At 35.8% G+C, this 144,179-nt stretch overlaps 3 protein-coding genes across 5 annotated transcripts; all 3 read right to left on the bottom strand.

The window, feature by feature from the left end:
- Positions 1 to 46,676: 46,676 nt before the first annotated feature.
- On the bottom strand, positions 46,677 to 59,440 carry LOC149083039 (uncharacterized). The gene is made up of 2 exons (XM_089236910.1): positions 59,373 to 59,440; positions 46,677 to 47,145 (listed from the first exon to the last, which is right to left on the bottom strand). The coding sequence occupies exon 2, from the start codon at positions 47,140 to 47,142 to the stop codon at positions 46,747 to 46,749; it is 396 nt and encodes a 131-aa protein (XP_089093036.1). The 5' UTR covers positions 47,143 to 47,145; positions 59,373 to 59,440; the 3' UTR covers positions 46,677 to 46,746.
- Positions 59,441 to 65,922: 6,482 nt separating this feature from the next.
- On the bottom strand, positions 65,923 to 95,006 carry tmod (tropomodulin). 3 transcript variants are annotated; one of them, XM_089236139.1, is made up of 11 exons: positions 94,859 to 94,963; positions 88,718 to 88,773; positions 87,769 to 87,899; positions 85,719 to 85,878; positions 83,854 to 83,982; positions 80,920 to 81,009; positions 80,561 to 80,691; positions 78,392 to 78,499; positions 71,287 to 71,430; positions 69,700 to 69,847; positions 65,923 to 68,247 (listed from the first exon to the last, which is right to left on the bottom strand). In XM_089236139.1, exons 3-11 carry the CDS (start codon positions 87,892 to 87,894, stop codon positions 68,216 to 68,218), a joined length of 1,068 nt encoding a protein of 355 aa, XP_089092265.1. In that variant the 5' UTR covers positions 87,895 to 87,899; positions 88,718 to 88,773; positions 94,859 to 94,963; the 3' UTR covers positions 65,923 to 68,215. The 3 variants fall into 3 exon arrangements, with proteins under 3 accessions (XP_089092265.1, XP_089092264.1, XP_089092266.1); XM_089236138.1 differs by lacking the exon at positions 88,718 to 88,773 and having other exon boundaries at positions 94,859 to 95,006; XM_089236140.1 differs by lacking the exons at positions 88,718 to 88,773; positions 94,859 to 94,963 and adding an exon at positions 94,368 to 94,441.
- Positions 95,007 to 98,254: 3,248 nt separating this feature from the next.
- Positions 98,255 to 132,774, bottom strand: LOC149083037 (uncharacterized). Its single transcript, XM_089236137.1, has 13 exons — positions 132,602 to 132,774; positions 129,628 to 129,846; positions 123,901 to 124,152; positions 120,680 to 120,843; positions 118,662 to 118,790; positions 115,661 to 115,784; positions 114,054 to 114,226; positions 113,524 to 113,643; positions 113,343 to 113,408; positions 111,587 to 111,746; positions 103,693 to 103,829; positions 100,849 to 101,022; positions 98,255 to 98,850 (listed from the first exon to the last, which is right to left on the bottom strand). Exons 1-13 carry the CDS (start codon positions 132,672 to 132,674, stop codon positions 98,464 to 98,466), a joined length of 2,178 nt encoding a protein of 725 aa, XP_089092263.1. The 5' UTR covers positions 132,675 to 132,774; the 3' UTR covers positions 98,255 to 98,463.
- Between the last annotated feature and the right edge of the window lie 11,405 nt (positions 132,775 to 144,179).

Here is a 144,179-nt window from a genome sequence, read left to right as displayed (position 1 = left end):
ACAGAGGTGAAACGTTTTGAGATGTTATATGTTAAACAAATGCGGGGGGTACCATGGATGCACAATTACATGATCGAAAACAAATTTTTCAATATCAAAAAATATAAATATATGGGATGTTTCACTTCAGGGGACACACTGTATTATGATTTACATAAATTGGAAGAGTTTAAAAATGACATTTATTGTTCGCCAACTTACTTTTCTATCGTTGTTGACGAATGCACAACAATATGTCTCCTCTACACATGATATTTCACTCCAAAACCTAAAGCCAGGTTTTCTTGGGATCAGGTTTCTGCAGTGCGAGCAGCGAGAAAATGCTGATTGGTAAAAAAAAAAAACCTGAGTTTCAGCTTTTTAACTAATCAGCGTTTTCACGCTGAACATGGCGCAGAAATTATACTCCTACGAAAACCCGGCTTTAGTGTTTAAAATCGTTCGTGCTTGGCTTGATAAGAAATAACGGCACGTGTATCTTTGAGCCATTCTGCTGGCAAATTATAGAAACTTCATGAACAGCTCACAAGTAAAAATCAGATGTTTAGGAGTTGCTTAGAAGCATCAATGCCGAAACGAGCTCAAAATACATGTCTTTATTTGAAAAATATAAGAAAACAAAACCATGTGTGACACACTTAAGAGGGTTAACTCGCTAAATCTAACCCCCATGAAAAGTATTGAAATATTTATTTATTTTTTGCAAAAATGGTTGTAAGTTGCTGCTTTTAGCATAGTTTCAATCGAAATAGTATGTCAACTGTGTACAGCTGAAGTCGTTATAACGAGTACGGCTTATAACGAGTAATTTGCTTTAACGGGTGAGACATTTTCAAAGACCTTACATACCGTAAAATGTCATTTAACCTCTAAATATTGACTGCTTGCATTTAGTGGTAAGTAATGGCCATTTATTCCTCTTGGAATTTCTCACAGTACTTGTTTTTGTTATTGTGAGCAGGAACAGGAAACGGAGAATTCGGATAGAAACTTAAATTGATAAAAGTAGAGCATGAGATTACCTCACAGGCCATCTGCTTAAGAAGTTTTCAATCTGGAATTTTTCGTTTTGAAATAAAATTTGATGGCAAATTTCTTTCTCACTTTCTGACCCACCCCCACCAATCACTTTTCAGTTAAAATATCTCAAGTGGAATAAACGACAATAACATAGAGTACTGATGATAGCAGAAAAAAGACAATGCTGACATTCGGAAATATACATGGCGTTCAAAAGTATCTAGTGCAATTGATGTAAGATAGCATAACAAACAACACTATCAAAAATTGAGATTTTGGGAGCCTTTTTGTGCAGAGATCACAAACAGAGCAGGCTCTGGTGATTGCACAAAGTCTTCAATAATAGCTTTTTTTTTTGTTCTTGAAGAAAACGAATAATACATTGTTTTTCCTTGTTGAATACGTAAATATTTATTGTGGAATGCATATGTTATGATCAATTTTAACAGTTTAGTTACTTAACAATATCAACATTCACTTCGAATACTAGGTTAGACTTCGCATTTCGTTTCGGTCGTTAGAAGTAATTTACAAAAAATTGAATATTGTTAAATGCAATATATTAACGCAGATATTTGACGTTGGAGTTTTCAGCATTTATCGCGCCTATGATTGTGGGTGTCGTTCGCAAATTGCGAAACATAAATTAAATTCAAAGTTGTAAAACTTCTATAATTGCAAAAATAATTGTCAAAAAAATTTAATTGTGCTTTATTGTGAATATAAAAAATAAATAAATAAAAGGCTGAGTTCATTCAATTTGCTTTCAGTCTCTAGCCATGAAAAACCAAGGAAAACTTTCCAACAAGGTTGCAAGTTGCCGAAAAAACATAGCGATTTTATACATTAAATATCTCTATAGATATTGCATTTATGAATGTGAATTTTTTGCAAATTACTTTTCAGAGCGGGATCTACATTTAAATAATTAGAATTTTAAGCACACGGTGGACTGAATAAAAAATTCATTTCTTAATTTTTCTTTTATGTATACGACCCCGTGAAAAATTTATGATATTTTAAGTAATTAGAAAATTTTTGTCATTGAAATTCATTGTTTTTAAAGTCAACAGTTGCAGAGATATCTGCTGTGCAATACGATTGGGAGGTAGCCTGTATAGGTAGTGTACTTGTTACTCACACACACACTTATAAATGTATATGAACCGTATAAATACAGATGAAAACCTTTAACCAATATATCACTGCTTAGTGAAGAGACTTCGAAGAAATCGGTGAATACGGCTTCTAGAATAGTTATGAGAACTTGCGCAGCTGTACGCAAGGGAATTATTATATATTTTTCCACTATGCACAGCGTCTCATATTTCATCTCACACTTATTTGATTATTACTTACGAGAAGATAAAATTTTTCTTCTCTCTTATCTGGAACCATTACTTACTCTTTCTTCCCTTTTCCGAATTTCTCATTTACTCATAAGCACGAAATTTAATAACGTTTCTCTCTGTTTTTCTTAACAGTTCTTCAATAACATAATTCGCCATAATAATATTTGGATTTTTTTTTAATATTTGAAATTATTCCTCTCGTTATTTTTTATGGGTATGTAAATACAGTCAAATCCCGTTATAACGAACTCCAAGAGACCGGACAAATCACTTCGCTATATTTCGTTATAAAGGAATTCCAAATTTATGCATTGTTCCTATGTTAGTTTATTTGGAGGATTAGAAAAGTGTTGGTTATAAAATGAGATTTTCGCTATATTGGTATTCGTTAAAACGGGATTCGACTGTAGTTTTATTTTCTCGAGTTTTCATGACAATCAAGACATAGCGCATTTAATTGTATTCTCTTTAAGAGGTACTTTCCTTAGAAGTCCCATCGAAGAATTAAGCCAGACAATCCTAAGACAAGGATGCTCAACGTTTAGTATAGTGCAAGCCACTACATTGATTTGAAATCGTGTCGTGAGCCTCTTAATCATGTGATCTGGAACAGTGTGCCGCAGCTTACTTAAGGTATCTAGAACATTGTCACAGATTACTTAAAATGATCTATGAATGTGCTGCGGTTTACTTGAGTCATACTGAAAGTGAATCGCGGGCCGCTTGAGTAACTTGGAACTGTCCCGTGGACCACTTGAGTGGTCTGTGAATGTGCCATGGGTCTCTTGAGTGATCGCAAAATGTGTCGCTTACCGTTAGAGTGCTTTGCAGTTCTGCCGCGGGCCACTTGAATGATCTGAAACTGTGCCGCGGAGATCTGTAATTATTCCGCGGGTCATTCAAGTGATCTGTTAATGTGCGCTGAGGCACTCGAGTTAATGAGGGAATGCGGAGCAGAACCTCTTAAGTGATTTGGACGTGTGATGCAGGTCACTTGAGTGATCATAAAATGTGCTGCGAGCCACCCAGTATTTACAGATCACTGCAACTGTGCCGCAGTGATTAGTAAATACCTCCCGGGTCACTCAGTATACCTGGGAATATGTCGCGTGCCAATTAAGTCATCTATAAATGTGCCCTGGGCCATTTAAGTGATCTGGGAATACGTCACGGTCTACTCAAGAGTTGTACGTGGAATTGCTCCGCGTGCCACTTCAGTGTTCTGGAAATGTGCTGCTTAGTTCATTTTTACAAAATTACAATTCAGGTCGCGGGCCATGTCAGATGGCTCCGAGAGCCAAATTTTGCCAGCGGGCCATGAGTTCAGTATATATCTCCCCCCCCCCCCGCCACCGATCGTACGAAACAATACATTGTTCTCGCTATATCAACTCATTTGTAAAATTATCCCGCTAAGAGAATGACTAAAATATCCATCTGGAAACTCTCGGTGTAAGTGGAGATTGTATTATAAAAGTTTAGTAATTAATTAATTTGAATAGCATCGCGCGTTAATTAGTTGGAGTTATTTATAACCTTCTTCCCCAGTTCGTGTAATCCTATCCTAAAAATTTCGAATTCAGAGGCGAGGAAAAATCTAATTGCTCACATGGAAAATTACTGAGTGAAGAGAGTTTGTGTGTGTTGAGCTGTATTTTAACTGCCGAAATATCTTGAGGTGCAAAAGCATGAGATAAATAATTAGTTTGAAGGAGGAAACGCTCTTTGCTGGCTTCTACTTCTTGTTACGGTTTTATCTTAGATTTCATACGGTCGGTTGCAGAGAATCCGAATGATTTGTGATCAATTTAAAGTGTGTCTCTGTCATATGTAACAAAGATTCTATGTATCACCAGGAATAGCTCGAGGTCGTGGGATGAATTCTTTGCTCAAAGCTAAGAACCTATGACTTTGTTTAATGATCATGGGTTTGCAAATTTTAAAGAAATGGCAGTGTGAGCGGAATTCATTAGAAAAATTGTATTCTCGATCCAAATATCTGATTAGGAACTTTCATCCTTGTGACTTCATAGACATTTTAATTCCATACAGGGTGGATAAGAACTGGCCTGTCTGGCCATCCTGGCCTGTTTTAAGAACTGATAAAAAACCAAACAATTGACATAGAAAGATGCGGTTTACATTAAAATACTTAGCATAGCCTATTTCACTCACTGGTTGGGCTGTAGAACGAAAAAATTCGACCTATCATAAAATGCGGCACAGTGTATAAGTTTATGACAATTTGCGTTACATAAATCTATCACATTTCAATGTGAGCGCCCTTTTACGATCTGGCTACAGCTAAACGGGTAAAAGGTGATCATATTGAAATATGATTGTTTTACACAACGCAAATTGTTAAGAAAATCATTAATTGCACTGTTGGTGTCACATTTCATGTGTTACGTCGAGTTTTTCGTTTTTCAGTGCCACCTGTGAGTGAAATTCGCACTTTTTTTTTAGTTTATCAAAAAATAAACAATAGGCCATGATGAGTATTTCAACACAAACCGTAATTTTTTTATGTTAATTGGTTGATTAATTTTCAAAATGTGTTCAGATCTTATCGTCCATCATGTATTACTTTGCAGATACAGATCCTCCCCTGCTGAAGAGTAGTTTTTGTTCTTTATTTGGAGCATTAAGATAGTTAGAAAAATAACCAACATAAAAAGGTTTAGAACAGGGGTGCACAACCACCAACCCGCGGGTTAAATGTGCCCCCGACAGGAGTTCCGGCATAGAAAAGCATAAATACATTTCAATGTATGAATGCACAACCACGGTATAAATAAATAAGCTTGCCATAGTTTCTTCTTACAAATACTAGAAATCGGGTTCCATACGAACATGACGAATTATTGCCAAAAAAACTGTCGCAGTTAAATAAAACTGTCCAATTACAGCTAACGTATTCTGCAGGATTACCGCAAAATTGTCAAGTTTGTAGAATTTCCGACTATTGCTAAAATTGCAGAAATGTCGTTAATGACAAGAAGTAGAGGGCTCGCAATGGAACAAAATTTAATTCACCAAAAAAGCAAAGTATAACTTAGAAGAAATGTGTGAGATAAATATGTTTATTTGACCATAACAAACTGATAACTAGGGTCAGAATTGTCATAATATAATTTATAAGTGATGAAAACAAAATTAATTCTTGATTTCCGTACAGAATAAAATTTCAAGCAAGCTTCAAAAATACTGGAGAAAACGGGATGTGTAATAAAAAAATTACGGCCAAAGCTTTTGGAATCGTCCGTGAAATATGGGTTATATATGGCCACTTCCATATAGACTAGTTCCTGGCCCGCTGACTGAAAAAGTTATGCACGCCTGGTTTAGAATATTTGCTAACGGGCTAAAAATTCCAAAAGCCATCATATAAGTCGAGAAACCAGATGCATACTCGGAAGCTACGCTTAGAGGAGGAGGGGGTAGGGCGAAAGAAATTTCTTCCGTAGGATTTCAAGAAAGGGATTTAAATTAATGAGTTATTAACTTCGAAAAAGCATTTTTAATCAATAGAAATTGATTCAGGTAGCACATACAAAAATATCTTCTTTCGATATTTTAACATTTTACCAAAAATATTCGAAAATACTTTTCTTGATCGTCTGGGGGGGGGGCGTGAGCAAGGGCCCTTACCCCCCCCCCCCCCGATCTTCGTACGCCTCTGAAAGAAACCGTTGTTTTTGAGGAATTCACGCGCATTAAAGTCTCAACAAAACGCCGCTCGCCGCAGTGCAGTCGTGTGGGCATCTTGCTGAACTCTAATCGGGAGTATCCAGGTTTGACACCCGTTGACAGCACAGTAGTGGTCAGCTGAAGTTGGTTTTCTGAGATTTTCGAATTTCAAATCGTGCGTGCGTGCGAGTGAGTGAGTGAGAGAGAGAGAGAGAGAAAGAGAGAGAGCGAGCCAGTCTCCCATTTAAAAATGTCTCTCCACAGACAGCAGGCACACATACCGCACGATGCCCGATACTTGCATAACATGAAAATTCAAGCACTTGCCATCCTCACATCAAGATATATAATACGGATGGCAGCACCAGCAAGAAACACAAAATAAGCACAACTCTGCCAACATAAACACGTCAAGGGTCACACGTACACTCAGAACACGCACACCAGCATGCACCGATTCGTTAGAAACTCTGCAGAAGAATGTGTATGAGGTGCATGCCTAGAGTAGTAGCAGTTGTTTCAATAAAACTGCTAATTAGTCTATCTATTCAATCCGGTTTTAGTATAACATATCGATATGAAATTGCATGAGCGTCTGAATCGCATGATTTGCATTATGTAATCATAAACGCACATGCACATAATTAATGGAACGACCATACGCAATGCTTATTATAACTGCAGGGTAGATTGCTAACATAAGCTTAAAAGGTCGAATTGCGTCGGACAACGCAGACTCATAGATCGATAATTTAATATACAGTGTGTGCGAATGGATTTTTGGCATAAGGGGAGACTTTTATACCTTGGAACATTATATTTCTGACTTTTTTCCCTCAGTCTATTTTTACTCCGTAAGATTCCACTAAATTCATTTTTTAGTATCTGTATACTATATGAAATACCATGTGGAAAATTTCTATTTTCCTTACTGTAATCGTGAAATATGGATTTTTGAAAAGGAAAAAGTTTTCCAAGACACAACAAGGGGTCTTGTACCGGGAAAGCGGGTAAATTTACAAAGACAAAAAAATACAAACATTACTGGAAAATCTGCTATTTTCCCTTCAAAATCTGAAAAAAAAAAGAAAAGGTAACAGCACTAGTAAAGCACGAAACATGCATAACTCTGCTATCATATCGTTAGAGGCCGCATACAACACGTTCCAGTATGCATCAATACGGTAAAAATTCCTGTGGAATGTTTTCGAAGTGTATGTACGATTAGGTATAAACGTATATCTGAAAGGGTTTCAATCACGTTAATTTTGGACGTTGGGATTAATAGCAAAAATGCTATTTAAGCAATAGAAAAAATATACACTGCTGGCCACCCAAATTGCAACACCAAGAAAGACAAGAGATATCGCAACAATATTTATTTTGTAGATAACATGTTGACCAAGCATCAAATGATTAAATTTATAGACTTCTGTGAAGTGTGGTTCCTGCCAAAATCAGTAGCCAGAGTAGCCGCCATTGTTGGAGATCACCGCTGCCACACGCCTCGGCATTGATTCAAAGAGACTTTGGATGTGTTCTTGGGGTACAGCAGACCAAGCAGCTTCCACGCGTTGCCAAAGTTGATCTGGTGTGGCAGCTGGGGATGTAATCTGGGTCAATCGTTGAGCAACCATGGACCACATGTTTTCTATTGGCGAAAGATCCGGAGAGCGAGCTGGCCAGGGAAGCAATTCAATCTGGCGATTGACGAAGAACCTTTGGACAATGCGTGCCACGTGTGGTCGCGCATTATCCTGTTGAAATATGGCTGTGGGCAAGCCCTGAAGGTAAGGAAGGACAACTGGCTCCAACACCTCGGAGATGTAGCGCTGGCTTTTTAAAGTACCGACAATGCGTACTAGAGGAGTGCGAGAGTGATATCCAATACCGCCCCATACCATAATACCCGGTGCAGGACCAGTGTGGCGGTGCATAACGCAGCTGTTCAGCATCCTCTCTCCACGGTGTCTCCAGACTCGAATCCGACCATCGTGGTGTTGCAGACAGAAGCGTGACTCGTCAGTAAAGACAATTTCATTCCATTGTGCCGTCCACATCCTTCTTTCTTCGCGCCATTGGCGGCGGAGACGTCTGTGGTTCTGCGTCAAGGGTAGACGAAGCAATGGACGTCTTGCGGACAGACCACTCTGCTGTAAACGGCGTCGAATGGTACGCGCAGACACTGGATGATGCGGTACAGACTGAATGTGCTGTGCTATGGTTCGTGATGTGGCTGAGCGATCCGTCACTGCCATACGCACAATACGCCTGTCATCACGTGAAGTGGTGCACTGAGGTGGATGCGATCGAACACGTCGGTCCGTCGTACCCTCCTGCATCCAACGATCACATATCCGCATTACAGTTGTTTGGTTTCGTCCAACACGACTACCGATTTCCCTGAAAGATAATCCACAATCTCGGTAGGCCACTATCCTTCCTCTGTCGAACTCGGATACTTGATCAAAAGATGATCGCTGTTTTCTACGAGGCATAATTGATCGTTTTTTTGAAAAAACCACAAGAAAAACACAATTGCCGTACTTCAAATCGTCGAAATCTCCAAGCCTTAAATAGCGCTTTGAAGTGGCGCCACAGGCGCGCGTGATGTGCGTCTGCGCTGAAATTCTAATCATTTGCATATCTCACCTCCGCTAATGCATGTTGTAAATTTCATATTATTTGCATGCTTCCTTCAGGGTGTTGCATTTACGGTGGCCAGCAGTGTATATATTTAAAAATTAAGAAATCATATCGTTTTATCCATAAAAATACGATTTTATTCAATTTAATTATAAATGTAAACAAAAATCTTTCATTTTAATTTCAATCCTCTATTGCCCTGTGTATATTTTAATATACTTTATAAGGCAAATACAGGGTCACAAAAACCCATTATATGCTAATTTCTTTTCAAAGTTTTTTTAGTATTTCAGAAAAAAAAAATAGAGTACATCTTTTATTCTCATTTCTGTACAAAGTACTGCTATATATGACCGGAATTACACTATATATTTTTAGGAAAGTTCTTTTGTAAAACTTGAAGATTGTAACCAATAAGAGTTCATTGGTTGTTGTTGTTTTTTGCAAAAGTTATTTTCCAAATTTTCCAATTTTCCTAGGGAAAAATTAAGTGAAAACCAGCCTAAGTGAAAAACTGTTTTTATCCGGAATGAGTTGAATCCTTTTCGGTGTCATTTTTTTAGAGCTGCTTTAATTTTACGTATTCATAGATTTATAAAATCGCACCAAACTCAGGGAATATCGGAAAACAAATTCAAAGTGAAAACAGTTCAACTTTACTAAACATGATTTTATCTGTTTATAAACAATATCGAAATCAAAAAGCGAAAAGTATATATTTTACTCTTAACTGGTGTGGTGGGGTCATTTTGACCCCACGCAATTTTCATCTTGCCACCCCTTGAGAAATAAGTGCATCTGGACCATCTTATTTTTTAGTACCTTTCAAGCTAGTTGTTTACGCGTGCTTGACAAATTTATGATGTTTTTCGACTTTTTCTTCCCTCTATATCGTTGATCAAAGTTTCCGTGGGGTTGAAATCACCCCACCTCACCATTTGCATAAGTGTTTTTTGTCGGACGGCCGAAGTGTTCAGATCGAAATGGCGTATCGGAAGAGTGCCAGTATTCTCGATAATGGTATCAAATTAATGATGAAACATCGGATATCCGAGGTGATTATGTGGATAATGTTGTTAGTGAATTGTACGCAAGATCTGTGCGATCAATATGTCATAGTGTTGTTTACAAGTACTGTGTTACCGACTTAAAATAAGACTAATTTTGGTGCTTGTGAAAATATAGTATATATTATTTTAATTTCTAAATTTCATTTTAAGTGTATATTTTAACCATATCTGTTCATTTTTAATCATGAAAGTTGCATTTAAAAAATTTAATAAATAATTTCAGTTTTTTTTAAAAGTCACATCCCTCCATTTCTTTCGAATGTGTCTAAATAATAGAAGATTTTTTGGGAAAATATAATTACAGAAATTTGAAAAAAATATTTAGTGAACTAATTGGCGGATGAATGAAGTCATGTAAAAACCCCATTGCTTTTATGAAAATTTATTTTTTTGATTTTTAAAATGCATTAATACTTTCTGAAATCAAAATGACCCTACGACACCAGATGCGCACAGAATTTTCACAACGACAGTTAAGGGTTAATTAACCATGTTGGCCAATCCACTCTAATCCATTAAATCGCTGTTTTGATGTATTTCTTCAATCAAATATATGCTAACAGCACCAATTTACATCTGTTTTTGGGATTTTTTTCTTCATTACGTTTTTGTACGGGTAAAAAAAAGAATATCAGATGCATTAAAATTGACACGATCAGAAACAACATTTACGACTTTTCGTTGCTCCATCACTGAATTACAAACATTGAAACTTTTCTGCCAACATTTTATTTCTAAGTAGCACTTTATGTCAGATTCCCATTACAAAGCTTCAAGTCTTTTTCTTAAATAAAAGATTAATGTGTAGCTGTAAATTCATGAACACGTGAAATCGGAACTTTAAAATGGAAAATATTACTTCGTATTTCAAACATTCACGAGTCCATTCAAAATTTCTGAAATATGCATCAGAGAAATTGCAAATTTTTTTTTGCTGTTGTTCTTTTCCTACAGACGTATATTTTAATTTTTTTCCCGTTCTTTTGGAAAAGATAATGAGCATCTATTATTCTCCTCACTTAAAAAGCAAAGGTAGTTCTTTAGTACGAAAAAAATACAGGATTTACATGCGCTGTTACAGGAAGGGATTATTTGTTTCCTGAAATAAGTGAAATGATCTGTAAGAAAAATAGTTGTTCTTTTTTTGTAATTTTTCTCTCTCTCTCTCTCTCTCTCCTTTGTTTTAAATTTGTTCTTCCTTCTTTAAGCAGATATAAGAAATGTATAAGAGCATGTTTGGAAAACAAATTTCTCTCAAGATTTTATTTGAAAAACTGAAAGAGAAGTAAAAACTTTCTTTTACCCTGTTAATGGTAAAGAAATCCTTAAAAATGAAACTTCAGAGAAAGATATGAATTGTTTCTATTCAACCAGCTCCAAAAGCTTTTTCTATAACATTATTAAGCCTCACATAGAGAAAAATGTATCATTCCCCTCCAAAAACACTTGCAAGGAAATAGTTCTCAATTTCTTATTCGATCATTGTCTCAGTATTATTTATCGTAGGATTTAAAAAAAAAAAGATATGCATTATGATTTTAAAGTATGAATATTATATGATTCGGTAGGCAAGTGAAATATTTTATATTTTATCTAGTGTGATATATTGGTAACATGAAAATTCAATTGAAAATTTTCTATAACCGTAAAATTCATGATCATATTTAAAAGTAATCGCTTTTATTAAGGGATATTGTCTATGAAATCTTTCTTGATGTTGGAGAAGATATTTTTGACTTTTGATAAAGACGAGACGAAACAATTTATCTGAACAAAAATCTTATAAATGTAACAAATTATCTCATAAAATATAGTTTTTTTTCTATTCAATGTAGTTAGGATGTGGATATAGTGTGTCTATTAAAATATACTTAATTTTAATACAGCAACATCTCGTGGTATCGCTCATGTTAGAAAGTGTTGTACCGTAAATTTCTGCTGAAAGTCAGGAAGATCAGTGAGCTATAATTCAAATTATTGCTGAAAGTAGCTGAATGATGAGAGATTTCTCCACTTTCAGCAAGTAACTTGAATTACAGCTCAATGTATCACCCACATATTTCTGAATTTTCGCGACATTCAACTGGAATTTTTATATAAGTTGCGCTGTATATATGGCAACAAAATCGTGAAGAAATAGAACCGGTATTTTGTGCACGTGCCTAATGAAAAATAATTTACCTAAAATGTCTATACCTCATTGAATATTGAATTTTTAAATTTTGCTTTTCTTCGCAGTTTGTCTCGTGTAATAGAAGTTTTGAAAAAAAAATTAAATAGAAAAGTGCATTTTATAAGAAAGAAGCATGCGATGAAAATTGGAATTTTTATTAGAAACATCTAGATCTTTGTGATTACGTGTGGTATTAGCACAAAAATGCATACAAATATTGCACAAATCAGGGCAAATATTCTTTGAAAGTCACAAATCATTTGCTGCATTTTATGATGCAGGCTTAACCAAAAACTTTTTTCATCTTTTTGAAATTTTTACCGGTCCCCTAAAAACCTTCGTGACCGAATCTACACTGAAAAAGTATGTGTTCAGTATGTATACATGCCCGAAAATATAGGTCAGTGAGAAGTAATAGCAATTTTGCATAAAGCTGTCAGGTGGGCATAATAAAGTTGCCACGCATAACCTATAATAAAAAATACGATATACAAAAACATCCCCTTGATATTTCTTCCTGATAAAAAAACTTAAAATTAAGAATCTTCATTTTTTCTTACAAGAGTGAATTATCACATAAAATTTCAGAATCGAAATACAAATAAGGCAGAAAAACTAAATTCAAAGTATTGAAATAAGAAATACTTCTATTTGTCATTGCTTGAATCTACCGTGCGAAATACGCTTTCAAGCAAATTCCGAATATTAAGACATACATTAGCGAGAGTGACACGAAAATCTAATTTACATCTCGACATTAAATTCACAGAAAAATGTGTGTCCACAGTTCGCTTTATCTTCGTAATGACAAATCAGGATGTGTGTGTGTGCGAATAGCGAAAATAGCACGGTTCATTGTCCCGCATTGATTTGGACCTACCTAACATATTAGAAATATACCTAATGTGCTATTCATAACAAATGAAATACAACATAATAAGCTGAAAAATCATTATATAGTCAGTTAAAAAAAATTAAATAAGAATAAAAAATATTTTTCTCATGGAAATATTCTAAACTGTAGGTCTCGTTGTGAATGTTACGTTTTATGTTGTGACGTCATCGCACCTTGTGTTATGTCGATGTGACGTCACCGCTAGTGTTGTATAAAATACGGTTGACGACTCGCTCTTCACTCCTTTCCAGTATTTAACTTTTTACATTATATATCCCCGTTATCCGTTTTAAGTTATATTAGTTTTTAGCATGTTAACCAGTTCTGAAGTTAAGTTTTTAATAAATTAATTATTTGATCATCAAGATCTTTAGTAGTGACAATTCATGGAGTCAGATGAGTAAATTAAATAATTGTTATCACCATGCGGTTCTAAATAAGTTTCTTGAGGCCACATCCACGGTGGTACAAAACAAACTTTCAGGTTTTTTTTTTTGAGAACATTATGATGAATATTACGGTGTTATCAAAGAAACATTTTATTTACTGGATATTATGCTGAGGTGAACTCGGAAAGAAAAGTCATCTCGATCGAAGGTTTTAACAACTGGATGTTGCGAATATATATTTTGGAAAGAGAGAAAACTCAACTGCCCCTGCGGGGAATCGAACCCACGTCCTTTCACTTTCCGGGTGAACGCCCTAGACTACAGAGACACCGAATTTTTGCAGTAATTCTGATTCCAGAACTGTGAAATAATGTATATAACATCTAAGATATCAATTATATATGTTATAATTATAAATTACTAAAGTTTTAGGGGAAAAAGTTTCGTAACTAATGATGAAACTTTAATAACTGATAATTATTATCCCATTTGAATGTTAGTGTCCTTATCGTCTGATGATTAAGTTGCAATTCGTAGTCATTTTACAGAACCAGGATAGATCAATAGGATAATTCGAACTATTTTCCAGTGGCTTTGAACTTCGAATTAACCAAGTTCGACTGCATTGCAATATGCCTGCTCAAATTTCAATAGCGACGTTATGAAATGATAGCTTTTTGGCTTTTTATTTCATCCTGTGTGGAAATAAGTATAATTGAATATAATGAAGAGCAAATCGTTGGGATTCAATTGATTTATACGCAAACGCGAATATATATTAGTCGTTTGTAGGAATGTAATCGGATTATATATTTCAATTTCATATTAAGAGATTAAATTTAAAATGAAATTATTTCCAACAAAATAGTTCAACAGAACCTACTTTTTATTTATGCATCGGTAAATTTAGTGAAGCTCATTTCCAAAAAAATAATTCGAGTGCACAGTATATATATGGGATTTTATTTTTCTAAAATTTCTATGGAAACTTTTCTTCCATTTCATTAGTTCCGACTGAAGTTCCTGCGTAAGGTTCCTGAACGCATTATGTGGAAATTGAAAGGGATGAGAAAATTCTATATATACCAGGATTTCTATTTTCATCAATGGAGGATGCCTAGTTTAATATTCAAATTTAATCGTGTTTTTTTTACTTAAAAAAATATTTCATGTTTCGGAAGATTAGAAACAGATTTGATAATTAAATACTTTTCAGAATTCTCGCTGGTTTCTGATCTGTAAAATAGATTGTGGCCGTAAGTCTCTTTATCTGAAAGATCTGCGTGTATCCTTCATATTCTTCGGCTGCTTTGTGAAACTGGTAGAGAGTTTGGAATTGAATTATTTAAAATACGGAGCCTCGAAGCAGTAGGAACGACGGTAAAATTCAGGCTTCGTTCTCCAAACATTCGACCGATTATTCAATAGTTAAAAGGCAAATTTTCAATCTTGTTCCTATTGACCATGTCAGCATTCAACTACAAGATTTGAATAATATCACACGGTTCATTTCAATAAACATTTCTAGAGGGAGAAAACGTGTAAATCTTCGACATTTCAAAGATGTCAAACTACATTTCTTGTCACTTTTCTATAAATGATATGGTACTGGAATGAACTTTGATAACATTTTCTGTTAGAAAGTCTCCCAAAATGATGATGAAAATATATTCCCTGGACAGATCGTAACGATCTCTTGGGAATACTTGTCACGTTATTTACGTTAAATAATAAATTTTGGTCTATCAAATTCAGCTAGTAACGATACAGTTTATGAGCTACAATTCAAGGGATTGTATTATATGCTCGTAATTTGCACTCAAATCTGTTAATGTACGTGTTTATTTTTATGTAACTTTAATTCACATTTCGTCTATAAAACTCTGTAATTAGACAAATGTATATGATAGACTTTAGATATGCAAATAGACTCAGTGGACCTAGCAGACCTGCCAACCTACAGAGGATTAAAAATGCTGTAACTTTCTTACGAAACTGTTACAATTTACTTAAAAATGCGGCAAACGTACTTCAGCATGAAAATATTTTTTGTAATGGCCATACCACACGCAACAACCACCATAACAAGTAATACACATAAGGTGACCACATCACCAATATTCCACGGGTACATTCCCGTATTTACGTTATTATTTAATTTCCGACTATCCTAAAATAATGTTCATTTTTTTCAACACACACACACAATGCTTCCTTGAATGATACTTACCAGACATTGTCGTTATGTTAAACGCATTTTTTGTAAAATCATTCTAATTTTTTTAACAGATTTATAAAAGCTCCTACTTTTTCTCCTGTTTATAATTAGGAATTTTGTCCACAACTATCGATGTCCCGTATTTGTTGTATATAGATCATCATTTCCATAATTCCAAGCTATGTAATATTGGCTGGCATAGCAATACTATCTACCAGTTATCTGAGGCAGGGTTCATACACACACACACACACACTGGCACGATACGACAAGCGATGCAGCATGCAACTCAACGGTGATTGATTAAAAACCTGGACTTCAAGTTATTTAACCAATCCGCGTCGAGCTGCATGCTGCATTACATGCAGTACCACATCATTGTGAACCCTGTGCCTTACGATTACACGCACACAAAAAAAGTACTTTCAACGTGAACACTTCGCCATGTTTGTTTACGTTCATAGATTTGGACGGCTTTGGCCGCCGTTCGAGTGATGCTATGTCCCTTGAGTTTTTCACGTGAATGAGGGGCGGTTGACTTTTATAGAAAAGAATGTGGCAGTGGAAAATAGCGTCGGACCCCACCGTCACCACAGTGCTGGTCGGCTGAAGTTGCGAGCCGATCACCCCGAGCCGATACTTTTTAATGTATCATCACAGAGAGTAGCAGACATACAACGGTAAAATCTTCAATCATCACACTTCACTCATTGTTCGAAAAATAGGGGGCAGATGGCAGCACTGTAACAAGCATTACACAGAAACAAGCTTCACGTTTGGTTCACAACACGTACACACACATTCCAACATGTACCAATTCATCAGCAGTTCCGCAGAGGAATATGGGTGAGGTGCATGTGTGCTTGAGTAGTGGAAAAAACAGCAACCCCAATATTCTTTTTCTTCATTTTTCAAATTTTCATTTTTTTTTAATGATTATGGCAATAATTGAAACTCGGCAATATTAATTCATAATCTGGAAGCCCTATAAACGTTGCGAAATCCGAAAAGTTAGCAGATCTGTCCCAGTAACATTTTCTACTCGTGAAATATGGGATTTTGGTATCTCTGGGTCTTCGGCCCAGATGTTTCCCTCCTTTCATAAACAACAAAGGCATCCTTGATGCTATCCTGCCGTTCGAACTAATCATATTTTATGTTGGGGTATGTTTTGTGATGCTCCTGCATTATACTTAATTTGTCGCGCTTTTGCTTCTCTGCAGCTGCTGCACATGATTCGTGCCAGTCTCTCGTTATCTCCTTTCAACCATATTTCTGTTTATTGTTCCAAGCACATATGCACACACAATGGCTCAACTCCTATTCTCTCAAATCACGCGAGATACTATTTCTTGTGAAAAACAAAATCACTGTATCAGCATTTTTCGAAAACGCTGGAATCACTTCTCTACATCTTTTTCTACATTTTATCTTACCCCCGTGCGGGATAGCCTCGGAGATATCCGGTTTTCGTAATGCATAATTCTGTGGTGTTTCGTCAGAACATAACTCCAAAATCACATTTTCGAGATATAAGCATCTTCATTGTCATTTGAAAATTAGAAATAAACTATACACACAAATGCAAATGAAACTATCATACGTCAGCATGTTGTGTAGTCGTACGCACGTATTTGTGCATTTATCTCACTTGTATTTAGTTATAATTTACAAGACTTACTTACTAAAGACTTAATGAGACTTACTAGATCAAAAAGCCATTTTTTGGAGATATGTTCTGACCAAACACCACAGAATGTACATGCTCTCCATATGAAACTCGTTGCAGTTGACGCTTGTTATAACGACCCCACGTTACAACTACCGTTCCATTACAACGACCAGTAGAATAAGTCTGAAATGTTTTCATACCTCTTTCAGATCCTAGTGTGGGTTGCTTTTTCTCACTGTAGAAAGTCCTTTCGACCTCGGAGAGTTATGCTCTGACTTGATTGTGTATATTTTCAGTTTGAAATATATGGTGGATATGAACTTTGGGGCTTTCATCGGTAGGCAGAACTCAAATTTAAACTTTCAGGAGGATTTTAAACTAGCTTCCAGGAGAAAGTGCCACCGGGAAAAATGTGATTTATTACATAAAATTTAGCAATAAAATTCTGGAAAGATTGTATGTGAAGATGAATATATCCTGCTTCATCGTGGCCAAAAAATTTGAACTAAATTAATTACTTTTTCACAAAAATAAAGATTTTTCTGACTTTTTTTTAGGTTTTTGACGAATTTTTAATGGAATTTTAAAGTATCAAAAATGCAATAAACTTTTGGAAATTTCAGAAAATGAATACTCGTGTCTAAAAGGAATGTGATCCTCGCACTTTCTATATGCTTTTCTTTCTATGTAACGTCAATTTTCGACGGAACGATGACTGCCGTTATAACGAGCGTCCACTGTATTATGTCATCAAATGTTTCAAACGGAATTATTGGGACTGGTGTGCGTGTCTGATACACATTCAACGCTTGTTCCGTCAAAAATTGACACAAAATCAGATGGTCATTATATCGAGAGGAAAACATATATGACACTGTGCTTAGGTAAATTTGGGAAAAGTCGTTGTAATGGACGTCGAAGACCATTACGACGGCTATTCGTGGCGAGTTTCGTATCGATCCAGCCATGAATCCTTCAATTTCAATTGCTCTCTAGCGATCCCATTCCACTTAAAAAAATTATAAAACATAAAAGTGGTTTTTAAATTAGATTTTTTCACGTAAATGGAATACATGTATTTCGTGATACATTTTTCCTAATTTTTTATCTAAATAAACCATGAAAACATATTCTAAAAGTTTTATCAAAAAACAAATAAAATGGTATCATTACGTATCTCAGTGGAATTCATTTACCGTTTGATCGCGTTTTCCCATTATTTTTAATGCGTTTATTTCTTCTTATTCCAGAAAACATGTAATTAAATACCTGAAAAAATTGCATATTTTTTCTGATTTATAAGAAACAAAACATAAAATTCTACAAATGTATATTCACTAATATCACGAACGTAAAGAATTTAATAAGTAATGCAATATGTATCGTACGCCATAATTTACAAGAAAAAACAAATTCACACACATACATAATTGGATAGAGTTAAAAATAAAATCAAAAATTTTTAAAGTAAATTTATTAGAGAAACAAAAATTTAAATTTTGATATCTGAAACATACTGAAGTGACTTCCATCATAAAAAACTTAAAATTTGCTAAAATGAATTTCTCATTTAATTACATTTTTAGCCGCGTTGGAATTATGTCAGAGAAACACCTTCATGAAGTTTTTCATTAATGAAATATTTTCCACATACGTCAGAATGTTGTTATCAAGTCGAAGTTTAGATGTTAAAATTTGAAAGTTTTTAAGTTTCATTTTTTCATCATTCATCATCATATTATTGATGTGACTTTGGACATTTTCTTTTTAAATTAAGAAATTGTTTAGATAGAGAAAGATCTTATATTTTTCGTCAAACTTTAATTAAGTACCTAAAAATATATATATATATATTTTTGGTAGAATGTACTAAAAAGATCACATCAAAAAAAGGGTTCTCAACCTCTTGGAGAGTGCGGACCGCTTCATTGGTTTGAAAACATATCACGCGCCACCTAAGTGATTTGTAAATGTTCTGTGAGCCACTTAAGTGACCTGTAAATGTGCCGCGAGTACTTTACTGATTCGGAACTGCACCGGGCGTCCCTTAAGTGATGTGGAACTGTGCAGCAGGTCATTTAAGTTATCTGGAACTGTGCAGCAGGTCATTTAAGTTATCTGTAACTGTGCAGCGGGTCACTTGAGTGATCTAAAATGTGCTTCGGGCCGCTGAAGTGCTCGAGACCGGTGCCGCCAATCACTTGAGTGATCTGTAAATATACTGTGGGACACTTAAGTTATCTTGGAATGTGCAGCGTGTCACTTGAGTTATGTAGAACTCCAGCACGCTTGACGTAGGTGATTGATAAATGTGTGGCATCCCTTTCAATTTTTTACAAAATTAGGTTTAAGGTTGCAGACAAAGTCGGGGATCTCCTAGGGCCATTGGCTAAGCATGCACGCTCCACATACAATCTCAATTGTTTTTCCTCTTATCAATGAAGTTGTTCTGACTGAAAGGTGATGAAAGTACAGAGGAAAACTTATATATATATATATATACGTGTTTACACGCGTTGCTGAATATATATTATTTTTGAATATATTAATATATTTTGAATATATTATTGCTGAATATATTAATATTTGCGGAATATATGTTTCTTGCTTTCTTGCTCACCGGTGGCTCAGTAGTGCTCGGCTGAAGTTGATTTTCTGAGGTTGCCAATTTCGAGGCGTGAATGCGAGCCGATCTTTCCTTTAGAAAGTCTCGCCACAGAGATATCAACAGATCTACAACGGTACAAATATTCAATCACACTTCGCTCATAGTTCGAAAAATAGGCGGCAGAAATAACCATTAACATACAACACGAGATACGCACTCAGCCTGTTAGGTACACATGTCCACACTTCCGGCACAACTCATTCGGTAATAAATTGTTCCATGACGATAGACCTAAGTTGTACTCGAATTGAAAGACAGTTCTAACATTTGTAACTACTACTTAACCGTACATGTGCCTTGTACACATTCCTCTGCGGAATTTCTAACTAGTTTGTACACATATAAATGTCTTTTCTTAGTTCTCCTAACACATTTATGTTGTCAGAGTAGCGCTTGTTTCGTTTTCTTGCTGGTGCGGCTATCTGCTCTCAATATTTCGAAATGAATATGGCAAACGCTTGAATTTTTACGTTAAGTAATCATCTTGCTACTCTGCCTTTGACATTTATTGTAGCGAAAGCATGAATTTTTCCATAACATAAGCATAGTTTTATCCATTTTTTCCGGTTTAAACATGTTTAAATTGAATTTATTGAATAATTTATATTCTCCAATCGAATCGAGTGCTGAACGAAAGAGCAATTATACACCAATCCGTAATTTAGAAGTTTTCTTGATTTGAGAACACCACAAACAAATTTACGGATTCCATGTTCTTTTTTTGAAATGCGGATAAGCGAATAATTTTGTTCGAAAGAAAATTTCTATTTCACAATCATTATTAATTCAACGGACAGCGTAGACAAAATAAAAAACAACACGTCAACGTTTGCTAAAAGCTGATCAAAATTCCTCTCGGATAATGGAAGAGAAATTTTTTAACGCTTTGGTGCACGCTTTTCTGAGATCCTGAAGCTACGTGAAGCGTTTAAACTGGATATTAAAATTTTCGCGAACTTCTCCATCCAACTCAGGATATTCCGAGACACTAAGCCCTTGAGGGAATCATTCTGGTAGAAAATGGCACGATCCACACATTACATGGCTTATTTCTTTTTCTACGACAACAAACATCGTCGTAACTGCTCTACCGGAATGGGAAAGATGGGGGAGAGATATCTTTCAATGTCTGGTTTTCTGAAAGCAAATATCGAAATCCACAGTAGCTGTGTGTTTGGATATTTTCCTGACAACACGTATATTGTGTATTCTATTCCGTCAGTCTGGTTTATCTCGTCACTAGCTTTAATGTATTGCATAATACTCAGGAAAAAGTTCAAAACCGAACCTTCAGCGACTTCTCTTTCCGATTCCAATATGACATTGGGGATTAATTTCCTGTGATACAATCAACTACTACGACTTAACCGCACATGGATCTCGTACATATTCCTCTGCGGATCTGTATGTGCCGGAATGTGTGCGTGTGCGTATATACATGGCCCTAACGTGTTGTTCACAGTGGTGCTTGTTTTGTGTGCTTGCTGGTCAGTCATGTCATGTGGATTCTATATTCTTTTTTTAATTTGAGATGGCAAATGCTTGAATTTTCATGTTATGTAAGTATCATGTTGAAGGTAATCTAACCAACTGCATCCATCATCCTCAGTTCAAGGAATGCTGAATCTTAAGAATTCATCATCGCATTGGTTCTCAACTAGTGTACGCCGCTTAATGTGATCACATCGGGATTCGAGGTTTCTGATAACAATTTCCGATTGATAATTAAATCCGAAAAAAATCTCGGTTGTAAGCACGATAACTATATGCCCCATTTGATCGAAAGGGGCGTATGAAAACGGGTCAAACACCGTTTGTCTTTCCCACATAGATTTGAGAATGCTAAACCATGCTTCTTTTTTTCAATTGTTCTAACGTTAAATTTTACAAACTCTTCGTCTAAGTATATTCAGTATCAAACGTAAAAGAAGCAAACATACATTAGTGAATCTATTAACATTTTAAATCATCAACGTTACCCCCTCCCTCCTCAAGGAAGTTATGACCAACACTTTGGGAACCACTCTATCAAGATAATAAAGGTGAAGAAAGAAAACTCTTTTCAGATTATAGTCGTATCTTGAGGGCAGCAAAATATTATTCACCTCAAGCGGCAGAATTTCCAGGACCGGCCCTGTTCAGGGTGAATCTTGTACAGTGAAACTTCGATTAACGAGCTTAATTCGTCCCGCCAACATGCTCGTTATTCGAATCAAAGGTCTCCATAGGAAATAACGGAAACTCGGATAATTCGGTCCTCCGCAATTATTCATTCACATAAAAGTGACTGATAAAAACGGTCTCCAACCGTTATGTTCAAGTAATCAACGGTGTTCAAGTAATACAACACAATAATAATACGATAAATAATACAATAAAATATATATGACATACATAACGCCATAAATAAACATACAATACAAATGTTTACAAATTAACTTAACTCTAAACGATGAGAGAGCTGAGGACTATAGTTTCGGACGATTTTACAGACTTACTGTTGTCTGCAAACATTTTTTTGTATCACTTTCAAAAAGAATCTTATCCATTGACACTTGCTTTTGCCTCCTTTTTAGAATTTCTGGGCAATGGGAAATTGCAATGTTCGTTGGACAGATTCGCTTGCACACTGCTACAGCTATATTTGGATGGTTCTTTTGTACAGAGAGTTACACAGATTCACACATTCTATGCATCTCTCTAATCTCATTTTATATGAGGGACTTCTCATTTCCTCAGATGAGATAACGTCCATAAACTCTTGCTTGTGCGTGCAAAAGAGATCCGCCACTTCATCTACCATCAACTCCTAGGTATTTTTCACCACTAGTCCATGAATGTCATCCTCGTGTACCTCCAGTCCATGGTCTTTCCCAAGCACGCAATTCCTTCGATAAGTAGTGGTTCTTGTTCATGAGATAGCCCTTCAAAGCCACGTTCACTAATGAAATAAGTCCACAGTTTTCTCCAAGCAGAATTTAAAAGAGACTTCAAGCTCACATACGCCTATCTGCAATGCTACATTTAGTTTCATATCGTAAATATTCACAGTCACACGTGTGTTCATTTTCCGAGTGAGGCACGCTTACCGGAGAGTGTAGGGGAGAATATTTCCCACAATTCCATAAGTGTGTGGGCGAAAACAAAAAACCGTCAGCTCAAGTTGTGATCACGTGAAAATAAATAAACAAAGCCCAATTTTTTATTTTGTCGTAATACGAATCATTGCTCGTTAACCGACTGGAAATTTGTTCAAAATATTTGTTGGTTAATCGAAGTTCCACTGTATATAAATGTGAAAGTATTTATGTATGTATGTTTGTATGTTTACAATTTTAAACTGATCGTCGCCAAATTTTGCATATATACCGAACAGGACCGGGATTGAACCATTGGGTACTATAAAAGTTCGTCAGAGCTGGGCAAATGCCCAGATTGGGCGAAAAACCGTCGGGTAATTATGGTTCCTGGGTCCCAACAGCCACTTTCTTCGGAATGTTTACTTCGATTGTCGTGGTTCCCTAACAATGCGTTTCAGACATATATATGCCTTTAAAATGGTTTGTCTCTTCTTTAATGATGCCAGTATTACAGTATATTCTTTTTTCAATCCTCCAGTAATTGAAGAAAACCCCAGGAAGCGTTGGGTATTATTACTACCCGGTGCCACGCTATTACGGAAATAAAGTAAATACCCGGCCAATACAGACTCCGTGCATTCATCTTTTTACACCTGAAAGAATCAATCTTTTTTTTTTTTTTTTGAACATTAAACCTCATTATACTTACGAACAAGATGCTTTTAATTGGCTTGCATCCAACAAATAACCCGAGGTTATTCAATTTTCTGCCAGAGACTAAATAATTACCCTAATTAGCTATCACCGACCTTTTTTAAATCTAACTTTCCTTATCAACATTAATTCAATTTTTATGTCTATTCTCTTATGGGGGGGGGGATGACTCTACGCCACTTAGGAATGTTAAACTACGTCATCTCTATGTATATTATAAGAAAATAGCCATGAATGTCTTGAAAAAAGGCTAATGAACTTTCCTACTTATGATCGAAAAAAAAAAAGAAGAGCTGAACAAGTCCTCACTGAACTAAATTCATAACTAGTGTTATTTATTTATTAGAATTAATTTATTTTCCCCCCTTTCATTTCTGACTAGTGGTTGGCAAAAGTGTGTTTACCGCGATTTTCCAACATCGAGGAGTGAATGCGAGACGGCCTCCCAATTCAAAAAGTCTCCTCAAGTGGAAGCAGGCAAACCTCAGCACGATACTCACGTTACATGAAAATTCAAGCGTACACCATCATCACTTCAAAGTATGGAAATTAGATGGCATCAGTATAACACGAAACAACCAAGACTCTGAAAACATAAACATAAAACGTAAACATTCGCGCGTTAAGTAGTAGTAGTAATTACTTAGTTGCAGTGATGTATTATGCGGTCGACCCTACGGCTAACCTACAACACGATACTTACATAACATGAAAATTCAAGTATTCACCACACGCACTTCCTTATGTCCCGTTTTTTTCCAACGAATCGTACTTCAATTCCTAATCTTAACTAAAATCAGGAATGAAGGCAATATGCGTAATTTATAAACTTTGTTGCAATGAGCGTGACCAAATTTCCATCGCCATATGTGCTGGTTCATTTTTGTCCCTAGTGAAATACATTTTAGCAGACTTTCTGTAGCAGTGTATTTCTCGCCAAGTGTTATTTATAAGCAATACTTGGCGATTGCGCCGACACCTGGCAATCTGTTTGGCGAGCATCGGCGATTGTCCTATGTTAATTACCTCAATCCACCGCATTTTTCCCGGTCATATATTTTGGCTTCATATATTTGTGATTCACGGTACATTTTCAGATCACTTAAGTGACCCGGCTCAAATTTTTAGGTTACTTGAGTGACCCACCCCACAGTTGCAGAGCACTGAAGCGGCCCTCGACACATTTCTAGATCACTTTAGTGGCCCGCAACAAGTTTTCAAACCAATAAAATGTCCCGTACTCTTCTGAAGGTTGAGCACCTTTCGGCTAGGTGGTCGCCAAATGTTCTCACTGTTCCGAATCCAAACTTTCGAATCAGAGGATCGAGATGACGGCCAAGCGCGACAGAATACGGTGAAAGTAACGGACGTTTCGTTCTCGTAGACCGACTGTTACGTCTTACGTCATACAGTTATACCAGTGAAAATGGCATCCGGGATTGCCGAAACGTGCCAGGTTATTTAAATTATTTTAGAATTTCTCTTAAAACGTTGTTCGAATTGTTAACTTATTAGTGTTGTAGGCAACGTGCAACACACATATATTCTTCGTCTATAAGGTTTTTACTTCATTTTTGAAACCACTGAATTCTTTCCTAGTTACAAAATAAAGTAAACAGATAAATAAATAGAATTGTCTTGATACAACCTTTTTTTTTTTTTTGCACTGGAATGTCGTCGTCGTCGTTGGCCTTTTCGTAGATTTTTGGAGAGGAACAGATAACAAATAAGTAGAAGAAAATGCAATTTTCGATTCGGAGGAAAGATTGCCGATGTTCTCAAGCCTTTCCATAAAGAGAGCAACTCCATGACAGTTTTTCCATGTTCTGTCTCACTGTTCACGGATAAGCTCTCTTCATAGTCAGAGCTCTTTATTTCTTTTCCCTTCGTACAACAAGATGATCGATACATCGGACGAAGAAACAGATAGAATCTCTCTTTTTCTTATTTACAGTTTATTTATAGGCTCAACTTCTCCTGCCTACACACACACACATACACACCTGCCAAAAGAAACAAAATAACAACATATAAATCAATACGTACAATTCCAATCGGATTTCTCACGCAAACTCAACGCAACACTTCCTTCATTCAAACCCAATGTTATTATTTTAAAGACTGTGTCTCTCATTAAATCATTAAAAACTTCCATTAAAACGTTCGTAATACCAGAACAATCCCCCTGTTGCGTATTTTCATACCCCGTGTGATTGAAATCAGGGAAATTATCGAGCGTTTATCGATAATCCCAATTTACGAGGATGGAGAATCCTCCGGAAGATAAATTATAATGACCATGGAAAGCTCTTTTATGATTGTTATTACCGATCAAACGCAGAAATAAAGGAAATGACGGCAGAAAATAAAAAAACGTTTATACTTTTTTGTACAATTATATTCCACGTAATATTTTCGTGAAGTTTAATTTAAATTTTTATTGAAAACATTTCTATTGTGTCATTTCCGGATTTTAAAAAAAGATCCCGATAGATTATTCTCATAAAAAAGGAATATTATAATCATGATAATCATTTCACGAGCGTGCAATCCAAAACCATCGCTGCTGAATGAAATGCCTGCCCCCTCCCCCTCGAAAATTGTTGTTCACTTTGCTTTTCAAAACAAAGAAAAATCCATTCTTGAATGACTTGAAACGTGCATTATTTTTAAAAAAGTGATTGTTTTTTAAATGATGTTATTAAAGAATTAATTATCGAAAAATAATTTTCCACTATCGAGAAAATTTGAATTACTTAATAATAAAGTCAATAACCGTATTATAAAATATACAATGTTATTATGTCTTCCTGAAAGTTTTAAGTACTTTTTCTTTCATAAGTTTTGAAGCGAAGAGAATTATATTTCTAATACTGTATATATTCAACTCTATTTATTGAAAAATATGTTTATTTTTTTATCAAAACAAGGGTGCACATCCTGTAGGGGAGTGCGGACCACTTGATAGATTTGAAAACGTGCCGTGGGTTACTCAAGTAATCTGTAAATATGCCGCGGGTCAACTGACTGATCTGAAAATGTGTCATGTGTCAACTGGGCGATCTGTAAATGTGACACGAGCCGTGTACTTACGTTGCTATTATCATTTCTACCTTCAACGCAATACATCAAAAATTCGAGCATTTTTCCTTTTCACTTCAAAATATGAAAGACAGATGGCAGAACCGGTATATCTGAACAAATTCAACTCTGACAACATAAATAAGTTAGGTCCACGCATGTAAACACACAAGCAACACGTTCCTGCATGTACCAATTTGTCATAAATTCCTCAGAGGAACATATATTGAGCGTAAAGAATGAAACGCGTGCTATTTTCCAGCAAGAACCGAATTGCTTTAAACAAGGATATAAAAGAGTGATTTCTTTGTTTCATAGAAACTTGTATCCTGATTGCATATATATTCATTCTACGAGGTGAGAACATCCGCTACGGTGTGGCGCTCAATGTCATTATCGGTGTCGCGGCGCAAGTGTTTCATCCACTGAATGAAAAAGAATCGCTAAAGCAAACAACCTACGATAAGATTACCTCCTCCTTGTTTTTTTCTCTTATTTTTTTCTCTCTCTGCACTTCTTTTATTATTTTCTTTATTTTTAACGCAAACAGAAGAAACAAACTTACCAAGTTTCGAAAAGGACGCGTCAAACTGATTGTGAAGAGTTTTCTAAACATTGAAACAACATGGCGTCCGTCTTGTCAATGTCATAACAATCTGCGTTTCCGCTGCTGTGACATCTCTCTGAACTTTTTATTTTCTTTGTTTCTCAATAACAACCATCAAATTGTCCAAGTCAGTATGCGTTAACCTCGTTCACAAACTCTAAATTAAATTGTTGTCCTAAAACAGGCCTGGACAAATCTCCAAAAGTTTACATGTCCGGTCGGGCATGTAATTTAAATTAATAGAAGTCTGAACCACGCACGCAAAATTTTACATTCTCGAAAAATATTATCACTGGATTTACTTGAAAAAAATTTCAAAAACATTGATTCATTTACATAAGTGATGAAAAAAAATTTTAGTGGAAATTTTGAAAGAAATACGAAAATTCAAAAGAAATTTGGTCATCCATTGAAAATTTAAAATTACTCAAACTGATAATTATAATTTTCTCCATTGTTGGCGTCGGAAAAGAAGTTAAGTTACAATTCCCCTTAGAGCTGATAGAAACATAGCCGATATAAGGTACGGGAACGGATCATGCACCTGAGAAACTGGGACAAATCCTGATACGAACCGGGACCTGACGCCAATTCACCGATAAAAATGAGGGCATTGTAGGCATTGTAGTGTCGAATTGTAAGGCCAATGGATAAAATTGCCTATTATCAATAAAGCCTGGGCCTTGTCGGTTCTAGTTCGTTGTTCATCTAGGTTTTTCCCATTGCAAACCGCTGAAAATAAGTGAAATTTTTTGAAAAACGGCATAATTGCGTGAAACAATTTGCGAACCGGATAAAAATTTGATAACCTTTTCTGACATTATATATTTCCAATATATTTATACTTGGCTATTATAAAATAATAGCACCATAAAAAACCACTTTAAGCTAGGATCCATGCTGTCACATATTGAATAGAAACGAAACTGTTATAATTCTTAAAATAAAATTGCTGTTGGTTTTAAACCGATGTGCAGAAGGGAAATGGACAACATGTGGTATGAAACTATAATATATTTGTTTTTATGCTATCTACCGGTGTAAATTTTACACGACAACATACCGGTTGAATTCTTTTTTGGTTTGAACCTAAGGTGATTTAACGTTGAACATAAAAACGTATTAACCGATATTTTGGCACATAAAATTTGCATAGATACACAGCATAAAAATAAATAATTTACAGTGAGACCTGTCTTCAACAGAATCGCATGGGATCGAGATTTTTTTCCGTTTTGAACACAGGTTTCTGTTTAATAAATGTTCAATTGATACAATATGTAAATATTTGTAGATCTGACCAACTAATAAGCATTTTCATTGTCATTTAATAATCAAAAATAAAGCATACACACAAATACAAATGAAAATATCATACATCAGCATGTTGTTTTTGTGCATCTATCTCACTTCTAATTAGTTATAATTAGCAAGACTTACTTTTAGACCAAAAAGTCATTTTTTGGAGAGAGATCATGTTCTGACCAAACACCACAGAATTATGTAACGATCTCGTAGCTAATTGAAATAGAATCTAAAAATAAATTAAGTATTATTTTTTTTAATATAAGATAAAATTAATGAGATATGATTCTCTCTCTCTAACGTAATACTTGTTTGCAGTATGTGTCCATGACTTTACTGGGCTGCTAATGACCGTGGAAAATGATTCAAAAACGTTGACCACACATTTGCATCATGGATACCAAAGAAAGCATCGTAAAATTTATTTGAATCATCGTCGATGATAAAAATTAAAAAACGGATTTGTTTAGTTATTTTTTTACATATAGCTGCTGTGGGCATGTGGTCGAAAGAAATACTTGCCTGGTTGAAATTTTCACATCCCTGGGCATGTCGAGCAGTAGTTTTGTCCAGCCCTGTCCTAAAACACTAGATAGTTCATTTTACTTAACCTTCTGTGGTTCATCCCCAATAAAAAGGTACTGAAAAACGATTTTTGCACAAAAACGGATAAAACTTGTTGCTATTATCATATTTTAATTTAAAACAATACATCAACACAGCAATTTAACTAATTAGAGTGGATTTTTAATAAGCTAAAATGGTTAATTAAGGGTAAAACACTGTTTGGCCACATATTAATGTTACCTATCAACAGATGAAATCTTACTCACCAAAGTTCAACACTTTTTACCTTGAATTTTATTTCCAATTTTCCCAGTTTTTGTTGCGATTTTATAAATCTCTGAGCATGTAAAATTTCAGCAGTTCCCAAAAAATGGCACCGACAAGGATTCAACTCTTTCTATTCAAGAAAGTATTGCACTTTGCAGCCGTTTTTTGCACTGAAAGGACCATTAAGAGATGTACTACTTACTAAAATGCCAAAATATTCAGAATAAGGAATTGGTGCAATGTGTTATTTGACCATTTGACCATGTATATTCAAGTGTACACGGGACCATAGAGGGTTAATTCTAATCATTAGCATTGTTACGACATTATTGATCATACACAGATTGTTTCAAACTAGGTTTCTTTCCCCGAACAATAACCGACTGGAACAACATCCCGTCAAACATTATTGATTGTACAACAGTTTTCTGATTTCCTTTGTAACATCAATCGTCTCTGTTGCACTTCACCACCGTATTCCCTTGTATAGGCCAAGCAATATTGTACAAATAAATAAATATTCTATATTCATATGGAAATTTTGTGAATTTTTCATTTCGATAGATAACGATCCAAGAGATAACGTATCCCAAAAATTCTTTCATATAAGTATATTTGAAAAAAGAAATAAATGAAATAAGGTCTTCATTTTCCATCAGAAATGAAAAATCCAATTCTATGAAATTTTGAGATTTCAAATCCAATAAAATTTTGAAACTTCAAATCCAATTCCTGGAAAAATTCTGGAATCCCGAAATAATAAAAAAATAAAGTCTGCCGCTTTCGACTGTTTCTTGCGTAATGGACTTCGTTGTCTTGTTTATAACGCGTAAATGAATAAATTGGATTTCTTTTAACAGGAATAATTCACAGATTCATCTCATGTTATGACATGCTTGTTTCATCTAATGGTGTTTAACAACTATTGTTTTGGAACAAGAACTTGGCTTCGAGTTACACAATTCGATTATTTGATCATTTTTTGTCGCACTGCGGTCATTTTCTGCACACGTAGACTAATCAGACCTTGACCCACAATTTATTGCCGATTCCGAACGGCAGCTTTTTTTTTATACTCACCGAGAGATTGGTGTGCTAACCTCTCGATGTGGGACTCTCTGCGGTGGCAATCTTTCTGTGAGGTCATGTCGCCGTTTCTGTTGTACCCCTGTGTCGGGAAAGTTTCTGACAAGGTCGAACCGGATATGGAACTCGTGCGACACCTCTAAACACCCCCGGGCAGGTTAGGGTGAGTATCTTATCGACCTGGGCTACCGCACCTTGGAGTAACACAATTACTGAAATTTAAAATTGAGCCTCCTTCGTTAATTAAATAGAAAAATATTTGTTTATAAAATGCAATCTCTAATAATCAATTCGAAATTTGGTTTGCTTGTCACTATCCATGGTCGTAGTTTATTTTTACGAAACACATGGTTAGATCTCGAACCAAAACAATTACTACCAATTTTAATGCTGAATTTCCGCTCTTCTTCGTAATCGCATTTAATGTCAGCTTAAAGTATATATTCATTGAGTCTTTTTTTTTAAATACATGGTGAGACAAAAGTAAATAGGATTTCTCTAATTTTTATGGGATCCCATTAGCTTTTCAGATGTTTCGAATTGTGAGAGAAGCTTTCAATGAAAAATAATAGGAGCCCGAAAAGCTTTATTTTATTTTTTTTGAAAAAGTGATAACACACTCCCTTTCTCTCGCACTTTTTTTAATGGAAATGAAAGAAACAAATGCAATGTCTGAGTGAGGGAAATTGCCTTTTATTTTGAAGGTGGTGAGTAGAATATTTTCGAAAAAAACATTCTGTATGAGTAGGAAGAAGAGCGTCCGCTCAGTGACGCACTTCCTTAAATGCAGTTTACGGCATGTGCACAACACACAGAAGTTTCCCGAGACGATGGTGAAACTAATATTTTCTGGATATTGTGTTTTTTCGAGAATATCTTTTCTTTTCCTTCTTATTTTATTTCCTTTTTCGAGAGCTATGGATCTCCCTTGACGGCTACGTTATTTTCCTACGTCTGTCTTCGAGTCCCTATACTATATGAAAGGAGAAACGTTTCGTATTGTCATGCAAAAAGATTGACATTTCTGAAATAGAAAGGATTATTTGATTTCACTGTGGAAATTTTTTTAAGGTTTTCTTTTCTTATTACCGAATGCATGTGTGACAAAAAAAAAAAGTCAGCAATCGCTATAAATGCCAACCTATGTAAGTGCTTTTATTTGTTTCCATACTAGATCATACGACTGAAAAACCAGAATAAACCCAGGTGAAAACCGGAATATCTTTAAAAAACTGTTTTTAAGAGGGGATTACAATGTCAAATTTCAAAGCAATAGCTAAAATTGCCTATTAGCAATAAAGCCTGGGCCTTGTACGGTTTAGTTCGCTGTTGAATCGCAAATTTAAAACACATGAAACTCGATGGAAGCGTGACAGTCACGGAAATGTTATGAATAATATAAACAACTCGTGAAAATAACCCGGCGCTGCCTTTGTGAGAAGTGATAAACCATTGTGAAGGGGAAAAAATATCTGAAACGGATTGTTTTAGAGCAACTGTAAGGTAAATTACTTAGCTCTGACGAACTTTTAGTGCGATATTGTTCAAGAGGAGTCCCGTTTGGTATATTTGCAGAATTTCACAATTTTTAAAATTGTATATAAAATTGTATATTTAAAGAGAATACACACACACAAATATAGAAATGCAGAAAATAATTTAGAGTAAGTAACAATTTGATTGAACATTGAAGGACCTGACACATCCCACTTCTAAAACATTGTTTACGCAGGATAATTCCATAATTCGCTTTTCCACATCTCACAAGAGAGGGTAAATAGTTTATTCTACAGGCGTAATTCCAATTGGGGGGGGTCATTCAAGTATTACGTCAGCATCGAGGGAGGGGTTGGATTTGCTGACTTTTGATGACAAGGGGGGGAGGGGGTTTGAAGGCTGCTTACGTCATCAACCACCCCTTTTTGAAGATATGAAATATTCTAAGCTGCTGACGAAATTTTGAGGGGGTCAGTGTTTTGCTGACGGGGAGGAGGGGGTCAGAAATGGCTGAAAATCTTCTTACGTAATAATTGAATGGCCCCTTGTAAGAAAATATCCGGACAACGTGTAGAACTCAGATACGTCATCCATGGTGAAAATGCTTGCATAGTTATCAAAAAAACCTTTTACACGGTCACCCCGTGCTCAAAAAACCAATCAGAATATTGGTGCTCTGTCTCCACTGAGGTCACCAAAAAAAAAATCCCACGCTTCTAAGTGCAGTATTCGATGAGATATATTAAAATTCAAAAATCTGAGAAAACTTGGAAAGGAACAGCATAAACGAGAGGGAAAGAAGCGTTGTCCGCATTAGTTTACGTGGTTCTTTCCCAACTTTTCTCTGATTTGTGAGTTCAAATATCGGAACGAATATTCCACTTTGAAACGTGGAATTCTTTTTGTTGGCATGAGGAGAGACAAGGCAGCAACTTTAGAATTGAGTTTTTAAATGACCATATAAAAAGCTAATTTTTATATTTTTATGTCTGTTTAATCCCTAGTTTTTCTAATTGGAGCTGGTACGCCTCTCTACGATCAACGATTCAGCAGAGAAATGCGGCAATGGGAATTATGGAATCACCCAGTACATAGGTGTAACGAATAAGCGGAAACGATCCGTCCCAGGAGAAGTGCCCTGCGATTATTTTCGCGTCGGTCCCCGCGTTTTTAAAGATTGGCATTGAATTTGAGTACCAACGTGGTCATTCTGCACCGTAATGATGTGCAAGATGCACATTTTATCCAAACTTGCTGTAATGTCGTTGACACAGCATATCTTGATACGAAACTACAATAACTGTGGACAATTTGAAATTTCAAAATAAAATACTCAAATATTTAAAAATAACTTTATTTCATGAAATCATTGATTACTGGAAGAAAAAAAACCGGGACAAACAGGCTTTTCCCAAATGCAGTTCTCATAACAATGCATTTATTATTTAAAAACTAGGACTGTGCCTGGAAACCGAGACATCTCGCCACCCTATTCATGCAAAGCTTCAATGGACTGATAACGCGTGAATTAAATAATCCTTTGCTTAGATTAAGTTTGTAGAAAACTTTGGAGGTGAATCACTACGCATATCTATCGATGACCTCATTGGAGAAACCAATCAATGAAGTATCCTCTCGAGGACATAGCCTTGTATTTTCTCACCATGGGGATATACAGAATGAATCCAATTACCAATTTCTGCTAGATAAATCATTATCCTTTCCCATCGAATTGGAAAAGATAGACAAAATTTGCATCGTTCTCACTGGTGAAAATTATTAAACGAAAATTGACACACGGACTATTGATCTGAATTAATGATGAAATGCAAAACTTATACATCATAATGAACTTCAAACTGCTCGGGAACTTGTGGTAGATGTTTCGTGACTAAGATGCATTCCTAAATTGTGCGCATGAGGATGTAAGCTAACTTACACTTAATTCGAGTCAATCATCAGATATTTGCGAACTTGGTGAATGAGTTGAGGTTGCTGTATTCACACGATGAGTGATTCAATGAGCAATGTGGGAATTGATCGTTCAAAGAGAGTGATCATTCATACCTAATATCTTTTTTACATAGGGAAAGATCTCCTACACCTTTAACACATTTGGAGAAAACTGTGGGGTACAATTTTTTTTAAATGTTTGAATAAATCTAATTGTATTCACAATCAAAACAGTCATAGCCAAATGAATTAATAGATTTGGATTTTTTTTTTTACCACCACAATCTATGCTGTTACTCTCTCAAGAAATTTTACAATTTATTTTACTACAAGGAAACGCACATTTTGATTGAGGAATCTACAGGGTGTTCTATAAAAAATCGTAAATGGTTAAAAAATTCATAAAGAAAATGATATATTTGAATGTGGTTTGCGGAAAAGTTGTTTTCACGAAGAGAGACTTTTTTTAAATGAGAAAAAAAATTAGTCCAACTTTTATCAATAAACGGCATTGCACGAAAGCAAATCACTGAAATATATGCAAATCTGTGTCCTATAAAATACACGGTGTGTGATTAACAGCTCATTTCTGAATTTTCCTGTTACTGGTGCTTACATAAAATTTTCACTGTGATATTGACATTGGTGGATCGATCAATGTTGGTGAAGATCATTTTATATCAGACACACCGCCGGCAAAAGCTATGTCAACATTTCGGACTCAGAAATGTTTGAAAAAAGTTTCACATCCAATTACTCGTGATTTACTTCCGTGTAACGCTCCCAATTCACAAATATTGAAACCATTTTTTCCTCAACCCAAATATATCTCTCTTCATAAGAATGAGTTTTTCACGAGCCGCATTATAATATACTATTTATTACATTAATTACTATTATTTATTACTATTTCCTCCAATTTTTATTAATTTTTACATTGTTGAAAAATATATGGGACACCTTGTGTGTCAGTAGACATTTAAAAAGAATATTGATAAAATGTAACTGCTCTATGAATGATAGATTAAAACGTAATGAGAAATGATACATTGCTTGCTTGCTCTGAAATTTATCAAGAGAACTACTTTTCGATAAGTATAAAAGTATAAAAATTTGTGTCTTTCTGAGTAAATAACATCATCATATACATTCCTTCCAGCTAATAGAAATGAGACTACGCAATTAATAGATGCAAATGTGTCTACTAATTCAATTTCCTATTTTACATGCCAATTCGAAGTATAATTCAAATTAATTAATATTTTCTTGAAAAAAACAAATAAAATAACATTTCATATCTTTTATAACATACGTTTCGGTGATAACTCCAATGATTAAAAATTTTTAATTACGTATTTCTTGGCGTCAAGCATGAAAAAAAAAATAAAACGCAATTGGCGCATGAAAAGAGTATAAAAATTTAACTTTCATGTAATTGCTATTCATTAATATTTTACCTACAGAAAAATTGTTTGAAAATGCCGACTTAACATCCAGAACCACTTCTGAACAGTTAAAATTTTAATGATATTTAACCATCATTAAATTCTTCATTCATATAAATGTTAAAAGGTAATGTTTATAGTCAATTTATTAGAGATATTTATTATTTGAAACAAAAATTAATTTCAGCGACGCAAAAACGTTAGCACGGTAAGTCTTTCAAATTGTGTCATGGAAAGATGAGTAGAAGGCAATTATTTATTTTTAAATAGAATTGAATAGTTATTATATAACGATATTCGCCATTAACTGTAACAACTTCGTGTCAGTGGATTATAATTATCATAGAAAGCAAATCTGATTCCATAAAATTACATCTTTCTTTAAATAACATAAATTTTAAAAAAATGTGGTTTTCAAACACTGTGTTGACGCATAAATGATTGAAATTCGAATTTCATCCTATCAGATAACCTATGTCTATAAAATTCTCGAAAAAGTCCAATTCAATCTGTTATCAGGAAACAAGAATTTCAATTCAATTTCTTAAGATAATGAAGTGCTTTCACGTTTCTAATACATATTCTTGAATATATTACAATATGGATGTAAACTTTAAAATATGCTGATATTAAAGAATGATAAACATATAAAAATTTAAAATTATATTCCACCGTAAATATCTTCCTGTATTCAATATTTAAGAAAAATGAAATTTATTCTAATATACTCTCTACATCCCAAATAAAACTACAGGAAACTCCATGGAAAATTCAAAAATAAACGGATATTAAATTACTTCGAATTCAAATGCACGGAAATAACACACAAAAAAATTTAGTAATATTTTTGAAGAAAGTATGACTTATTTTTTCTCGAATTCCTTATAATGCAATTCTTATTTTCGATTTTGATCTTTTCATTCGTAGTAAAGTAATTGGCTTCAATGTTTTATATGGGGAAAAAAATGATAGAAATAAATAGAGAACAGAAAGAATTAAGTGCGTTTTACCTCAAATTCTGTTACTTTTTTACCCAGTGAGAATTTTTTCCTCTGTACAGTTTTATTTTCTACTGAAGAGCCAAAGTCAGAATAGAAACGAGTTATTGCTCGAAATAAGAAAGGATGTCTGAGGAAGTAAATAAGGAAAAAGAATTCCTGTTCTGTGGATAAAATGAGGCGAAGAGATTGTATCCTTAGAAACGGTGCAACCAACATTCAGTATTTCTGCATTATCAGCTGAATCATAAACCTTCCAAGATCAAGAAAAAACTGACGTTGTATGTATATATGCTTGCGAATGTCACGTTCAGATAAGCATTTTCGCTGCTTTCAAATATCTCAAAATTCACCAAAGATGTATTTTCCAGCCGATTATTCGAGAAATTTCCTGTCATTTCTATATTTTATTTCAATTTTCAAATTTCAAAGCCTATCGTCAATGATTAATCATTTAGTTCATGAAGTATATCTAGTGCATTGTGGAGAGCAAAAAACACTACATACGATCTGTATCAGGGGTGCACAGCCTCCGGCGGTTCGTGGGCCATTATGTGGCTCGCCGACGGTTTCCATCCGGCCCGCAAAAGTTGTTCCGATATAAAAGTCTCAATAAACAAAACACGATAAATACCTGAACTGATCGTATTTCTTTCATAAAAAATAGGGGATAGCGCCAAAAAAGTTCTTAAGGTGAGTAAGGTTGGCATTTACAGTCGAAAAATTTGTCAAAGGCTGGTAAAGGTGGCATCTACCGCCAAAAAAAAATTGCGATGAAGGCAAGTAACATATCGCTCGTCAAATATCACTGGAAATAGCTGAAAAATTACTAGTCGCAGAAAATGATGGGATACTCCATAGACAAAATGTGATTTGCCGATGGTGCTTCACAAACACGTGAGATAATTTTTATGACTGTAATTAATGCTATTAATTAGTAACCATCATATATTATTGATAGGTCGTGAAAATAATCTCAACTCTTGAGTTCCAAAATTTAATTGAGCCTTCTTGAAAATAAGGAGAAAAACGGGGTATTTTCTAGTAAAAATTACGAGAATACCCATTTGTATACAAATTTCTGGCCCACGAGTGGCAGAAATACTACTACTTGACCGTACATGCACCTCGGACACATTCCTCTATGCAATTTCTAACGAACTGCTACATGCCGAAATGTACTTGTACGTATTGTGATTCCAACGTAAAACTCGTTTCTATGTAATGCTTATTATGTGTGGTGCTGCCATCTGCCATAAAATTTTTTCACCACGAGTGAAGTGTAATGATTGAATAGTTCTATCGTTGCAGGCCTGTTGCTCACTGTGGCGAGACTTTTTAACAGGGAGAGATGCCCACATTTGCGCCTCGAAGTTGGTAACCCAGAAAATTAACTACAGCCGACCACCACTGTGGCGATAGTGGAATGGACAGAAATACTGCATGTCCGGCTCCCGGAGTGGAAAGTTTGTGGACCGTTGATATGTATGGTTCATATTTGAATAGTGATATGCAGGGCGTCCGCACTTGATTCGTATGTTTTTTGAAAATCCACAAACATTGAATCAATTTGTATATTTGAATGCGGTATGCCAAAAGGTGATTCTCATGAGGGATTCCTCTTTTTCTCTTTTTTTTGGAATTTTTTTAAAGAAAAAAATAGGTTTAAATTTTTGTAAAAAATTTTTGGCGCTTAACGAAAGCAAATCACTAGAAAAATGCAAATCAGAGTCCTATAAAATTAAAGGTATACGATTAACAGCTCATTTCTGAATATTCGTGTTACTAGCTCATACACATAAGGTTTTCATTGTTATATTGACATTAGTCGATAAAGCATTATTGTTAATGTTGCTTTATACTTCAGTTACGAATCACCCTCTGAAGCTTTGCGAATGTTTCGGACATAGAAGTGATTGAAAAAGGGTACAGGTCAAGAATTTTGATTTGCTCATTGACCATTTTTGTCATTTTCCTGCACATGAAGGTTGATAAGGGGCCATTCAAGTATTACGTCTGCATCGATGGGGGAGAGGGAGTTTCCGATTTACTGACTTTTGATGACAAGTGGGGGGGGGGGGGTTGGATAATGCTTACGTCATCAACAACGCTTTATGAAAATATGAAATATTTATATTACACAATAGGATTTTCGTGGATAGGATGACAGATGAGATGTTAGGGGCAGTTCAAGTATTACGTCATCATCGATGGGGGGGGGGGGTGTTTCGATTTGCTGATTTTTGATGACAAGGGAGGGGGGAGGGGTTTGGATGATTCTTAAGTCATCAATCGCCCTTTATGAAGATATGAAATATTCTTTCGATAGTTTATGGGCATTTGAAGTAACATTCCTCCTTATTAATATGTGCCCTACAGAGCCACTTTAGTGATCTCTAAATGTTTCGTGGATCCAATTGATATGGAAATGTGTCTGGGAAAAAGTGCTCTGGAACTATGCCACGCATCACTCAAGTGATCTGTAATTATATGCCGTGGATCACTTACATAATCTGAGAATGTGCCACGGATAACTTGAGTGATGTAGAACCACACTGGGGGCCACTTAAGTGCTCTAAAACTACGTCACATGTCACTCAACGGATCTCTAAATGTGTCACGGATGGATTAAGTGTTCTGGAACTGTGTCCCAGGTCATTTAAGTGATCTGAAAATGTGCTACGGGCCGCTTAAATGCTCTGGAAATGTACCACGGGACACTTAAGCTATCTATAAATGTGTCACTTAGTTCATTTTTACAAAATTAGGTTTGAGGACGGCAGGCAGCATCAGATAATCCCCAAAGCCATATTTGGACCAAAGGCTTTTATGCGATTTAGCATTATATGGCTTAGAGGGTGGGTCGCAATACATTTATTAAAGATAAATTTTGAGTTCATAGTCTTTAAGTAACATTCAAATTAACAGAAATTGATAATAATAATATATAACAGTATTTTCTTCCTAAGTGTGTGTACCTAACAGTACGCACTCAGACTGTTAGGTACACACACTTACACTTCCGGCACAACTCACTAGGTAGTAAATTGCCTATGGCAATAGACCTGAGTTGTGCTCGGTTTGAAAAAAAAAGTATTTTCTTCCGAAATTTTAATTAAAAAAATAAATTTTTGATCGTCGGGGGAGAGGGGGGGCATGAGCCCCTCTATGCCCCCCCCCCCCGCCCCGTGGATGTCTCTGATCCCACCAATTTGCGTTAGGATTCAGAGGGGCAGAACTGATGACGAAATTTTGCTGACAAGGGAGGAGGGGGTCAAAAATTGCTAAAAATTTTCTTACGTAATACTTAAACGGCCCCTAAGACAGAAACTAACAATTTATTGCCGATTCAGAAACTGCGACCGTTTTTTTTATACTCAATGAGGGGTCGGTGCGCTAGCTCCTTCGTGTGGGACTGCATGCAGTAGCAATCCTTTTGTGTGTACCTCCGCGTCAGGAACGTTTCTGACTCGGACGATCCGGGTATTGGTGAGTGAGCGTCCTAGGCTACCGCACCCATTCTGATTTGCTTTCGTGCAGCGCCCTCTATCGACAAAAATGTGAACTGTGTTGTACCTAAAAAAAATTCTTCTTTGTAAGAATACCTTCTTCAGTGCTTTTACGGTGCTATATATATATATATATATATATAAATCAAACATATATCAACTGTATAAAAATTCTTCAATGTTTTAACTCGTCACACTTCGGATGATTGTTAAAATACACTTTCAAAGTGCCAAGCACCTGACACCTACTTCAAATATTGAACACGTATGGAGTACCAAGCAAGAATATAAATAACTAGCGCTTGAACTGACAGAAACACTTCAAGTAAATGAAAGTCTGACAGGGATGTATAAGCCTTATTTCAATAAAAATCTGAAATAATAAAAAGTGAAGAAAAAGCAAAAATTATATCGGAAAAACTCGTCATCCATTGAATAGCGGATTATAAGTAATAGTCTTGAAAAAATAATCACGTTTTATCAAAAATAAAAATGCCATTTCCTCAAAAAGGTAAATTATTTCCTTCGAATTCCTAATAGGCGATCTCACATTTTTAATAAGAGGACTATTATGATCAAATCTAATTCATAAATGTTCGCAAAATTGCAAATATAATTTATGAAAGACTTCAAATTATTTTTAAATTTCAATAGACTTTGAAAAGATTGAAGAGTTGATTTTGCATCGTTTCCAAAAAATGAATATACTATTATGTATCAAAAATAAAACCGAAATAAAGAATTATCGTCTTTTTTCTGTAAGTCTTTGCTCTAAATCAGTGATTTCCAACGCCCCCCTTGAAGGGGATGGGAAATTCCAGGCGGGCGGTAGAAGCTACTAGTATAACATAGGATCCTATGGGTTAGATGGCGATTGGAGAAAAAAATTTCTGAAGAAAGGGGCGATGGAACAAAAAATGTTGGGAAACTGTGCTTTAAATCTTTATTGGTAATATGTAGTTTCGGTTACATGAAGTTCGGTTACATGAAATGGCGAGTTGGTGTGTTTGAGAGTGAAAGTGAGAGAGAGAGAGATTTTGATTTTCTTCAACATGCTATTATCATCATATTGATACGTGAGTGAGATCACAGCTCAATTAAAGGTGTCACGACCCGTGGAGTGGTTCTTTTAAATGGCTTTGCCAAATATTTCATTGTAAACTTTAAAACAAAAAAATACCATAATTAAATTTCTCTTCTTTTTTTTCCTCCAAGCGTCGGAAGAAGTTTTTACGATGAAATACTTCATATACAATCAAATGCAAGAAAAAAAAAATTCGTGTCACGAACACCATCGGTTAATTTGTTCTTTCAAAATAAAGGAAAGAATTGATGAATTATAATGTAAATTTAACAAGTAAAAACATTTTGAACACGTTTTTCTCATATTGTAGTTTTTGAGCTGCTCATCCGTAAGATTATGAAAAATTACTGAGCCAAAAATTCTGAAATTTTGTAGAAATGTTCATTCGGCATGTGTCAGTAAAATGAACCTCGAACCTGAGTATCCGGCTATTCGTTAGAATTTCAAGGTTTTTTTTCGTTTGATTTTTAAAATTTGAAAATATATATACGAGTATAAATTTCAAAAATCTGAAACTTCAACATTTAAAAAAAAGTACTAGCTATTGGTCGGTTTCTAAATCGGAGGTTAATTTTATTAACAAATGTCGAATAAACATTTCTTCAATTTTTTTTTTTAAATTCTTACAGATGTGCTCAAAAACTACAATCTCAGAAAATTGTGTCCAGAGTGTTTTTTCTTGAAAACACATTTTTCAAAGTCATTTCAGGGGTCACAGTGACACCTCTTCAACTGATGCGTTAATTATTACTCATGTATATATGCATATAACGATAATAGTGTGTTGAAGAAAATCACAAACCACATTGGCAAATCATTGTTTTGAATGCCCCGTTTCTGTGTTGCAAATCTTGAAGCTGAACTAGAATACCGTATTTTCCTTTGTGTACAGTACGTAGATTTCACATTAAAAAATCTGGATTTCCTGGTGTGGATTTTTCACCACTGCGCATTTTTTTAACTCTTTTCCTGGGAGGTTGGAAAAAAAATATACTTTTTTGGGATAATTCACAAAAATAATTATCCTAAACGTAACAGATGTGTGATATGGATATATCATTATATCTCAGTATTGATAAGGATAAAAAATCTATATTTTTTTTCCTGCAAAATCACGATCAACAAGCCTTTCTATTTTTTTAAAATGTCGTTATTGGTGCATAAGTATAAAGACAGCAACTAGAAATTTCCATAAGCTGGTTGTACGCTGCTGTGGGTTATTGAATGACTTTGGTTTTCTCAATGTTGCTTAATTTGCAACAAACACTACTATTCAACCGTGCAACAACGTCGGAAGTATTGCTCTGGGGAATTTCTGACGAATCGATATATGCCGGAGCGTGTATTTTGAGTGGATACAACGTATTTATGTTTTCAGAGTTACGCGAGTTTCGTGCTCTGGTGTTGTCACCTGCCGTATATATTTTGAAATAAAGATGGCAGATGTCTGAATTTTTTTGTGATGTAAATATCGTGTTCAAATTTGCAACTGCTGATAACACGCCGCAAATTACGATAACTGAACCTCGGTATAGTGTTCGGTAAGAATCTCCACAATCCACTTATAATAATAATTATCATTATAGCCAACTCTTGGAAATATAATTATGAATTTATAATATAATAAGTATAATTTACCAGTAACGGGCCCTCGCGAAATAAGGTTAGGCTACATTACGTGGAAATTCAAAATTCCAGCTGAACGATTGGTGTTGACAGCGAATACGTGGTTGACTGACACTCTTTTAATTGAAGTAGAATAAAATATAAAATGCTCTAATATCAGTATATGCAATAAAGACGATTCGCTCGGAATTTAATATGCCAAATGCATATTAAAAAAATACCATAATTAAATTTCTCTTCTTTTTTTTTTCTCCAAGCGTCGGAAGAAGTTTTTAATCAAAGTTCAAAAAACTTTGAACCGAGAAGTGGATTTTTTAAATATGTGCTGTCTCGATATCTCAATCCAACGAACGTTTTCAACTTGAATACCCGAAAATATGATTTCGGAACTCCAAAATATATTAACAGAATAGGTTCGGTATTTTATTCCCACCGGGGTTGAATGTTCGCACCTCGTTTCCAACGTTATTAGTCACTGCAAATAAATGAGAACGAGGATACACGCATATCGAGTTGTTTTGTTCGCAGCATTTTCTCCAGAGGAAATCAACAGGTATAAGTAGATAAAGCAGCAGTCCTTTCATTGAATGCATAAATCACTGCACCTTTAATCTAGTTCAAAGGTCATTTAAACGACAAGCGAAGACAAAGAAAACACCTAACGAGATTGCGGAAAATGCTCGAAAGACCGTCCGTCGTACCAAAGGTCGGAACACAAAACAGCTAATACACGTCTCAGTGTTTACAGTGCGAACCTGCCATGAGGAGACCATAAAACCTAAGGCCCCAAAGCAGATATATTTTATCTCTGTGTTTAAGTCGTAAATGATCTCCTGGAGAGTGAGTGGGATCTCGAGAGAGAGAGAGAGAAAGGGAGAACGTTTTAAAAAAGATTCCCAAACCGTACAAATCCAGAAACTCACTGTAAATTATGCACCATCTGGCAGCAGAGAGAATTTGCAGAGATAAACACTCTGGCGCCCGGTAAGTTCGTAAATCACTTTTTCTCCCCTGGAGATCTTAAAAGGAGAGAAATACACTTACTCAATATACCTTCCAACTAAAAAAAATATATAGAAAGATTCTAGTTCTCTTTTCCGCCCTTCCTTTTAAAACCAAATATATTTAAAGTGGAAATGGGGCCGGCGACAAAGATTTAATGAACCTCAGATATTTAAATGACGCGAGATTTGTCCTCTGCACGCGCGTCGTTGGTAAAAGATCCCATAATAGCGAGAGATTTTCCACGAGACGACGGAAGATCACGAATCAACAACGTCCCGTTTTTCCATTAGAAATAAAAACCATAATATATGAGATTGGTTCATCTTCTTTACTTCAAATTTTACTTTTTTGAAATGATACTTTTATGCAAATAAGTTTTCACTTTCCTTTCATTTTCGGATATGGAATGAAAATATCATAGCCTAGATAAACCTCGTGTTCAAAGATCTCGCCATTACCGTGGATTGCTTATCCATTCTGTGGAAACTGCCGACACTTTTCAACTAGAAATTTTTTTTTTTCTTTGTGTGGCTGCAGAAATGTTCGTGATGAAAATTTGCTGAGCGATTTAAGAATTTTTTTATTTATTTTTTGAATAATAAAATGTATGTTATCAAATACAAGTGCAAAGGCCACAACAGGCTAAATACCCAAGGAGTCATACAAGTATTACGTCAGCATCGAGGGGGGGAAGGGGTTTCGGATTTGCTGACTTTTGATGACAAGGGGGGAGGAGGGGGGGTTTGAAGTTTGCTTACGTCATCAACCACCCCTTTTTGATGATATGAAATATTCTAAGCTGCTGACGAAATTTTGCTGACGGGAGGGGGGTTAGTGTTTTGCTGAATTTTGCTGCCAGGGGAAGGGGGCTGTTCATATCGACTACTGCCACCACTACTTCTTAACAGTGCATACATCTCGTCACATTCCTCTGTTTGAATTTCTTGCAAATAGGTACTTGTTGGAACGTGTATACTGCGTGTATATGCGCACGATGCTAATACATTTGTTTTGTCAGAGTTATGCTTCTTGCGTGTTATACTTTTGCTGCTGTCTGTCTTCTAAATTTTTAAGTGAAAATGGGTCAAATTCCTGAGTTTTCATGTTATGTTTGTATTGTGTTGAATGCCTGTCTACTCTCTACCAACACCTTCTATAGCAGAAAGCCTCCGCGCGTATCTTTGACGTCACTGAAGTCGTCCATTTCACCTATAGCCTTGAGATATAGCAGTTCGACGTATGCAAAATCGTTACCTTTTTTTTTGCAGTATATCCAATGAATATAGGTGAAACGGACGGCTTCAGTGACGCCACGACCTTCGCGCGGAGGCTTTCTGCTATAGAAGGTGAGTCACAATCATTTTAAAGAACCAAATTTATAGTTTTTATGCTGCTAACCCCCAACCAAGCATAATTTACTCGGGGGGAAAGGGGGTTCTGCTTGCTTTGCCCAGGGGCCGATCAGGTGAAGAAATGCCAGGATGCAAACGTTATTAAAATGCATCAGTTGTTGCTGTTTACAGGTCTAAAAAAGCTATACATCCGATTTTCTAAAAAAAAAAAATGAATGATTGTCTGCTTTCCAGAAACAACACAATATGTTTGAAACCCAGCAGTTTCGGAACTATCCGCGTGCTGGTGTCATTCACATGTACCGAAACTCGACAAAATGTAACCACTGCGATAAAATGAAGTAAAGATAGCTAATTATCAAGTGTAATGGACGCAAGACATGAACGTCGCGTCGCTTGAGTAGGTGCGTGCACGGGCCGACCAACGCACTACAGCTGCACAATATAATGTCCAAACATGCGCATGATTCACCAGACTTATGTCCTTATTTGGTTGAACTTAATGTGTATATTTATTTGTTTTTTCTAGAGATTCTACCAGTTCTATGCGTTTGTGTCGTGCATGTATGCATTAGGCCGGCCGGTACTGCCATCTACCACTGTGAAGATCGTGACAGTTTTATTTGACACCTCAGAAAAAAAAATTTTGAAATGTCTTTTCTTGTTATACTCTGCATGCATTATTATTTGCAAGGATCAACTTACTAAAGCGTTGAATATCATTCTGCAGTGTTATATGAACCAGATATAACGCCTATTTGGCTTTGTGTATCGCTCTTCTTAACTTTGAAAACGACGTTTGAATTTTTTCTCTACCCATGTTACTCCATGAAAGGTGTTCTCCAGAAATGTCAAGTAAATTGTGTTTTAATAGGGGATACATAAGCGCGTTCCTGGCAATACTTGAATAGCAAAAATTGATCGAATTAATTATAATCATGTCCCTAGCGTAAAAGAAAACGATATATTATCGTAGTCTCAGAATCCGGCGCTGCATATCCATTTATAGAACCAGTCTTGTCATATTGATTAAAGCTACAACATTCAAATTACACTCATAAAAATATTCATTCATTGCTGGTTTAGTCATTCGATGATAGACGGCAGCACGAAATTCCACTCGTGCACGAAACAATTAAATACAGTTAGGTTCCGAATCAATCAATTCCGGCATAGCCATTTTTGTTTTGCAGTTAAAATGGTCGTAAATTACCTCTGGTGATATTCCAGGTTTGTGTACTGTTAGTAAGTAATTAGGGCAATTCACACATCGATAGCTTAATGCTCATTACATAGCGTTAATTTGAAGTCGAATGAGACTTGTGACTGTATATACTTAAATATCCCATCTTTATTCAAATTAGAAATTTTCATTACCAGGAAAATGAGATTTAGAGGCACCAATGACTCTTGAGTACTTTCCCGCAAGGCATATGCAGTGATTAATTTGCAGATTCGTTACAAAGAGATAGTTTAATTTTTATGCTTTAAAATTTATCGCATGTTTAGTTTGTGTTATTATCTTGCAAAACCTTTTAAAATGTATCTTACTGTATATGGGTGTTGAAGCAAACAACTCCTGCGTTAAATTTTGCATGATTACACATGAGTAATATTTTTACTTCGACCCCTCTACAACTAAATAAATAACAAGCAAAATGATTAACGAAAACGTTTGTAATCACAGAAAACATGACGAAAATTTATTCCGCTTTTCATGAAATGAATTCAAGATCATTCGCCTTTATTATACGAAAGAAAGTCCAAAATTCTGTCCTTAAAAAACGTGTGGTTGCTGAATTCTCACTTGAAACGGTGGGTTTTTGCAAATGAGTTTCCCTCCTAGAAATGTTCCAGGTCTGTCGCCGAAACTTCTTTTGTTAGTGACGATGGCTTGACCGTCTAAGACGTCTATTCTCCTCGGTATGAAGCGCTGATCCAATTCGAAATCATAAGGGACGTCTCTGGTGATCGATCCGTCTCCCAACTGGGATGATTCCTCTACGTCTTGTTTCCCATCGATGTTGTTTGTTTCGTATGACAGCGACGGGGTTGTTCTGTAAATCAGGGACGACAGGGGATCGCCTTTATCATCCCTCATCAGTTGCTGTTTGCAATAAATCGAGTTGATGCCGAGCAAAGACATCACCGTGAATAAAAGCCACCAATCCATGTTCTGAAAGTAAACAAAATTCAAACCGTATGAGTCGATAAAGCGTCTAATAATTTAAGCGAGATAATTCTTATAAACCTCATTCATAATTGGAGAAGCTACAGTCGAATTTGGTTAACTCGAAGTTCAAAGTCACTGGAAAAAGTCCGAATTATCAAAAATTTGAATTATCTAATTAATCTATTTTGGATCTGTAAATTGGCTACAAATTGCAACTTGACCATCAGCATTCACGTAGGATAGTAATTAGCAATTATTAAAACTTTATCATCAGCCGCAAAACTGTTTCCCAAATTTTAATAATTTATAGTTATAATAATTGATCTTTAAAAACTGCTACATTATTCTACTGATTTGGAATAATTATCACTATTAAAAAGACACCAATGAGAATAAGGCAAATGCACGAAAATACAAAAAATCCTAATGCATTTCGACACCAATGGGCGTCGTCTTCAGAGGAAAAATATTTAACCACTAGTCACACGCTGACCGAGTTTCCCACTAGGGTTGAATACCAAATCTTAACGCTCGGTTACTCAGCGGAAAAAGTACGTCTGTTCGCTTCAAACGTCGTGCTCAGAAAGTTTTTCCGCTGAGCAACCGAGTGTTAAGATTTGGTATTCAACCCAAGTGGGAAACTCCGTCAGCGTGACTAGTGGTTAGATATTTTTCCTCTGAAGACGACGGACGAAGGTGAAAACCAAATTCACCTCATTTGTTCTCGACACAAATGGGTGCCGAAATGCATTAAGATTTTTTGTATTTTCGTGTATTTGCCTTATTCGTTGGTATCTTCTTAATATTCTTGGGCAAAGTTGATCGACTCTTCCATAATTATCACTGCAGAATTTCTTGAACGTGCTCGAAGCCTGATTTACAGAAATAGTTTATGATCGACCATTCGTTAATAAACGGTTTCCCAAATTTTGCTTACCATTCTTATGCTATCAAGTGAAAATATACTTTCATCACCATATTACAATCTGAAAAATTTCCGATACTTTCCATGTTCTTAATGACGACAAAAGATTCAGATTTTGAATGTTACACCTTGATCTATATAGGTTGAGAGCATAATCGGTATCAAATGGGACACAGTCTCGATGCACTCTTGCTAAACAATGTTGAAATGGACATTAAATTATCGAAGAAAGCGCAGAGAAAAATAGTATTTTCTGTATTTGTTTTTGAAAATATTTGTTGATTTGTTGTTTAACCACTTGTGACCGTATTCGCCAACACAGTTTAAACCACAATTGCAGGTAAAATGATTAGCGATCGACACGGATTGGTTAAAATCCAAAATTTAACCAATCCGTTTCGATCTTCAATCCTTTCACCTACGATTGTAGTTTAAACTGTGTTGGTGAATACGGCAGTTGGTCAAACAAAAAGTCTGGCTTGTTGTTTGATCAATTTTTCCAAACCAAATTTGCTCATACAAAAATATTTCCCTCCAACTTCTAATTATCTAAAAAATTCGAAAAAAGTTCGAAGTAAACAAGAAATTTTAGCATTAAGAAATTTAATTCCTAAATCTAATCATGAGCCTTTTCGGAACACGTCTGAGGAGTCGGCCTGTTTTTCGTGGATCCATCAAGGGTGAAGCATTGATGCATATCTGGCTAAAAACATTTTGTGACCTCATAATGACATATTGACAAATACGTGTTTAAATTTTATTAAAAGCTATCCACAAAAATTTTGATCGTGTCAGAGTTTTCGCAGAAAAACATTGATCTCTACGTTTTGGTTTTTATGGTTCTCACGGGTCGACTTTACACGAATATATATGGTACTTTTGAGACAGTTTTATAGGAATATATCATGACATCGTTATTTTGAAATATATCATCGTCTTCAGAAGAGAAAGTACTAATTTATACTTAAATATTGTCATTAATCATGAAGAAACACTCACAGGACTTGATTGTATTGCTGACCTTGGTCCAGAACGACACAAAAAACAACCTCAGATCACATTATTATCTACTCTTGCGGCTTGCGCAGTATGCGCACTTAAATAGGTTACTGATTTTTTTTTTTTTTTTTTTTTTTTTTTTGTCGGGCAGTTAAGTGCAAATTGCCAGGCATGGGAAAAAATCTGATTATTAAAAACAAATACCTTTCTCTTGGAATAAATATGTATCTTTATCCGAAAACAAATAATATACAGAATTTCTAACGCTGAAAAAGAATCCTCATCGTATAATTTTAATCATATCTTGAAAAATTCTTATCTGAATTCAAATAATGCTAAAAAAAATTTTACAAGAATTATCAGATAGATTCCCTCGAAGGTGAAAAAGAAAAAGTCAAAATTTTGTCTTATACAGTCGCAATATCATATTTCGTCACCATTTAAGAGACTCTTGAATGGAAGATGTAAAATAGAGTGGTACTTATGCATTCACAAAAGCATCGGGTAGGCCTGAGATATTTGCTCGACCTCATAAAGAGTAGATGAGCATCATAACTATGTAACATATACGATGCTTTACACAGACATATGATGATCGGAACACACAAACTTGTTCAGAATAAAAAAAAAATGGTTTTAATTTTATTTTCCAAAAAAGCATATGATTTTCTTCGGTGAAATTTCACGTAAATACAGAATGAACGCCAAAACATTCGCCGTAGGCCTACTTCAAAATGCTTTCCTTGCCATTACAAGCTACCTTGAAAAATTCACGCTGATGAATGAAAATGCTGATTTATATTTACTCTTTTACCCATGAACTAATGAGCCTTGAACGAATTTCGAGTCGACTGAAAATTTGTTAATGAAGCGAAGATATTTTTAAAAAATATATTCAAGAGGAACACTGAGAAGGCACCTATCTGAAATTGGACACCAACGAAATCGATTTCCCATTACCTTCAAATAGGTAGTCAAAGTGGCATCTGATTGCGCTGAAATTTCCGTTAAAACAGTTTTTTTTCTTAACACAATCACTAATGAACCCTAAATATTATTATGTAATTGATGAAATTCTATTTAAAGTAGTGATTTTTAATGTGATAACTCGTTATTTTAACTGCTGTCTCATGATTCTAAAACGACTTTCGAAGAAACAAAGTATAGTTTGTAGAAATGTCCATTAATCAAAGAAGACTGTAGTTGAATGTAATCATATTTTTCCATAGCCTATAATAAAATTTGAATAAATACGGGGTATCCCATAAATTCGTATATAGCTTAAAATTTCATTAAAAAAATGGAGGGAATTAGTATATTTGAATACGGTTTGCGAAAAGTTATTCTCCAGAAAGGGGTATTTATGGTACAAAAAAAAATTAGTTCAAATTACTGTCAATTGAGGGCCAGGGAAACCTGTCCGACATTAGTGATTGGACCTGAACCTTTCTTTAGTCTTTCCGGTGTCTGAAACGTTTGTAAAGCTTCAGTCGGCGATTCGTGACTAAGATAAAATAACTTCGCCAATAGTGTTGCATTCACAATTGTCAACATCACAATGTAATCACATGTGATTACGTCAACGTCACCTCACACACATGTAAGTGCCAGTAACAGGAAAATTCAGAAATGAGCTTTTAATCTAACACCCTGAGTTTTATAAAACTCCAATTTACATAAATTTCCAGTGGTTTGAATCGATGCAGAGCCATCTATCGAAAAAAAATGAAGTAATTTGTTTTCTGTACAAAAACTAAAATAAAAAAATCTCCCTTCGTGACAATAATTTTTTCGCAAAACCCATTCAAATTCCAATACCAATTCCTTCAAAATTTTAATGAATTTTCAAACTATTTATGAATTTAGAGGACACCTTATATATATATCCTTTTCTGTTACGTAATCTTTTATTACAATTATAGCTTCATTTCGAAGCAATAAAAAGTTGGGATAAAACTTTTGTGATCGTAAAACTATTTTGTAAGAAAGTTGTTTATAAAGATATGAAATCAAACTCTAACTGTGAATAAAATTTATCGAAATGTGATTAAAATCATTTCTTTTAAGAACGGATTCTAATGATTCTGACTTTCTTTTATTTGCATTAGTAGAGATTGGAACATTTACACTATTACTAAGCCACCTGTTGCCAAAGTTGTTAGTGTGCCGTAATTTCCGGCGTAAAGTCCTCGCATGCAAATTTCTTTGACCAGTTATGAAATCGCAATAAAAAGAATGGGTAAAGTAATGTCGCCTGTAGTAATGGGTAAAGTAATGAGAAAAGTAATGTCAAATTTCGTGATTATGAAAAAATGAAAAAAAAAACATCTCGCATCTGCATATGTCATCGTTTTTGTGCTCTTTTAAATTATTTTTATTTAATATTCGAGGAAATAATAATTAGTAATTGAAAAATAAATTAATGATATAATTATTAATTATAATGATAATAATAATTATTAATTATAATAATTATAAATAATGCAATAAATTAAATAATTATAAATAATGCAATAAATTAAATAATTATAGATAATGCAATAAATTAAATAATTATAAATTAATTTTATTAAATCTTTCTAAAATGTTTCGTTTTTATTCGAACCTCTCAGAAAAGAAACTGCAGATAATGAGCACTGGTTCAAAACCCGCATTATAATTTTGTACATACTAACATTTATGTACATTAATCTCGTGATATTTTGTACATACGCGGATTATAATAAGCGCAGAATACTACAGTACACGCTAACTTCCGTCTCGATGAGTCACAATGCGATGACTGTAGTACCATTAGTTAAATCATCCAGAATGACCTCTAAATTCTCTTTTTAACTAACCTATCCGAGGGCATAAAATGGCCATGCTGCTATACAAAATTAATAAAAAAATCTTTCTGCCATTTATTTGAGTACTACTACATTTACGAGTTTCCAGGCTTTACCATCGACAAATGAAAGTAAGAGCTTTTTTGTGTAAATCACTGTATGTGTGTGTTTACTCATAAAACATGTATTTTGTGAGCAGCCATCAGCAGAAACCGATCGAACATACTCCTACTATTGGTTTAGAAGCAATTTGTCGGCATGAATCGTTGCCATCTAACTGGTGTATACGTATATGAATTCGTTTTACTTGATCGAAATGTTCAATTGGATATGGTGGGTGAAACGTTCATGAAATAATGTATCTATCAAGTGACTTCAAAAAAAGTGTGGTTTGCACTAGCATAATAATCACGAGGCGTAGAGTTTTTTCTTTGAAAAATTAAAAATTATTTTCAAAAATTATATCCAGATGGCACACTGTAACACAAAAAACGCTCGACACAACACATAATGTGACACAAACCGTGCATAATTAATGTTACTTCTAGGCCTCGGATTTCTATGACTGCATATTTTTCAATGATTTTACATGTTTCCCTATTTTCACGCGATGAAACATGTTTTCATGATCATCAGTAATTTTAAAGCATTTTTTCGTAAGTTTCAATAATTTATACAAATACAACGCCACAACAGGTAAAATTTCCAACGAGGTGGCTGAGAATTTAAGTAAAGTTAAAGTAAAAGTAAGTTAAGTATTTTTTTAAAGTAATTTTTCATGATTTTCTGAATTTGAGGCATAATTTAATATTTTAGAGCACTATTTTGCATTTTTCAATAGAACAATGAAAAAGGATTCTTTTTCATCCAAGCTCACTCTTCATTAGCTTTATTTCTCACATTCGGTAATTGTTCGACGATATTAGCAATAATTGATCATTTTACTTCATTTTGCATGGTTTTCGGCAAAGGTTAGGTGATTTTTTTGACGATATTAATCGACAATTTAACTGTGTGCCTTTGGCATCATTTTAGACAATGTTTGGCAAATTTTCCATAATTTCCTTGAGGAAATATGGTCAGCCTATTTACATGCATTCTATTACGGAAAAGTTTTTTATGAAAAAGTTTTTTTACAGCATAAATGCATTTTTTTATATGCAGCATATTTTGTCGGTTTTTAGCTCATGAAAATCCTAGCCCTAGTTATTACGATTTTTTTCGTTACGTAATCTAATACATTTTCAATATGAGCATCCTTTGTAGTTCAGACTGTATCTAATCGGGCGATATTTTCAGGTTGAATTCCATTGTGCTTAGTAACTAGCTGCAAACAATCATTCCATAAGGCGAATTTCTCGATCACGAAAAATAAAGTTTGCGAATGTTTTCTGTTTTGATTCGACATTATTTATGTCACTTCTTTATGTGTAAGTCAAGTTTTCTGTAAAACAGCTCTATCTGTGAGGGGAAATAATGGAGATTTTTTTAAATATCATCAAAAAAAATTAAATTGATAAAACTCTACGACATAATATTTTGGTGAGAACAGGGGTTTGAATTGATTGGTTGACTTTTTATAAAACTTTTTCGGAATTTCCATCAACACAGTTTATTCTGGGATAATAATTATGAATAACACAAAAATCAAACTGGAAGTTGTTTTATTTACTTGCAGTGTCGTTTGATAGAAATATGCATAATTAGTGTCAAGTTTTTGCATCGAACTCTGTTTGATAATTATATAATTAAAAGTCGTAATATTCATAGAAATATCTTTAAATTAAGGTAAACGTCATTGAATAACAGAAAAATAGTCACTCATTTGGTGATTTCTCCAATAGTTTCCTACTTCTTTAAAAGTATTATTTCAAATAACTAATTACACAGAAAACGCGATGATGATTTAATATTCATAACTTCATGCATTATAGTCTCTTATCCCATTATAGTCTCGACTGCCAGTATGATATTCAAAGCATTCCTCCTTATTTATTTAACATTCTTCTTTCTATGAATATTCATCTGACAATGATTTACGACGTATGCTTCCTTTTACGATCATCCGAAAGCATTAATCATAATCAAGTAGATGATGACATAACTCAAATCATACTTTTCATCGGATAATATATATACATATATATAAATTTTTTTATCATTTATACTTTCATGCACAGTATGTAGAATTTTTATCTTTACCATTCCATTTCATATCTGTAAAAATATCGTATGAATCTACGAAATTGTGATTTATTGCGTGAGATATTTTGGGGCATATACTTCAGTTAACTAGCACTGGTTACTGTGTGTGTTAACTTTTAAAATATTCGTTTTCGCTCATTATTATTCAATAATTTCCCGAAATATCTCTCAACGCAAACAAAAATTTGAAAAATTATTTGGTTATAAAAAGTTAATTAATCATTAGAAAAACTATATACTAATAAACGATTTCAAATTTTTCAATGTAGCACTTTACACTAAAATCAAACTATTATAATAATTAAATAATAAATTTTTATGATAGTGAGTGTGAATATTCTTAAAGATTTCGTTAGACAAATAAATATTTATCTGACGAATTATAAGTAAATAAATGTGTATTTCCATTTTAATTTTATTCGTCATTGAAGATTCATTTATTTAATATTTTCTCCTTCCAGCTTTCTATTTCATCTCATCTAAAATTATTTTTCACTTCATAGTTATTACTCGAAATCTGAAATTCATATTATTAAAAAAAACTAAAATTCAGATCTTATCATTATTTTTCTAAGAAAACCAACCAACCAATTCGATTTTTATAACTGGAGGAAATATATGAATATACACATATACGAAGAGAGCAATTTTATTCCACGAATAAATATTTATTTTCCTCTTATATCTTGATTTCGTGTATAAAAATTATTAGTAAGCGTTTACGTTTTCCGCAATATAATTCAAAGGAAACTGCGTTATTTTTTTGTCTTCTATAAACATTATTTCAAATAAATTGAAAAGAAAATGTCTAAAATAATTAATGAATAGCAATCTATAGATTTCTAATATCAGTTGAATTGAAATGTATTTGAATCATTTATTCTTTATTCTGTAAGTTAAACAATCATCTGTTTATGAAATCCAAGAAATTGGGTTCTATCCTAAAAATGCGTAGTGTATATGCCCATACGACATTTACTCGTATTACAAGAAATACGTTATGGATCTGAACTTAAAATACGCGAACAACCAAAGTAGATCTTGAGAGACCTAATCGGTCTAATATTCGGTATTTTCCACTTGAGAGAGATTGTCAGAAAAAATCATTCTGAATAGTTGTGATGATAACGTACCTTACCATAATAAAGCTTGACTTATGTTTTAAAATGATGATTTTCGGCCGCAATGGTTGATTCGGAGCTGCGCCCCCCCCCCCCTCCCTTCGGTCTAGTGTTTATCTTTTCGTTACTTTTTCGGAAAAATTTACTCGCTGATTATTTATGAGCTTTTACTGAGTAGTGACACGGGAAATATTATGTCATCAGATATCGTGATTGTCTTCTGAAACGCTCAGATAGGTATGTTATTGGTACAATGTCTTAGGAATTGAAACATCTTTCAACGTTCCTTCTGCGACATTGCTTATTTCAGAAGAATGAACAGAATCGAATAGCTCGGTGGTCAATTAAGAACTTTTTCGCTTTCGTTACTTAAAAATCGGGATACTTCAGAAAAACCTTCACTAAAATAATGGCTGTTTTGTGTTGAGGTCTTGCTTAGCAATATGTGAATTTAAAAGAAGATTGATCTACACATCGTTCTATATAAAACATGCATACGCGCTCCAGATGGCCAGTCAGATACTAATAAGATATAACTATTGAGTAGATGAGCCCACAGATATAGAAGTTTCAGCGCTTCCCTGCTTTTTTCTCATTATCACCGCAATTTCCTGCGTGTGATCCGCATGTGAAAATTTCATTCGCCAACAATGGTATCATAAGGAATAAAAGGGGATGTTTGTTACCATTTTTTTCAAATCTACAAAATCTACACGCCATCTATGAATCTTCAAAAAAATATTCTTTGCAAACTAATTTTCAAGCTATTTATTTTTATTCCACTCTCTGCGAATAAAATCAGTAGATACAACGCAGGGGTATATAATCCGCACTAAAAATTTTAACGTATAATCCGCGGATTAAACACAGAAAAGTACGGCAGAGAGTATACAAATCTGCAGTATGTTGTCTGCTCTATCGAAAAACTTTTTCTCCAGTGGTTATTTTTCCAGATGCGCCCTATATGTTCCAGCGGCTTATCTTGTATATAAATATGAAAGTATGTTTGTTCTCTTATACGCAACTAAATTTTAAACCGATCGTCACCAAATTTTGCATATATACCAAGCAGGACCAGGCCTGGACCATAAGCTACTTTAAAAGTTCATCAGAGCTGGACAAATGCCCGAAATGGGCGGAAAAACTATCGGGCAACAATGGTTCCCGGGCCCCCCAACAGTCACTTTCGGAATGTTTACTTCGGTTACCGTAATTCCCTAACAATGCATTTCAGACATGTATATGCATGGTTTATCACTTCTTTTATGCTGCCAGTATTATGTATAATACTTTATTATAATGGTTTAACACTTTTTCAATCCTTCCAGTAATTGAAGAAAACCCGAGCATTACCGAGTATTTTTGTTAGTTTACCATAAATAAACACTAAATTTTGAGCATTTGACGTCATACAAATACAGTATTTGTACAGAAAGTAACTTAAAATGGGAGATAACATCGTTTCTCACACGGGGCTAGTTAAGTTAAAAAAAAATTAACATTATTATTTCTCGTCACAAATACAAATACAACGCCACAACAGGCAAAATGCCCAACGAGGTGGCTGATAAAAAGATGCCCATAAAAATATGGATGTCATATATTTAAAAAAAAAAAAAACAGCTACCCAATTAAAAATGCAATTAACACAAATTAAACCTTACAATTACAAAGAATTAATAACTTGGGAAAACTTTTAATAGCACTTAAAACAGGGGTTCTTAACCTATGTGCCACAGGGGCTCCCGAGATGGGTCATACGACTCTGCTTGCAATTAGTTTTTTATCTATTTGTTACAATATGCCCCCCCCCCCCTTTTCATCTTAGATCCGGACCTCTAGGCTGAATACTTTGAAGGCCCCCCATAGTGAATTTATAGTGTAAAAAACAAAAAATAATGGGATTTGTGAGCTAGAGCGCTGTCATCCCTACCCTTGCTGGGAATATGTATCTCACCACTTGTTTCGGTGGCCTGGGCTAAGACCCAGACAGGACTCACTTGAGCCATGATTTTATGTTTATGTACAGTATTTTTGGGTAGAGTTCGGTATCCAATATGATATAACGTTATTACAGAATACACAGGAATTCTGAAAATTATCTACGTGAAAAATTTGACATTAAACAACTCTTATTTGAAATTTAGCCGTGATGGGAATTTGAAACGTGAGAACAGTATAATTCCGAAATTAATGAAAAATTATTCTAGAACTGACGAAAACTAATTCTAAAACGAACGAAAAGTAATCGGAAATTTAGTGAGAGAAAAATTTCAGAATCCTATGCGAAAGTAATAACTTCAGAATCCGTGATAATTTTCAACAATTTGTCCCCTTTCCCTCGTTTGATTGAGTCCTTGGATTCATATACTGGTTTCACTTGCTGCCATCTATATTCCCAGTTCTAAACTGTCTAACACAGCATGTGCTCCGTAAACTTATTATGGTACCACGAGACAGATTGTGGGTGGAACATTTAAAAAAAAACAGAAACTAAAATATTAATTTAGTACCCGTATGTACATTTCAGGTGATGGTAATTTTCCACAAGGTATTTTAAAATGTTATTTTATTCCACGTTATAAGTTATGGTCAGCGCTATTAACTCTCAGTTCACCGCCTACGAGTTATACTCTACTCGGCAGTTTTATAATCCCCCCTATCAATTGAAAAGTCTCTAAATGGGCACTTATAATTTAAGAGTGGTCAGGTTAATGCAGTTAATGGTTCTATTACAATTAATTTTACATTTATTCCCTGCATATATGTGTGTAATTCATATTCCGAAACTAAACATTTATTCTGATGAGAAATATTTGATAAGAATTTTTTTTAAATAAAAATATAGACCGATGGGTCACGAAGTTGATCGAGGCTTTGATTCTGGGTGGCGGCTAAAAAGGGTTAAGAACCCCTGACTTAGAACAATGACTAATTACTAATAATATTGAAAAAAGAATTACATTTTTGAAATATAGTATTGTGAAATGAAATTGTCAAGGTAAAATTAGCAAATCCCATGGACGAAAAATCAGTCACGAGTGTATTATTTTTACAATATTTGAATTTTTACTGTAAAATATCATCACACACACGAGTACAGTCGAAACTCGTTGTAACGCTTGCCCCCATCCGTGCCAAAAAAGTTTTGGCGCTATAACGAGTTTTATTGGATAATGGTCGGAATAGCGTTTCAGAGAAGCTCCATTGCATAAATTCACACGTTGATTATGATCTACTGTATCTCAGTGTCTTGTTAGTGTTATTCCATAAATAAAATAACCTACGCAATCAATTTTAAGATTAGAAAATTAGTAAAATTGTAAACTCTGTACGATTACTTAAATTTTTCTTGATAGAAACTTAACAGGAAAAACATGCACTTATACATTTCAAAATATTTTAATTCTGCATAAATTTAGTGCAAAATTTTATAAGTGCAAGAAACAAAATAAACGAGGGGAAATAATGGTGTCATTGCATTTAGTCTGCATTGGTTTTGTAATCACAAATTTTCCTTTTCTAAGATATTGACAAAACTCCTTTCGACCATCAGGTCCATCATTGTATGGAGTAAATCCAAAGAGATGGGAACACTCGGAATGTAATGACCAGCGTGTGCAAACATGCACTGTTGAAAAATTATTTCTGGCAGCCAAGAACAAACTGGTGGAGTATCCTCATTTTTTGTACACTTCCTTATCAATAAATCTCTTTATTTGAATGCGCTGATTGTTTCGGTCCCTACATACCTTCAATGTGCTTCCTAAGACAGCCTAACCATACGATTGTTTATTCATTTGCTCTGAACTATTATTATGTTAACAGAAAATAACAGTGCAACTGAAAAGGAAAAACCCTCAACTCCTTCCGGGAAAAAAAAGCGATGAGAGAAGAAATGTGGAAATCCTTGGAAAATGGCACATTGACTTTATATACATTCGAACAATAGTTGCCCCTAAAACGGGTTTTTAACATTATAATTCCTACATGGAAGATTTGTTCACTGAAAACTTGTGGTGCTAAGCGTCGTTGGCGTTGTCTTGTTGGTTATGTTCGACTGTATTAATATGCGTACATATAGTATTAATATGCGTACATATAGTAAATAAAATAATTATTTATATATATTCATAAACGAACTCTACTTACCTTTGATGTTTCGGTGGTAAGTGGAAGACTTTCTAAATGGACGTTCAAAGCATATATAACTAACGATTGTTTTCCCACACCTTTTATATATCTTCCCTGATACCCTTGGGTATTTCATACCATTTAAAAACAAAAATCCGTAATTGAAGTGGGCAGTGCTGCTAGAGAAATCATTTAAAAACACTCCATTTTATTTTTGGCTGAGAAATGATTGCATCTTTCCAATTTGGCTGGAAAATAAAATATCCAAATAAGAATTCTGTAAACAAATGATTTTTAAAAAATATTTAATTGTAAGATTCAACATCGAATTCCCTAGAGATGTAAGAGAAATTGATATCGCGTACTAGCGGGAACATCATTATGGCGATCACGTGATGTTATAAGACTGTTGTTTTTGTTATTAAAAACTTTAAGGAACATTTCCCCATAGACTTGTTTTTAATTTACCTATATGCATGTAAATTATTTTCTTGGGCTGAAACATATTTGAATTTCTTATCTTTTTATACGGAATTTGTTGGATCGACGTCTCACCGCTACACACACGGTTAAAAATAAACCTTTTTCCTCTCAATCACAAGATTACTTTGAACGAAATAGTAAACAAGAGAATCCCTTTATTATACTGAGATTTAGTGTACAGCAATTACAATGGCTCATTAAAATGTCTTTTTTTCAATTTTGAAACAATTATTGTTCTTTTGAAATAACATTACTAATATTTTCCTTTCAGACATAGCCTTTATGAAACTTTTCAATGTATATTTTTCGTTCGGTTATCAATGAATTCATTTTTTTTTAAATCTACATTAGTTTATTAAGTCGGAATTTGAATATTTCTTTATAATTAGTGCAAACAATCAAATATATGGAACCTAAATAGCTGCTGATCCCATGTCTATATGTTCATGTGCGTATAATTATGAAATATGTTTGTTACGGTAAATGTGATAAATCGGTTGTTATATATAACCGTTTATTATTTGCACTTGCCAATCGTCTTTATAAGTTTGATAAATTTATCGGGGCGCGGTAGCCCCCCAGGTCGATAAGATACTCGCCTGAAGTACCTTAAGGATGTTTAGAGGTGTCGCGAGTTCGATACCTTGTTCGTCCTTGTCAGGAACTTTACTGACGCAGGGGTACAGCAGAAATGGACCACAGAAAAAGATTGCTACCGCAGGGAGTCCCACATCGAGGGGTTAGCGCACCAACTCCTCGATGAGTATAAAAAGAAGGCTGCCGTTCGGAATCGACAATAAATTGTAGGTCCCGGTCTAATTAGTCCTAATGTGCAGAAAATGACCAGTTTGGTAACAAAGAAGTCTGATATCCCGAGTGGAGTGTTTAAGGTTGCGGCGGAAGAAGAAAAGTTTGTTTTGACACTTCTGGTAAACGTAGTCAACACGTTTGTTCTAACATAGGTCGGCTGAAATTATTACAAAGAGGTATTGGATTTGAGAAATTTGAAATAACGTTAAATTATTGATGGAGTACGAGTATTCAAGGGGAAGTTATTTACGAGTAACTTTCATGTGAGCCGTTCCTGAGATATTGATCGGCATTTGCCATAAAGAACACCAGTCCGCGATAGAAGCCGGGGTTATGTTGGATAAGTTCTTGATCAGATTCAATACGGTAAATTACACAGCCATCAGCAAATAATCTAGTGGTGCAGTTGAGGGGTTCTGAGACGTTATTGATGTAAATTAAGAAAAGTAACGGGGGAGAGGACTGATCCTTGAGGGGTCCCAGACTTTACGGGGGCGGATGAGGAGTTATGATAAAACTGTTTACGATGTTTTAGGACAGCCTCCACCCAATTAAGTCATTGTACGTTGATGCCGAGGAGATTGAAATCCTCGTTGGAAAAGTATTTTTTCAGAGCCGGAAATTGGTGATCGATGGATATCTCATCCTTTCAAAGAAGAGTATTTTGAACCGGCTTCATATTGAAGACTCCAGGAAAGGAGATATTGCTAGAGAGCTCACTTCAGATACCACTCTGAAGAATTTCTTCGATGGAGGAAGGGATTTGAGGCTATATTTAGGCTCTTTTGAACCTAATTTTTCTTTGATCATTTTTGTCGCACCACGGTCATTTTCCGCACACAAGGGCTAATTTTTTCTTTTTAGACCGGGGACCTACAATTTATTGCCGATTCCGAACGGCAGGCTTGTTTTTTATACTCATCAAAATGTTGGTGCTCTAACCCCTCGATGGGGGAATCCTTGCGGTGGCAATTTTTTCCTGCGGTTTTGTCGCCGTTTTTGTTGTACCCCTGCGTCAGGAAATTTTTATGACAAAGACGAACCGGGTATCGAACTCGTGACACCTCTAAACATCCTTTGGTACTTTAGGCGAGCATCTTATCGACCTGGGCTACCACCCCCACCCTAATTTTTCAACACTTTGTAGTTCAATACAGAGTCTCGAATATCACATAAATTTTTCTTTTTTCCAATCTTTGTGTTAATTCGTTTGCTTACTTCAAAAATAAAATAAAAAACTATAATATGAAAAAGTAATCATATTTAATTTAATTCAACATGTTTTTTTGAGAAGTTTTCGGAATCTGTAATGAATGAAAAAGATTGGGGGGGAGGGGGGGGTTGCCTGGAAGATTTTGGGGGGGAGGTGCGTTGAAAGGACCCAGAGGTACGCGGACTGAAAAAGGTTGGGAACCGCGGTGTTAGTCCGATTTCAACCTTGACACTTTATTTTTCGAAGTCTGTCGATACGAAACCGAGAAATGTCCTAATTATCAGGAAAGCAGCAAATTTTTTCTCCATAGGAGACATACTCGTAATGTTATAGAAATATAGATCACTCAGAGTAAGCATAACTGAATAATATATATCAGTTCTACAGCTAAATTTTTAATGATGCAATTCAATTTCAATGACCATTATTGGTCAATGAAAATGATCGCGAGCCGTGACTGGGTGGGCCCATTCATTAAGACGGCTCTGTCTGGTTGTATATCGGGATTTGCGTATTGATCCTTTTTTTCTACTGGTGGAGAGAGAACCTTTTGCGAAAGAAAAATCAAAAAAATTGAGAAAGCTACACTCACACACAGATCTCCCAGTCAATCCTTTCCTTATCTCTGTAAATATTCTTTCGCGATGTGAATGCGAATATCCTCTGAACAATCTGCAACGCCAAAATCCCCATATTTTACCCCTTTAATTAGCACTACTAAATAGTAAACGCAGTAGCAATGTAACGTTTTATGACAGAATGTTACGCGCAATTTGTCTTATGTTTCTCGCTTTCCATTGTTGGGATCGATGTCCCATTGTTGATGGCTATTCAATCTTTGCAACCGAGAAATAATTTATTGTTATGTATTCACATTGTTGAATCACAACGGAATACTTATTTTAACAACTTTACGATAAAGGACGTAATATTGCGTCCAAACGCCAGTGGAATAAATTCAAACAAGTTATTTCTGTGTTTTCTTTCCTCTATCCTCATAATCGCGAAGCCATGGTGCAACCCTATAATTTTTTTTCCTCTTAGTTTTTTGTATACCTTATAGTGATTTTTTTCTCCAATATGATAGGACAGGGAAAAAGAACAAGTAGGGTGAATGTGAAAAGAGATATTCACTTTGCAACTAAAAATGTAGATTTGTATACGGAACGTACACACACAAATGCACAGAAAATGTGTGTGTGTGTATGTACGTTCCGTATACAAATCTACATTTTTAGATCTATCGTAGCCAAATTTTGCATATATACCAAATGGGGCCCGACTCGAACGGTAGGCTACTTTAAAAGTTCGTCAGAGCAGGGCAAATATGCCCGGAATGGGCGAAAAACTGTCGGGCAACAATGGTTTTTGGGCCTCAACAATCACTTTCGGAACGTTTACTTTGGTTACCACTACTAAACCACACATGCACCTCGTTCATATTCCTCTGCGGAACCTACTTTGGTTACAGTGGTTCCCTAGCAACAACTCTTATCTATTATACTGTTTTACTCTTTCATTTGTTTTTGTTTTTCTTCATTTTGTCTTCTACTTTTTTTCCTCTTCTCTTTTTCCTAGCGTTCCGTTGGTTGGGACAAGGTTGCCGTATTTATCGCCGATTTGTCAAATAGAGAGCATTCAAATTTCTTGTGAAAAGCTTATAACCGAAGGGGTTAATGTGATTATGCTCTCCACATTCTCATACCTCAAATAAATCATGTGTTACGGCCAAATTCTGGCTAACCCTCGAACTGTCCGAGTATATTATTTCGAAATAAACTAGAATTATCGAAGACCTTGGGTCTGACTGACCAATTTTCGAAATCATATGTTACTCCTACATGTAACACAGGGGTCCACGAAAAGCATTCGCCTTAAAACCTTGAATAATGGAACGAGGATCCTCGCTGAGTGTAGGATCAGCTGAAGCCTCTTCGCCATATCTATGCTATTCGAAAACATCTGTATGCCTCGCAAAATAACTTTAATAAGGTATAATAGACAATTTTTAGGTCTAGCACATTTGAGTTCAGTTCCTGAATTTATTTATTATGTTTTCCAGTGTAGTAGCGGAGACCAGATGACTTCTCTTTCCAAAAAAATATTCCTGGGAAGTTCATCTCAGCATAATATCCGGAAAATATATGTTCTATCCCTGCTCTGACGAGCTTTTAAAGTAGCCTATCATTCACGTCGGGTCCCATTTGGTACAAATGCAAAATTTGGCGACGGTAGATCTAAAATTGTACATTTGTATAGGGAACGTACACAAACACACACACAGAAAATCAATTATATATCTAGGTTTGTCAAGTCCTCTTTATATGCCAAGTTGTACTTCCTCTTGATAAAGTTAAAGCTCTGTATCACACTTTTGTGGATAGGCATCTTGTGTATGGTTTCATCTACAGTCGAACCCCCTTTTAACGAATACCGTTATAGCGACAATCTCGTTTTAACGAACACTTTTCTGATCCCCAGATTAGTTTAAATATAACAATGCAAAAACCTGGAATTCCTTTATAACGAAGTGTGTGATTTGTCCGGTCTCTTGGAGTTCGTTATAACGGGATTCGACTGTATACCCGTTGCTTTACAATTCAGTGAAAAGTTACTGATGTGCTTTAGTACTTCAAATTCCCAAAAATTTAGAAAAGGATGCATAAGAACTTGATTAATGCATACCTGGGACAAACCTTTTCTCCGTAAAGACAAAGGTTTTTCTACTCATCTAAATATCATTTTGTTACTTTCTATTTTCCACACACACACATTATCTCTCCTTAATTTTTTCTCACTACCTTCATAATTAAAACCTCAATTTTTATTTGTTTATTTTTATTTACACTCTTAATTTAGTTTAAATTCAATGAAATGTTAGGAAAAAAAAAAGAAAAATTTCAATTTTTTTTATCTATAATTACTATGCCACAATTAACTAATTTTTGTTAATGTTGGATTCAGGGACCCAGACGAGTTTTGGAATAGAATGGCATTATTGCAATCATTTCATTTGCCTTTTAAACCAGATTCGGAGTATTTCATCGAGTTTTATCACTGCAGTGTAAAGCACACAGATTGAAATAAATGTTCTTTGTATTTATCTTCTGTAGCTGTGACAGACGCTGAGCATGAGCGAAGGAACACACCTTCGGAGATTTCAGCATGTCATCTAACTCTTCTCTCCAATTAGTCTCACCACCCAATCAAAGATATAAAGCAGTGATTCCCAACGTGGGCGATGGGACAAAAAAGATTGGGAACTGGTAATAAAGTATGAATTGTTACTTCTGCTCTAGTCATGGCCGTCTTAAGAGCATCATGGGCCCCCGGGCCAAATGATTTTTCTGAGGGCCTACCAAGCAAATTTTCGAAAATCACAACCAGATCCCATTTTTGTGAGACCCCCTTCTCTCTTGAGGTGCCCGGGTGGGCTCATGCCTTAAGACGGCATTGGCTATAGTTATTGTCTACTTTTCTGTAAAAGGTATTTTGTCCTCACACATTATACCATGACATGCATCATTCTGTAGTATAAGATTGGTGATATATCCATATAGTCAGTATTTCAAAATTAAGTTAAGATTACAGTCCTGGACAGTTTGATACTTTCTAAAAACTGATTTTTGTGAATAATGCCTTTTCACCTAAATATTTAATGAATCGATTACAAAAATTATAGTATAAAATAAATTTTCATCCACCAACTCATCTAAATCATGTTACTTTCTATTTTCCATATATATGTTCTCTATCTAGCGGAGGGATCATAATTCTCCAAAAAAGTGCATAATATCAATGATATTCATAAAATTTCTACAGTACTATGATCTTGTATACCTTGACATATAAAAAAAAACAAAAAAAACTTTAAATCTGCCTTAGCTTTTACCCTGTAAGAGGACAAGTAATTAAAGAACTCATTATTTTTCAATAACTTGTAAATAATTTAAGGACAAAACCTGCGGTATGGTTAAACTTTGAAGAAAATTTAATTAAATGTTTTGAAAATCATCCCCACAAGACCAAACTAAAATTCAGTTAAAATCACAGATCAGCATGAAAATGGAAAAGCCACATTTAGCTGTGATCACTTTTAATTTATCTACGAATTGTATACAAGGATATAGATATCTAAAGAGAAAAAAAAAATTAAATACAGGCTCATAACTTGAATAGTGAGTTTTGCACACGGGTAAAAAGCACAAAGACAAGTGACGTATTAGCTGGCATTTAATATATGTATAAAGCTCATTGACAGCATTACATCATAAGCACTACTCTAACAGTAGCTTCAAAAGTCTAAACGACAATTTCAAAAAATGCCATGATCTTTTATTTCAATTTCTTTGTTTTTATAGAATTGTGTGTATACAGTAATTTATGTGCCAGCTTATACATAAAATTTTAAATATTAATGAATTCAAAACATGTTACACACTGAAAGAAAAACAAACCATTAATACTACACAATACAGGATTTAAAACGGATTGGCAGTGATTTGAATAATCATAACTTTTGTTTTGATATAAAATTGCCAATATTCATGCTGGAATAAAAATATACAGTAAAAAAAAGCACACATTATTTCACGTGAATGTTAATTCAATACAAAGTATTTGTGAATTATTTGATTATATGAATACTTTCAGATTGAATAAAGCATAAAAAAGCATTTTTTTTAGATTCTACTTTTAAAAATATCCAGAATGGATTTTACGATTTTCTATTGAAAATTTCCAAATTCCTGTCGAATACCAGTATCAAGAAAATCAACTAATATGAAGAATAATCTTTAAAAAAGGATATATTTTTCAAATAATATACAGAGCAGGTGTCCGCTTTTTGACTTGACAACTGATGAATTGGATGGCATTCAAAAATTTTGAAGCCTCGTGTTCCCCCCCCCCCCCTCCATCATTCATTTCAAGAATATTATACGCTTGTGATAATGACTTACATAATCTTAATCACATAAAAATGACACAAGTTTAGAATTTAATTGCTTCCCCTATTTTCTTGTTCAACCATGTCTTCACCGGTAAGAGTGAAATATTCACTGGTAGTTCTATGTAATACTGGTAGTATATTTCATATTACAAGGAACTTTTTTAGGCACATTAAATACCTTTCAAAACACAAAAAAATGAATTTCATATTAAATGACAAAATTATGCAAAATCTTCATTTATTAGAGTTAACATTAAAGTAACATTAAAAGTAAATAGAGATTCTAATTTAAATATTAATATTTTGATTTTAAAAATCCCATTAATATGGATTGCAATACGATTTGTGATCACATTACACTAAAAACATTTGAGAGATTTATATTTTAAATACATTTTATTTCACACAAGCATAAATAGAAAATTATTATACATGTTCAAGTCTTTTGTAAGTACACAAATAAAATATTTATTTATTACACAATGTCATATATGAATTTTTAATACTGATAACAGTTTTCAAATCTATTTGAAAAGATAATTTCATCTTTAATATATGTATCTATGTGTTTTATAAATTTATCACAATGCATTTGTTACTATGAAATTTATAAACCCCTTAATTTTAAACATCAATTGGTCTCTAATCAGAAAAATTTCATTTCAGAATAAAAATTGTCATCCAGAGAATTTGTCATCATTCTGTTAGATAAATATTCAGATTTAATTTCATCAGTATGAATCGAATTGCTATAGCATTCAACACATTACCTTCAAAATTTATCATGGGCAAATAATGAGAATATTTAAATATTGAGAAAAAAAATGGCACTAGCTGAGCTGTAGATAAAAAAGATTTCTGTACTTGCATAAACGCCTAGAACAGCATAACACTTCAAACTGATTAAGCAACATTAAATCACTTTTCATTGGAATGAAGTTTACATTCGAAAACTGAGCCTCGGGAATATGTCTAGTAAATAAATAACTATTCAAATGATAAACCATTTAAATTAATGTTGACATATACAAAAGTCATAAAACATTGTCGGTATTAATAGTTATTCTTCTAGGAACAGCTCTAACAAAAAAAAGCACTTAAAATTTGTTCAAACTTTTTAAATCAATTTTGCCGAACAAATGTACAAGCACATTTCTCTGCAAGTCCTTTTACGACTACGTACATAAATAGCTCTGTTTTTTATATATATATTGAAACACACACATATATATCAAAACAAGGAAATGGGCAATGACAATGTAAAAACCAAATCCAATATAAATCTTCTGTTTATGCCAATAGGTTGACACAAGTTTCAGCGTAATTCATCGATGTGCACAAGTTTCAGCATAATTCATCGATGTGCACAAGTTTCAGCATAATTCATTAATGTGCACAAACATTCTACAACTCACTCCCGATTCGCCTCAGTCGAACTGAAATGGAAATTGAAGGCATTCATATGAGCACCATATTAAATGTCTTTCGAAAACATGAATTCAAACATATGAAGTACAAACACAATCAGCCAGGGAAAATATGTAGAGTCTAATGCTCTTAAAACAGTTGTGTTAAATTAAGAACAGCAATTCAGGACACCATTTTAACCCTTAAACTGTTCCCATCATCTACAAGCAATTCACACGATATTGTACATCTTGAAAAAAGTTGAATTGCCGAAAAAGCAATGCAAGTTCTTGAAAGATCAGGCACTTCAACCAATTTCTTTGAAATATACATGCCCCCAGTGACAGCAAAAAAAAAAAAAAATCAATCTATGCAAATGAAATTTGAGAATACGGGTATTTCAAAGTATGTGCCCAAAAATAAAGAAAAACAGAACTGCAGTTCTTACAGTTATAATCACAACAAAAATAAGAAATTCAAATGGCAACATTCACTTTTATACATCACTAAGTGATTGGTGCAATGAAAAGCCATGAATGGCACTGAAACTGTACCAGTAGTACCATGAACACTGGCACAGGATGCAGACAAAGATCTCACCAAGGGGTTGGTGCACTGACTCCTTGGTGGGAAACTTCTCGCCACAGTGATATTATCTGTATTTTGGTTGCTTCCACATGTTTATTTGTGTCTAATGCTGGCGTTTATCATGCTGCATGCATTGCTTCAACGCCATTTATGGTTTTTAACATGATCACTTTGCAATGCATAAAAGTGAGAGTTACTATTTGAATTTTCCAAAAGTTTGTTGCTGTAACTATGACTACTAGAGCTAGGGTTTGGTTTCTCCCTTATTTGTTGGATCCATACTTTGAAACATCTATATCTAAAATTTCATTTGTATTCATTGATTTTTTTGCAGCTGCTAGAGGGCTCTTATATCGGCAAAAATACTTTATCACCATCCTGTATGTTTTAAACAATCTTTCATTTCAACAGCAAAAGAAATGCAATGAATGAGACTAATGAATTGTGCAATGCTTTGTTCTGCAAAACACATCAACTTCTCTTTCTTAATGATTATCATCAGCAAGCATGAAGTAGAAACTTCATTCCAAAAAAAAAAACTAATTATGTATGCAAAATTTTCAAAAGCTATAAGGAGAAAAAAAATTCTTAAAAACTCCAAGGAATTCTAAATAAGTCTGCAGCACTGGGCAAAATTTCGAGCTATATGCTACATAGAAAACTCAAAAACGGTCCAGATCAAAAAAGGGTGAGCCCTAATGTTAAGGCCATGTCAAAATGATTAAAATAATTGAAATAAAAATTTACAGAGCACTTCACATTCATCAACCTTGTGATTGAGAAAGAATCATAAAAAAATTATTCATTCTACGATTATTTCAACTCCCATGTTTAGCGATTCTTAAAAATTGTTCTAAAAAATAGAAATGTGTAGATATATTGGATGAACTTACTTCGATCATTATTCTTCTGCAAGTGCTCAGTGACCCTAACTCGAGCATCAGGAACATCAAAACTGAGGCCGAGTCTCAACATCGTTTTGTTCTCCTCAACAAGCTTACAGATGTCCATCTCAATTTTATTACCAAGAATCTGGGTGCTCTAAAAACATTAAGTACAAATGCATACATCATTTTACAGTTTGTATTCAAATATGTTTAATAAAAAAATTAACAATCAATACAAAAATATTTCAGATTTAACCTTTTGACATCAAGCATTGTATACAATTTGCATAAACAGTTCAATTCAGTTAGACATGCAGCCAGTGTGTTGACCTCTTTGCCAAAAATATCAGTAATGACAGTGATAGGAACCGACAGATACTTGGGCTCTGTCCACTCTGTGATATAAGCACACTGTTTCAGGGACTGGCGTGCCTCCAGGGAATCAATTAAGCTTTAAAAAAAATGTGTGCACAGGCAGGGCACCATTATGCACATCACCAATAAATAAATATTAAATTTATGATTAAAAATTATGATTGAGGTAAATAAATCACAATTATAAATTACAGGTTATAAATCACACAATCGTCATAATTGAGAGTAGTTTTCGATAAAATTTAATCCGTTTCTTTTCAGGGATTTTCATTGACACTTTTCATTGATTGATAACAACTGATTCAATCTGCAACTGCATTGAACTAATTGCTATATTGTACCCCTTAATATCAGAGAGCTGTTTGTAAATCTGCATTTTTAACACATCCCTATTAGATTGTCTTACTAACACTTTAAAGAATCGGACACACCCAGCTTCCCAATGTTCAATGTCTTATTTACATGAGGTATTGAATTGTATACAAAATGAAAACTAAAATTTGTTGCACCTGAAAAAACTTAAATCATTGGCTGTAGAAACATAATTCCAATTAGAAAAGTATTAATAATGTGTTCATCTTAGAGATGTCATTCATTTTACAAAGGGTCATTCATATGTACTAAGATACAAAATTTAATTTTTTTATGCAGTCCTCCAGTCTTCTAACTTTTAATTTGACAGTTATAGCTGTCTCTTGAGACCACAAAAAAAAATCATGTTTTAAAATGCAAAGATATTTGAATTAAAAAGCCACAAACTAATGGACAAACTAATTCTATGCTTCATGTGCTGCTCTTTCCCCTCATTTTCAGCTATTTTGGAATTCTAAATAGTGAATATGGCAGTTAGAATTTTTCTTTAGGGGAGGGAGACTAAATACAAAGCACCAACTTTCCAATTGGAAATCAGAGTACAGAGAAGGCCATATAAAAATAAATATTCTGTATCTCAGTGCATATACAGTGCCCTCAGTAAAATAAATGGCACATGAGAATGCCCCCTGCCCCATTTATTTTAATACTTTTCTAATTGAAAGTAGGCCTATGTCTTTATAGCCAATGGTTTACAAGTTATTTAAGGTGAAACAGTTTTCGCCCTGTATATTTTATATCCCCAAAATGATATCAAATACTTATATATTTTTAGCCCCATCTATCATAAACAATGCCAAAAGTATATAGCCATATTTTTAAATTAAGAAAGCTCAAAATGATAACCTGATTTGAAGCTCTAAACTCCAGAACTGTCTGGTTTGTAAGCAAAGAATCCATCATATCCCGAATCATTCCTGGGGATAAGTAGTTTGACTCCACATTCAAGGATGACAAAGTTCTGTTTATTTTCAGTGACTCCAACAATCCCTGAAATAAGAGTGAAAAAAATTAAGCTTTCGAATTTCAATAACAATCTGATCGCATCACACTTCAAGATGAAAAAAAAAATACTTCAAATATCTAAATGCGACAAATTCAAAATCTTGTGACCGACTAATTTATTGACTAGAATAAAAGATTAAATAAAATCAAAGATCCAGGGTATGCCGATTTGAATTGGCTTGATTGAAATCACAATTTAAATTTCATTTTTCCTTTATTTAACCTCAACGATATTTAAGTGAAAGTAACCTAGTATGGTACGCATGTCATTGAAATACTGTAAAGTTGTTGATTAAAAAGAAATATAGAAGATCTGGTAAATATAGATTTGAACCTAATCCTTAAATACAGTGCAGAAAGATAGCTGTTCCATTTCTAGATTTTGTGCATGGAAAAAAAATTCAAAAAATATAGGGAGCTGTAGTAGGTAGGTAGGCCTATGATAAAATTAGATAAAAAAATTAGATAAAACTGCAATAAGCATGTGCGATGCATTATAATGGGGCACTAGGGTCCTCCCCCCCCCCCCCCCCCATGACATAGAAAAACAGGAATTAGATTTTTTTGTAAAGCATTAAATTCAATGCCAAAATTGTTGATTTCAAATAATATATTTGAAACATAAATATTGTTTGACTTGCAATTTTAATGTAAATAGTGAAGGTGAAGTGATCTAAACATTTTAACAGAGAAATAGTATTCAGCCTGTATAAAAGGGAATATCTTAGAATGGTTTAAATCATACTACTACACTAGACGACAAGCTATCATAATAGAGACAAAAAATTAGCAATTTTCAAGTAAAATAATACACCCCACAGGGGCGGTCTTGGGGCCGATACTGTTTTTAATTTACATAAATGAACTGAGTTAACTAAATCTAAATGGTAGCATATCTTTTGCAGATGAGACAGTTTTATATGTCGAGGATACAGAAATAGATAGTTTGGTTAAAAGAACAGAGAAGGATCTAACAAAAATACATCACTGGCTAATTAACAAATTAAAAATAAATACACGAAACCTAAATTTATGTGCACAAACACACGAAATATAAATGACAGTGCAGAAATCCACATAAAATTAAACACACTGCCAATCTCAAACTATATCAGTATGTAATTGTGAAGAAATAGGTAGAGTGTTCAATTATGAATACTTCGAAATAGTTATACAAGATAACCCAAAATAGAACATACATAGTGAAAAAATGATACAAAATCTCAATGTACTCAGGAGTCATTTATAAACTTAAATACATAGTTGATAATAACTTCTTGAAAGATATCTTCTACGCGTGGGTTTATTCGAATATAAATTTTATGGACTATGTGTCTGGGGAGGAGCATATTATCAAAACATATGCAATTTAGACAATCTTTACAATAAATTAAGAGAATTAATAAATAAAAATAATAAATGAGTTTAATAAAATAAAAATACAGATTATGATATCTTCAATTCGTAATCTGTTCAATTTGCTGTTTATTCGTTTTAATAAAAGAAGTCTAAAGTTTGCTTGTTTCTTATTAAATCTGTGAAATAAAAATGTGTAAATCATTGAGCATGTCTTAGTAAATTCATCCATCAATCACACAAGAAACAATCTTGTCAACAAAATGTTTTTCATTTATTTCATTTAGTTAATGCTGAAGGACCATTTGGCTGTATATCAAGTGAACATGGGCGGAGATACGGGGGAAGGGGCGTGGGGGGAACTCCCCCTTTGACGCTGGGGGGGGGGGCGTCAAATGGGGAGTCGACTGATCTGATGTGTATATGTATATATGAATTGACATTATGCCCCCCCCCCCCAGACTTCCAAGTCTATCTCCGCCTATGCAAGTGAATCAAGAAACCTGGTGCAACTCAGTACTACATATACTTTAAAGTGGGGAGGGGGCTTACACATGAATAAAAGCACTTTTTCCCTCTGCAAGAAAAAATTCATGAATTTAATGAGTTTAACCACCTTTCATGTTACATAAACACGCATCTTTAGTGTTCATATTTCTTGCTTTGTAGTTTATTATTTGTTTTAGTGTTCATTTGTTAGCTATTAATAAATTCTAAATTAAATTTGACAGATTAGGTTACAAAAATATGCCTAATTTATATTCTTAATGAATAAAAAGATTTGTTTCAATCAAGAAGTCAGTTAATTTAAACAAAAAGAAATTGATTTAAAAATCAAAATAATCCAATTTTTTTATATTTGAAAAGGAAACATGATTTTTTTAATGCCATCTAATGTGTGTTTTAATATTATACCTTGATTACGGATACCTTTAAAGCGAAGTGATAAAACATGCTAACACAACTTGATTAGCATCAGTATAGTGCTGCCATACTGGAAATTGATGTAGCAGATACCACAATTTCCATGCTCATCTCTAAGTATCATGTTAAAGGCACAGTAAAACTTATTAACCGCCAGTTTGTTATCATAAATTGTCTACAAAAAAATATGGAAACAACAGCCCCAGATTTTTTAAAGTCCAAAAAGATTGGATCACTGCTATGGTCTATGCAAATGCACCGACAACAATAGATTACCCTTGCTTGTAATTGGTAAATCCAAAAAACCATGTTTTCAAACATTTAAAATATGAACACATTGCCTGTGAACTATCATGCCCAAAAAAGTGTTTGGATGGATCAAAAAATTTCTCCAGAATGGTTCCACAATGTGTTTGTGTCTCAAGTTAGAGCTCGTATAGCCGAAAAGCATTTGCCATAAGAAGCACTGCTATTAATGGACAGTGCACGTCACCCCTCTTGTGAACTCAAAAGTGATGATGGCAAAATAACATGCCTCTTTCTTCCAGCAAATGCAACTCCACTTATACAGCCTATAGACAAGGGCATAATTGAAAATATGAAGCAAAGTTACAGAAAAGGGCTTTAATCGAGGGCTGATGGAAGCTTATCTGATGATGCCATGACTAAAAGAATTTTGGAAGGGATACAACATAAAAAGGACTATTTTCAATATCACCACTGCCTGGGCTGGCCTTATATTGTTTTTGTAAAATGAAATGCAATATGTATTATTCACTTTTGAGGGATTTTATTTTCATTTTCGTCCCAAGCCCGCAGTGAAATTACCTTACTGTACATATGTATTAAAATACGGGGTGATTATAAAAAAACTATCCCAACATATGGGCCCCTAACTATCATACCATTCACAGAAACTGAATGAAATTTTAGCATAAGGTATTTTGAGGTATGCACTCAAGAATGATATGGAAAACAACAGTGTCACTCTAACAGTTACGGTTACAGTGAGACAATTTCGAAAATATCAAATGGCAGCACCAAGTTTTTTGTATTGGAATGTGATCTCCATACTGAAAAACACTAAATAGCATTGGAATGGCACCTGTAGCATGAAAATCCCCGGAGCTAGGCAAGGAAAAAGTAAAAAAGGACTTTGCCGTGCACCAGAGCTATAATGTTTGTTTCATTCGTCGCACCGTTTCTTCGGCTGAGATCCCAGCCTAATTAGTCCTCCACAAGGTCATGTGGAAAATTTGTGAAACACAATAAAATGCTTTATTTTATGCTGCTTCTCTGTCCTTATTGGTTGTCCTCACTTTTAGCCTATCTACTGCCGGTGATTTTCATGCTACAGTTGCCGTTCGAACGCTATTTAGGGTTTTTCACAATGGAGATCACATTCCAATACAAAAAACTTGAGTGTTGCCATTTGCTATTTTCGAAATTGTCTCACTGTAACCGTAACTGTTAGAGTGACACTGTTGTTTTCCATATCATTCTTGAGCGCATACCTCAAAATACCTTATGCCAAAATTTCATTCAGTTTCTGTGAATGGTATGATAGTTAGGGACCCATATGTCGGGATAGTTTTTTTATAATCACCCTGTATTTTTATTAGTCATACCTGGTCCGGATGGTGACAGTTAATCGGAATTTTACTGTAATGTGTAAAATTATATACCGATCTCGTGCGTAATTGAAGTACAGTATATTTCTGTTATCCATCTATTTGGTTATCAGATTATGGGCGGAATTTTTTAACGTTTGTAAGAAATTGACTTTTTATCTTAGTTAGCTTCTCACTGTGCAGGTCTGGGTTCGAATCCTGGTTCGGGCATGGATGTTTACAAACACTAACAAAATTCCCTGGACGGATCATGCTGATCCCTTGAGAATACGTGAGGATATTAAAAATTTAAAAAAAAAAATCTAATAAAAAGACTTCAAACCCCACTGTCACCACAGGAAGTTGGTTTTCCGTGGTTTCCAACTTTAAGGCATGAATGCGAGCAGATTTTCCCCTTTAAAAAGTCTCGCCACAGAAAGCAACAGTCCTACAAACAGTACAAATATTCAATCATTACACATCACTCATTTCACTTCTGAAATATATAATAGCAGTGAAAAATCAGACAACACTAGATACACACTCAGACTTAGGTAAACACACGCACTCACAATTCCGACACAACTCACTAGATAGTAAATTGCCCATGGCGATAGACCTGAGTTATGCCTGGTTTGAAAGAAAAAGGTTCAGATAAACCCCGCCCCATAGGGCCTCAATACTTTCAATTTCTTCAGAAAAGTTACCCTTAGGATAACTGTAAATTTTTTTATTGATTGTTGAATAATGCGTGTAATGTTGCGAGATCGAATTTTCAACGTGCCTAAAGTGGAGCAGGACAGTCTTAAGAACATCATATGCCCCAGGCCAAGTGAATTTTTTGAGGCCCACCAGACAAATTTACATGCTTACTCTCAAAGAAAATTTCAACCAGATCTCATTTTTGTGAAGCCCCTCTTCCTGCGTTAAGATGGCACTGAAGTGAAGCAAAGGACTTCAGAGAAACTGAAGAAATTTGTTTCTGAATACGTTGAAAAAAGTGTTCTGTGAGATGAAACAATAACAGCACATCAACACCGAAAAACATAAGCAGGTCTTCAATGACCAGAGGTCAAGAAAAAGTTTGTTTTTACATTAAGAAATTAAATTTGTGTGTGCGCTCGGTACATTAACTGTAAAAAAAAGCTAGGTTATTGATTCTCTGATACTCATAATGGTGAGTACGACAAAGAATTTTTCTAAGTACAATAAGTAATGGTTCAAAATAGTTTAGACTGTACCAATACTTCTCATTATCACATTATTTTACTAAAACTAATGTTATCTGAGTTAAGAATGAAAAACTTCAAATACACCCTATAAAACGTAAAATACGTCATTACAGTTTTTTAATGACACAAATGCATTTTCTAGAAGTTTTTAGGGAATAAAAATCCTAACCCTACTTATTATGTTAGAATTCTGGAAAACGAGGAACAGAATTGGTTTGGGAAATGTTTTACCTCATCCCCATTAGCGAATTCCCAAAATAACAATTGGTATACACAACAAACAAAAAACTTTATAAATTCAATTAGGATGATTGAATTAGGAAATTAAATTATGCAGCAATTGCACCAGCAGGGTGGCTTAGTTACTTTTATAAGCGCTGTTTATGTCCAAATGATGTTTTTCTGCGTACATTCACAAATGCAACCGACTTTTCCTGTGATCAATCAATTGGTTTTCTCAAGAAAACAGTAGAATTGCATTTCATTGCCAGCAGACAAAGCACCCATTCCAACAAGTTACTGAAATATCAGATGCTTTATTTATTTACTACCTCTGGGGGTAAGCTGTTCCATTTATTAACAACCCTTATTTATTTATGGCTGATATACTATGGCTGCTTATATTTAATAAGCAATAAATAATATTAAATAATTATTTAATAGTAAATAAATAAAGCATCTGATATTTCAGTAACTTGTTGGAATAGGTGCTTTGTCTGCTGGCAATGAAATGCAATTCTACTGTTTTCTTGAGAAAACCAATTGATTGATCACAGGAAAAGTCAGTTGCATTTGTGAATGTACGTATATGTGCTTATTAAATATAAGCAGCCATAGTATATCAGCCATAAATAAATAAGAGTTGTTAATAAATGGAACAGCTTACCCCCGGAGGTAGTAAATTGTAACACAATTGACACGTTTAAAAAGAAATACGATAAACATGTTGGGGTAAATCGAGAAGCTATCCATTCTTAGAATAAGACAACCATAAGTATTCTTTATGGGCATTGTATAGTATTTTATCATGTGTATATATTGATTATAATTTTTGTTAATTGCATTTTTAATTGAGTTGCTATATTTTTTTTGGAAATATATGACATCCATATTTTTATGGGCATCTTTTTCTCAGTCACCTCATTGGGCATTTTGCCTGTTGTGGCATTGGATTTTCACGATTCAAATTGAAAAATGCTCAAAAAATATTCAAAAATTACCTTGTACCAGTTTTGAGAGTGAAAATGCAGTGTGTCACAGAAATTAAATCTAAATTTTTATACGCCCCCCCCCCTCCAACTTTTAATTAAAAAGTTGCCTTGTATATCTTGAGGCGAAGAGAAAAAATTCTGTTTTTAAATGCATTATTTGCCGAGACTTGAACTCAAAAATCAAAAAAAAAATATGGAAGAATAGCATAAACTAATGGACCTCCTTTTTTTTAATTTACACTATCCTTTACCAATTTTTGAATTTGAATATCTCCGCAAATATTGCATGTAGAAACGTCAAATTTTTTTGTGGCCTCAGGAGAAACAGGGCAACAACTTTTCAACTAGAAGACAGGGATACCGTTTAAAAATTTGGATTTTTTTATATTTTCTTACACACTATATTTTTACTCTCAAAACTGATACAGGGTAATTTTTAAATGGCTTTTGAGCATTTTTTTTTTTAATTGAAACTATAAGCCTACAGTGGATGGTTGATGAGATAAAGACCACATCAGCACTTAGAGGAAACCATGTATAGCCACAGCACTTTTAAAGAACATTTCAATATTGCGGATGCTCTTTAGATTTTTATTTGTCTTTTTATGCTTACCTTAGCAGGTGCATCACGTAACTCTGTGTTAGCCAAACTCAAGTTCTCCAAAGTTGTGTTAGTTGATAGACCTTCAAATAGGCGCTTGAATTTCTCCTGTGATACATTCTGAAAAAAAGTAAAGATTATGCAGATTAAATATCTTTGATATGTGCAATATCATATGCATAATTTCAGGGTCCATTAGCTCAGAAAATGAATGTAAAAGTATATTTGCAGGCTATACTTTGTTAATAAATATGAAATCCAGGAAATAGAAAGGCCTTGAAATACAAGGATTATTCCAGACCAATAAAAAAAAAACCACTTTGCAAATCATCAAGAATCTAAGATGATTATTATCGGACAAAAGACTGAAAGACATCTATAGATGCATACACATAGAGAGCTCATGTTCCCTCAAGCTGATGAAAAATTTAAATATTATCATAAAATTAAAATATTGAAAATACCATTAATATACTATTTAAACAATTTCAGTCAATTCAAATGGTTTTTGATAATGGTACTTCAGAATTTCTTTAGAAGGGATTCCTTTCTCATCCCCCAAAGGTTGATCCTACATATTCCTGTGGATACCTGCAATGATAAACTCATTTTATCATTTTCCAAATCACCCCCCAGTACATTTGTATCTATAATTTCAATATACCCTAGACAAGAATTGAAAAACATTTAATAAGAAAAATGAGATTTCAATTATATACTTAAAACTAAACTTATCACATTTTTGATGAGCATCAAAGTGTAAAATAAATTAGATGCAGAAACAGCTTTACAGCTCTACTGAGCATATTTCAATTATTTTAAAAAACTATGAAAAGAAATCATAAACATATTAAAAAAATAGCAGCAAATATATTTTTTTCAATTTTGGTTCATTCAATTAACTACTATTCATTTGCAACCGATAACAATTATCGAGCAAATATTGTCTTGTAATTTTTTTTTATGCTACAAAAATTAAACATGTTGCACGAAAATTTTCACGGAAAAGTGCTGTCATGACTATGCTCAGCTCAAATATTTTTTTACCTTTTCCTTCACACAGCTTATTTCGTGAAATATGGCCACAGTAATGATGATTTAGATATGAATATAGTATACATATAATTTACCTTGCATAATGAATTAATATATGTTATGGTAAGTGATAAATTGGTTATGTATAGTTGCCAATTGTCTCAGCAAGATTGATAAATTCATCAGTTTTACCACAGTTATGCATAATAAAATACGAGTTTTTATACAATTTATTAAATTGGGTTTCTACTGTACTTTTTTTGCTATGGGAAACTTTTTTTAACATTTAGGTAGTAAAGGAGAAAAAATGAGTGTCTTCTCTAGTTCATTTGTTCGATCGACGGACAATTGTAAAATTTGTTAAATGAGAGTTTGTTAGATTTGAGTATGATATAATGAAATCTTATTTTAAAAAATTTATGATCAAAGTCAGATTTCAGAATTCCTCAGATAAAAGTTAATTGACCAAGTTATTTTTGGGATGTTTGGTCTTTGGCTCAAAGGAAAGCCATCTAAATAAATCATATCATGGCAATGGGACTGATTCATCATATTTACAAATGTGAAATGATGATTATGTATAATAACAAGCAAAAGTGATGAATTTAATATGATTTAACATGTTTACCAATGACAATTGGGTATCATACATAACTGCCAATAAAACTCATAAATGTAGGGAAATTTATCAAATTTATAATGGTCAGTGATAATGCATAATTACTGGATTCATCACATTTACCGTAATATATGTAGATACGTAAATTATGTTTTTATATCATTATATTGTTTTGACTGAAGATCAACAAGTACAGTCAAACCTCGTTAATAAGTCACTCTTGGGAGAGCAAAAATATGTTTTACTAAGTGGAGTGACTCGTTAAGCGTAGTAAGCCATAGCTGTGCCAATTACAATTGGGAGTTCCAAAAAGTGACTCGGTAAGCGGAGTGACGTGTTAACCGGGTGACGCACTAACGAGGTTTGACTGTATAATAGCTTTGAATGAATTAATAGATTTATAATATTTTTTGTTTTTGTCCTCAATAACTTTCATAATGGAAACTAACTATCTCGTACACAAAGTTAATTTTAACTTTAAAAAAAAAATTACATTCATAATGTAGAATAGAAGATGTGCAACATACTCTAATGTTGTTCCAGTTCAACTTTTTCAGGCTAGCGTCATTTTCTGTCACTTGTCTCAATGTCTTATCCACATCTGTTGAATTATCTGGCTCAAATGGCAATAACTTTGGTTGAGATGCATGCACGATGCCTACAAATGGAATACTATCATGCAAGGTATATTGAAATATGTAATAATGAATGTGGCATTGCATAATGAATGTGTACATCCCCAAAACTATGTTCTCAATGTTATGGATGAGGAATATAAAATAAACCAAGTAAACAGAAAATGAAGGAAACAAAACTAAAATTATGAATCACTGTTTCTCATACAAAAACTGTATGGTGCATAAACAAAGGGGACATCAGTGCTTACTTTCAAATTTGTCACCAGCTTTTTGGCCCTTGTTCAAAATGGATGAATGATACTGATCTTGATTCAACATGCTGTGCAATCCAAGAATAGCTAAAAATAAGAAAGTTTAGAATCAGATTAAATGGCACAAGGGGACATGAATAACAAACAATATTTCACAGTCATAAACAAATTACAGAAAGTAATTACTAGAACTCAAAGGAATTACGATGATAAAGCTGGCAAACACTTGAAATAAAAAGGGGCTTATCCTGAAAAATACAGTAGAATCCCATTTTAACAAATACCATTATAGCAAAAATTTCCTTTTAGTAAACATTTTTGTAACCCCCTCCCCCAGATAAGTTTACATAGGAACAATGCAAAAACCTGGAATTCCTTTATAATACAATTTTATTACGAAGTGATTTCTCTGGTCCCTTGCAGTTCATTATAACAGGGTTTGACTAAAATATGAAACGATTTATTCTTTTTTGATTCTTTCCAAAATATGTATTTCATGAAATTTTTATGTGAAAAATCATTTGCTTGAATGCTGTATACAAATACTATCTCAAAGTACTGAGCAGTCAAATGTTTATAAAGTTAACATAGTCAAAATTATATTACATACAGTATACGAGGATGTCACTCCCCGCTATCCACAAGAGGTTTTCAACATCTGGCTGATGTAAATATATATTTAAGAAAGAGAATTCAACTGCCATTGCAGGGAATAGAAAGTGAAAAATTACATGGGTTCGATTCCCCGCTAGGGCAGTTGAATTTTTTTTCTCCTAAATATACCTCTTCACATCAGCCAGCTGTTAAAAACCTTCATAAATACAGTATAACCTTCACATTCACAGATCCTCTAATAACTGAAACTTTCACTGAGGTACATGACCGAATAAACTATATATATCTCACTCATATCAGTCACAATCGCAATGTTTCCTCACCTATTATCATACGTCAGGCTTTACTGTAACTTGGCCATAACTGTCATCAAGGTCATATTCAATTTTACACTTACTTTTGACTGTAAAACTGTCTAAAACCTATTTTATTCCAACAAATGAGAATGAATATGTTACTACCAACTGTTCAGAATATCTAGGACTAATTTTTAGTTGTCTGAGCATTTGAGTTAGCTAAACAAACTTATTTTTTTTAAAAGCGCTGTTTAGTGTTTACCACAGGCTATCGTCTTTCACCAGAGAGCAGGCAGACCTTCAACATGATACTTACATATCACGAAAATTTCATGCATTTACCATCTTCATTTAAAATTTGGAACACTGATGACAGCACCAGCAGGAAAACATGAAACAAGCCCAACTTAGGGCCATACATATACAGTAGAGTCTCACTATAACAGACTTTGCGTACAACAAACAGCTTAGAAAGTGTGAGAATTTTAAAATTTCAAACTTGCGCGCCACAAACACACACACACACACGGATGCGCTGCATGACTTGTACTACTCGCCAGCTACAAAAATTGAGATTAAATGTAATAAATCAACTACACATAATAACTGGTTGTTATGCATACTTATGGATCGTCTTGATAAATTTGATAAATACTTGAAATTCATTGCATTTATCTGTGATTATGCATAATACCCTAGTGTGATTGGTGAATTTGATAAATATGAGAAAACTTCTAAATGAGTCTGTAGTAAGTGTGATGAACATAATTGGACCCTGATACGATATACTATGTATGATAATTCATACGTATATTGTATCATATACAGTAAAACCCCTCTTCACGGACACCCCTCAGATGTGGTTACCCCTCTTCTATGGCCAAACAATAATTTCCTAGTGCATAATAAAAGTATGCATTTCAAACCCCCGATAAACAGTCATCCCTCTTTTACATATGAATTTTTTTTATCCTGCCCAGTGTCTGCAAAAAAGATGTTTTACCATAGCATGATTTATCATGTTTACCAATGGCACAACGCTTGGGTATTATGCATAACCACCAGAAAAAGCAATTAATTTAGGAAGATTCAAACTTACCAAAATGCTCTGTGATTATGCATATAATAACCGGATTTATCATATTTACCGTATAACATATTCATACACATCTTTTCAAATTCAACCAATGTTGAAGTCTGTTTTTTATTTAATATATAATAAGCATTCTTTACAGCTAACTACTGAAGTTTCATTGATGTATAGGAATTATTTATTATAAACCAGACTTTCATCAAAATGGATGACTTTCAGTCCCTATTAGTCTGTTATGATAAGGTTCTACTTTACTTGTACACATCTGTGCATCTACTGATTCATTAGAAATTCTGCAGAGAAATGTGTATGAGATGCATGTACAGTTTAGTAGTCTCCCACAAGCAATACAGAAACTGAGGAGGTTAAAATATTGACCCAAACACAAAGGAGGGGAGACAATTCCACGACACATAAATCTTGAGCGAAAATTCTGAATAACCTACTTTTCCTTAACCACTACTAAGCCACACACTGCCTTGTAACCATTACTACATGGAGAATTTCTAACAAATTAGTGAATGCCAGAAAGTGGTAAGAGGTAAGAGCAAATTGATACGGAATGTATAATGTATGTGTCGGATTGCTTTTGTGGGACAAACTTTCAGGTGTGTAGGAGTGCTTTTCCCACACATCGGACATTAAATGGAAAATGGTTGTTTCTAAAGTTTCTGTGTAAAATATATTTATGATCATATATGTTCCAATGGTGAAATTGGATATTTAAAAAAAATCAGCTTTTCCATACAAGATTTGGTAAAATATAGAAGCTATTAAGTAAAATAAATATATCCATTTTTTAATAAGGCATGTTCAAACTAAAAACTGGAAAAATATGAAAATCTAAAATGTATTTTGAATCTCGTACATAAATGCACAATATTTCACATATAAAAACTTATATTACAGTAATTTGCTGAGTAATACCTGCAAGGTCAACAAGCTCGGTCTCATTTGCAGTGTTGAGAGCTTCATCATATTCATCACCCAAATCCAGCTGAATTTCTATATCGTCTGATTTTGGTTTTGGAACTTCCTTTGGCTTCCAAATTTTTCCTGTAATGGTTGTGATTTGGATTCAATATTACTTCTTAATGCATACAGAGAAAATGCTATGCAATGCCTTCTATAATGATATTATTCTGTGACAATATTCCCTCTAAGCTTTGCATGTGCATGAAAGTGGCTATACACATACAAAATCCCAAAATTTACCACTGGCAGATACAACAGATTTCCTTGCAGCCTATCAAAAAATGTTTATACAGGGTGGGAAAAAAAATTTAGAGGAAACGTCGCTTTCTGGTTCCAATGCAATTTTCATAGTGTTAATATATTCCACGTACAACTTGAAATCCTCTATAACAGGAGTAGTCTATTATAGGCCTACATGCTTCCTAAAATCACTGACATTCTAGTTAAAGAAAGTAGCTCATGTAATAAATATACATTTATGGATGTACAGGAGCACCAGGCAATGTTGCCCATACATATTTCCAGATTTGTAGGTAAGTATAAGTAGTCTGCCTGATCCATGTAAAACTGTTCATCCTAGAGATGTATTTCCCATAGAGATATTGCTAGTGTGATGCAGGTTCTTTTTATTTTGGTACTATCACATATTTACTCATTCTGAATGGTCAATACTATCCACACAACAGGATTTTGGTATGTTTTATCTCAATAAAGCTCCTTAATTAATGCCTTAAGCATCTATTCAACCTGTGCAGCCTTACAAGGTGGTTGCTCTAGAAAGGGCATCTTTTCTACCAGTACATGATCATGACCTCACAATAGTGTGAATTACACTTTTGAGATCCGGTCTAGGAGTGGATAGGTGGCAAAGTTTTGTAAACTTCCCTTAAAATTTACCGGGTTCTGAACTTTTCTGTCCACATATAGACAAGTTAGACAACTTAGGTGAGATTATTCTAATTATGCTGCTAGTCATGCCTGCAATATTCCCTGATTTAAAAAAAAAATAGGATCAAGAATTTTAAACTAGTTTGTGTCAATGAATAAGACACTTGAAGTTGAAAAAGGTTTCTGCTTATTTCCTGTTTGTTATCTGTAAGCTTTGAATAGTAAACGAGAACCAGGAGTGCATTGGTATGCTGCATCATGGGAAAAAATATTTATAATCAAAATTGTTGAAATTTAACTTTATAAAATGCAGTTTATTGAAAGATGGTTAATATATTTTAACAGCTCAATGAGCTATTCACAATCATTTTAGCTACCATTTGCATTGTCCCATATTTTTCCCCATTTGGCAATCCCAGTTTTCTGTTAATGTTTCTATGACATATGGTCACCTATATATGCCACAACTGTAATGGCATCTTTTGCATTAGCATCCAATATGTTTTACTGCCCTTCTACAGGTTTATAACACAATAATTTGCTGTATTAATTTCATTTTTTTTCTTGCATTAATATGCAAGGAAACAAAGTTAAAATGAGATTACTCAGATACGTAGAGCATTTGCATTATGAAAAATTAATCAAAACTTTGGTGCAATTCATAATTTATTACAATAATCAGGGGTATGTCCAAATTTTGTGAAGTCCTGCTTTTGTGAAACCTTTCACAAAAAAATATGGAAAATCAAGTATGTTTGTGGAAAGCAAAAACTGTAGTTAATTTATCACAAAAAAAATGAAATGTCAAATTTATGGTTTCCTTAATTTGTATTTTGTGAGACAGTTGGAAAGTGGATGAAAATTTCTGCTGAATAGATCCTTGATAATTGAATATATAATTTAACTTGAAAAATATTTTTATAAATTACCTCGTTTGATGCCAGCTTCAAAGGGCTTCGCTTCGGGCCAATCAGCTTGTTCCTTAGCTGTTCGCTCCAAGAATTCAAGAAGTTTTTTCCTGTTTAAGGGTCCAGTTGGGGACTTTTTCGTTTGATCTTTGCACCTTTGAGATGCTGGCAGTAGGGAATCCTGGAAAAATTAAAATAATTCATGTTAAAAAAATTATAATTAGTTTAAAAACTTTGTCTTTGCAGAGTTTTTATTAACATTAGAAACGATAAACATGACCTTCACATACACATGTATGTAGCTTACATGGTATTCATAAAATAACACTTTTTGCTGATATACAAGCCTCTAGTGGCCCCGAAACTCAACAAATGCAAATGAAGTTCAAGATATAGTTGTTTAAGAGTATGTGCTCAAGAATGGGTATAAAAACAAAAACCTAGGTCTTGTGGTTGCAATTATAGCAACAAATTTTCAAAAAATTCAAATGGCAACTCACTTTTAAAGAATTGCAAAGTGATCAGCACAATGAAAAACTATAAATGGTGTTAGAACAGTACCTGTAGCAACATAAACACTGGCGCTAGATGCAGACAAAAACACGGGGAAACAACCAATGCAGATCACATTTCTGCTGCCAGAGAATTTCCCCTCCCAGGGGTTAACACACCAATTCCTTGGGGAGATCTTTCTTTGTCTTTTGACATTTAAAGTGCTACAAATACTATGTTTACAATACTCTACAGTTTTTCGCTGTGCTGATCACTTATGGATGCATAATAGTCAATTGACACTTGAATTTATCAAAATTTTATTGCTGTGGCTAATCACAGAAGCTAGAGTTTTATTTCACTCTTTATTTTTGAGTGCACACTTTAAAATATCTTTATCTCAAATTTCATTTGTTAATTTTTGCAGCCGCTAAAGGCTCACGTATTGGCAAAGTTATCTTATAACCACCCAGTGTGGGTGAATAAGAGCTCAAATATTTATCTGATTATCTAACTTTGGCCAAAGTTTCAAAATCTGTTATTGATGACTCTGAAAATAACTTGAAGAGGGGGCCTCTATTGAATTTTGGAAACACAATGAGCTCAGCCAAGTAATTTTCCAACAAAGAAGGATGAGATAAGTACCAATCTTTTGATTTGACTCATTATGTTACAATAATCATCAATCACATTAGCCTATAGGTCCTCATATCTGGCACTACGCCAACATGAGTTTTGCTATCAGTAGAAAAACCCCACAAGCAACTTCTTTTTAAAAGTGATAAAAAAAATTTAGATTGAAGTACTAGAAGCCAAATCAATGACCGATTGTTGTCAAGTATGGCCAATGGGTGTCTCAATATTACAAAGTACAGGGTAAAAAATATTGGATATGGTTAGATATAAGTAGAAACACTTGAAGCTCTTAAGAATTCTTAACAAAAAATCTCAGCTGACCTTCTGATAGGCAAAAATACAAACCTGGTACTAAAATAATAGAGTGGAATAGATCAAATTCAAAAAGTAAAATTTTTGCTTTTCAAAAATGATGCAGATTTTTTTATTTGTTTTTTTACACGATTGCAATGAGTAACAATTTTTTTGCTAAAAAATACTGTTTTCAAAAAAATACAATAGGGACTTAGTTGAGGCTATGTGGGTATGTTATTAACAAGTTTTAACACCCTATTCAACGAATATGGCAAATAAAAAGGTTTCGAATCCTAATGTTTTGCTCACAATGGACTTCATCTTTGGAGGAGAGAGATCAGAATTCTCATTTTGTGGTGTGACTATAAGCCTATATCATGATTTAAAATCTAAATGAATATTACTATTGCATCCAAATTACAAAAAAAAAAAAATCTAATTTTATCTTCCACATTAAAACCAAAGGAAATAAACAAAACTTATATTTGCTATTTCCATCGTTAAGCTATGGTGTTTTAAGTTTGACACAAACTTAAAATATATGTCATAACTTATATTTGCTGCATTACACAATATATGTCAAGTAAGCTACCCTTATATGCAGCAAAAAAAAAAACCTCATAAAATGTAACTTTTCTTCATAACTTACATCTGGATCGACTTCATTACTCAGCTGTTCAAGTTCTTCTGGAGACAATGAAGCCAATAACTCATCAATATCCGTGTCGTCCAGGTCTTTCTCCTTACCAATGAGTTTTGCAACAAAGACTGACATCACGCCTGTATTATTAAAAGATATATGAATATTTTTTAAAAGTTAATAAAATTGATCATTTTAAATATCAAAGCCAAGAACCTGAATCAAGATTTTCTTCTTCCATAATTTAAACATTGAAAAGGAACGTGGGAAATAAAACAATTTCATGGTCATCAATAAGTATTTCCGGTCAAAATATTTTTGATCAACTCACTCATGGTGTCAAAAAAAAGTGTGATGTCTGTCTCACTATAGAACTAATATTTAATAATATGTTTATTAATGCTTGTGCAGCTGGTGAAATATACTTTGCTTTGTCTTCATCAATAGTTACATGTTATTGCACTGATCACGTATATCAATAATCAATTTCCAATACGAGTTTAATTTCCATAGTTTTGCTTACAAAGTTGTTGATGCACTAGGCTGCCTGAAGCATTCCCAAAATTTTAATGTCAAATATCAGATTCTGAATCTTAATTTATATACATTTAAATATAGAAGTGAACATTTCAATAAGCAAAACGGCTCTCAACCTTAGAAAACCAAAGTTAAAAAATCAGTAGCCAAAATATGCCACACAAAAAAGTTAAATAACCTGTTAATTATAAGCAAAAAAGCAATGCGATGCCAATGAATAAAAGCTTAGACCTATATGATATTAGTTCATTATAAAAATAAAACCATTCCCACAAAAAAATTCTACAGTAAATGTTATAAATGTCCACATTTTTGCTTTAGTATACTTCTTCCAATTAACATTAATGAATGAGACAGGATCGTAACTATGAGCGATGGTCAAGCAAAGTTTAGTGACTTTTATAGCCCAAAATTTTCATACCACCATGGTTCTCAGATGAAATCTGCTCTGAAGAATGCAAGAGTCAGAACTGAAAGCTAGAAAAATTGGTACGATAACTTAAGAGGAAGAGGATAAAAAAAAAAAAATGGTCTCCAAAAAACTGATAGACAAATATATCACCTCTAACATAGCTATGAATATGATAAAACACTACAAATACAATAAACTCATGTTTATAGCCTAAAAATTATGTTTAAACATTCAACATATTCATACTGTTCTCATAAAATTAACGAAATCTTATACCAGGGAATGACAAAAATAAATTTCGGTAACGCAAAATTTTTTTTACAAGAGGGATAAAGCATTTTTTTGCCCAACAAAAACTGTCCAAAATAAGAGTAAATCCTATACCTGTTCAATAAATGGACGATTCTCATGGAATTTGCCTGAATTGTATCTCCAGAAGTTTACATTTAATATCTTTGGTACAGATTTTTTTTTTTTTTCGTCACTTGATATTTATATTCGTTTATCTGGCAAGTCACCACTATGATTTTTAAAATTTGCTTCAACAAATTTTGATTTCTTATGGAAACTTCTTTCTCCTGGCTCTCCGCAGCCTATTTTTCAAATTTTGAAAAATATCTTAGAACAAAAATCTTTTTTCAATAGTATATATTTTTAGGATTTGCATGCTTTTATAATTCATCTTTTTCACAAACTTTTAAATATTTTTTATCAATAATTTATAAACAAATGGAAATTTTCCCCAGCTTTTTTCCCCTGTTTTTGACATTTGGATATAACATTGGTTCAAGTCCTACAACACTGCGTCCCATCTATCAAACTTTGTGTGTAAAAAGGTTAGGAAGAATGTAGCCATCACTTAGGCTCCATCCTATACTTTCTTTTAAAAATCAATTTAGAGTTGTAAATTAGATTTATTCAGGAAAAAAAAAAAACTAGCGTCTTTATTAAATGCTTTTTTTCTTCTATTTTTTTGTGAGAAATATATAGCCCCCTCATTGAAAATTATTTTCATGGAGGGATTTCAATTTACCTCATGTTCTAGTTCAGGGACTTCTAATATTTCTGGAAAGCATGTTTTCAGCATATAGTTTTTATGTGTTGCAAAACATATAAAAATGTCTTTCTCCTGGCATTAGGTAACCATAAGGAATATTTGAACATAAGTTAAGGAGAGAGAAAAGTAAAAGGGCAAAAAAATTCAGAATATCGGTGCTTGTCCAAGGTGAAAATAAACGACTAAAATATATAGATGCATGTTGTGAGTGCCAAGTATAAATATCAAGTGCTGAAATAAGCAAATCCGAAGTGGCATTTTGGCTATCTCTTAACATGGTAAAACTTAAATGATTTTTTTGAAACTTAAATGTTTGGCTTTGTACACATTTACTTCACTGTTGAATCACAAATCCCGAACATTAATAGAAACATTGAAACACTATTTCATGGTTTATGTGATTGTTCCACATGAAAAATGATTGTGAATAAGAATATAAGTAACCTACATATTTTGTTGTGTTGAATTGTATAAGTATTACAAAAACATATTTAATTGAAAAATAATTTTATATAGCATAACTAAGTTATGGAAACATTATGAATAATCTGAATGTACGAATAATTGCTTTCCAACAAAGTCCTGCCATTATTTTTGCACCGATCCCAGCACACAGAAAAGCATAGTCCCGCCTATTTGAGTAGCCAAATGGTTAATAGCAATGCCATTCATAACCAGAAAGAAAAACAAACTGCACAATAAAACTTCTGATTACATGGTTTACCAAGCCAAACCAAAATTTTCAACAGATTTTCACTCAGTTACCAAGCAATCTTTCGAAAGATGAGAACAAATTATAAACTTTTTTCAAAAAATTTTATATAATAAACACATTTCTCACAATACAAATAGTGCATAATAAAAATAACTAGATGAGTACTAGTCGATAGGAAGCGTTGCATATTTACATTGTCCGTCTAGCGCCACATGATCACAACAAAAAAAACTGACAATTCACTTCCACTCACTGTGAACAAGACTGTCTTAAACAGTTGGTTTCAAGAAAAAAGTCAATACTCTTACCTATATTTTACTTTGGTTGGTGTACTTGCATATATCAATTTCCATGTTATACATTTTTCCCAAGTGTATTTTTCCTTATTTCTACTTAAGGCCTATATTAGGAGAGTTTGCTTTTGTTTTAGCTACTCGCTGCTCAGCATAATAGCGCTATCAAAAAAACTTGCAGCTCACTCTGCTAGTTCAAGTAAAGTTGAAGAGTGGACTTTTTTTTTACCTCCTGGGCACAATATGGGTGTTGCTATTTTTCCCCTCTCGCTTTAGCTTGCAACATAGAGAAAGACAATATACAAAAAAGGAAGAAAAATAAAATGAGCTGCTCTAATCTAGTAATCAATTTCACTATATATAGTCCTGTGTAATTGAAAATCACTGTGTTAGTTCAAAACAGGTGCCTCTGCCAATTACTTTTCATGCTGGAAATAGCTAGTATTTCTAGCAATTGCATTAGGTGAATTGCCGGAAATACTAGCTATTTGAAGCTGAATTACTTTTAAGCTGAACCTAATTTGAATTACTAGCTTTTGAAGAGATGGACAGTTTCTTCTGCTTGGAAAAAACTTCCAACCCTGCTTCTTCCGAACGGAAGAAACCCTTCCTGTATTGATCATTTGCACTACAATGCAAGATATTTAGTGTAGATTTATATCTACAGTGTTAGATGTGGCAAAAACATTTTAACACCACTAATACATTTGAATCAGGCCTATGATAATTTAACTATGAACATGTAAAATCAATTGCAAAAATTATAATCTGCCCGTTGACCAAGATCACATATCTAGCTGAAGCTTTTTATCAGACCTAGGAAAATTTCATTAAAAGTATAAAATCCATTTATCTAATTTCAATCTAACTGACAAAATTATTTTTATCTTTTTTACGTAACAAAACGATTAAACATTATTCAATTATTAAATGGCACTGATCTCTGCTGTACTATTGGAAAATGAAATTGTCTTATTTTAAAGACCATTAGAAAACAGATTAATATCAGAAAATATTAAAATCCTTTTTTCCTCACTGTAGTGCAACATTGAAAAACAAAAGTTTTTAGCAGTTGTATGTTGTAATCGATTTCTCAGCTTAGAATGAGCGAACGCAAAAGGAAATTCTTTTCAGTTCTGCAGAACTTGAAAGGGCATTTTAAAAGTATTTTGACACATCTACCAAGTTCATCAGGTATATGTCGCTGCCAATATTAGGAAGCTCCTTCAGAGTTGGAAAAAACCATGGAAAAAACAACAGGAAGAAACAGCTTTCTTCCACTGAATGTGAAAAACTGATTTCTAAAACATTACTTCTTTTCATACTCATGCATCCATAAGCTTAATTTAATGCTGTTACAGGAAGATTTTATCCACTGTAATGTCAATGTAATATCAATGTAATATCAATTTTGAAAGGTTTAATCAGTTGTATATTTGAATAAAAAGTCTTATTTATGAATTTTATATTTCTTGTCAATAAAAGTAATTTGACCATTTTAAAATTAATTGTTCACTTTCATCAGTTCAGTGTAACAAAGCTTTTTTTGTTATGACAGCCATTAGGCTGTTCCAAAGGTGCGAGGGCGAATTCAATAACATGAAATTTTTTTTAACCTGCTGAATTTGCAGAACTGAGCATTTCAAACACAATCACAGCTTTTTGAGAATTTCAGATATTTAACACATTACTTCTTTATGACATCTTTCTTACCATAATACTATATTAAAATTTGAATGGTGTGACTAAAGTTTTACACTTGCAGTTAAAAAAATCACAAGTTACTATACTTTGAATTCCTAACAGCAACTGTAGCAATCTTTCATCCTAATATTCAGTATCGATAAGACGCGAGAACAAATGATAGGGAAGAATAGCCTCTTTATTTTAAGTCATAAAATTAAGATATAAGACATCAAGTCAGCATTTAATAAAAAGCCCCATTCATTCATGATAATAATCAGCGCCATTTACACAATCTCTCTATAGCTGATATACTGAGTGCAATTTATGCAATTTAAAACTTCTAGTTATGTCAAGTATGCTTCTATCTACCTCATGGAGATAGTAACTCACAATGACAAAAAACATTACGATTAAAAATGTTTCTAAGCATTTCAATTGGCTGTTATATCTGATGTCTTTCCAGCAGCTTTGATCTTATTGCATAGATAACGCATGTCGATCATACACAGTCCTATAATAATCCTGAAATACTTTTAAATTTTGTTAAACATGACATATATAATCCTTATAGTTATATATTGCTAACAGGGCCATCTTAAGAGCACCATGAGCCCCGGGCCAAGGGATTTTTCTGAGGCCCTCTACCAAGCAAATTTTCAAAAGATTCAATTACTTTTATTCAATACTTAGAGCAGGCATGTGAATGGCCGAAATAGTAACTAACAGAGCGAGGGACCAGGTCGATGAGTGAGCACCAGAGTGGTGCAGAGGGAAGATAATCTCCCCTTTAAAAGTCTCACCACAGAGAGCAACAGGCCTACAATGATATAATTATTCAACCATTGCACTTCGCTCGGAAAAAATTGGTGGCAGATCACAGCACTACACACAACAAGCATTACAGTAACAAACTTCACGTTAGAATGTGCATGTACGTTTTACGAGCCTAACATGTACCAATTTGTTAGAAATTCCACTGAGAATTTAAATGAGGTGCGTGTGTGGTTTAGTAGTGGTAACATGCTCGTCCACAACCATAAAGGTTGCAATCAGGTTTGATCCTGGAGATTGAACATAGATAACAAATTCTTTCCCTACAAAGATCCGAAATTACCACCAACAGATGGCATCTTCAATATCTGACCAGACTTGATTGGTAGTAAATCGCCATAAAGCGATATGACCAGAGTTGGAGTGCAGCAAAATATGTCGGTGAGTAACCTAGAGTGCATGCAAGCATGTGAATGAGCAAAAGAATGACCTAGAAAATGTGCAAGTATTTGAGTTTCAGAGACATAGGTTTACTCGCAAAAGTGTGGGGGAATCGGGAGCCCAAGCGGGTTACAGCACAGGGTGACAAGTTTGAGAAAAGAGTGGTCAAGAAAATTAAGAATTCCAGACCTAGAATAGGAAAAATGTGGTAAAATTTATGTAGCAAACACTTGGAAAAAAACATAAAAGGTGCTTCTACTCATATAAAAAGCAAAACGTTCTGTTTGCAATAAGAAGAAATAGCAAAATAAAGTATAAAATCCCCAAAAGTGATCGTACTATAGCCTGTTCCACCAGCAATTATCAGAACGGATAATTATATAATCCATGCATATAATAAAAAAAAACCCATTTTGCGAGACGCATAATGCTATAACCAGGGCTGCAACTAGATGCTTTGTCAGCTGTAGCAAGCGCACATTTTGACACCTCCCTTCTGGTCCAGCTTCAGGGGCACCAGACCCCTATTCGTCCCCCCTGTCCCGTCCCAGTTGTCGCCCTAACTATAACAAAAAAGCTTTTTATTACACAAAGAAGCAAAGAATTATATTTCGATGCACATAAAACAAACGCAACTGAAAGATACAGGTCAAACAACACAAATGCATAGATACACATCTGCAATTCAAAATCTACCTGTATATGGTCTTCAACTCACTGATGTGTCAAGTATAGATCACAGTCCCGATTAATGTAATTAAACGTATGGTACACAGTAAAAGCACTTCCCTGCCCAGTAATCCAATGGTATAACAGCCAGCGCCAGTGCTAAACAAGTGCACAATAAATAGAGTTCGCCTTCAACTAATAGAGTTCATTCAAGTGGTGCTCACTTTGGAGGGAAAAATTCGTTGTAAATATATAAAAAAATAAGATTTTTTCGGAGACGAATATAGTTTCTCAACCTTGGGTGTTTACGAGACTTATTGCTAGTTGTTTTCCTTGACTACTTTCATTTTGCGAAACAACACCTCGTAGCTGTTATTTTCCTCGCGGAGTGAGTCTAGCGAAAAAAGAGGGCATCTCGGGTTTTAATGTCATTCAGGGTCATTAATAATAATGAAACAATGAACTCTACAGTCAAGGATATTGATCAAATTGTAATATGAAGGTTTGTCTTTACTTACCGGGTAATTGTTGAGATTTTATATATTTAACAAAAATGAAGGGGGTCCAAACCACGACGGATGCACAAAAGTGCTGATGCGCGAGGCCTTTAAATGACGGGAAGCAGAAAAAAAAAAGTATATATAAAGGGATGCGCTATTTATTTTGGGAGTGGTTAATTTGAACTGATGCCAAAACTTCTTCCCTTTCCTCTAGGTGAAAGCAACGCTAGGTGGCGATACACCAAACTTTCTAGTGTGATTAATTGCAAAGCTGACCATTATTTTTTTTTAAAAATACCGACTATTGAACTTAGAGATACGGGACATTGCAAACTCATGGTAAAATCACAGGAAAGTCGCTAATTACTAGGCTGACCATATTTGGTCGAGAGAAATACGGGAAATTGAGATTCCAAATACGGGAAAATACGGGACATCGCCAAGAACGACGCTAAAAGTGAACAATGTTGCCAAATATTGCTGAAATTACGGAAAAATCGCAATGGCGGGAAACGAAGTACTACTGCAAATTGCAGTGGATTTCACGAAATAAAACGTTCACCAAGGCAAATGTGGGAGATTAATGTGTTGTTATTTGTAGTTGTATTTATCATAATATAATTTAATAATTCAATTATTTATTTATTTGTTTTATAATCCAATCTTTGACTTCAATGAAGAATAAAAAATCAAGTAGGTGTGATGCAAAAAACGGGAAAAACCGGGACAAATTGCCACAAAGTCAGTCGGGACGGCTAGAAAAAGAAAGAAAACCGGGACTGTCCCGTGAAATACGGGACGTATGGTCACCTTACTAATTGCGGGAAATGAAGAGTCAATTGCAGTGAATATAAAATAAAAAGCATTACAAATATAAGTGAAATGAATATTCTTATTTGTAATCGTAATTGTCGTAATTTTATTCGTTGATTTGATGACTAAAATGCAGAATAAAAAGTCACGTTTGCTTCGTTGAAAATACGGGAAAACCCGGGACATTTTTGCAAAAAAGGTCGGGACTGTCCAAGAAAATACGTATGTTCATCCTACTAGTTTCTAAACTGATCAATGTCTATTTTCTGATTTTTGTTCTCTCTTGAATGAGGTGACCATGCATCCCGTATTTCCTGGAAATTTTCGTATTTTAAGAATAGGCGTCGGAAGAGAATTTCAACCTGTGGGTGCCCAGCTTGAGTTTTGTGCACGAAATTCTGAACTGTAAATAAATTCTTGGGAAGCTCAAACTCGTTTGCAAAAATAGTGTGAGTGCTCGAGCATCCACAGCACTCCCCCCTTCTCGCTCCGACGCCACTGGAAATCAATATAGAAAAGGAACAAAGAATGGAGACAGAAATTCAAACTAGAGGAGGGACAAACTTTTGTTTATCAAATGGATTGGAACATAAGGGACTTACGAAACAAAAAAAAAGCGAGAGAAATAAAAAAAAAAAATTGGGCAAGATGATCATGACGATATCGTGACGGTAAGAACAGCGTGAGACTTCAAAATTTGGGATCTCATGGGTAAATATCCCTTGCTTGTATAGAAGGCCATAAACCTGACTGAGCTGTGCAGTCACATTTGTACATAACTTATGTTTCGTTTCTCTGCGCTTCCGGTTTCCCGACCAATGAGATGGTAGCGCGAAATTCACAATTTGAATAATTAAAATAATAACAAAACTCCCAAATCAATTTCTTTTGGGGGATGTCTTCGGTTTAATGTTCATGGTGTGCAATTTTATCACAATTCTCGCAATGTCATTTTCATTTGTTGTTAAAGTTGTTCCGATCGTATTTCGTCCAGAAAAGTAATAGACAGATCACAATGACTTGCGGAGATTCGGACCTTATTTTAAACTCTTTCTCTATGGAATTTTAATCAGGACCTGCTGAACCGATAATGTGTTCTTTGTTTAGGGGGGGGGGGGAGGAGTGGACAGCTCTCCAGCTCGAAGGTTCGAAATAAATTATATGATTTTTTTTTTACACCATAAATTTTGTCTAGAGTGGACAAGCGCATCCTAGAGATAGAAACGCTGCTTGTGCAGTCAGTAAGGGACCGTTCAAGTATTACGTAAGCAAATTTTTAGCCATTTTTGACCCCCTCCTACCACCTTGTCAGCAAAAGTCAGCAAAACACTGACCCCCTCTCCCCCCCCCCCACTTGTGAGCAAAATTTCATCATCAGCTCTGCCCCTCTGAATCGTAACTCATGTACTCATATTTCCATGAAGGGTGGTTGATGACGTAAGCATTATTCAAACCCCCCTTCCCCCCTTGTCATCAAAAGTCAGCAAATCGGAAACCCCCGCCCCCATCGATTATGATGTAATACTTGAACGGCCCCTAAGTAGTCCATTTTCCCTCAGAATATTCAGGGGGAAAAAATTCCCTACTCGTGAAATTATCATCGTTGTGCCGAAAAGAAATGATCGGACTCGGAATTGGCGATTTCTATGCCTCACATCCAATCACTATGCGGTATTTGTGAGCGAATCAAGAAGATTCTACGCCAAAATAAGAAGAAACTAAATAGGATGCTGTGTTTCAAAATGTGGCCAACTTGCTACGTATCCTGAATGACGTTTATGGCAACCCGTGCGGAGGCCTTCTATCTCTAGGAGGTGTTGAGCGGACCCTTAATAAAATCTAGACTATAGTCACTCCAACGATTCTGGGCTTCATGACGTAATGACCGTCCGAGATTTTAAGATACGGAATGTAGTTCAACTTCATTTGCGTATACTTTAGTACAACATCGAAATTTCGTATCTCATTCAAAATGACCACTTCAGAGATCCGCTTTTTTTTGTGAGAATGGGAATTCATGTACAGTATTTGTTTTGCATTGGGTATTAGTTTTTGCTGTTATTTCTGAATTTTTCTCTCCTACTTTTGAATTCAAATATCCCTGTAAATATTGCACTTGTAAACGTGGAATTTTTTTGTTGGACTCAGGAGAGTCTGGATAACGACGTACGAATTGGGTTTTTGAGGACAGTTAGTTTTTGTATTTTAATATAATTATACTACCCTTTTTCAACATGAACGACGTATATATTTGAGTTCTAAACGCCATGCGAATACCTTTTCTAATTGGAAGTATGCCTCTGGGTTCGATGCGTCAGTAAAATACCGCTATAATGGAATCACCTAGTATATTTATTTATCATCTTTTTCCTCTCCAACTCTGTAGTATAATGCAAAATCATTTAGGGACTAACAATTCTTGTAAGCAGAAGCAAACAGTTTTGAGGAAACCGGTGATTAAAACAACTGCTACAATTTTTCATAATTATTTGTTATGGAACATTAGTACCGGTTTCGATTGCATAAAATGAGTAATAAAATTGAATCAGATTAGAAAAAAATGCATGGATTTGTTCAGGTATAAAAAGTCACTACAACATATTTGATAAGTCCTTGAGTATTTATTATTCTCAAAAAGCTTTGAATGAGTTCCAAACAATTCTTATTAGAAGAGATAGAAGCAAGAATAGAAAAAAAAAAGTATGAAGCATTTCATGTGATAGAAAACAGTTTCAATATACGATCCGATGATATTTTTTCTGTCTTGTGTGTACAGATTTTCACGTTTCTGCCACCGGAACAGACGCAGGTCATCTACTTGGAAAACCCTTCAGTCGGAAATATGCTCCTCCTGCGCCCATCGAAATACCTGCAAGAAGCATACCTATGGAGGTTCCAGCAACGGTTCCAGGTCCATATCCTTGCGGTGAATTTTTATCATCATCTTCTCCGATTTTTTTCGTCGTTGTCGGCGGCGTAGAAGAATCCGTCACTTCTTTCGTCGATGCCGTTCCGCCAGACGGTTCTGGTGTCTTTTTTGAGCTATCCGTTTTTCTTGATCTGTCCGTTGACACAGTAAATATAGGCAAAGTAGGTGTCGTTTTTGGTACCCTCGTTGGAACAGGAGACGTGCTTCTGTCAAGCACAGGGTCCTCGGAATCACTGAGTGAACCTGGAGTAGCCCCTATATCTATGGGCTTAGAATGAAAATAAAATAATCTGAGTGAGTTGAGAATTCAGATATACAGGGTAATTCAGAAAATATAGTAAAAACTTTAATAGGTAATAACACACCGCTACAAACAATTGTCATCAAAGAATGCATGGTCTAACATGAAACGCAAACGCACTAGCGTGTTTCGATACGGCCGCTCTGAAACGTTAAATCGGCATTCCTGTTGAAAGTTATCGGGAGAAAAATAACACCATGCATGCAAATGCAACCTGGAGAAGAAGAAAAAACCGTATGCAAATCTACGTACGGCGCGGGCCAGCCGCGGACGCCAGCCCTGTGAAGTTAATTCCAGCGTGCAATCATTCTAACAGTGTAACTGACGTACGGGATAATGGCGCACTTTCGTAATACTGAGTCCGTGCCTTTTATTCACTATGGCGCAGATTTGCATACCGTTTCTTCTTCTTCCCCAGGTTACATTTGCATGCATGGTTTTCTTTTTCTCCCGATAAATTTCAACAGGAATGCCGTTTTAACGTTTGCAGAGCCGCCGTTTCGAAACACGCTAGTGCGTTTGCGTTCCATGTTAGACAATGCATTCTTTGATGACAATAGTTTGCATCGATGTGTACTATCAAATCTTAAAGTTTTTCCCGTCTTTTTTCTGAATCACCCTGTATATCGGGTGGATACTATGAACCACCCACATACGTGAATCCTTGTGAAAAACTAAAATAGAAAAGTGTGTTCCGTTTTAGGATCGGACGAATATTAAGGAAGTTACATCGACGCTCGTTTTCACGAACCCGTACGGACTTGAAAAATAGTTCGTAAAATTGGGAAGTCCGTAAATGGGAAAGGCGTTCAGAGAAATAGTGTATATTATTTGTGACCCTAGATGATTAGTTCGTAAAAACGTCTAGTTCGTAAATTAGAGGTTCGTAAAATCGAGCGTCGACTAAGTTTTGAAATTTTATGACGTGTCATTTTTGTAACGGTCAGTTACGCAACAAACACTCAACGGAAAAAAAAAGTTTCCCCATGCAGCGAGTTGCTGCTAACTGAGAATGAACTGAATTATTCAATCCCTTCAGAAGTCAAATTCAGCTATTTTCTTTTACGAATGGTACTTTTTCCTCTTCGTACAGAACGTAGTTTCCCAACCTTTTTTTTCCCACGCATCCCCCCCACTTCTTCAGAATTTTTTTTCTCCCATCACCCCCAACGCAATCTAACCCATAGGATCCCATGTTATACCCGTAGCTTCTACCGTCCCCCTGGAACTTTCCATCGCCCACGTTTGGAATCACTGGTGTAGAGTGATGTTAACCTTGTTATCACCTTGTGTCACCTTCGACCCACTATATTGGCAAATTTATCACCAGATTTGTAAAATGCTAGCTCAACGCGAAATCTATTTGAATTTTTTTCTCCAAAAATCAACACTTTTTTGCCAAAAAAAAAAAAAGTGGTAATTTTTTTTCCTTTACTGTTCAGTAAAATTTTGAGGGCGGAAAAACAGGTTTGCACAGCTTTAGCTTTCTTGATTACACTCAGGGTAATAGCATTGCTATCACCTTAAGAACGCCAAGCTGCGTTTGGTGCACATTCGGTGAATTCGGCAGGATTCGAAAGCTGGGCCGCAACTGGGGGAGGGGGGCAGGTGGGTCTTGTGTCCTGGGTACTGGACAGAAGGGAGCGCCGAACGCACTCTTTAACTGGTTCTTCTACATTGTATGTGGGCGCCAAAATGCGTTCTCGCCACGACTGAAAAAAGTATCTAGTTCAGGCCCTGTTCGAAAGTGATGTCATCAATTTTTAATGTAATACAACTCAATAATTATTGGTCAAATCAAAACACCGAAAACACTTTTTTCTATAAATGTTTCACAAGGAATCACGTGTGTAATTATTAGGCAGTCGATAGTATCCACCTTGTACGCAGCATCACATTTTTTTTTTAATTTTTCATGAAATAGTGTCTCAAAGACAAATAAAATTGCCACCATGCTATACATACCTGAGCTTTTTTAGATGGAATGTAACTGATTGTGAGGTCACCACTGTCGACAGCAGCTTTAAGAGATTTTTGAGCTTCGTCCAGAGATGGCTGACCTTCCTTCGACTCCTTAGGTAAACTTTCATGTACTCCAAGTAGAATAAAACTGATAATCACTTGGTTGTCTAAGATAGCCTGTTGACGGGGAAAAAGCAAATCATAGTTATAGAGTGTATTAATAAATTGGATAAGGCACATTCAATTTATTTGAAGATTTCGTATTCGAAGGAATGGGAAAAGAAAAAAAAATAATTCACTAATTTTTTAATTAGACTGATAACTGCACTTAACCTATGGTTTGGTACCTATCTCTCTCTCTCTCTCTCTCTCTCTCTCATTTGTCATTTTCATAATGTTTCATTCTATTATTTTCTCATAAAATTACAGTAAAACGCCTCTGTTTCGGATATTGGCGGGACAAAAAAATTTCCCCTAAAAGAGAAAATGGAAGAAATTGAATAAAAAAATGTAATTATTAATTTGCCCGTAAAATAGGGATGACAGCATCCGAAAGGTGATCGTTAAGAGGAGTTTACCTATAGTACAGCTATGCTGATGATTTCGCAAGCTAAAGAGCCGTGAATTGATTATATAATTGAGTAGCCTCACGTTCACTCAGTTTGCTTTTCCGTGGTTCCTAAACTTGAAGCACAGGTGTGAGCTAGATATTGAAAAACCCCCCTCACACAGCATGCGATAGCATCAGATTATTCCATACGTACCCAGGAAAACATTTTCTGAAACGCATATTGAACCATCTACTGACACGCTTTCTTACAAGTCTATTGAAACTATGATGCAAATTATTCCTTCGGAAATAGGATGGTAATAATTGTTGTCTAGCAGTTAAAAAAATTTACAGCAAAATTTCTATGGCTGAAGTAACGAAATGAGGCCAGACTCCTTCCAGTCAAATAGGTAGGGTGCAGAAATCAGGATATCCAGCATAACCTCACCAAAAATAATTAATTCTTGCTGTATACCGCCGATAACCGCCAAATATCACCAATTTCGATCGAATATGCTGAGTTTTGACCAGTAGTACGATTAAACTGCTTATATATATATACACTACGTTCTCCCTTCAACGCGGGATACTTTGGCCCTGGGACTCATCTTTAGCCCAAAACGATAAAATAATAAAACGTACTCTAATTACTGTAGAAAAAATTTTCGGAACAAATTTTTGTAGTTATTGCTAAAAGTAGCGATACTAAGCAAGGCAACTGATTGCATCGGTTAGTTCACCAATGGCCAACTAGGCAGCAACAGTGGTGGTTTTGATGCTGTGATTGTCGTTTTTTAACTGTAGCATAATTAAAATTTCGTCAAATCTTTCATTTTTTCCCGAAGATATTAATTAAAAATTTAAACTGGGGAAAAAAGCTTAAAAAAATGCGCCCTGCTTTGAATCAGCATTTTGATGGGCCAAAGTGGATCGTATTTTTGCAACTCTTGGTAATTTGTTTGTGATTACACTTGAAAACATAATAATGCATTGAGTAATTACGTTTGTTTTTAAATGTTAATCTTATTTCAAGTTGTTTTTTTTCCAGATTGGAAAGATGTATAAATACAAGCATTAGCTTGGAAGTCAAAGATATGAAGACTACAGCAACGACCACCTTCAAAAACTACTAAAGATGCAATTAGATCTGCTGAGATAAACTAAAGACAAGCCGCAGATAATTTTAAAGTACCCCAAAGCACGATTAAGAAAAAAAAAAGCATTTTCTGAAAGAACTAGATCACATTCCAAGGTTTTTAGTGCCGAGGAAGAACTACCATTGGCTAGTCACGTTGAAAAAAATGTGTGTTTATGGGTTCCTAATAATTAAAACTTCAAAGACTGTCAAAAGAGGTCTTTTTTTAATGAATTTGTAGGACATAAAATTATTAGATACATGGTTGTTGTTAAAAAAATAAAAAAATAAATAAACATGTAATATTGTTGTTTTATGATCAATAGAAATACAACACCACAACATACAAAATGCCCAACGAGGTGACTGAGAAAAAATTGCCCATAACAAAATATGGATGTCATATACTTAAAAATTACAGCAGCCCTAATAAAAAGGCAATTACATAAACTAGAAACACTATATATACATGATAAAATATTATACAATGCCCATAAAGAATATTGTATGCCCATACTGAGTTGGCCTTTGACTTTGACACGCGAAGGGATGGTTAATTTTCCAAGGAGGGGAAACAGGGGGAAAAGGAGAAGAAAACTTATTATAATAGCGCAAAAGACGCCAATGGAAAATATTAACCTGCTGCTCCTTTTCCCTGCGACCTTTTTACCGAAAGAAGATAAATGGAATCGGCCATCGGGACGTTTCATGACGTAGTCAGAGGCCAACTCAGCGTAAATATACAATACTTATGGTTGTCTTATTCTAAGTATGAATAGCTTCTCGATTTACCCCAACATGTTATCGTATTTCTTTTTAATAATAATTTTTTGGGCCAATTTAATAATAGAGTGGGACATCACAAGACCGGTCCCTCACCCCATGATGCCTCTCATCACCCTATCTATTTTGACAGAAAATATTTTCACAAGGGTCTCACAGGCAAACACGAGTGTCAAGGTAGATGAAAGAGAGTACACCGGTGTTCGGTTCAATACGTCTTAGGTTCAAGTTCCGACTGGAAGAACTTGATGCGGATTAGGTATATCCCCGTATGCAATAATCAGCCCCGTTTTGTTTTTTTCCCGTCATTTATTCCTTATTGTGAAGAAAGAAGTGCTGATGAAAGCAATGAAATTGAGTTGGTTAAAACAGAACGTACCGCTCGCATTCGAGTGATCCTCATGTAAGGGACTAGCAATCCACTAGCGTCGGCAATAGAATTCCGCCAGAGTCGAAGGAAAGTGGTGTCAGACGTCGCATTTCCGAATATGTGAAAATTATCCTCCGAAACGGTAACTAAAAGAAGAATATGAAGTTTTATAGTCTCTCAAGAATAGCAACATATTTTGTAATTACAACAAATATGAACCAAAATTTATGTAATTTCATAGCATTGGCTCCAAGTGAAAAGGAAAATTAATATTTCATATAGCCTAGTTACACTTTTACATATGTACCGTGAGAATGTTCAACTGGAGGACCACACGCAGCCCAAAATGCATTTTCAAAACTTGCTCACATAAATATTGTTCTGATACTGTATAATAGTACAGTTGAGCCACTGTGGTGACCGAATGGTGACAGTGGCGGTACTCGCATCGCGATGAACCGGGTTCAATCCCCACCGGTGGTCGGCTGAAGTTGGTTTTCTGTGGTTTCCAACTTCGACGCACGAACGCGAGCCGATATACCCGTTAAAAAGTCTCGCCACAGAGAGCAACAGGCCTACAAATGGTACAAATATTTAATCATTATGATTCACTTCTAAAATATGGATGGCAGCACTGAAAAATGAGACACAGCACTATATATATGCAGTCAGACTGTTAGGTATACACAGTCGCACTTTCGGCTCAACTCATTCGGTAAATTGCCAATGGCGATAGACCGGAGTTGTGTGTTCGGTTTGAAAAAAAAGAAGTACAGTGAAACCTCTCAATAACAGATACGCTTGAGACCGAAATTTTTGACTGTTAACGGGAGGTGTCCGTCAATGGGTAGTAAAATACATAAAGGCGACGGCAAAGAGAAGATGTAAATTTCATTTTTAAAGACATGAACATTTTATTTACACACACGGACAAGTTATACGCGACATCCATTCTGTACGACGAAATACAATCAACTGATTAAAACGTTCGAAAAACTCTCTGGCCATCCGTTGCTAGGTTACCATCCATCACAAGGCGAAAAGCGCTACAACGAGAAAACGTGACATCGTGACGTCACAGAGTATCGTTTATGATCGGTCACTACACACTCCCCCCCTAGTGTCAACGAAATTTGTGGTCGAATATCTGTCGGGGAAGTGGACGTGACGACCGGAGCGAGTCACAGTTGCTGGTACTGCTTGTGCTGGCAACGCTGTACTGGATGGCTGTATGGGCACTTCTGAAGGTACCTTAAAGCTATCTCCAAGGAAAGCTGGAATCAAACGATCAATGGAGATCCTCTTGCTTGCCCCATTGATGCCAATGTCGAAAAATTTTTCTCTGCGATCTTTGACAGGAAACGGGCCTTGATATGTTGGTTGTAAGGCAGGATGTGGTGCGTCGTTGCGTACGAAGACATGCGACGCGGATTGCAGATCACTAGGAATATACGTCAGCGTGTGTCCGTGAGTTGTTGTAGGCACCGGCTTCATTGAACTCATTAGCTTTTGGATTTGATGGACGAAATCGGATTGTATAATGTCTGGTGTTTTGGAAAAATACTCGCCGGGCAACTGCAATGGTGTTCCGTACAGGATTTCTGCGGAAGAGCATCCCAGGTCTTCTTTCACTGCTGCTCTTAGACCCAGTAGAGCGAATGGAAGAGCATCAACCCAAGCAGGATTCAATTGAATACGGCATCTCAGGGAAGTTTTCAGCGATCGGTGTTGTCTCTCGATCAGCCCATTTGCTTGTGGATGATAAGCAGTCGTTTTGTTTTATGATGTTGGAATCCTAGATATCTGCTCAAGCTTTGGAAAAGCTGGCTCTCGAACTGTCTGCCCTGGTCGGTGGTGATCCTGTGCGGTATGCCGAATCTTGAAAACCAAGTGGCAATTAATGTTTTGGCGACTGTTTCGGCAGTTTGGTCTGGCATTGGAGAGGCTTCGATCCACCTGGAGAATCTGTCTATCATCGTTAGGAGGTACCGAGAACCTTGGCATAATGGTAATGGACCAACTATGTCAAGATTGATATGCTGAAATCGGTTGTTAGGTACCTTGAATTCAGCCAGCGCGGATCGAGTGTGTCGGTGAACTTTAGAGCGTTGGCATGGAATACATGCTCTAGTCCACTCACGACAGTCAGATCTAATTGAAGGCCAAACAAATCGGTCGCTCAGCAGTTTTGATGTTGCTCGGATGCCAGGATGTGATAAGCAATGCAATGATTCAAACGTTCGTCGTCGTTGAGAAATTGGTACAAAAGGCCTTATTTTGCCGTTTGACACATCACACCAAATTTCGGCTGTTGCGTCAGGAAGGCTGAGTTTTTTCAGTTGTAAAGATGATACACTAGAATTTAAGATGGTTTTGAGATCGTTGTCATTCTCTTGGTCAGCTGCGAGTTGCACATAATCTAAAGGTGTGGGTACAGAAATGGTCGATATTCTAGAAAGAGTATCAGCTGGAATATTGTCGACACCTTTTATATGGAGAATTTCTGTTGTGAATTGGCTGATAAAGTTCAACTGTCGTAGCTGGCGAGGTGAGCACTTTTCTGGTTTCTGCCTGAACGCATACACCAACGGCTTATGGTCACTACAAATACAGAATTGTCTTGCTTCTAGCATATACCTGAAGTGCTTGACAGCAGAATAAGCTGCAAGTAATTCTCTATCGTATGCAGAATAACTTCTTTGTGCGCTTGAAAGCTTCTTTGAGAAGAATGCAAGTGGTTGTAGCTGATTATCGTTAGATACTTGATGCAAGGCGGCACCTATAGCAAAATCACTGGCGTCCACATGTAAAACTAATGGTGATGATGCTGAAGGATGGTGCAAAAGAGTGGCATTAGCGAGCTGCGTTTTGCATTTTTCGAATGCTTGTCTGGTCTCAAGAGTCCAAGGAACTGATGTCTTGTCATTCTTCTTGGTGCTGGACAAGAAGGAATGAAGTGGTGCTTGCACAGCTGCTGTAGATGGTAGAAATCGCCTGTAAAAGTTCAAAGTTCCCAGAAATCTTCGCAGCTGCTTGATGTTTTCTGGAAGAGGAAATTCTTGGATTGCACGAACTCTGTCCGGGAGAGGCTTCGAGCCGTGTTCATTGACCAAATAGCCCAGGAAGGAAATTTCCGGTACATTGAACACGCATTTAGATGTGTTGATTGTCAGTCCGTACTTATCGAGTCTTTCAAACACTTCTCTAAGGTGCTTGTGATGTTGCTCTGCGTCATGGCTGGCGATGAGCACGTCATCAAGATACGAGAAACAGAAGTCGAGATTGCGTAGCACCTCGTGGATGAAGCGTTGGAACGTTTGCGCAGCGTTTGAGAGTCCGAACGGCATGACTACGAATTCAAACAAACCAAAGGGAGTTATGATTGCTGTCTTGGGAATGTCGTCGGGATTTACAGGAATATGATGAAATGCTTTGACCAGATCTATTTTAGAGAAAACTTTACATCCATGCAGATTCTGCGCGAAGTCCTGTATATGTGGCACTGGGTAGTTATCCGGCACAGTAATTCGATTCAGACTTCGATAATCACCAGTTGGTCTCCACTCATTCGGTCCTTTTAAAACCATGTGCAACGGGGAAGCCCAGTTTGATTTGGATGGACGACATATACCTTGGTCCAACATCATCTGGAATTCGGTCTTGGCAATCTTGAGTTGAGCTGGGTGCAATCTGCGTGGCTTTGCGAAAACAGGAGGACCTTTAGTTTCTATGTAGTGCAAGGTATTATGGGAAGCTTTCCTCGAAAACGGACGAGGTCTCGTTAATTCGGGAAATTCCTTCAAAATTTCAGTTATAACACTGTTTCCTGAGATTGTTTTAATCGTTGTCGAAGGTCCATTGTAAGTAAAACCTTTACACGTGAGAGAAGTGAGTGGATCTATAAGTCGCTTGTTTTTGATATCGATGATGAGTCCGTAGTGAGCAAGGAAATCCGATCCGATAATTGGTCTCTCAACGTCAGCGAGGGTGAAATGCCATTTGTAATTCCGCCGTAAGTTCAAGTCCAATTCCAAGAGTTTCAAACCGTAGGTAGATATACGGGAACTATTTGCAGCGAAAAGCTCATAAGTTGTCGGTTTGCCGTTGCCTTTGTAAGGTAAAATTGATATATCAGCTCCAGTGTCAATTAAAAATTTCATGCCGCTTTTCCTTTCCATAATGAACAAACGGCTATGGTGAAGACTGCTATCGCCGCCACCGCATGCCGTTACTGCGGGGGGCTTGGACCGTTTCCCTGAATATTCTGAGCGTTGTAAGCGCAGGGAGACTTGCATCTGGAAGCTTTATTTCCGAACCTGCTATGATAATAACACACGTTAGAGTTTTCATCGGAGTCTCGATATCGCGAGCGATTCCTAGAATCAGAATAACGTCCGTCTAGACTGGAGTTTCGATAGCGGTTCAGGCTATTCCTTGGATATTTGCCCAACTGCTCGACTCTTTTAGTCAGCTCCGAGATTTGAAGTTTAAGGTCTCTTAGCTCCGAGCAAGACGAGGCTTCTGCTACATGACCGTAATTGGGTTCGGTGAGCTCAGCTACTCGATCAGCTAACTCGGCTAGCTTGTCCAGTTCTTCACTGCTAGCTGCTAACACCGTTTGTATACTCTTTGGTAGCCGTTGAAGCCACAAATTTTTGAGGAAGGTCTCATCGTTAATTCGCCCTGTCGAAAGCTCGCGCATTTTACGTAGCAACGTACTAGGCTTCTGATCACCTAGGGATAGATCTTCTAACAATATCTTGATCTCTTTCGCGGCTGAATGTTTATACACAGCGAGAAGTCTCTCCTTGAGTTTCGAGAACGGATCCGATGCGGGAGGATCGAAAACAATGCCACTTACCGTTGACAAGATCTCCACATCTAGGCAGTTGATTAGGTAGTTATACTTGGTTCCTTCGGCAGTAACATGGTTGATCTTGAAGGCAGCGTCGAGCTGGACGAAAAAAAGTTTGATATTGTCCTTCGAGAATGTCGGCAGTTTCGCGTGGACAGCTTGAACTCGAAGATTGCTCTCTTGCTGTTCAGCCATGGCGATAAGTTCTTGGCAGGTTCGGGATCACGTCCGGGTCACCAGTAAAGGCGACGGCAAAGAGAAGATGTAAATTTCATTTTTAAAGACATGAACATTTTATTTACACACACGGACAAGTTATACGCGACATCCATTCTGTACGACGAAATACAATCAACTGATTAAAACGTTCGAAAAACTCTCTGGCCATCCGTTGCTAGGTTACCATCCATCACAAGGCGAAAAGCGCTACAACGAGAAAACGTGACATCGTGACGTCACAGAGTATCGTTTATGATCGGTCACTACATACACATTGAAGCCAATTGACGCTTTTTAAAAAAATTTCCGTGAACGGGGAGTGTCCGCTATGGGAGGTGTTCACAAACGGGGAGTGTCATAGGAAAGTCCACAAACGGGGAGTGTTCGATCTGGGAGGTGTCCACAAATGGCGAGTGTTCGTTATGGGAGGTTCCATGGTACTGTTTCTGGTAGATTGTTTCAAGGGCACACGCCTTATCGAAACCAGTGCTGATCCTCTCAGACAGCGCTTCGGGCCTGTTATCAATCAAAAACCCACGTTCTATGCATCATCTAATGTACGGGAGATTCGCCGAATTTTATGCGCCAACACGAGAATCCGATTGGCTTGGGTTAAAGCCCACGCAGGCATCTTTGGTAATGAAATAGCCGACAAACTTGCCAAGGAGGCCACAAAACTTCCGTCTCAAGACGACCACCTTTGACCAAGGGGGCCATTCAAGTATTACGTAAGCAGATTTTCAGCCATTTTTGACCCCCTTTCCCCCCCTTGTCAGCAAAATTTCGTCAGCAGCTTGGAATATTTCATATCTTCAATAAGGAGTGGTTGATGACGTAAGCAACCTTCAAACCCTCTTTCCCCCCCCCCCCTTGTCATCAAAAGTCAGTCAATCCGAAACTCCCTCCCTCCCCGATGCTGACGAAATACTTGAATGACCCCCAAGGAGTTTGGTCCATCGGTCGCTTAGAGAGGACGTGTTGCAGGAGTGGCAGACCAATTAGAATGCATGTGCAGCAAAGGACGCCTACAAGATACAATGACGAGTTCATTGGCGTTTGATCGTATGGCCTAGAGAGAAAACAATCGCTATCACCGAGCATGGCCCTTTTCCGGTGTATATTCTGCGTTTTAAACGTTCTGGTAACAGCGTATGCATCTGCGGTTCAAATGGTTCCCTGTGGCACTACATCACCACGTGTCCCCAGACGAGAGACTTCCACTTTGGCCAACAACCAGAGTCCAGAATGCTGGCTTGGAAGATAAGAATTCTAGACAGCCCTCTGAACTTTCAACGTTTGCAGAAGTTGATTCAATTGTTGCGCCGTAACCTACATCTACTCCACAATAAGGCCGATATTAAACTATAAAAGTTTGATAAAAGTCCTATTATAAAACTTGAAAAATGCAGCCAATAAGGGCAACGGTTGCATTTTCTAGAATGTAACCAATAACCTTATTGGTTAGATTTTTCAAGTTTTATAAAAGGGATTTTATCAAACTTTTATAGTGTAATGCCAGCCTAAGACGCGAGCTGTGGGATTAAGTGGACGACATTCGAGCTCGGAGGACCCGTCTTACGAGCCGACAAGAGAGGTAACACGGTTACCTATTAAAAAGTATAATTTACGGCCAAGAAGAAAAGCATCGGTTGTTTCACCGACACCTAATAATCGATATAATTTACTCCCAAGAAGACAAGTGTCAACTGTTTCATCCTTTTCCGGCGGGTGTGAATGAAATGGAGATGCCGGACATATAGACGTCAATTTATATCTTATTACAGCTTGATTGCTGAGATTGGTATATTCTAGATTGGATAAACTCAGTTTCAGATTCTATCACATACAAGACAAAAATTATTCTTTGATTATTTATATAAGGGCTATTATGATTACGGACTGATTATCTGTCGATGATGCTATGATCATAATTTTTACTCCAGGTGCTTTATATATGTATATCGTTGTTTGTTATTTTCACATAAATTAATAAATTTCCGGATACACCCATCCCCGGGAAAGCTTCGATATCTCTCTGAGATGGGAAGCGGAGTGTGTCCGGTCCTTCAATGTTCAATGTTTCTGGCAGATTTCCAGCGTATTTCGCCACCATAGAGAAGCTTTGCCTATTTTTTTTTCATTTGGAATGGTAAATTGGGTTTCAAAATTCTCGAATCTCAGCTATAATTTATATTTTTAGGTAGCATTGTGTGGCCAAGGCTATAGCTGTGGTGTGTAGGACTGCACGCTTTTCTCATCTTGGCCGCATAGAGGAACACACTCGAAATCGGCTCAAAATAGCCTCCCCCCCCCCTCCAATTCGATCCAGAAAGTCAGTAAGGTTAGAAACCTTTATATACAGTGTCTTCTGAACATTTGATAGTTTGATAGAAGATTCGTGGCCTACTATTCGATGTATATTCAAAGTATTTCTCATAAAGCATCGAGCAAAGAAATAAATTCTATCCAATACTGGAAACGATTCGCGTAAAGTTTCAATATAAGACGTATGGGGATTCTTCGAATCTAATTCCAAAGATAACCGCTGGGAGATGGAAAACAGTTGGATCTCATTCGGGAAAAATAATGTCGAAAGGTGGAAATTACAGATGCCAGAACGCATTGCGCAATAGCTCGTCTATCTACGTCATTTAGGAAAGAAAAATAATCGTTTGGCTGATGGCCGATAACGTTGGCAAGCATTTATAGTGGGTGCTGTTGCCACATTTTGAAAATTTCTGCATTCGTGGATTAGGAAAAAAAAAAAAATTAATTGTTGTTCTCTCTGAATAATAATAATAAACACCGATAACAACTACTTCTACTCACTGTTGGATGTGAACTGAAGTCTTCGTTTTTGCGAAGCACCTTTGAAACACCATCGACTGACATCAAACTGATTGAGACTTAGAGCATGAGAGTCTTCCTGTACTATGTCGTAAAAATGATGAACCATACGGTAACCAACCATGATCTCGTCATTATCACTCTAATTAAAATTCACAAAAGTCACTTTTAAATAAGTATTTCTCTCTTATTTATGTATTGTAATTATACATTGACAAAAATCTCGTGAAATATCAATATAGTAGAATAAACCAGTGTTCTTCAACCACTGGTATGCGGTCTGCAGAATGTTTTGCCCGATCCATAATTTTAGATTAAGTAAATAAAATACAGTCTATATAGGGTGTCCTGTAAGTCATAATGCTGGCCATATAGTTCCAATTTAAAAATGCTTAAAATGTGTTCACAAATCACTGTATCAGTTTTGAGAGTAAAACTACAGTGTTTGCAAAATAAAAAATTCTAAATTTTTAAACAGTCCCCCTTTCTTCTTAGTCCCCATCTTCTAATGAGAATTGTTTCAACTGTCTCTTCTGAGCCTAACAAAAAAAAAAAAAATCAATGTTTTAAACTGCAATATTCGTGGAGATATATTCGCCAATCGAGTCCATTTGCTCACCAACAAGGTGTTGAGCGAGATGACTCGCTCTGATGAGTATTTTATATTACACAATTTCGTTTGTTTGCTTGTTGTATCCTTGTATATAATACGATAAGTGTAAGATGACAGGTGACATGTTAGGGGCAGTTCAAGTATTACGTCATCATCGATGGGGGGGGGGGGTCCGATTTGCTGATTTTTGACAAGGGGGGGGGTTGGATAATGCTTACGTCATCAACCACCCTTTATGAAAAAATGAGTTAGGATTCAGAGGAGCAGAGCTGATGACGAAATTTTGCTAACAAGGGGGGGGTGGGGTCAAAAATGGCTATAAATTTGCTTACGTAATACTTGAACGGCCCCTTATGGGCCCTCTCCAATTACTTCTAAAATGAACCTTCATTAATATACATTCCCTCTTCTTAACGAAACCCCGGAACTTTTTTTTTCTCATAATCTCAACCCCATCTCGTCTGTTATCACCACAAAATCAGTGAATCTCGACAGTACCTAATTGTCCGGGGAAAATATATTGTAAAAATTTTTTCCCTACTCAAGTACTTTTTTTTCCCTACTCAAAATAAAGTTTTCCGGACTCTACCACGAAGCTGGGCTGGAAGAGATCCCGGCAATGTGGGGTAACTCCAGTTTGGAAAGTTCTGACGTTCATTCATTCCTTCAGAGATATATGAATTCAATATTCAGATAAAAGTTGGTAAAGAATAGCATGAATGAGGTAAAGAAGCGTTGCTCGTTAGTTTAAGCTGCTCTTTCTCAACTTTTTCCAATTTATTTGAAATCAAATATCTCGGTGAATATTGCGCTCACAAACGTGGATGCTTTTTTTGCTGGCTTCAGGAGAGACATGACAACAACTTTCTAACTGGAAGTACGCAAATCATTTCGTCTAATTATGTAATTTTTGCCGGTAAACAAACTAGTTCTCCCATTTTTGCATTGTTTGCTGGCCCAAAAATTATTTCTTCTATTTATTTACTTTTTTCTCGGAAGCACGCAGTATTACCCCCCCCCCCCCCCGCACTTCAGTCAGTTATTGTTCACTCGTTTTCACCGGAATTGTAGAATGGTTGAAGAACATTTGAATAAACGGTAGTTTTGTAATACAGTAACACTAACCTCCGTCACATTCACAAACACACTGATAATGCCCAATTCTCCATCCCTGAATCGTACTGTGTTAACCTGTAAAGTAAAAAACTTATCGCTATTCACATTTGACACCGCATTCTATTAGTTTAAAACTTTGAAATAAATATGCAAGAAAAGCTGACGCATCCAAGTCCATTAAATGAATTACCTCTTTTTGAAAATCTGTGCTGAGACACCATTCCCATATGGAAGTGACACCTGAAGCGGCATCTGGCCAGTCTGTACGTATTCCTTGGAATAGATGGCATGGAATTTCTCTCTTGGATGTCTGAAAAGATTGAAGTTTCGGGTAATTAACTTTTTGCAAATGAAACAAAAACAGGTGAGTGAAAGTCTCAATCATGTGAATATGTAATCAGATATTTCTTATGTCAATGCCATTCAGGGGCGTAAGCAGGATCAACGTTTGAAGGGGGACTCCAAAGTTTTGGGATAGGGGCACAATAATTTTCTCCCAGATAAATTTTGGGTAGATAACCAAAATAGATAATGAATAGGTAGGTAGATAAATGACAAAAAGCATTTAAATTGATAGAAATTGATCAAAATAGCACATATAAAGGTGTTTGCTTTCGAAATTTTAATTTTTTTTAAGTAGAAATTGAATGGAAATTTAAATAGAAAATTTTTCAATTTGTACTTTACCACATTCTTAAAATTTTTATTTCAACTACTCACCTTACCGATGTACGTATAGTTTGTCGTATTAGCTCCCATTATATAATCCAGGCTCCAAAATTTATTATCGAGTTTGGGGTTGACCAGCTCTTGCATGTCGAATTTATACTCGTTGACAGGAGAGACCGTACAAGTTGCACTTCTCCTATATAGCTCGATTATGAATGTTGCGCCTTTAAAAACGAGAAATAGTAGAAAAAAGAATAAACCTCTTATACATTATGTAATTTTAGAATCGGTAAATATCATCGCGTATGTAAGATTTAATTCTAGATTATTGATTCTGTAAGACAGAGGTCTTCTCAACATTTCAGACCAAACTGAAACTTCTCACGAAGCCTGCGGACCACCAACTCATACAATTTAGTGTCATCTTAATAGAAAGAGACCAATGGGGCCCCTCGAGTTAAACAGGGCCAAAAATAATTGAAGACTTTTATTTATTCTGAAATTATATTTCTCTTATTAATTACCAATTTTGATTGGTTCTTAGTTATTTTTACTTATTCTGAATTCTTTTCAATTAATTACTGATTAAATAAATTAATTCTGAGAATATTTAAATCTGATGTCACTTTAAATAATTCTGTAATTATTTATTTCGGGAATTCTGAAATTTTCCTTCTCAATACATCTGGAAATCATTTCTATCAATAATTACGCAATTATTCTTTCATTGATTGTGAAAAGTAATTCCTATCAGAAATTACGAAATTATTTCATTGATTTATGTTATTTTATTCACTAACTCTGAAATTTCTTTTTTCAAGAAATTCTAAAATAATTTATTTCAGCAATTCTGAATTTTCATAAATTCTGAAATTATTCCTTTCATTAATTCTGAAATTATTCCTTTCATTAATTCTGGAATTATTCCTTTCATTAATTCTGGAATTATTCCTTTCATTAATTCTGGAATTATTTCTTTCATAATTTTTGGAATTAGTTCTTTCATTAAAACTTCTGAATTTTCATCAATTTGTTCCGGAATTATTTCTTTTATTTATTCTAGAATTATTTCTTTTATTTATTCTAGAATTATTTCTTTTATTTATTCTAGAATTATTTCTTTTATTTATTCTAGAATTATTTCTTTTATTTATTCTAGAATTATTTCTTTTATTTATTCTAGAATTATTTCTTTTATTTATTCTAGAATTATTTCTTTTATTTATTCTAGAATTATTTCTTTTATTTATTCTAGAATTATTTCTTTTATTTATTCTAGAATTATTTCTTTTATTTATTCTAGAATTATTTCTTTTATTTATTCTAGAATTATTTCTTTTATTTATTCTAGAATTATTTCTTTTATTTATTCTAGAATTATTTCTTTTATTTATTCTAGAATTACTTCTTTCATTAATTCCGGAATAATTTCTTTAATTCTAGAGTTAATCGTTTTTCATCAATGTTTTCAACCATTTTCTGAAAATGATTGGTGGGCCACGACAAAAAATTTTGAGGGTCAAATTTGGTTCGTGGGCCATGTGTTGAAGACTCCTGACCTATGGGGTCCATCCCATCCACCTTGTTCATACATCTCGAAGATTTAAATACTTTTGCCGTCAGATATGGGTAAATAGGCCTATACGATGATCACTTACCGAGGTCTTTACTGGTTATTTGTGATGTCGATTTCCTTGCCATCACAATATCACCACCGATTTCTTGATTGTCCATTCTGTCCAGATCTACTCGTAACATTCTATTCAGCGAGTCAAAGTAAACCTAAAATACATTTTCACACAATCAAAACAGGATAAAGTAACCTATAATGTGGCAGATGATTATAAATTTTTCGACGTGATGCGAAACATTATTATATTTTTTCATTATTTACGTTTAAATTTCTTTGAGGAAACTTTAAAAAAAAACATATATTTGTATGAAAATAAAATGACTAAATTTGTTGAGAGAGAGAGATGCCACCAAAATGTACATCAATAGAAATTTTCACTGTATACTGCAGTTTAATTCCGTTATAACGAACTCCAAGAGACCGGAGAATCACTTCGTTATAAGGGAATTCCAGGTTTTTGCATTGTTTCTATGTTTCTATGTAAACTTATCTGGTTAGAGAAATATTCTTTAAAACGGAATTTTTTCGCTATAAAGGTATTCGTTAAAACGAGATTCGACTGTATATGGTAATAAGGTGCTTCAATACTTCATTAATTGAATTGTAAACCCTGCGTTTAGATGGTTATCATATTTTTTCTGATATAATTTAATGTAAAGAGAGAAAGAAAATGTGTATATTCTCAGCCCGATATATCAAAGAAATAGACTGTATGGATATCAATGACGAGGTGTGAATTCGAAAAGAAAGGTCTGCTGGTTTCTGGCGGGAATCGAATCTCGGCCCTCTTTTAATCGGGGCAAGTAAGTGCGCAACCAATACACCTCTTCCTCCTAACCAGATCATGACGATTTTAGTAGGTGGTTGAATTAGATCTGGGCCATGCTGGAAGCTGTGCATGTGTGTGTGTTGTGAACCTAACGTAAATCCTGTTTCTGTGTAATGCTTGTTATATGTAGTACTGCCATCTGTCGTCAATTTTTCTAACTATGAGTGAAGTGTGATGATAAAGTTCGTGTAATGATTAGACAATTGTATCGTTGTAGGCCTACTACTCTCTCTCCGGAGAGACTTTTCAACGGGTAGATTGGTTCACATTCGTGCCTCGAAGTTGGGAACCGCAAAAAACCAACTTCAGTCAACCACCACCATGGTGACGGTGGGGATCGAACCCGTACACCAATTCGCCACGAGAGACAACGACTTCTTCAACAACTTACACTGTAGCGTGACGCGCTGAAGTTGAGACTGCAGCTTCCTCAAACTCCAGCAAATGCTCCCTGGGGGCGACAGTAGAGGTCCTGGGTTAGCACACGAGAAAGGATTAAGATAAGATATTTTCCCTGCCTAACGAACTCGAGTCGACCAATACCCAGCATCAGGGGGCGTAACCAGAAATTTCGTTCGGGAATGACCACTTTCATTTCGGGGGGACCAAAGTGATAGAACAATAGATTTGACCATCTTTTTTCCTTTTTCCGGTCATTTTCTCACATTTCGGAGGTGGGGGGAAGACCCAGACCTCCAAAGCCCCCCCCCCCCTCGCTACGCCCTTGTACAGCGCCCTCATTTCCAACTCATCTCATTAATGCCAGTAAATTGCAATACAACACCATGGCCAGAGTTTATGTTTGATGAAGTATAGTAGAGAGAGAGAGTGAGAGATATGATTATTCTCTCTCACAAGGAAAGAGTCCCAAGGTATCGTTCTCAAAAAATCGTGAAAAAATCCAAGTTCATTCATCTCAACCAGAAACACATTAAAAATAAATAAAATAGCGGCGGAGTACAAATAATAAAGCCGCAAAAAATACTGAAAATGACAACAGTTGGCTACTCATTAACATTACTTCTCGAACTTTCTTGGCAATTTATCCTGTAAAAAAACTTTTTTCTCTCTTCTCCCTCCATAGCTATCTTCTTCTAGAGACTAGTCATTTCTCTTTCTTCGTCTGTGTGCTGCTCTTGATCACATGTCGTTTGAATGACGCCATTCTAGAGCTCTGCGGGATTTTTAAATTCATTCTTGGTCTTCAAACTATTATTATCTGCTTCTTATTTTTTTTTTTGAGTGACCCATAATAATTCCTCTGGATATATTTATATATTTTATATCTGTGCGAAGATGAATTTAGGAAAGAGAGAAAATTCAACTGTGCCCTTGCGGGGAATCGAACTCACGTTCTCTCACTTGCCGGGTGAGCGACTTAGACTGCAAAAGCAACGAATATCTCAATATTTCCATCGTGTGGATAGAGAAGAGTGGCGCCGTATTCGGATAATTCGCCATCCGGTGGCAATGTCAGCGATTGTGAGCTTTTGCCTGAATTAGGCCCGACCATCCATGTACGGTCCCGTTCAGTGCACACGAGCTCGGAGGAAAGATTGAAATATTCGGGCTCTTTGTAGTCTAGTGGTTTAGGGCTCTCGCCCGGTAAAGGAGAAAACATGGGTTCGATTCCCCACAGGGGCAGTTGAATTTCCTCTCTTTCCTAAATTCATATATATCCGTATCAGAGAGCTATTAAAAATCTCCGTGCGGAGAGTGACATCATCCTTGGTAAATGCTATTGATTTTCACGTGCCATGCTGAAGATCTGCCTTTGCCTGTTCTCGGCAGTGAGACTTTTTAAAAATAGATGACCGGCTAACATTCGCGCCTCGAATTCAGAAAACCGCAAAAACCGATTCAGCTTACCACCACTGCGCCACCAATGAGGTTCGAACTCGGATCCTCGTGATAAGAGTCCAGCGCGATGCCCGTACAACCGCGCAGCGGCTCCATAAGTTTACTGCAACACCCACGAATACTCGATGCTTATGCCTGATATCGTTTTCGCGCGTGAGCAGTTAATATACTTCCCAATAAAATACCCCCCACACACATAATTGCATTCAGAAAAATTTGCATCATTTCCGATTTATATCAGAGTTGCAATATTTGTGCTTTTCGTCTAATGGTCGGCATAATAAAGTCGTTACAAACGTTACTTCGATTGAACTATACTGGGTGAAAAAATACTTACATCCATATTCTTAATTTCCTGGTCATCTGGTAAAACGATTTCGGACTTGATAGAGAAAGCTTTCCATTTGGGAAACTTCGGGAAAGCGAGTGGATGAGTGCGATGTGGACAAAAGACGTTTTCCATTGGCTGAAAAACAAAGAAAAGAAAAAAAAAGAAACGAGATTGTTATCGTAATGCTCCAATATACTACATTACGATGACATTACAACATTACTACTCGACGCTACATTATATCATCACGGATAATGTTATCATTCGAATATTGTTACCGCTTTTGCAAAAAACGAAGACCAATATCATATGGGGGGGGGGGAATCCATTTATATAATTCAGGACTTTGGATAATATTATCATATTTTTTTGCGCATTCTGAATCTAAGGTTTAGCCAAACTTATTTTTTCCCCTGTAAGTTATCGTTATCACGCTACGAGACGTAAAAAGCTATAAGGCGCTCACCTTCAAGACCCTGTTGACAAGCATTTCCGTATTTAATGTAGTAATTGGTCCGTAGTATTCGTTGCAGCCCATGTACGTGCGAAGCTGCTTTTGCAATGGCCTTCCTGCAGTGAAGTGAAATGGAGTGAATGACGAAAGAAGGGGGGGGGGACATATTTTCTTCAGTTCTTGATCAGTTTCTTTCAGTTGAGCAGATTGAAATTTCTTTTTCCGAGAGTCTTTCTCAAGGGAATTTATGGAACGTACCGCATATTGAAAAAATTATCGTGATTCGTTATACACATTATAGACAGTTTCATTCTAAAGCCTCACACAGTGGCCGAATAAAAAAAAAAATTTCAGAGCTCAAGGTCCCGTTTAAAAATTAAAAAAAAAATTGAATGATTGAGAATTTTGTCAGTAGTTATATGGAAAGGAAAAGAGTTGTCCCGTTTTTACCAATACTCGTTTGCCATACATCCCTTTCGACGAAACAATAGTCACCGTGCTTGCACAAACGGGATTTTTTTTTCATATATAGTTACCATTTGGTTATTATTATCAGAACCTCCCCCCCCCCCCCCCACAATATGATCGCATTAAGTGGCGTGGACTATATTTAAAACCACTGAAATCTCAGCGAACGAAAATCTCCATCACACATCGACTAAGTAATACAGTCGAATACCGTTATAGCGAAAATCTCGTTTTAAACGAAAACTTTTCTAATCCTCCAGATAAGTTTACATAGGAACAATGCAAAAATCTGGAATTCATTTATAACGAAATCTCGTTATTACGAAGTGATTTCTCTGGTCTCTTGGAGTTCGTTATAACGGTATTCGACTGTAACATCAACTTGTTACTTAATTGTTACTTAAACGATATTAAGAAATTTAATGTTACTGTTTTATTTTTATCTGTTTCTAATATCATATGGAAATACTAGATGGCCTATAAATTCAGAAATTGTTTATAAATTCATATAAATCGAAGATATTTGTACATTTTAGTACGGTTTATTTGCAAAAAAAAAGTTATTCTTACGAAGGGATCATTATTTTGTACACAAAAAAAATGTTTAAATATTTATCGATAGAGGGTGCTGAACAAAAGCAAATCACAGAATACTGGGAATGAACCTTCCATCAATCTCTTATGTGTCCGAAAGGTCGGTAAAGCTTAAGTCGGTGATTCGTGGCTGAGGTAAAACAACTTCATCAATGGTGCTCGATCCACTAACGTCAAAATCACAATGAAAACTTTATGCAAGTGCCAGTACCGGAAAAATTCAGAAATGAGATGCTAATCGTACACACTGCATTTTATAGGAATCTGATTTGCATATTTTCAGTGATTTGCTTTCGTGCAGTATTCTCTATTGCCAATTTTTTTTCCCTTGCACAAAAAAAAAAAAATCTCTCTTCTCTTGAGAATAAATTTTTCACAAACCATTCAAATATTCCAATTTTTATGAATTTTTAAACTATTTACTAATTTATGGGCCAGCCTGTATTACGATGACCTCACCCATACAAAATTATATTATATTTTGTAAGAAACAAACGTTAATACTAACAGCCAAAGCTTTTTTATCCACGACATCAAGGATGAAAACGAAAACATTGATAAACATGTTTGTTTCATCGATTATCTCTCCAGCCGAATTCTTAGTTGTCTTGTTCATTTCGTATCCCAGTGGTACCTGGACGCCTTCACTTGATGTGGTGCTCCAACCTTCATCTACAAATATTCAAAAATATGCAAATGAAATTACAAGAACGAAAAATTTCTACTTCTCCCTTAACTGGCATGGTGGGGACCCCATGCATTCTTCATCTTGTCACACCTTGAGAAAGAAATACATGTGGACCATCTTATTTTCAGTACCTTTCAAGCAAGTTGTTTACACGTTTATGACAAATTTGATCAAAAAGTTTCCGTCACAACTTGCTTAAGGCTTTTATGTCTGACGGCCGGAGTGTTCAGATCGCAATGGCGTATCGGAAGAGCGCCAGTTTTCTCGGTAACGGATTCAAATTAATGATGAAACATCAGTATCCGAGATGAGCATGAGGATAGTATTGTACGTGAGACCTGTGTGATCTCACGTATTTACTATATTTATATTATTAATGTATATAGTATTATAAATATAGTAAATATTATTTAAATTCGTAAATTTTATTTTTTAAACTAATTTTTTAATCATAAAAATTGCGTTCAAAAATTTTAATACATAATTTAAAAAAAATTTCAAAAGACATGTATATATCCCTCCAGTTCTTGCGAATGCGTGTCTTTGACCATTTTGAGTAAAAGACCACGTAAAAGACCATTTTTGAGAAAATAATTAAAGAAATTTGAAAAATTATTTAGTGAATTAATGATTGAAGTCATGTGAAAAACTCGTTGGTTTTATGAAAATTTGTTTTGTTGATTTTTAAAATGCATTAACACTTGCTGGTGTCGAAATGGCACCGTGACGCCAGTTACGCACATAACTTTCACAACGCCAGTTAAGGGTTAAAAAGACATTTTATGCCATAAAAACTGCTGATGGGGGGCATAAATTTCTGCAATAAATGATTGAAAACTAAAGAAATTAGAGAAAAATGAGTTTCGTATAAAAAACTTAATAATACCTTCTGAAATTCATCTGTGAGAATTGCCTATATACAGGGTGCTCATAAAATTACTTTGCCAATATACGAGCATTTAGCGGTCGCAAAATGCAACTAATGCTAATGAAATTCGAGATATAGGTGTTTCAAAGTATGTGCTCAAGAATGAAGTAAGAAAAAAAAAGCTTTGCTCCGCGGGTACGGTCACAGCAATGAAATTTCGAAAATATTCAAACGGCAGCGCTCACTTTTATGCATTGCAAAATGATTGGCACAGAAAACAAAAAAAACATGAATGGCGTTGAAACGGTACCTGCACCACCATAAATGTCAGAGCAGAACGTCGACAAAGAAAGGTCTCACTAAGGGGTTGGTATGCTATCCGCTCGGTCGGGCATCTCTCTCCAATCTACAGCTAGTCCCCGCACCAACCCTTTGGTGAGACTTTTCTTTTTGTCTGTGTCTTGCGCAGGCGTTTATGGTGGTGCAGGTACCGTTTCAACGTCATTCATGGTTTTTTTACTGCGCCAATCATTTTGCAATGCATAAAAGTGAATGATGTCATTCGAATTTTTTCGAAATTTCGTTGCAGTGACCGTACCCGCTCGACCAAGTATTTTTTCTCTCATTTCATTCGTCAGCTTCTTCTTAACGGCTCGTGTATTGGCAGTCATTTTACGACCATATTATTTAGAACAGATTTCGTTTAGCGGACTAATCATGATGTCTGCGGACCAGTAGGGTCCCGTACTTTTATTTCAATTTTAACGCTGGATCTTACGACCTTACCAACACGCCATTCGGGCTCCTTTCACTGTTGGTAGCGCTCACATGCGGTTTTTATAATGATGTTGACATTAGTGGATAAAACAGAATGAATTTTTTTTACTTTAGCCACACATGAATCATCGGCTGAAGCTTTATGAATGTTTCGTACACAGAAGGGATTGAAATAAATAAGGTTCAGGTCCGATAACTCCTGATTGCTTGCACCGCCCCCTATTGACAAAAATTGGAAATAATTTTGTTTCCCCTGAACAAAAAAAAATTGCAGAGTGTATGATTTACCGCTCATTTCTGAATTCTTTTTTTTTGTTAGTGGCGCTTGCGTAAAGTTTTCATTGTGATGTTGACTATTGGTGGATTGAGCACTGTTGGTAGAATTGCTTTGCCTTATCCTCGAAAAGCCCATTATTATACCGCTCACTATCTCCGGTCATATATCACCATACGCATACGGCGATTTCCAACCAGTGGAATTAGGTGGGGGGAATAAAGGTGACATATATAACCCCGTTCACATGTGCAAATATTGCGGTAGCATTGGGAGTTCTAGCACCAGCCTGACGACTTTTTTCCTTCATAAGGAAATAAATGGAGAGCAGTCATTTTGGTGAAAATTTTTGAAGCGGTTTTTAAAAACCCGCTTTTGCTATTTCCCATGTAAACGGGGCTAATTGGTGGTCGCCCAGGCTCGGTAGGTAAAGAACTTGTTCCTGATGTTCTTGCCTGGATTCGAACCCATGGATTTTCGCGGTGACTTTCACGGTGGACGAACGTCTGACTACTGCGCCGCTCGGGAAAAACTGATGCCAGAAGCACTCGTTTGGCAGTTCCCAGGCGGCCATCCTCCCAGGCACTAACTGCGAACGATGCTGCTTAACTTTGGTGATCGGGCGAGAACTGGTGTTTTCAGCATGGTATGGCCGTTAGGAAAAGTCATCTATCCCAACGGCCAAATCGCTGACTGGAGCTTTACGAACGTTCCAGGCACAGAAGAGATTAAAGAAAAGCTCGGGTCGAAAATTCTGTGATTTGATTTTGTGCAGCGCCCTCGATCAACAAATATTCGAATTTTTGTTTTCTGTGCTAAAAGACCCCCTTTCGTGGGAATGGATTTTTTGGTAAATCACATTCAAATATATATATATCTATTCCTTCAATTTTTATGGATTTTTTTTTTCTTTTAAAAGGCTGTCGTTCTCTCTCGGAATCGGCAATGAATTGTAGGTCCCGGTCTAAATTAGCCACCCGTGTGCAAAAAATGGCAGTGGTGCGACAAAAATTATCAATTTATGGATTTTCGATTTTATGGGACACCCTGTGTTATGCAGTGTACCCGAATTTTCCCTTGTTTTTCGCTGATATAAATTTTGAAATCGAAACTGAAATTTACTTGAGAAAAACGCTGTCACTGTAGCGTCGATAGTATTCTTGTCCCCGGTGGTCTGGCTAAGCTTGTACTGCCATGATGTCGCTGGTATTCCACGAATAGTCGTAGGTTTAGCTCTCTCTGAATCAACTAAATTTCCAGTATCGATTGTGAACAGCTGTCGCAGTGAAAATGTGATCCTCCCGTCCTTAAAGCCGTAGCCAGGGAGAGATGTTCCTACGGTCAACCAGTCTTGTTTGGATTCTACCACGCAATCTGGATAATAATAATAGAAAAATAAAGTGATAAAGTTATTATAATAAAATTCTTAGTTTCATATACAGGGTGAAAACGTAAGTACATTTCACCTCAATTAAGTCGTAAACCGTTGACTATAGATGCATATTTTCAATGAGAAAAATTAGTTAAACAACGTGCAGATGTGTATTTAAGAGGGAGAGACTTAGCGAGCTGAATTGCCCAGAGCGGCAAGTTCAGAGAGTCAGCAAATATCAGGAATGAGTGGCCAAGAAAGTTTGCAGAATGGGAGAAGTGCGGCAAAATTTGCATAAATCCCAATAAATCCGCCTGTGCCCAGACAGCTACTGACTAGGTTAGTGAGTGACCAAAACAATGACCTAGAGAGTTTGTAAACGCGTGAGTGAGCAAAAGAGTGATTTGGAGCTTGAGTTAGCATGTGAATGAACAAAATAGTGACATTCGGAGCAATGGAACAGGCCACTGAGTGACCTAGAGCATGTGTAAACGATCAAAAGAGTGCTGTAAAAGCATGTGCTGTACAAAGAGTATTAGAGCATGTACAAGCTTATGAATCACCAAAACAGTGATCCAGAGTGCGTGCAAGCATGTTACTGGCCAAAAGAATGACCTAGAGTATGTGTAAACGTGGAAATGATCAAAAGAGTGACCTATAAATTACGGAACCATTCGGGTGAGTGACGAAATAAGTGCAAGCATGCGAGTGACCAAAACAATGTGCAATCACGTGAGTGACAAAAACAGTGCAGAAGCATGTGCGTAACTAAAAGAGTGACTTAGAGAGTGTGTGAGAATGGGACTGAGCGAAAGAGCGACTTTGGCTGCACTCATAGTGGAGTGAAGAGGCTAAGAGTTCCAAGAATTTCGACTAGGAAGAAGGGTGGAGGAAGAGATGTCCGCACATAGTAAAAGAGGAGGAGAACAGAGAAAATGTCCCGAGGTGTTTTGACATGTAAGGATGTGATGATGATGATGATCCCACCTCAAAAGAGGGAAAGAAAAAAAAAGAAGGGGGGAAACGGACCAATCAGCAAATGGCCAAAATCAGCAGATCGAGGTGAAAACAAACATGTTTGTTCAACCCCCCTAACCTCGTTGACTGGCCTCTTTCTCTTCTTTGTCTCGCTCCTCGAGTGTATGCGGTGTAGAACAAAGCAATACAATTGTTTTCGTCGTTAGTCTATATCATGTACTCCCGTACCTCATGGATGGTCGCCTCAATATGCGCACGGCCTCAGAGATACAGTTGTACTTGAAAGAGGGCGCAAGCGGGATGAAGGTTGGCGAATTTTAGGAAAGACTAGTCAAGAAAATTGAAATAGAATGGGAGAAGGGCAGCAAAAAATTCGTGTAGCCCACGGGTGGCATAACCATAAATGCGCTCTGATAACGTGTCCATCTTAGATGTGTCACTCATTCTTCAGAAGTCTGATCGTTATCCAGATATTCCTTTTTGGACAGGGGTCTTAAACGCATGGCCCTCACTCAAAGCCCTTTCCAGTGGGCCGCTGACGAAAAGCCACTGCTACTACTTAACCGCACATGCACCTCATACGCATTAGCCCTAAGGCAGAGGTCTTCAACCTTTCAGACATTGCTGGCCAAACTCAAAATTGACGCCCCGCGGGCCGCTACATCATGTCATACTGCGGTATTTATAATTGTAGGGTTGAATCTTGATTAAAGATTTTTGTTCGTTGTGGCACCATTTCTTCACCAATTCTGAGAATATCTGTACATTGCATTTTCGTTCATTGATCCCGCAATTATTGCTTTCAATTTATCTTAACATTATTTCTTTTCAATTATTCCGAAATTATTATTCTCAATTATTCTGAAAATATTCTTTTTTCAATTATTCTGAAAATATTCTTTTTTCAATTATTCTGAAAATATTCTTTTTTCAATTATTCTGAAAATATTCTTTTTTCAATTATTCCGAAATTAATCCTGTCATTAATTCTGAAACTATTTTTATCCCTGATATTCTGAGAAATTATTTCTGTCACGGATTCTGAAATCAACCCGTTCAGTAATTCTGAAACTATCTGCTACTTATTTTTAAATTATGTTTTTCAATATACCTCGAAATTATTTTATTTTCAATTATTCTGAAATCATTTTTGTCACTGATTGTGACATCATTATTTTGAATAATTCTGATATTATTTCTGCCAAAAAATTCTGAAATTATTTCTGCCAAAAAATTCTGAAATTATTTCTGCCAAAAAATTCTGAAATTATTTATTTTAAAAGTTATGAAATTATTTATTTTAAAAGTTATGAAATTATTTATTTTAAAAGTTATGAAATTATTTATTTTAAAAGTTATGAAATTATTTATTTTAAAAGTTATGAAACTATTATTTTTTAATTAAGGAGTTTTCAAACGTTTAAATTGCGTATTTTGTTTCAATTTGTAAATATTAATCGTCTCTCAGCTATTTCCTAAAAACAGTCGGCGGGCCATGGTGAAGAGCTTCGAGGGCCATATTTAGCCCGCGGGACAGGTGTTGAAGAGTCCGGCTCTACGAAATTGGTAGATTTCGGAATGTGTGTTCTTAGTGTATGTGTGGCCCTAACGTATTTATGTTGACATAATTGTGCTTATTTTATGTTCTTGCTGGTGATGCCATCTGCCTTTCATATTTTGAAGTAAAGATGGTAAATGTAACTATCGTGTAGTAGGTATGCCAGCTGTCTGCGGGAGAGACTTTTTTTAAAGGGGGAACCAACTTACATAGTTGCATAATTCATGGAAATTTTGAAAAAAATATCATTGACATAAATTATTCGAGATTTAATGAATATATAAATGCATTTATTAAGGCTTTTAAAATTTACTTTTCCAAAAAAAAAAAATCACAGCTAATGAGAGAAATAATTTCAGAACTGGTTGAAAAAAATTCTTTCATAGTTTCACATGAAAATTAGTGATTAGTGAAAAATATTTCCAGAATTACAGAAAGAAATATTTTTCATAATTAATGAAAAATATATTTCCGTATAGAAATATTTTCAGGAACTAAATGAAGATTAATTTTTAGTGAAAATTTGATTTCAGAATTCGGGGGAATTCATATTTAATTTTAAAAAAATATTTCAGAATATATAAATGAAAATTCATATTATTGATGGAAAAACACACAATTTCAAGAATGAACGAAAATTCATGTTTAATGAAAAGCCAATCTCATAATGAATGAATTTCTCAAACAATATAAACCATTGTTTCCCAAAGGGGGCAACATCGTCCCCCTGGTGGGCAATAGAATGGTCCAGGGGGCGATAGATGCAACGGGTATAATATACAATCCAATGGGTTGAGAGCGCGATGAGAGAAAAAAAATTTCTGATGAAGGGGGCGATGGAACAAAAAAGTTTGGGAAACTATGATATATAGGGGCGCGGTAGCCCGGTCGATAAGATGCTCGCTTAAAGTACCAAAGGATGTTTAGAGGTGTCTCGAGTTCGATACCCGGTTCTTCCTTGTTAGAAAACTTTCCTGACACAGCGGTACAACAAAAAACGGCGACTTGACCGCAGCAAAAAATTGCTACCGCAGGGAGTCCCCCATCGAGGGGTTAGCGCACCAACCTCTCGATGAGTATAAAAAACAAGCCTGCCGTTCGGAATCGGCAATAAATTGTAGGTCCCGGTCTAATTAGCCCTCGTGTGCAGAAAATGACCGTGGTGCGACAAAAATGATCAATGATCAATGAAACTATGATATAGACCAGTGATTCCCAACATGGGTGTTAAAGCCCCTTTGGGGACGATGGAAAGTTCCGGACAGGTGGTAGAAGCTACGGGTATGACATAGGATCCTATGGGTTAGATTCCGTTGGGGGGCGATGAGACAAAAAGGTTGGGAAACTATGATGTAGACATTCCCCCCACTTTGCTTTTGACACGTGACCCTGGGTCCCATTGTGCCCACCTTTTAAGACACCAATATATGAATTTAGGTACCGCAGTATGGCCCTCGGGCTTCATGGAAATTCTTTTTTGGCCCGCAATGTCTGGAAAGGTTGAATACCCCTACCTTAAGCTATACAAATGAAAGAAACAGAAATAGAAACAGTGATAACCAAACGAAGTGGCTGCACTCCAAATACGAACTTTATGTATTGTAATACATGAATGAGAAGAAATATTCATCCCGTAAGGTATAACAAAACATTTTTGCTCTACGCCTCTCTGGTAAGGGTGGCCTGTATGGGCCTACGTCCGTATCCGTCAATTATTGCAAAAGAGTGTATACGGTGACGTGCGTGCCTAAATACACCCAGGAAAAAAAAAATTAAATTAAACATGAATGATGTATAACATAGTGTGCTCAACTTTTTTTAAAAATGCAGGCCGCTTCATTGGTTTGAAACGTGTCACATAAGTGATCTGTAAATGAGCCGCAGACCACGCAAGTAATCTGGGAATGTGCACCCCAGGTCACTTGAGTGATTTGCAAATGTATTGCGGGTCGCTTAAGTGGTGTGTTAATGATCCTCGGGCCACTTAAGTGAAGTGAGAATGCGGCGAGCCACTTAAGTGATATAAAACAGCTTCCCAAGTTACTTAAGTGATCTTTAAATGTGCCTCGGGTCACTTAATTCAAGTAAGAATGTGTCATGAGCCACTCAAGTTCCCAGCACGCTGTTGCCGATCACTTTAGAGGTGGTCTGCGAACGTGCCGCATTTTATTTAAGTGGTCTGTAAATATGCCGTGGGTCACTTATGTGATCTGGAAGTGCGTCGCGTGTCACTTAAATGGTCTGTTGATGTACCGCGGGCCCCTTAAGTGGTCTGTTAATGTACCTCAAGCAAATTGAGTGGTCTATCAATGCAACTCGGGCCACTTAAGTGAAGAAATGTGTTGCGAGCCACTCAAGTGATATAGAACAGCACCCGAAGTCACTTAAGTGATCTTTAAATGTGCCTCAGTTCACTTGAGTGATCTTTAAATGTGCCTCAGTTCACTTGAGTGATCTTTAAATGTGCTTCAGTTCACTTGAGTGATCTGTAAATATACCGTGGGGTCCCTTAAGTGATCTGGAAGTGCGTTGCGTGTCACCTAAGTTATCTAGAACAGCGCCTCAGTTAACGTAAGTGATCTGTGAATGTGCCGCATGTTACTTGAGTGGTTTGTAAATTTACCGCGGATCACTTAAATGATCTAGAACAGCATTCCAGGTCATATAATTGATCTGAGAATGACCCGCGAATTACTCAAGTGGTCTGCAAATGTGCCGAGGGTCATTTAAGTAGCCTGTGAATGCGCCTGTCCGGGCCTTTACGGGATCTGGTTACGTGTTACTGAGTTCTTTTTTTGAGTTTTTTAGGTCGCGGGCCACATCAAATGACTCCGAGGATCACATTTGGATCGCGGTCCACAGTTTTAACGCGTATGATGTGGAATTTGATGAAAGTATTTCGAATGAATTACGATGATTAATAGAATAATCGAGATTATACTTGTTCGTTGGAAGTATTTCATCGTTTCTCCGGTCAGTCCGATTTCTAAGAACGTGATGTTAGTGCCGGCCTCCCAAACAGTAAAAGCCGCGTCTTTCGTCGAATTGTCGTAGGTTTCCTTGAAAGCCAATTGCATCGTGATCTCGGACATCGGGTCTGAAAGGTCTTCTACAATTTCCCCAAATGCCTTGTAACTGCGGTCCAAATATATCGGGGGATCTAGAAAAGAATTCAGATAAAAAACAAAGATTATATTCCACAATATTTAAATACAGTCAGATTTGGTTATGACAACCTCGGTTGTAACGACACCTCGGTTATAACGCAAATGGTTTGGGCGGCTTGGGCCGATTCCCCCATAGAGCAGTGTCTCTCAACTTTTTCTGAAAACACTGACCAGTAAAATGCCTGAAATAATTTAAAGGACTAAATGTGTCCCGTATTACGGGACATTCCTGAAATTTTCGTTGTTCCGATATTTTTTACACATTTTTTTAGTTTTCTTTCAATAATGATTACTTGAATTTGTAATATTTAGGGGTCATTCAAGTATTACGTCAGCATCGAGGGGGGAGGGGGTTTCGGATTTGCTGACTTTTGATGACGGGGGGGGGGGGGTTTGAAGGTTGCTTAAGTAATCAACCACCCCTTTTTGAAGATATGAAATATTCTAAGCTGCTGACGGGGGGAGGGGGTCAGTGTTTTACTGACTTTTGCTGACGGGGAGGGGGTAAAAATGGCTGAAAATCTGCTTGCGTAATACTTGAATGGCCCTTACTTAAAGTCGTGAATACACACACACTCGTCCGTATTCATTATATTATGATACTTATGGCAAAAATTATAAATTAATCTCACATCTACCAGATCCCATATCTTTGTTTCGTTTTATTTATCGGGTTTATGTTATGTCCTCGATTGTTTTTTTGGAATTTTGATTATGACTGGTGATTCTGCCTAGTTCTTACAATGTTTTCTGATGACAATCACCAATGTCCCGTATTTTACGGATTTATTATTTAAAGGTCCCGATTTATCGAATTTTTTCCTTCTCAATGAAAAATATGGTCGTCAGATCATTTGAATATATTTTTCGTGAAGTATAGATCTTTGTTTACTGTAACAACCCTCTTCACTTCCAGCTTAAGCTAGCTTAACAGCTTAAAGTCTAGTCAAGGGGTTCGTTATCCTTTTCAACCATAAAATTAACTTCGCGACCCATGCGAATGTTGGCCCATGGGAAGTCTGAAACCGAAAAATAAAGGTACAAACTAGACGGTAATTCCACGAATTTAGAACCTAATTTAAAGTGGCAAATATTGTATTAAATGTACAAAAATGGGAAAAAGTACTAAGCAAACACTAAATATTTAGAAATAAAAATTAGATGTCCGACTACCTTTCTCGTCACTTTTTCTATAATATGGTACTAAAGTGAACATTAAGGGCATTTATGGGAAAGTGCCCATAAAAAATATGGTGAAAACAATAACGAATTGTCTGTCATTTTCTATGAAAAAGTCATTTTTATGCCAATTTTAAGCCAAATGCATGTGATATGCGAAACGCGAATACAAAAATTTCTATGAATGGAATATTTTGTTCTTTTCACAGTACGTTCATCTAGCAATGATGCTGGTTACGAACCAAAATTTAAGTATTGCACTGCACGCATTTAAGTTACACTCAAATCTGTTAGTGTGCGAGTGAATTTTTTGAAATTTAATTCTATGTATCGTGTATAAAACACTGTAATTAGACAAATATATATGGGAAACCTAAAGTTTTTTGGTTCATAACCTTAAAATTAAATGGCAAAATATGGTTTTCAAATTTCATAATGATACAATGAATAGATTTTAAGAAATTATGTTTGAAACTCTAGTACAGGCATCTTCAACCCGTTGCTTTCGATTACCACGGTGCTCCCTGAAGTACCCAGAGTGTGCGATGCCCGTATTCGATTTCATGCTCGCGAGCACTTGATCAGCATTTCAATGAGAACACCTTGTAAAAATTGCATTCAAGGATTGAGAACATCCTGATTTCATGCATTCGTATGTTAAAGTTGCCGTAAGAGTGCTCTTTTTTGGATGACGGGTACAGGCAGTGCTCGCGACTAGAAAAAGGTTGAAGACCTCTGCTCTAGTACATTGTTCGTGAAACACATTTAACCCTTTTGGACCTTGGTGCCACAAATGTATGGGCTGCTTCTTCTAAATGCAGAATTTTCTTCTTTTTTCTACCCTCAGGAAGTTAAGCCCTGACTTAAAAGATTGCGTGAATTTTTAGTTGGAAATATGGTGAATATAAAGTTTGGATATTTTCATCAGAGGGCAGCACCAACTTTCAGTGGGTTTTTAGGACGGCTTCCAAGAGAAAGTGCCCCCAGTAAAAGTGCCATTTATTACATAAAATTTAGCAGTAAAATTCTGGAAAATGATTGCATGTGAAGATGAATATATACCCTGCATTATCTTGGCTGAAAAAATTTGAATGAGATGAAATATTTCTTTACAGAAGAAAATAAAATAAATATAAATGGACATTTGAAAGAAAAATCTGAAAAAATAATGATTTACTGTTTTAAAAGCATTTTTTTAAGTATCAGAAATGTAAAATATAGTATGAAATTTCCAAAAAAAATAATGCTCAGGTTTGAAAGCATTAAATTTTTATTCACGGATTACTTGTATGTAAAAACGCAACAGTAAATTTGACGTAACTTTGGTTATAAGCGGCTTGTGAACAAAACCAGACCATTTTTTTGGAATCACAAAAAACTGAGCGTTCGTAGAAAATTAAAAAAATAATACCGATATATATAAAAATAGATATTTTCTTCCAAAATATATAACGTTTTCAACGTAGTCGGATTCCTTAAAATGGAAACATTAAATGGAAAATTCATTGAAATCATATTTTAAATATAAGTGAAGAAAAAAACTGAAATGAAATAAAATATTTTATTTACCATTTGCCGCTATTAAGAAGTGTAGTAAATTCATGAAAAGGAAACATCCCAACGAGAGCGGAATAGCAGCCATGTTCTCTCGTCACCGGTGCGGATACCTTGATGTGAACGCCCACCAGTGTTTTAATCTGAACTCGCAATAAGTCGAAAATTGCGAGTTTATCAGATAATAACAAAGACATGGGACGGAGGTGGAGGGAGAAGAAAGATCAAGTTATCACGATACGGTGATAATGCTATGTTTTTATGTTGTTTCTCGCACCGTTGTTCGTTTTCCATAGAAAATAAAAGGAATTTATGGTTGTTATTTCGTGCCCGGGGATCGATATCGAAACTCGGGAAAATTAATTTCTTGAATATGAGGAGAAACAAAAATTTAAAATGCACACAATAATGCAATTCATTTTTCAAAAAATAAATAAATTTTATGATTTTTTTTTAAAATTTATGATCGATTTCGAATGACGGGTTGGGGGAAAAATGGTTTCAGTCCAAAAAGAAAATCAAAAGTAATGTATGTTTGTGCACTTCTGCACAGCTTCACAATTGGATAAATGAGAATTTATACAGGAAGATGAGGTACTGAAGATATTTTTATCTTAGACCGAGATTATACACTATAAAAGTTTGATAAAAGATCTTAATAAAACTTGAAAAATCCAACCAATTAAACGCATTGGTTACATTCGAGCAAATGCATCCGGTCATCTTCGTGGTGGAATTTTTCAAATTTTATCATAAAGCTTTTACAAAGCTTTCATAGTGTAATCCTGGCCTTACACTATGTCCCCAACCAACACCAGCTTTATTCTCTTATAGCTGGTGTTGGTACAACTCATTCGAGTTCGTACGTGTCCCCCATCTATTTGTGTTTTGGCCAGCTTATTTCTGCGTTTCGTACAGCCAGATGTGAGAAAGCTAAGCTCCTAGAACGTCCAGTTTTATGCTGAGTCTTGTACTGAAAGAACACGTACTCTTGTCAAGATCGCAATCCCCCTCCCCCCAAAGTATTCATTCTGAAAATCCCACTTCTGATCAAATATATTTTGATCAGAAGTTAACATGTTCCTAGATTTTTCCCACGCTATATCTCACAACGCACTCATTTTACCAATATTAGATTTAAGTTGCTACTTTACCGTACACCAACTCCGGTCAGATATCGCCATATGGAGAGCAATTACCAACTAGAGGAATTGGGTGGGAAATGGAAGTTCCATCCATCGGTGGTCACCCCAGGCTCGGTAGGTAAAGAACTTGCTTCTGACGTTTTATGCCCGGATTCGAACCCATGGACCTTGATGGTAACCTTCATAGTGGAAGACGAGCATCTTACCATGACGCCACTCGGGCGATAGATTTAAGTTGCTGGGACGCGTCAACAGAATTGACGCCAATATATGAAAGCATTCTCATGACAGTCGCCAAGCCATAACATGCCTTGTTTTTCAAAATATCTCTAGTATCAGAAAAGACACACCGACATTTACAGCTTATGAATTACTGACTAGCCGAAGAGCCAGCTACATGTAAATATTCTCACGTCTTTTAACTTTTAGAACCTAGCATAAGCGTGGCCTTGTCGCCAGGCATTTTTAGTTCAACCAAAGAGATTGTATTAAAGAGCTTCTTAACAAGGGCGTAGCCGGGGGGGGGGGGGACTTGGGGGTCTGGTCCCCCCACGAAATGTGAGAAAATGACCGTAAAAAGGGAAAAAGATGGCCAAATCTATTGTTCTGTCACTTTGGTCCCCCCGAACGAAATTTCTGGCTACGCCCCTGCTTCTTAATACAGCTTTGGATAGAGAATCCACTCTCACCGAAAAACTGTCTTGATTTAGTAGTGCTTACAATACAAGAGCACTGAGTTAAAAGTTTAAATGGTCAGTCTGAAATTCTTAGCGTTATGGGTACTTGTGAATCGGGTGAACCTTGTGTGGGCTAAGCTAAATCGGAGATGCCCATATATATTGCCAAACGGCTTTGGTGGTGGTGAGTGGCCTATTTTCTATTATTTTCTATATTTGATGAGATGAGTGTCGAGGTAATGTTTAAGTTCAATATTATGTTTGTTAAGGAATAATTTTATATGATTGATTAATAAGATGAGATGAAGTCTGATTCCAGATTGATGATTGCTGATGTTTCAAGATGATTGTATCAATTTATTTATTGTATATTTTGTTGCCTTCATCTGAGGAGGCTATGTTTCTTTGATTTTAATAAAACTTCCCGGATACACATCCATCCTTCGGGAACGCTTCGATATGTCTCCGAGATGGGAAGTGGGGTATGTCTGGTCTTCAGAGGTCAAAGTGCTTTTTAGTGTTTTATAAAAGTTATCTTCATATTTTGGTCCGTTTCTGGAACGAATTATATGATTTCTCTCTGAACGGCATTGCACCAAGATATTTGTGGACTTTTTCCACAAAGGTCCCTCATGTACATTGTCGACAGATGCTTTGAGAATTATTTCGCAGCAGTTGCGTTTAACAGGGTCGCAACTGGATGAATTGTCAGCCAGTGCAACCACACATTTTGGCGCCGCCTTGTAGTGTTGAAGATAAGGTTAAAGGATAAGATTTGGCTCCCCTCTGGTTCCAGCGCTTGGTGCACCTGAACAGTCTTCACTCCCACCCCTTAATTGCGGTCCTGGCGTTGACGGCTAGAACGAGAACGCTGTAGTTGTACGATTTCCGTCCCTGTATAACTCTCTGTTTATGCTCATGAGCATAAACAGATGTGTGAGTATACACATACATACACAATCAGACAAACGACATTTAAAATTAACCCATAGAAAGTGATACATGGCAAACTTGAAACGTGATATGACAAATCTAAACTGCCGCGTTGTTTGCTGCCGAATTCGGAAGCCAGATGACAGCACTTCTGGAACACATGACAGGCGTTCCTCAAGAACAAACTTCACGTTGAAACGAGTCCACAATCGCAGCCCGTCATTTAGGCGGGGGGGGGGGGGTTGCCCCCTCCCCGTCTCTTGAAAATACACTAAAAATGGTGTATACCATACAAATATATATATACATACATTGAGTACATGTGCTTTGCCCCCCCCCCTGGAAAATGGTTTCCCACCCCCCGAGGAACAGAACTTTTCTTTCCTTCCGTTCTCTATCTATATACCCCTGTTAATGATTTTTTTCCCCGCACATACAGTTTGCGCCGCTTATTCAAATCACGTATAATGTTATCATTCGGGTATTGTTACCAATTTTCTAAAGAACGCAACGAGCCAATATCATAATATGGAGGAAATTCGTTCATAGTTATCGGGATTTTGAATAATGCTATCAAGTTTTTCCCGTCATAAGTTTTTTTGCACATTCTTTAGCCTTTCGTTTAACCGAATTTCTATTTTCCCCATGTAAGTTATCGTTATCGGGCTACAAGACTATGTAGAAGGCTATAAGGTGTTCTCTTCCTCCCTACTCTTGTTGACGAACATTTATGTACTTGATGTCCTAATCAGTTCGTAGTATTCACTGTGATTTCATGTACGTGTGGAGCTGCTTTTACAATGGCCCTGCTACAGGGAAGGCAAATGCATGACAAAAGAAAAACCATTTGCTTCAGTAGTTGATCAGTTTTTCTTGGAAAAAACACTAATTATTGATCATTTTGCAACCAATTACGTGGGGGAAGAAAAACAGCGAGCAGTTTTACCAATTTCCGTATACCATACATCCCGTTTGGTCACGTAACTAGCGATATAGTTGGGGGCCGCTCAAGTATTACGTCAGCAAATTTTTAGCCATTTTTTATCCCCCGCCTTGTCAGCAAAAGTAAGCAAAACTCTGACCTCCCCCCATCAGCAAAATTTCGTCAGCACTGCCCTCCTACCTCCTAACGCATATTGGTGGGATTAGAAACGTGCGCGGGAGGGGGTCAAAGGGGGCTCGTGCACCCCCCCCCCCGATGAAAAAATTTTAAGCACTTAAGCGCCCCCCCCCCCAGTGCGGTTCTACTTCACTCAAGTTACCCGCGGAACATTCTCAGATAGCTTAACTGATCCGCGGCATGATTACGGATCACTTGAGTAATGCGTAGCATAGTTCCAGAGCACTTCAGCGACACAGACACATTTCCAGAGCACTTGAAGGATCCGTGAAACATTTAGAGATCACTAAAGTGGCTATGTGGAGCACTTATCAATAGGGAGAATGTTAGTTCAGGTGCCTAATAACTATCGAAATATTTTTTCCGTTTTTGTCGCACCGAATAAGATGCCATTAAGAATATTTCATATCTTTATAAAGGGGTGTTGATGACGTCAGCATCATCCAAACCCCCTCCCCCTTGTCATCAAGTCAGCAAATCGGAAACCCCCTCTCCCATCGATGCTGACGTAACACATGAATGACCTCATACCATTCAGCTATTATTATCAGAAATCCCGAGTCCAGATTGATCACATTTAGCGGCGTGGACAGCCGCTAAAATCATGGTATAATGTATCTACATACAGGGCGGCAACTAGGGGGAAACAGGCGGATCTCGTGCCCCGGACGCTAGACCCAAAGGGGTGCAAATTTCAGTCTGAAACCTCACCTTCAACATTACAAGGGGTCGTCAAAATGCGCGCTTGCTCCGGGTGACCAAGCATCTAGTTGCGGCCCTGTCTACATACTATATACATGTAAGAGCGAAAGATAACACGTAAGGGAAGGGTGAAAGAGAAATTACTGTTATCTCTCTATCTCTCTTATCTCTACCATTTTGTTTTTCCTTTTCTATTTATTTTTTATTTCCTTCTTCTTCATTTCCAAAACATGCGAAAAATGTTACCAATTTTATCCCCGACGCATCCAATAGTGCCATGATCCAAATTTATTGTCAAAACCTATACGTGAAGGAATAAGAGTATTAACGTTGCAAAACATGCAAACAAGCTGTAGGAGTTTCCCCTCTTCAATGCAACTTAACTAAGATAACTAAGCATTAGTCTAATAGACTACCAATCTGATTAGTTAGTACTGAGCAACACTGATTTAAGTTAAGTTATCGAGGGTTAAATTCATCACTAATCGTGTGTTGTTGTCTCGCTATAAGCCTTAAATACCTTTAGCCCGGACAACCTGCTCTTTCAGGGACCTTAGCCATCGTTTGACAGATCCACACCTATATTTCGATACAAAGCACAAATATAGGTCCCTTCATAAACTAAATTTTTATTTGGACTATACATGATGTCTTATCTAGGGGGGAAAACTGTCTCCACTGTTTATTATAATTTTTTTTTCTCCTCAAGTCACGGCCAAACTGATGGCCCAATGATTCTTTCAGCGGCGTGATGAGAAACACGATGAGAAGACACACGGTGTTTTCGCCGTTGGTTTCGCCAGTGTGAGTAATTTCTTGGCATCTGGGTCTAAAGTGATGGCCTTGTTACCCGCGAGGTCGGCGTAAGCATACAATCGACCAGGGAACTTTTTTGCGACGGACTCCCGGATGCTTTCGACGGTAATTACGTCCATCTGGCCAACCAGGTCCGAAGACAACAGGTCGGTGATCGACTGCAAGACTTCGTTCAGGAATGGACCAACTGCTCTGTCGAGGACCACTGATTTGTTCATCTCTGTCGCCAGGGCTATAATCCCCGGAATGAAATCGATCGTGGGGATCCTTTTTGGCTTGACGAGTTCCGTTAACGAAGCGACGCTTTTTTTCGGTGGGCTTGCGGGGGCTCCGGCTTTTTTCCTCTTCTTCGCCGTAGTCTGCTGCTGCTGGGGTTTCAACTTCGGCAACGAAATCAATCCGTCTGCGTATAAGCTCAAGGTTTTGCGACCTTCGCTTAGGGCGCACTCGACCATTTGTCCTTTCAACGTGTCTTGAATTGTGGATTCGACTTGGACTATTCCGACGGTCTTCATCTTAGGCGGGGCCTTGGCTACTGACACGTGAACGAGTTCCGAACACACACACTCGAGAATGGCGTTCAGCACTTTTGTCGCCCTCGGATCCAACTTGAAGCCGGTGCCCACTGTCGAGGCTAAACGTTTGATCCCGCTGTTGAATACGTTAGCGAAATCCTCTGGGGCTCGCTGTTCTACAGCTCCTGGTTCTTCAATCGGTCTGTTATGAGGGGAACGAATCCTGTAAGAGCGGCTGTATCCCGTGTGCTCAAGTGGACCAATCTCCTCATCCTTCTCCAAATACAGCATACCCCTCGAGTATAGGTTGACTTTCTTTGATCCTTCCAGGTGACCGATCGAGGCCATCTGAGACCCCAGCTTAGCCCTTACCGCATCTTCCATCTCCCTCACGCCGATCTTGCCATCCGTGGATCGAGCCGCTTCCAATATAGCCAAGATATTATCGTAGATCCATTCCCCGATGAACGCCTTGGCATTCGTGTCCAGCTGCTTCTCGCCGTACGTCCAGCTCAGCAGGTTCTTCACTCCCGGGTAAAACTCGTACCCCACGGGCTTCGGAATCTTGGATTTCATTTTCGCCGCTTCCTTGAGTTCTTCCTCGTATTCATGGACGACGGGTAAGGCGTTGTATCGGATTTCGCCGGCTTTGAATTTCGTGGTGTACCTCTGAGCTTCGATGACAGCGAAATTCTTGATCTGGGACTTGATGACTTTTTTCGATGCCATTTCTGCCGTCGAATCGTTCATCCCTTCGGCGAACCTCTTCTTGTTGCTCTTGTAGGATTCCTTCGCTTCTTTGACCAATCTGGCGTTAAAGTCCGCGCATAGATATGCCAACAAGTCCAGCGCATCTGGTTGCAACTTCAGGTCCGGAACGGTTTTTTTCTTCAGAGCTTTCATCCCTTGTACAAAATCCGAGCTAGACATTCCTGAAGGAATAATCGGGTCCCAAAGTGATCGAAAAAATTTTAGCAGAGCGGAAAAAAAAAAAAAAAACAAACTCTATTCTAAATTTTCACATTAATCAAACGTTCCAAAAATCTGTTAGAAAATGGTGGACCAACTCAAACGCACTACAACGCCCTATTGAATGTGAGACATTCCTTTTCTTTTGCTTCGTTATATTGAATAACTCCGATGCCTTACACACGATCGGAAATACTTCCATATCCATTAAAAGAAATACACACTCAGAACTAATGTGAAATCTATCTTATATATAAATGTGAAAGTATGTATGTATGTATGTATGTATGTATGTATGTATGTATGCTCTTTATACAAATCTACAGTTTTAGACCGATCATCGCCAGATTTTGCATATATACCAAACAGGACCGGGATTGAGCCGTAGGCTACTTTAAAAGTTCGTCAGAGCTGGGCAAATGCCCGAAATGGGCGAAAAACTGTCGGGCAACAATGGTTTTGGGGGCCTCAACAATCACTTTCGGAACGTTTACTTTGGTTACCGTGGTTCCCAACAATGCGTTTCAGACGGGAATATGTGCCTTTACAATGGTTTGTCAAATCTTTAATTCTGCCATCATTACAGTTTATTCCTTTATAATGGTTTGGCTCTTTTCCAATACTCCCAGTAATTAAAAAAAAACCCTGGAAGCGCCAGATATTTTTTTACAGGGTGTCCTGTAAGTGCTAATGTGGCCTTTATCTCATCAACCACCCATCGTTGAGGTATAGTTTCAATTTAAAAAGTGCTTAAAAGGAGTTTGAATAATATTCGCTGTAGAAGCTGGACATATGGCGTCACTAACAACAGAGAACAACAACTACGGCGATAAAACTGGGAATAAAAATGTTCAACGCCAGCTGATGAACTCAATGCTTGCCTCAAATCATCAGCACTCTACTTCACCAAACACCAACTCTGGCCATATCGCTACATTGCAATTTACTGCCATTAGTGAGATGGGTTGGAAGTGAAGGTGGTGTGCTGTCTATCGGTGGTCGCCTCGAGTTTGTTAGGACATCAACACTCTGGCATGAAGCTAAAAAATTATCATTATCCACCAACATGCGAGCTCAACTGCAAAATGACTCAGCACTGCTATCATTTTCACATCAGTTGATCAAACTTGGCAATGGAAGAATTCCCGTAGACCCAAGCACTAGACTGATAACGTTCCCAACTGGATTTTGCCAGTTATTATATATATAAACTCAGTTCAAGAACTTGCAGACCACGTTTTCCCAAACATTCAACAAAATCACCGAAACCATGAGTGGCTTTGTGAGAGTGCGATTCTGGCACCGAAAAATGGCAGTGTGAACAAGATCAACGGAAAAATCCTAAAAATTATTTCGGGAGACTCCACATCTTACAAATCGGTTGACACTGTCACAGACACAGCGCAGACAGTTCTGTATCCTGCAGAATGTCTGAACTCTTTGGATATTCCGGGTGTGCCACCACACAACTTGACCCTCAAAGTCGGAGCACCTATAATGATTTTGAGAAATTTGGAAACACCAATGCTCTGCAATAGCAACAGACTCTGCGTGAAGAAATTGCACAATTACATCATCGAAGCAACGATTCTAACTGGATGTGCCAAAAGAAGACGTCTTCATTCCACGTACCCCAATTATCACTGGAGAAATGTCATTCACTTTCAAGCGATTACAGTTCCCGATTCGTTTAGCTTTTGCCATGACAATCAACAAAGCGCAAGGCCAGTCGTTATGCCAGTGGCAGGTATCAACTTACTTGAGCCCTGTTTTTCACACGGACACCTTTTCGTCGCCTGTTCGCGTGTTGGTAATAGCAAAAATTTGTACATCTACACACCAGATGGAAAAAGAAAAAGTATTGTGTATCCACAAGCGATTGCCTGAAGATTTTAATTAAAATATTTAAAAATAAAAGTAATTTTTTCTTACTTGATGCAGAAATTTTTTTGATTAAGAAGTAATTAATAAGCTATACATTTTTTACGGGGCGGGCAACGTCACCGGGTATCAGCTAGTTCAGAATAAATGAGAAATGTATTCAGAGTTAATGAAAAATATTTTCAAAATTTATGAAAGAAATATACATTCAGCATTAAATTGGAAATAAAAATTAATTTATGAGAAATTTATTCAGCGTTAATGAAAAATAAAAAGTAATATTTTCATAATTAATGAAAGAAAAATATATCCAGTATTAATTAAAAGTATTTCCATAATAATTGAAAGAAATGTATTCAGAACTAATTGAAAAATATATTTAAAATTAATGACAAATGCATTCAGAAATAATGAAAAATATTTTAATAATTATTGAAAGAAATATAAATAACTTTATGTTTTTTGTCGCACCACGGCCATTTTCTGCACACGAGGGCTAATTAAACCGGGACCTACAATTTATTTCCGATTCCGAACGGCAGGCTTGTTTTTTATACTCATCGAGAGGTTGGTGCACTAACCCCTCGACGGGGGACTCCTTGCGGTAGCAATTTTTTCTGCGGTCATGTCGCCATTTCTGTTGTACCCCTTTGTTAGGGAAATTTCCTGACAAGGATGAACCGGGTATCGAACTCGCGACACCTCTAAACATCCTTCGGTACTTCAGGCGAGTATCTTATCGACCTGGGCTACCGCGCTCAGAAACATAATCAGAATTAATGGGAAATAAAAAGAATTAATGAGAATTAAATAATATTTTCATATGTATTGAAAGGAAGAAAAAAGAAATTAATTTTAAGAATGAAATTAATTTTTTTAATCAAAAAAGCAGTATCAAAATTAATAAAGACCCATACGTAATGTAAAAAAACAGTAAAATTTTCAGAAGTTTGTGAATTCAAAAAAAAGAAAAAAAGAAATTATGTTTCAGAATTTTTGAAAATTTCCATTCAACGAATTGAAAAAACAAAAATCCTAATTTCACTAATTTCACTATAAATAAAATTCTCTCATAAATATACATCAGGGCCGTAGCTAGGATTATTGCCGCTAGGGGCAAACATTACTTTTCCGCCCCCACAACTTTAAAATTCGTTAATTTTGTAATTGTGTTCTTTGTTCCCCTAATAAAGCTGCCGCCGCCCCTGAATTTTGCCACGCCCGCCCCCTCATTTACGGCCCTATATTAGGCCCCCCCCCCCCTGTTGGACTCGGAGGAACCAGCACCTACTAGAGACAGATATACCTCTATCACTTGTTGAGATGCAACGGTATGAGTCCAGGTACGGGCAGGAAATAACATAAATTAGTTAATTGGTTAACTATTAATTATTATTATTTTTTCCCTTTATAAAGGGCATTTTTACATTTGATAAATCAATCAAAAATATTTTTTTAAATGTTAGTTTGGGCTCAGGTTTGTTTGGGCTCAGAGTTATAAATTGAATTATGACAGTCATTATTTATCATAATTAATCAGTCATATAATATATTCAACTCACATACGTTTTTTATGAACTTTTTATGATTATTTGAATTACATTGTGTCACCGATTGGGACTTGCAGTAGCCCTCTATTTCCCGTCATTGACAAAGTTTGTGCGATTTTAGTGATTGTTGGCAACTTTAATTTCCTTGGACAATTTTTTTTTTGGCTGCTATTGACAACTTTAGTCAGTTTTGACATTTTCTGACTGTAACTGAATGAATCAATGATTCCAGAACTTTGTCACCGGACGTATCCCGTTGCCGAGTTCTCTTCCAGACCAGCTTCCTGACAGTCTGGAACACTTTATTTTGCGTCAAAAAAAACAAAAAAATTACAATATATTCTCCCCGGACAATTGGGTACAGTCGCGGACTTGGCTTACTGTCGGTTCTGGCTGTAACTGGCATCTTTACTCAGTTTCGACATTCTTTAGCTGTAACTGGCAGCTTTACTTGCTTTTGATAATGTTTTTAGTTGTAATTGGCTAAAAATTTTATCTGTCTGCGATATCCCGTATATGGATTCCGCTTGCCCTTACATATTTGTATGAAGAAAATATGGTCGCCGTAGTTATTCAGTTATTCATCGTTGTGTGTGTATTGATACCTTTCTACCGGGAGGGGGGGGGGAATACTCTCGAAAAAAAGTCCTCCCCGAAGGAAAAAGAAAGGGTTTCTGCAAATAATTCCAGAAACCCCTGAAATGGAGGACGGAAGGGGCGAATTTTCTAAAACGTAGGGCGCTTGAAATGACATAAAAAAGGGGCGTATGGTAACCCTAGTACAGATAGTGAATGTGACATCTGTGTTATCATATTGTGCTGCCATCTATCATTTATAAAAGTACTGAAAAATTATATACTTTTTGTTTTCAAAATCAAAATACAAAAAGACCGTCCATAGGCGGAGATAGACTTGGAAGTCGGGGGGTGGGCAAGATGAGGATGATGTCAATTCATACATATATACATTAGATCAGTCAACTCCACCTGCGGGAACAATGCCCCCCATGCACGCCCCCCCCCCCCGTATCTCCGCCCATGCCGTTCTCTCCCTCTTATCTATGAAATCTTAATTTTACAGTTCTTCCTCAGTGAATAAGTTCCTGAGTGAGTAATTTCCCAAATATACTTCTGAAAGTTATAGAAATAATTATAAATAAGGCTGTATGATAATTTCTCTAATATAAATCGATAATATTCAATTTCATGACACTTATATTTGAGGGAAAATTAATAAAGAAAACATTATTATAATTAATTATATAACGGATTATAGGTACCCGAA

Source organism: Pholcus phalangioides, unplaced genomic scaffold, assembly GCF_987345545.1.
Source record: "Pholcus phalangioides strain wild (caught in Gottingen) unplaced genomic scaffold, Ppha-v1.0 ptg000009l_1, whole genome shotgun sequence".
In the NCBI taxonomy this organism is placed as follows: Eukaryota; Metazoa; Arthropoda; class Arachnida; order Araneae; family Pholcidae; genus Pholcus; species Pholcus phalangioides.
The sequence above is the reverse complement of the archived record's forward strand: the minus strand, read 5'-3'. Positions and strand labels throughout refer to the sequence as shown.

Coding starts and splice junctions, on each gene's coding strand:
- LOC149083037 (XM_089236137.1), bottom strand. CDS start 132,674: ATGGCTGCTATTCCGCTCTCGTTGGGATGTTTCCTTTTCATGAATTTA. Junction 101,023..103,692: donor GGATCACTCGAATGCGAGCG/GTACGTTCTGTT, acceptor CCCCGTCAACAG/GCTATCTTAGACAACCAAGT. Junction 98,851..100,848: donor TTCCATCTAAAAAAGCTCAG/GTATGTATAGCA, acceptor TTTCATTCTAAG/CCCATAGATATAGGGGCTAC.
- tmod (XM_089236138.1), bottom strand. CDS start 87,894: ATGTCAGTCTTTGTTGCAAAACTCATTGGTAAGGAGAAAGACCTGGAC. Junction 85,879..87,768: donor GTAATGAAGTCGATCCAGAT/GTAAGTTATGAA, acceptor TAATTTTTCCAG/GATTCCCTACTGCCAGCATC. Junction 68,248..69,699: donor GCAGAAGAATAATGATCGAA/GTAAGTTCATCC, acceptor TTTCCATTTCAG/TTCGACTGAGGCGAATCGGG.
- LOC149083039 (XM_089236910.1), bottom strand. CDS start 47,142: ATGGATTGGTGGCTTTTATTCACGGTGATGTCTTTGCTCGGCATCAAC.